The 126,578-nt window shown below is 38.4% G+C and overlaps 4 protein-coding genes across 8 annotated transcripts; all 4 read right to left on the reverse strand.

Annotated features, from left to right (window-relative positions):
• Positions 1-54,580: 54,580 nt before the first annotated feature.
• LOC104108011 (uncharacterized) lies at positions 54,581-67,851 on the reverse strand. Of its 4 annotated transcripts, none has more exons than XM_070196123.1 (4): positions 67,381-67,834; positions 64,827-67,294; positions 55,074-55,221; positions 54,581-54,820 (listed from the first exon to the last, which is right to left on the reverse strand). In XM_070196123.1, exons 2-4 carry the CDS (start codon positions 64,935-64,937, stop codon positions 54,735-54,737), a joined length of 345 nt encoding a protein of 114 aa, XP_070052224.1. In that variant the 5' UTR covers positions 64,938-67,294; positions 67,381-67,834; the 3' UTR covers positions 54,581-54,734. The 4 variants fall into 4 exon arrangements, with proteins under 4 accessions (XP_070052224.1, XP_070052223.1, XP_018630229.1 ...); XM_070196122.1 differs by having other exon boundaries at positions 67,367-67,834; XM_018774713.3 differs by lacking the exons at positions 54,581-54,820; positions 55,074-55,221 and adding an exon at positions 60,884-61,834 and having other exon boundaries at positions 67,180-67,294; positions 67,424-67,851.
• LOC104120629 (calmodulin-like protein 30) lies at positions 63,531-108,823 on the reverse strand. Its single transcript, XM_070196121.1, has 3 exons — positions 107,823-108,823; positions 85,210-85,324; positions 63,531-64,177 (listed from the first exon to the last, which is right to left on the reverse strand). Exon 1 carries the CDS (start codon positions 108,622-108,624, stop codon positions 108,019-108,021), a length of 606 nt encoding a protein of 201 aa, XP_070052222.1. The 5' UTR covers positions 108,625-108,823; the 3' UTR covers positions 63,531-64,177; positions 85,210-85,324; positions 107,823-108,018.
• Positions 86,668-87,480, reverse strand: LOC138891401 (calmodulin-like protein 30). Its single transcript, XM_070194140.1, has 2 exons — positions 86,882-87,480; positions 86,668-86,770 (listed from the first exon to the last, which is right to left on the reverse strand). The coding sequence occupies exons 1-2, from the start codon at positions 87,478-87,480 to the stop codon at positions 86,668-86,670; spliced, it is 702 nt and encodes a 233-aa protein (XP_070050241.1).
• Positions 98,292-104,110, reverse strand: LOC117277004 (patatin-like protein 2). Of its 2 annotated transcripts, none has more exons than XM_070196120.1 (7): positions 103,763-104,110; positions 103,301-103,494; positions 102,839-103,103; positions 99,483-99,641; positions 99,096-99,395; positions 98,785-98,984; positions 98,292-98,531 (listed from the first exon to the last, which is right to left on the reverse strand). In XM_070196120.1, the coding sequence occupies exons 1-7, from the start codon at positions 103,871-103,873 to the stop codon at positions 98,477-98,479; spliced, it is 1,284 nt and encodes a 427-aa protein (XP_070052221.1). In that variant the 5' UTR covers positions 103,874-104,110; the 3' UTR covers positions 98,292-98,476. The 2 variants fall into 2 exon arrangements, with proteins under 2 accessions (XP_070052221.1, XP_070052220.1); XM_070196119.1 differs by lacking the exons at positions 102,839-103,103; positions 103,301-103,494; positions 103,763-104,110 and adding exons at positions 99,735-99,999; positions 100,197-100,390; positions 100,661-101,028.
• Positions 108,824-126,578: the final 17,755 nt, after the last annotated feature.

A 126,578-nucleotide genomic window follows, 5' to 3' on the forward strand; every position in this document is an offset into this window, starting at 1 on the left:
TGTATCTCGGTGTCTAAATTGTAAGCAAGTAAAGTACGAGCATCAGAGGGCTAGTGGTTTGCTTCAGAGGTTAAAGATTCCTAAGTGAAAGTGGGAGCGTATCACTATGAATTTTGTTGGTGGACTCCCATGAGCTTAGAAGAAGTTCGACGCGGTATGGGTCATTGTGGACAGGCTGACCAAATATGCACATTTTATTCCAGTGGCATTTACCTATTCTTCAGAGCGGTTAGTTGAGATCTACATCCGCGAGATCATCCGTCTTCACGGTGTGCTAGTGTCTATCATTTCTTATCGAGGTACGCAGACTTCTGGAGGGCCGTACATCGTGAGTTGGTCATGCAGGTTGAGTTGAGTACAACATTTCATCCTGTTGGCCCAAGTGATGTTTGTTTTGATGATTGACAAATGAACTCAAGGATGAACCAGGTCCATACACAGTGTACACAGAGACGGGCAGATTCGAGCATAAGGGATGCACGTGAAGGAGATAAGCTTAAGTTGTTATATCTGATATCTCCTGATTGAAAAGGTTGTATAAATGATAAGGAGAAGGACTCCTTACTCGAAGAGAACTTTATCCAAGATAAGGGTGGAGTTAGAAGTTGAAGATAACTAGAACTCTTCCACCAAGGAAGAGTAGCATTAGAACTCTAGTTATTTCTTATTTTACTAACTCTATATATTGTAGGATGTTGTCATTCTATAGGTACACAAAAAATGCTGAAGTTAAACGTGAGTTGCGAGCAAAATAGCAATGCATTTTGCAAACAATTCTTATGTGATTCAAGTGTGCGAATCTGAAGCTACATGAACCAGATAGAAGAACCAGTTCCGAGTGTCTGTCTTTTATTCTAGTTCAATTGTAGTAGGGCTTTTCAAATTATACCTTTTAGCTTTATCTAGAGGCAATTATATTAGGTACTCTAAGTATTCAAGTTAGATTTATCTTGAAGTTGTCGCAACAGTTAGAGGCTGGTTGTTACAACGGGATTAGAGGTAATCCAAAGGTTTGCAAAGAGTTTTGTAAATGTTATTTTGGCTCAGTGATTTAGTGGAGTGTTGGGGAATATCCTGCTGAGTAGTAGGTCGTGGTGTTTTTCACCTTTTGAGCATGGTGTTTTTCACATAAAAATACTTGTGTTCTTTACTTTTTGCATTTACTATTTTCGCAATAGTAGTATAAGGAACACATAGAAGAACCGAGTCTTTCTATAATCAGTGCACGCAAAAATTAGACACCACACAAATCCCCCCCCCCCCCATGTGGAATTGAAGTAGAAAATATCAATTGGTATTAGAGCTAGATTATCCTTAAAGAGGCTAACACCTTAGGAGAAGATCAAGATGAGTGCATCGCCTGAAAACTAGGAAGGGCAATCCATTGCTAGGCCACCACTCTTTAATGGCCAGTACTACTCTTGGTGAAAAAATAATATCAGAGATCACATTATAGGAGAGGACTATGAGCTATGGGAGATTGTCACCGATGGTCCACTGGCTACCTTGAAGATAAATGCTGAAGGAGTAAACGTGCCAAACACAAGAGCGGATTGCATTGCTGAGGACTTGAAGAAATAGGAGAAGAATGCTAAAGCCAAGAAATGGCTTGTTTGTTTACTTGGTCCAGATGAGTACAGCAGAATCCAAAGTTGTACAACTGCTAAGAAAATTTGGGACACATTGCAAGTGGCTCATGAAGGAACACCTTAGGTGAAGAGATTGATAAGTGGGAATTTTCACTACTTATTAGCTCATTTTATCTTTTGTTTTAGTCTAAAAGCATCGAATTGTGTTCCCAAAACTAATGAAATGTGTAAAATTACAGGAATATTAGAAGTTGGACTCCCGAGATAAAATCCGACTCAAAGAGGAGTAGTTCGCGCACAAGGCAACGAAAGGGCACAAAAGCATACAAAGTGCGGTCCGCAGAAGAAATCCTGCAGCCGTAGAAGAAATTGCAGTTCACAGAATTCCATCTGCGACCGCAACCAAATAAAGAAAACCCAGCAGAATTTCGTGCAAATTGCGAACCGCACATGAATTGTGCAGCTGCAAAAGAAGGGCCCAAGACCAAGATTAGAGAGATGACAAAACAGCTATGTCTAGAGCTTCATTGAATTACGGTCCGCATAAGATTTCTGCGACCGCAGAAGATTATCTTGCAGCCTCTATCATACTATTGCGGACCGCGGAAGAGGGTCTTGCGACCGCAGTGCTAAATTTACGGACCACAGTTCAGAATTGAGTGGCCGCAGAATACCATCTCCTGCTAGATGAAGAATTCTGCGGACCGCACATGGAATTGTGCGGCCACAGAACCTCCCGAAGGGAATTTTTGTTCAAAATTAACCTTGTATAAATAGACGAGTTTTACAAAATTAGTTCAGGTTTTGACATCAGGAAGTAATATAGCCATTTTTCTTTGCCTCTTTTGGAAGTTTTCTATACTTGGGTGTATTTTACTATAGATTTTATCATTTTAACTTTACATTATGAGTTTAATTAGTATTCCTTCATCTCTTTCTTCAATTTCAAGCATGAGTAGCTAGATTTTTACTAGGGTTGTGACCCAACCCTAGTGTGTTCACCTTATGGGTAATTAAATTAGTGCTGATTTATGATTTAGTATTTAGCCTAGTTCATAATTTAATTTGTGGAATTAATGGTTGCAAACATTAGTTCATGCCTATTTGACTTAGTCTCTACTTGAAAAATAGAGACTTACTTTAGGAAAACTTGGCTAACAAGGAATTGGGTCAATCGAGAGATTGATTAACCCAATTAAAGGGTTCAACCTAGAAATAGTAATAACCTAACTTGATCTTTTATCAACTGTATTGTGTAACACCCATTTAATCTTGAGAAAGCCACATTGGACAAAACCATTCTCTAACCGAGAGGTATTGAGTAGGTAATTGAGAGTTGACAGCTATAATACACCCTGATCAACAAAACAAGCATTAGGGTTTTATCACATTAGGCAAACACCTAGGTAATGGTCACATCCCTAGGCTTTTTACCAATTTGAAAAACATCAAAAACAATCATCCTAGTCTTATTTCTGTATTCTCCAAAATTTAGTGTAAAGATTAGAACTAGAAACAAAACCTTTTTTGTGGAAGTGCAAATTCAGATAATTCAATTTCACGCATTCGAATATATACCCCTAATTCCCATCTAGCTCCATGTGGATTCGACCTCGACTGTTTGTTGGGTTACTATAATTGCAATTGACCATTTCATACCTTGTTTAGAGGTGTACATTTGGACGCGATCAATTTTTGGCGCCATTGATGGGGAGTTAAAAAATGGTATTAGCTATATATTTGGGTGTGTTTTTGGAATATCTTCTTTTCCTTCCGTGTTACTTAAGTGTTTGAGAAATTGTAGGTGCAATCATGGCAAAAAATGAGCTCGAAAATATTGCTTTAGGGATGTGAACATTGAGGATGATCAAGTGGATGAGGTTCCTCTTGAACATTAAGCCAATAGAAGAGGGCGAGTGTCGCATGACAATGTGCATGTTCCACCCCCACCTCCACCACGAGCGGCTCCACACCGGGTGTTGCCTAATGAAGGATATGCAAGTGCAATAGTCCCTCCCCATATTAGGTAGGGAAACTTTCAAATAACCAATGTGATGCCCACTTTGCTAGAGAAATGAGGCTGCTTCACCAGTGCTCCAGGTCAAAATGCATACAAACATTTGAAGGGGTTTGTGGACATGTGTTGGGGAGTAAACAAACAAATGTCTCCGAGGATGATTTGAGGCTAAGTCTTTCACATGTTGGGGGAGTAAACAAACAAATGTCTCCGAGGATGCTTTGAGGCTAAGGATTTTTCCCTTCACTTTACGTGGGAAAGCTTTAGATTGGTTGGAACATTTGCCGAACCATTCCATTCACACTTGGGATGAATTGGCGGAAAAGTTTATTTCTATGTACTTCTCTCCGGGGCACATGGCTACACTTAGAAATGAGATTCTAGCATTCAAGCAAGAGCCCAGTAAACCACTACACGAGATATGGGAGCGATATAGAACAATGGTTAAAGATTGTCCCAACAACAATATGATGGAGAACATGATTCAACAAACTTATTATCATGGGATCAACACAACTAACCAATGTGTAGTGAATCAACTTGCCGGTGGGAACTTCATGACTATGCCTTATGCGGAGGCGTGTGAGATCTTAGATGAAATGGCGGACACATCATCATCATGGAAATCTCGGGCTAATGTTCCTAAAGGTGATCCTAATGTGATTCACCTCTAGAAAGTGTTGCATGACCATGGTCAAGTCATAGACGAATTGACTACCACCATGAATCAAATAGAAAAGGCTCAACTTCAACAAGTGCAAAATCCTAGGCAAGTCAATGCCATGGAGGGAGTAAACATGATGGTGAACAAACGAAAAACCAAGGGTCCATAAGTGCAACAACGAGTGGACAATTTTGTGCAAGAAGATAATGGGTTTGATCGAGATGATTCTTACCATGACGAAGAAGAGGAAGTGCAATATGTGAACAACTTTCGAGGGCAACGAAACAATTTCCAAGGCCCAAATCAACAACAATGGCTACCTCAAAACAATCAAGGCAATTGGAATTCTAATAACCAAGGAAATTGGAGTGGTGGAAACAATCAAGGGAATTGGCATAACAACAACAATCAAGGAAATTGGAATGGAAATCATAAAGGTAATTGTGGAAGTAATAATCAAAGTGGATGGAACAATAATCAAGGCAGCCGGAGGTCGGGTTTTCAAAGGCCCCGGATGTATTAACAACCGAGCAATCCACCTCCTTATCCTTCCGATGGTCCTAGTTCTTCAACCAATTATATGGGGCGTATTGATAACATGTTCAAGAAAATGATGGAAAAGAATGCCGATTCCGCTTCCCAACTTGCCTCACATAACACATCGATCCACAACTTAGAAGTTCAAATGGGGCAAATCTCTCAAGCTCTAAATTCTCATCCTAAGGGGTCACTACCAAGTGATACGATGGTGAACCCAAAAAGTGGGAACAATACGGGGCATGCCATGACCATTACTACAATGTGATGGTCACTACCGAGCAATGTGATGCAATCAAATGATGAAGTTCAGATTGATATTGATGACAATGTGGACGAGACTTAAGAGGAAGTGAACCCGTCTAGGGATCACGTTAATGACATACCAGAACCGGTAGTACAAAAGGCTAATGAACCATTCCCTAAGCCTCTTCCTCCATATCCTTAAAGTCTTGCCAAGAAAAATGGCAAGAATCAATTTAAAATTTTCATTGACATGATGAAGAGTCTCTCGATCAATGTGACATTAGTTGAAGCTTTGGAACAAATGCCCGGTTATGCAAAGTTTATGAAGGATTTGGTGACAAAGAAGTGCTCGGTGAATTTTGAAACTATCAAAGTCACTCATCAAGTGAGTGCAATTGTGCATTCATTGGCTCCTAAATTGGAAGATCCCGGTGCTTTCACAATCCTATGTACCAATGGAAGTGCCGAGTTTGCTAAAGATCTTTGTGATCTTGGGGCAAGTATCAATTTGATTCCCTATTCGGTTTACAAGACCTTGGTAATTGGGCAACCAAGACCCACATCTATGAGATTACAAATGGCCGATCGTACCATGAAGAGACCGTTGGGAGTGATTGAAGATGTATTGGTTCGTGTTGATAAATTCATTCTTCCGACATATTTTGTCATTCTTGATTGTGAAGTGGACTACGAGGTACTGATTATTCTTGGAAGACCTTTCCTTGCTACGGGAAAGGCTCTTGTTGATGTGGAAGTCGGAGAACTCACCTTCCAGGTGGGTGATGAAAAGGTGGTATTCCACGTGTGCAAATCTATGCGGCAACCAAATAGCAATGAAGCGTGTTCTTTTGTGGACTTGGTGACCAATGTGATTGTTGATGATACAAGTGCCACGATCAATGTGGGTGATATGTTAGAGGTCGTCTTGCTCAACTTTGATGATGATGAGATGGATGGCTTCATGGAATGTGTAAACTACTTGCAAGGAATGGGGTCGTACAACTATGCACCCCGAAAACTCTCCTTGGATCTTGGAAATAGGAAAACTCCTCCTACAAAGCCTTCAATTGAAGAGCCTCCAACCTTGGAGTTGAAGCCATTGCCTCCACATATTCAGTATGAATTTCTTGGCCCTTGTTCTTTTTTACTGGTTATTCTTTCTTATTCTTTGACTAACGTGCATGTTGACTCTATATTGGCGGAGATACATAAAAGGAATAAGGCTATTGGATGGACATTGGCGGATATTTGGGGAATAAGCCCCGCATTTTGCATGCACAAGATCAACTTGGAGGAAGACGCCAAACCATCTATTGAACATCAAAGGAGACTCAATGAGGCTATGCAAGAAGTGGTCAAAAAGGAGATTATCAAGTGGTTAAATATCGGGGTTGTCTACCCCATTTCCGATAGTTCGTGGACTTCTCTAGTGCAATATGTCCCAAAGAAGGGGGGAATGACGGTGGCCACCAATGACAAGAATGAGTTGATTCCCACAAGAACGGTGATCGGGTGGAGAGTGTGTATGGACTATCGCAAGCTAAAAAAAGTCACAAGGAAGGATCTTTTCCACTTCCCTTCCTTGACCAAATGCTTGATTGGTTGGCCGGTCGTACTTTCTATTGCTTTATAGATGGATATTCGGCTACAACCAAATCCTTATTGCTCCATAAGATTAATAGAAAACAACTTTTACATGTCGCTATGCTACTTTCGCATTCAACCGGATGCCATTTGGTTTATGTAATGCCTCTGCGACTTTTCAAAGGTGTATGATAGATATATTCATGGATGACTTCTCGGTGGTTGGGGATTCAGTTGATGATCGTCCTTGGCCACAAGATCTCAAAGAATGGCATTGAAGTCGACAAGGAAAATATTGAGGTGATTTCTAAACTTCCACCTCCAACTTCGGTGAAAAGCGTGCAATGTTTCTTAGGCCACGCGGGGTTTTACCGACGCTTCATCAAGGATTTATCTAAAGTGGTGAACTTGTTGTGCAAGCATTTAGAGAAAGATGCTAAGTTTCACTTCAATGATGATTGCATAAGAGCGTTTGAATTGTTAAAGTTCAAGTTAATAACCACTCCCATTATCACCGCTCCTAATTGGAGTATCCCTTTTGAGCTCATGTGCGATGCTAGTGACGTAGGGGTTGGAGCTTTTTTCGGACAACACATCAATAAGATTTTTCATCCGCTCTACTATGCTAGTAAGACCATGAATGGTGCCCAACTCAACTACACCGTTACAGAGAAAGAACTCCTTGCCATTGTGCTTGCAATTGAGAAGTTCCGCCTGTATTTGATGGGTGCGAAAGTTATTGTCCACAAGGATCATGTGACACTTAGTTATCTTATGAGCAAGAAAGATTCCAAAGCTCGGTTGATGAGATGAGTGCTTTTGTTGCAAGAGTTTTATATTGACATCCAAGATAGAAAAGGGAGTAAATATTAAGTGGCGGACCACTTGTCTCGTTTGGAGGAGGAGGGGATGTCGCATGATGGCCTTGAAATAAATGACTCCTTCCCCTATGAGAAACTCTTGGCTATTTCAATGATGGAGGTGCCATGGTTCACGGATCTAGCAAATTTCCTTGTGTGTGGAATTATCCCGGATGAGTTCTCTTCAAACCAAAGGAAGAAGCTCAAACAGGATTGTTAAGATTATTATTGGGATGAGCCATACCTTTTCCGGATTTGTACAGATGGGGTAATTAGAATATGTGTACCGGAAGAAAGGCAAAGTGATATTCTTGGGGCTTGTAATTCTTCTCCATATGGTAGTCACCATGGTAGAGCAAGAACAACGGCCAAAGTGTTAAGTTGTTGTTTCTAGTGGCCCACTCTTTACAAGGATGCAAGTGATTTAGTGACAAGATGTGATGAATGTCAAAGGGCCGGTGGAATCTCAATGAAGAATGAAATGCTTCTCACTACTATTTTGGAGATTGATATCTTTGATGTGTGGGGTATTGACTTCATGGGTCCTTTTGTGAGTTCTTGTGGAAACACCTACATCTTGGTCGCGGTTGACTATGTGTCTAAATGGGTTGAAGCCATTCCCTTACCCAACAACTAAGCGAGGAGTGTGGTGGCGTCTTGAAGAAGAATATTTTCACACGGTTTGATACTCCGCGGGCTATCATAAGCAATTGGGGGTCACATTTTTGCAACAAGGCTTTTCACACTTTACTTAGCAAGTACGGTTTTACTCATAAAGTTACTACTCCCTATCATCCATAAGCTAGCGGTCAAGTGGAAATCTCCAACCGGGAGCTAAAGAATATCTTGTCCAAAGCAGTGAACAATAACCGAACGGATTGGTCCAAGAAGCTTGATGATGCATTATGGGCTTATCATACTGCTTTCAAAACTCCTATCGGAATGTCTCCATACCAGTTGGTGTTTGGCAAAGCTTGTTATCTTCCGGTGGAATTTGAGCACAAAGCCATGTGGGCTCTAAAGAAGTTGAATCTTGATTGGATGTAACCGCTAACTTGAGGGTTGCACATTTAAATAAATTGGATGAGTTCTGGTACCATGCTTATGCATATTCATCCTTGTACAAAGAAAAGATGAATTATCTTCATGACAAATACATTGGGAACAAAGAGTTCAAGGTGAGTTATCTTGTATTATTGTTCAACTCACGATTGAGGATGTTTCCTGGGTGTGGTTGTGACACCATTTGGTGCATTTGACTTGAAGAACAAAAACAATGAGGTATTCAGAGTCAATGGTCACCGGGTGAAGCACTACTTGGGAAAAGTTGGTGATGGCCATGTCATGGAGATGATTCATTTCAAATGATGGTAATATGTGTCGTGCCGCGACGTTAAATCAGACACTTCTTGGGAAGCAACCCATGTTTCTTTTTTTTTCTTTTCTTCTTTTGTAGTTGGGTGTTATTTTTGTGCTAACTGAATTTGAAGTGTATTGCAAGGATGAGTGTGCTTTACAGGAATTGTGCCCAGAAATTTGGTTAACAATGGAAAGGATTGCGGACCGCACAATTATGGTTGTTGCAGCAAAAGGTGTTTTACGGCCGCACAATTACATTACGGACCGCACAAATTGAAGGTGGAAAATAAAAACTCTGTGAGGTTGGCCCGTCAGAAAAATGGCCATTCTGTGGCCGCACCAAACATTTTGCGTTCCGCAACAAAATCTGCGGCCGCATGCATAATTATGTACACAGCAAAATGAAAGGGAAACTGAGCCCCCAGGTAACAGGATGTGGACCGCAATTGAAATTTTGTTGCCTCACTCACTTCCCCTACCCTTGGCAAATATCGAACATTATAAATAGAAAGGTTGGGGCATTGTTCCCCTTTTTCCTCTCTCAGCGCACACCTTGCACAAATTTGAAATTTCATCTTAAATTGCCTGCATACACGCCTAGCAACTGATGATCACTCATCTCTTGCACTCATTCATATCTGGTATACTTTATAATCTTGTGAATTTCTTTTAATTTTTAGATTTTTAGTAAAAACTTAGACCATTTTTCTGTTGAGTCTAATTGAACAACCATGTGGGGTAAATCTGTAGTGGGTAACCTGGAAAATGCTCTAGGGTGAATGGGTTAATAGATTTTCGTGCTTATATGTTGTTTTCAAGTCCAAATTGTGCAAAACTTGCAAGCCCTAGAAAAACGCACTATGTGTTCGTCATTGTTTGGAATCTGCGGCCGCACAAGAAATTGTATGGTCCGCAGAAGTTAAGTCTAGGGTACTTTAGTAAGGAATGGGTCTACGTCCGCAAAATATTTGTGCGGACCGCAGAAATCCCATTGCGACTATAGAACAACCTATTTCATGTGATCAGAGAGTTGTAAGATTGTTGACTCACATGTGCGGCCGCAAAATAATTTGTGCAGACCGCAAAAAATAGGTTGCAGCCACAAAAGAGCCAATTTGTTGTTATCGGAGGGTTGGCATATTTGTGGTATCTGAGTTACGGATGCAATGAGAAATGTACAGACCACAATCCAATTATGTGGCCATAAATGAGAATTGTGCGGTCCGCAAGTCCCATTCTGCAATCGCAATGAAAAATGTGCGGACCGCAAATCCCTACCTTGCAAACATGTTTCAACTGTGTTCCTCACTGTATCTTCTGGTGTATCCTTACATTCATTGCATGTATGAACTTGAATTACATCTAACAATCACCTTTGCTTGGTACAGAAAATGGTTCAGTCTCGAGGCAGAGGCGACACTTCAAAAGTAAAGGGTGACCCTTCTCGGGGACGAGGAAAGAGACCCTTACCTAGTGCCCAACAACATGAAATCAAAAAGAAAATAGTAGCTGGCATAGGGAGAGGTGTAGACCTTTCCGAGACCAGTTCTTATGCCCCATTTAGGGAAGCATCGGAGGGCAACTCATCCTCTGTACATGAGTAGCCGACTGTCCAGTCAAGGCTTCCAGAGAGGTATCCACTCAGGGACGAGTCATCCACATCACACAACACTTTCGAGGGTTCAAAGAGTACCAGTCAGGCTTCCGAGCCTTCTACTACACCTGTCCTCCAGGCTAGAGACATCAGTTCAGGACATCCCCGATGATGGCAAAGGGGGAGATTCTACAATTGTCGGTCAATCGCAGTCAAATAAGAAATAGGTGTAGGAGGACCGGTTTGTCAGTTTTGCTTCTTTCTCCAATTTCCATGATTGGTGGCCAGTGAGTTCACTCACTCTTGAGCGGCAATTTCAGTTAAAAGATTTAGAAAAGTATAACCCTGCAGTTTTGAGGCAATTTTGGGAACGCAAATGGTGGATGTGGTTTACCCAGAGTGTGGTGGATGCAGAGTAAATTGTCCTGGAATTCTACACCAATGTGGCGCATATCAAGAAAGGGACAAAGGTAACTAAAGTGAGGAACCTCAAGGTGCGATTTGATCAGCACACATTAAACACTTACTTGGGGTTTGATGATGTCGAGCCCACAGAGTACTTAGAGAAATGTGCACTTGGGGATGTAGCTCGTCCTTGGCTAGTAGAGATTCTAGCAGCTCCTGGGCCACCGTCACCATGGATCAAAGCATGGGTTTCCATTAACAGGAGTACGCTGAGTTTTGAGGCAAAGGGGTGGCGAACCTTTTTATGCAGCAGACTAGACCCGTGCCAGAACCAGACATATCTTCGGTCCCCTTGAGCTATTCTAGTTGCTTCCACCATGGTCTGGTATCCTATCAATGTGGGTGGCGTGATGTCATCCAATATCTCTGTGGTTGCTCGGCAAGCTGACACATCCTACCAGTATCCCAACACCATTATAGAGTATCTCACGGATGCGAGGGTAGAGCCGATGGATTTTGACACAAAGGTGCGGCCAAAGAAGCCCTTCTCATGCTACTCACTAATGGATGCACACAACCCGAAGAAAAAGGGTCAGCCGTCTACCACCACTTGCGAGTCTGATGAGATGTCGGTGGTAGTTGCAGAGGCAGTTGATATTCCACCCACTTCGGCCAAGCCTTCATCAGTGATGTAGCCATGCCTCCACTACCATCCTCAGTTCCCACATCACTTCTTGCCATAGTTTCCACCTCGGCTTTGAAGCTGGTGCCCATGTCTACCTCTCCACTTTCTGTACTGCGAGTCTCCCAGACATTGGTGAGCCTCAACAACTAGATGCAAACAGCCACTACAAAGTTGTCTGACTTATCCAGTACTTTTGCTGCACAGTCTTCTATTCCGGCACCTCAGATGCCCCAATTAGTGGAAGAAACTCTGAAGAAGCTCCTAGAGAACCAGAACACAATCATGGCTACATTGGTGCAGTATGGGTCAGTGATCGAAGAGCTGGGCAACGAAGTAAGGAAGATGAGAAAGTCCCAGGCCTCCAAGAAGTTAGTGGATGTGAGGGTACAATCGAGGGATTTTGACACAAAGGTGCGGCCGAAGAAGCCCTTCTCATGGTACTCACTGATGGATGTACACAACTCTAAGAAAAAGGGTTAGCCGTCTACCACCACAAGCCAGTCTGATGAGTTATCGGTGGTAGTTACAGAGGCAGTTGATATTCCATCCACTTTGACCGAGCCTTCATCTAGTATTATAGCCATGCCTCCACCACCATCCTCAGTTCCCACAGCAGTTCCTGCCATAGTTTCCACCCCGGCTTTGAAGCCGGTGCCCATGCCTACCGGTCCACTTTCTACGATGCGAGTCTCCCAGACATTGGTAAGACTCAACAACTGGATGCAGACAACCACTGCAAAGTTGTATGACTTATCCAGTACTGTTGTAGCGTAGTCTTCTATTTTGGCAGTTAGATTCCCTAATCAGTGGAAGAAACTCTAAAGAAGCTCCTAGAGAACCAGAACACAATCATGGCTACATTAGTGCAGCATAAGTCAGTGATCGAAGAGCTGGGCAATGAAGTAAAGAAGATGAGAAAGTCCCAAGCTCCAAGAAATCAGTAGACAAGCTCTGGAGATAGGCGACCATGCTTGTTGCAGTCGGAGATATTCCATTCGACATGATGATTGACCCAGACCACCCAGGCCTAGATCCTACAACACCAACGGCACCGGTGGAACCAGCTGGCCAGTCTGAGGAGCCAGACTCTACTGTCGACACTGCCGAGGAAGTGCGTCAAATGTTCACCAACCCAGTCACTCACAGAGTTGAGGAAGGTGAGATCCAGTTGGAAGAGACTGAGGGGGTTGATATTGTTGGGGACACAGAGATGTCCAAGGACAATATTTTTCTTCTCTTTCCTTATTCTGTATATATTCTCTTCTCTTCTCTCATTATGTATATATCATCTCCTTCTCCCCCATTATGTATATTCGTTAGGCTTTTAATAGTTTTTTCTTTGTAGCTTCTTTATATTTGTTTTCTTATTAGTTAGTGTTTAAGTGAGTAGCTTCTTTTTGAATTAATAGTTTCTTCCTGATTTAGTAGCTTCTTTTTATATTTTAGTAGATAATAAGCCTTTGGTTTTCTTAATGCCACGGTTATTTTCAAAGGTATTGTTTTGTGTGAACTGGGTGACTCTTCCCAACGATGGATGGCGTGAAAACCTTCTCAAGGGACCGAGTCTCCTTTTATGTTTAGGTAATAATAGTAGTAGTGACGAATAAAAAAAAAATAATTAAGTCATGCTCGAAGAGTCAATCATGCTTCACTTGGTACCAGCACACTTACCTATGTGCTTATGGTTAGAAATAAGGTTTTTGAAAGAAATAGCTCTAGTTAGCGACTTTGTGACTCTTGTGTTGACTTAGGCAACCATCGAGTGGTTTAATCGAATCATAGTGATTTTTAATCTTGAATGTGGTCGTTATGGGCCCTCGACTCTTTCCTCTTTAACAATCCAGTTGCGTGAGGGGTGAGATACTTTATTGTTAGTCCAAGTATCCGTGTGAAAGGTCTAGAACTTGCCCCGAATGTGTTTCAAGACGAAATCTTAAGTTTTGCTTGACTTGAGAAGTGATTGTAGTCTTTCCTTAGCCCGTTTGAGTTCTTTGTTACCTACCAATGATGTCATCCATAGTCAACCTCTTTAAGCCTTTAGCCTTTCTCATTTGAAAATCATGTTACAAGCCTTTACCCGTTCTATGGTGACCCTCTCTTGGAACCTGAGCTTTCCTTCACTCTCATGTGAAACAAATGGCTAAAAATATAAGTTCGGGGGAGAGAAGAGGAAATTGAAAAAGGGTATCAAGACACACAAAAAAAATGATGAGAAGAAAAGGCAAAGAAAAGAAAAGAACAAAAAGCAAATTGCAAAAAAAATGAATTGGTAGAATAGTTGAAGGGGTTCAAAGAACGGCAATGAGCCCAAACATAAAGAAATATGAGTGTAATGGTCAAGAAAGAGTGATGTTAAGTCTCTCTAGTCTCCCAAGAAAAATAAAATGCCTCAAGGAATTGGCAAGGTGTGAGCTGAGAATAAAAAGATGGAGGGCTTAAGGAAAGGTGTAACCACTGAACCATATTATATCCAACCCTAACACAAAAGCCTTCATTACATCCCAAACGAAGTCCTACCTGATTACAAGCCGAGTATGCTTACATTAGTAGTAATCTATATGAGGGGCAAGCCTATGATACTTGAAGCCATACTTGCGACATTCTCTTGAGAGAGATGAATGAGCCTTTCATAAATCTTTTGATTGAGTGATAAAATCTTAAGTGAGCTAGGAAAACAAAGAATAGAGGAGGAGGAGTTTGGGATCCACAATGACCTACAAGAGAGAGCGAGCCTCCTTGATGAGTAAAGTCAACTCTTGATGCTCAAGTGTCACAGTAGAACTATATGTACATAAATATTTAACTTGTCACCTTATTGATAATACATAAGTGGTGTGGGTGATTGTTGGTCCCAACTGATGTGCGAAAGGCTCACCTTTGACTTGCTGAAATGACCCTTAACTTGTAGGGTGGGAACTATTTTGTTTGCTTGAAGACAAATAAAGACTTAAGTTTGGGAAAGTTGATAAGTGAGGATTTTAACTACTTATTAGCTCCTTTTAGCTTTTGTTTTAGTCTAAAAGCATCAAATTATGTTCCCGAAATTAATGAAATGTGCAACATTGCAAGAATATTGGGAGTTGGACTCCCGAGATGAAATTCGTCTCAAAGAGGAGTAGTCCTACCACAAGGCAACAAAAGGGCACAAAAGCATACAATGTGCGGTCCGCAGAAGAAATCCTGCGGCTGTAGAAGAAATTACAGTTCGCAGAATTCCATCTGTGCCCGCAACCAAAGAAGGAAAACCCAGCAGACTTTTGTGCAAATTGCGAACCGTACATGAATTGTGCGGCCGCAAAAGAAGGGCTCAAGACTAAGATTAGAGAGATGACAAAACAGCCAAGTCCAGAGCTTTATTGAATTGCGTTTCGCATAAGATTTTTGTGACCGTAGAAGATTGTCTTGCGGTCGCTATCATACAATTGCGGTCCGCGAAAGAGGGTCTTGCGGCCGCAATGCTAAATCTACGGACCGCAGAAATATTGTCTCACGGCCACAGTTCAGAATTGAGCGACTGCGGAATACCAACTCCTGCTAGATGAAGAATTCTGCAGACCGCACATGGAATTGTGCGGCCGCAGAACCTCCCGAAGGGCATTTTTGTTTGAAATTTCTAGCCTTGTATAAATAGACGAGTTTTAAAAATTAGATCAAGTTTTGACATCAGCAAGTACTATAGCCATTTTTCTTTGCCTCTTTTGGAAGTTTTCTATACTTGGGTGTATTGTACTATAGATTGTATCATTTTAACTTTACATTATGAGTTTAATTTGTAGTCCTTCTTCTATTTCTTCAATTTCAATTATGAGTAGCTAGATTTGTACTAGGGTTGCGACCCAACCCTAGTGTGTTCATCTTATGGGTAATTAAATTAGTGCTTGTTTATGATTGAATGTTTATTATTTAGCCTAATTTATGATTTAATTTGTGAAATTAATGATTGCAAACATTAGTTCATGCCTATTTGACTTAGTCTCTACTTGAGAAAGAGAGACTTACTTTAGGAAAACTTGACTAACAAGGAATTGGGTCAATCGAGAGATTGATTAACCCAATTATAGAGTTCAACCTAGAGATAGTAATAACCTAACTTGAGATTTTATCAGCTGTATTTTGTGATACCCATTTGGTCTTGAGAAAGCCAAATTGGGCAAAACCATTCTCTAACCGAGAGTTATTGAGTGAGTAATTGACAGTTGACAGCTATAATACACCCAGATCAACAAATCAAGCATTAGGGTTTTATCATATTTTGCAAACACCTAGGTAATGGTCATATCCCTAGGCTTTTTACCAATTTGAAAAACATCAAAAACAATCATCCTAGTCTTATTTCTGTATTCTCCAAAATTTAGTGTAAAGATTAGAATTAGAATCAAAACCTTTTTTGTGGAAGTGAAAATTAAGATAATTCAATTTCACGCATTTGAATATATAGCCCTAATTCCCATCTAGCTCCATGTGGATTCGACCCCGACTCTTTGTTGGGTTACTATAATTGCAATCGACCATTTCATACCTTGTTTAGAGGTGTGCATTTGGACGCAGTCAATATTTGGCGCCATTGCTGGGGAGTTTAAAATAGTGTTAGCTATATATTTTAGTGTATTTTTGGAATATCTTCTTTTCCTTCCGTGTTACTATCGTGTTTGAGAAATTGTAGGTGCAATCATGGCAAACATTGAGCTCGAAAATATTACTTTGGGGGATATGGACATTAAGAATGATCAAGTGGATGAGGTTCCTCTTGAACCTTAAGCCAATAGAAGAGGGCCAGTGCCGCATGACAATGTGCCTGTTCCACCCCCACCTCCACCACAAGCGGCTCCACACCGGGTGTTGCATAATGAAGGATATGGAAGTGTAATAGTCCCTCCCTATATTAAGGAGGGCAACTTTCAAATAACCAATGTGATACCCACTTTGCTAGAGCAATGAGGCTTCTTCACCAATTCTCCAGGTCAAAATGCATACAAACATTTGAAGGGGTTTGTGGACACGTGTTGGGGGAGTAAACAAACAAATGTCTCCGGGGATTCTTTGAGGCTGTGGGTTTTTCCCTTCACTTTACGGGGGAAAACTTTAGATTGGTTGGACATTTGCCGAACCATTCCATTCACACTTGGAATGAATCGGCGGAAAAGTTTATTTCTAAGTACTTCTCTCTGGGGCACATGGCTACACTTAGAGATGAGATTCTAGCATTCAAGCTAGAGCCCAATGAACTACTACACCAGATATGGGAGCGATATAGAACAATGGTTAAAGAATGTCCCAACAATGATATGACGTAGAACATGATTCAACAAACTTTCAATCGTGGGATGAACACAACTAACCAATGTGTAGTGAATCAACTTGCCTGTGGGAACTTCATGACTACGCCTTATACGGAGGCGTGTGAGATCTTAGATTAAATGGCGGACACATCATCAGCATGGCAATCTCGGGCTAATGTTCCACAAGGTGATTCTAATGTGATTCATCTCCACAAAGAGTTGCTTGACCATGGACAAGTCATAGCTGAATTGACAATCACCATGAATCAACTAGTAAAGGCTCAAATTCAACAAGTGTAAAAACCTAGGCAAGTCAATTCCATGGAGGGAGTAAACATGATGGTGAACAAACGAAAAACTAAGGGTCCACAAGTGCAAAAACGAGTGGAAAATTTTGTGCAAGAAGATAGTGGATTTGATCAAGATGATTCTTACAATGAAGAAGAAGAGGAGGTGCAATATGTGAACAACTTTCAAGAGCAACGAAACAATTTCCAAGGCCCAAATCAGCAACAATGGCTACCTGAAAACAATCAAGGCAATTGGACTTCTAAGAACCAAGGTAATTGTAGTGGTGGAAACAATCAAGGGAATTGGCATAACAACAACAATCAAGGAAATTGGAATGGAAATAATCAAGGTAATTGTGGAAGTAACAATCATGGTGGATTGAACAATAATCAAGGCAATCGCGGGTCGGGTTTTTAAAGTCCCCCAATATATCAACAACCGAGCAATATGCCTCCTTATCCTTCCGATGATTCTAGTTCTTCAACCAATCATATGGGGCGTATTGAGAACATGTTCAAGCAAATGATGGAAAAGAATGCTGATTTCTCTACCCAACTTGCCTCACACAACACATCGATCCGCAACTTAGAAGTTCAAATGGGGGAAAAATATCTCAAGCTCTAAATTCTCATCCTAAGGGGTCACTACCAAGTGATACGATGGTGAACCCAAAGGGTGGGAACAATACGGGGCATGCCATGACCATTACTACAAGAAGTGGAAGAGGTGGGAATGCACCCACCTCAAGTCAAAGGCAACTTGTGGATGATGAGCAAGTGGCACAAGAAGAAAATGTCCCGAGCAATGTGATGTAATCAAATGATGAAGTTCGGATTGATATTGATGACAATGTGGAAGAGACTCAAGAGGAAGTGAACCCGTCTAGAGATCATGTTATTGACATACCAGAACCGGTAGTGCAAAAGGCTAAGGCACCATTACCTAAGCCTCCTCTTCCATATCCTCAAAGGCTTGCCAAGCAAAATGGCAAGAATCAATTCAAAACATTCATTTACATGATGAAGAGTCTCTCGATCAATGTGCCATTAGATGAAGCTTTGGAACAAATGCATAGTTATGCAAAGTTTATGAAGGATTTGGTGACAAAGAAGCGCTGGATAAATTTTGAAACTATCAAAGTCACTCGTCAAGTGAGTGCAATTATGCATTTAATGGCTTCTAAATTGGAAGATCCTGGTGCTTTCACAATCCTATGTACCATTGAAAGTGCCGAGTTTGCTAAAACTCTTTGTGATCTTGGGGAAAGTATCAATTTGATGCCCTATTTGGTTTACAAGACCTTGGGAATTTGGCAACCAAGACCCACATCTATGAGATTACAAATGGCTGATCGTACCATGAAGAGACCGTTAGGAGTGATTGAAGATGTATTGGTTCGTGTTGATAAATTCATTCTTCCGATAGATTTTGTCATTCTTGATTGTGAAGTGGACTATGAGGTGCTGATTATTCTTGGAAGACCTTTCCTTACTATGGGTGGTATTCCACGTGTGAAAATCTATACGGCAACCAAATAGCAATGAAGTGTGTTCTTTTGTGGACTTAGTGACCGATGTGGTTGTTGATTATACAAGTGCCACGATCATTGTGGGTGATGTGTTGGAGGTCGTCTTGCTCAACTTTGATGATGACGAGATAGATGGCTTCATGGAATGTGTGAACTCTTTGCAAGGAATGGGGTCGTACAACTATGTACCTCAAAAACTCTCCTTGGATCTTGAAAATAGGAAAACTCCTCCTACAAAGCCTTCAATTGAAGAGCCTCCAACCTTGGAGTTGAAGCCATTGCCTCCACATCTTCGGTATGAATTTCTTGTCCCTTGTTCTAATTTACTGGTTATTCTTTCCTCTTGTTTGACTAACGTGCAGGTTGACTCTACATTGCCAGTGCTACATAAAAGGAAGAAGGCTATAGGATGGACATTGGAGGATATTCGGGGAATAAGCCCCAAATTTTGCATGCACAAGATCAACTTGGAGGAAGATGCCAAACCATATATTGAACATCAAATGAGACTCAATGAGGCTATGTAAGAAGTGGTCAAAAAGGAGATTATCAAGTGGTTGGATGTCGGGGTTGTCTACCCTATTTTCGATAGTTCGTGGACTTTTCTGGTGCAATGTGTCCCAAATAAGGGGGCATGACAGTGGTAACCAATGACAAGAATGAGTTGATTCCCACATGAACGGTGACCGTGTAGAGAGTGTGTATGGATTATCACAAGCTAAACAAAGTCACAATGAAGGATTATTTTCCACTTCCCTTCCTTGACCAAATGCTTGATCGGTTGGCCGATCGTGCTTTCTATTGCTTTCTAGATGGATATTCGGCTACAACCAAATCCTTATTGCTCTAGAATATCAATAGAAAATAACTTTTACATGTCCCTATGGTATTTTTGCATTCTAGCGGATGCCATTTGGTTTATGTAATGCATCGGCGACTTTTCAAAGGTGTATAATGGCTATCTTCACGGACATGGTGAAGGACTACCTTGAAGTTTTCATGGATGACTTCTCGGTGGTTGTGGATTCTGTTGATGATCATCCTTGGCCACGAGATCTCAAAGAATGGCATTGAAGTCGACAAGGAAAATATTGAGGTGATTTCTAAACTTCCACCTCCAACTTCGGTGAAAGGCGTGCAAAGTTTCTTAGGCCACGCGAGGTTTTACTGGCGCTTCATCAAGGATTTATCTAAAGTGGTGAACTCGTTGTGAAAGCATTTAGAGAAAGATGCTAAGTTTCAATTCAATGATGATTGCATTAGAGCATTTGAATTGCTAAAGTTCAAGTTGACAACCACTCCCATTATCACCGCTCCTAATTGGAGTATCCCTTTTGAGCTCATGTGCAATGCTAGTGACGTAAGGGTTGGAGTTATTTTAGGACAACTCACCAACAAGACTTTTCATCCGTTCTACTATGCTAGTAAGATCATGAATGGTGCCCAAGTCAACTACACCATTATGGAGAAAGAACTCCTTGCCATTGTGTTTGCAATTGAGAAGTTCTGCCTGTAGTTGATGAGTGCGAAAGTTATTGTCCACACGGATCATGCGACACTTAGTTATCTTATAAGCAAGAAAGATTCCAAAGCTCGGTTGATGAGATGGGTGCTCTTGTTGTAAGAATTTAATATTGACATCCAAGATAGAAAAGGGAGTGAAAATTAAGTGGCGGACCACTTGTCTCATTTAGAGGAGGAGGGGAGGCCGTATGATCGCCTTGAAATCAATGAATCCTTTCCCGATGAGCAACTCTTAGCTATTTCAATGATGAAGGTTCCATGGTTAACGGATCTAGCAAACTTCCTTGTGTGTGGAATTATCCTGGATGAGTTCTCTTCAAACCAAAGGAAGAAGCTCAAACGGGATTGTTAAGATTATTATTGGGATGAGCCATACCTTTTCCGAATTTATACAGATGGGGTAATTAGAATATGTGTACCGAAAGAAAAGCAAAGTGATATTCTTGGGTCTTGTAATTCTTCTCCATATGGTGGTCACCATGGTAGAGCAAGAACATCGGCCAAAGTGCTAAGTTGTTGTTTCTAGTGGCCCACTCTTTACAAGGATGCAAGTAATTTAGTGACAAGATGTGATGAATGTCAAAGGTCCGGTGGAATCTCAATGAAGAATGAAATGCCTCTCACTAATATTTTGGAGATTGATATCTTTGATGTGTGGGGTATTGACTTCATGGGTCCTTTTGTGAGTTCTTGTGGAAACACCTACATCTTGGTCGCGATTTATTATGTGTCTAAATCGGTTGAAGCCATTTCTTTACCCAACAACGAAGCGAGGAGTATGGTGGCATTCTTGAAGAAGAATATTTTTACAAGGTTTGGTACTCCGCGGGCTATCATAAGCAATGGGGGGTAGAATTGTTGCAACAAGGCTTTTGACACTTTACTTAGTAAGTATGGTTTTACTCATAAAGTTACTACTCCCTAACATCCACAAGCTAGCAGTCAAGTGGAAGTCTTCAACCGGGAGATAAAGAATATCTTATCCAAAGCATCGAATACTAACCGGGTGGATTGGTCCAAGAAGTTTGATGATGCATTATGGGCTTATCAAACTGCTTTCAAAACTCCTATCAGAATGTCTCCATACCAGTTGGTGTTCGGTAAAGCTTGTCATCTTCCGGTGGAACTTGAGCTGAAAGTCATTTTGGCTCTAAAGAAGTTGAATCTTGATTGGGATGTAACTGCTAACTTGAGGGTTGCACATTTGAATGAATTAGATGAGTTCCGGTACCATGCTTATGCATGTTCATCCTTGTACAAAGAAAAGATGAATTATTTTCATGACAAATACATTGGGAATAAAGAGTTCAAGGTGAGTGATCTTGTATTGTTGTTCAACTGACGATTGAGGATGTTTCCTGGAAAGCTAAAGTCTAAATGGAGTGGTCCCTTTGAAATTATCGGTGTGACACCTTTTGGTGCATTTGACTTGAAGAACAAAATAATGAGATATTCAGAGTCAATGGTCACCGTGTGAAGCACTACTTGGGAAAAGTTGGTGATGGCCACGTCGTGGCGGTGATTCATTTCAAATGATGGTAATATGTGTCGTGCTGCGACGTTAAATCGGGCGCTTCTTGGGAAGCAACCCATGTTTCTTTTTCTTTTCTTTTCTTCTTTTGTAGTTAGGTGTTATTGTTGTGCCAACTGGATTTGAAGTGTGTTGCATGGATGAGTGTGCTTTACAGGAATTGTGCCCATAAATTTGGTTAACAGTGGAAAGGATTGCGGACCACACAATTATGGTTGTTGCAGCTAAAAGTGCTCTGCGTCCTCACAATTACATTGCGGACCGCACAAATTAAAGGTGGAAAATAAAAACTCTGTGAAGTTGGTCCGTCAGAAAAATGGCCATTCTGCGGCCGCACCAAACATTCTGTGTTCCGCAATAAAATCTGTGGACGCATGCATAATTATGCAGACAGCAAAATGAAAGGGCAGCTGAGCCCCCAGGTAATAGAGTGCAGACCTAAATTGGAATTTTGTTGCCTCACTCACTTCCCCTTCCCTTGGCAAACATCGAATAGTATAAATAAAGAGGTTGGGACATTGTTCCCATTTTTCCTCTCTAAGCTCACACCTTGCATAAATTTGAAATTTCATCTTAAATTGTCTTCCTACACGCCTAGTAATTGTTGATCACTCATCTCTTGCACTCATTCATATCTGGTATGCTTTATAAGCTTGTGAATTTCTTTTAATTATTAACTTATTAGCAAAAACTTAGACCATTTGTCTATTGAGTCTAATTGAACAACCATGTGGGGTAAATCTGTAGTGGGTATCCTGGAAAATGCTCTAGGGTGAATGGGTCAATAGATTTTTCATGCTTATATGTTGTTTCCATGTCAAAATTGTTCAAAACAATGCAAGCCCTAGACAAATGCACTGCGTGTTCGTCATTGTTTGCAATCTGCGGCCGCACAAAAAATTGTATGGTCCGCAGAAGTTGAGTCTAGGGTACTTTAGTAAGGAATGGGTCTGCGTCCGCAAGATATTTGTGCGGACCGCAGAAATCCCATTGCGACTGTAGAACAGCCTATTTCCTGTGATAAGACAGTTGTCAAATTGTTGACTCACATGTGCGGCCGCAAAACAATTTGTGCGGATCGCAAAAAATTGGTTGCGGACGCAAAAGAGCCAATTTTCTGTTATCAGAGAGTTGGCATATTTTTGGTATCTGAGTTACAGACATAATGAGAAATGTGCAGACCACAAGCCACAAATAAGAATTTTGCGGTCCGCAAGTCCCAGTCTAGAATCGCAATGAAAAATTTGCGGACCGCAAATCCCTACCCTGCAAACATGTTTCAATTGTGTTCCTCACTGTATCTTTTGGTGTATCCTTACATTCATTGCATGCCTGAATTTGAATTGTATCTAACAATCGCCTTTGCTTGGTACAAAAAATTGTTCAATCTAGAGGTAGAGGCAACACTTCAAAAGTAAGGGGTGGCCCTTCTCGGGGACGAGGGAAGAGACCCTTACCTAGTGCCCAACAACGTGAAATCAAAAAGAAAATAGTAGCTGGCATAGGGAGAGGTGTAGACTTTTCTGAGAACAGTTCTTATGCCCTATATAGGGAAGCATCAGAGGGCAACTCACCCTCTGTACATGAGCAGCTGGCTGTCCAGTTAAGGCTTCCATAGAGGTATCAGCTCAGGGACGAGTCATCCACATCACACAGCACTTTTGAGGGTTCAGAGAGTGTCAGTCAGGCTTCTGAGCCTTCTACTACACCTGTCTTCCAGGCCAGAGACATCAGTTCAGGACATCCCCGATGATGGCATAGGGGGAGATACTACAGTTGCCGACCTTGAACTGTCGAAGAATAAAGAGGTGTGGGAGGACCGTTTTGTCAATTTGGTTGCGTTCTCCAGTTTTCGTGATTGGTGTCCAGTGAGGTCGCTCACTCTTGATCAACAATTTCAGTTAAAAGATTTAGAAAAGTATAACCCTGTAGTTTGAGGCAATTTCGGGAACGCAAAGGGTGGATGTGGTTTACCCAGAGCGTGGTGGATGCGAAAGAGTACCTTGTCCGGGAATTCTATGATAATGTGGCGCATATCAAGAAAGGGACAAAGGTAACTAAAGTGAGGAACCTCAAGGTGCGATTTGATCAGCACACATTAAACACTTACCTAGGGTTTGATGATGTCGAGCCCATAAAGTACTTATAGAAATGTGCACTTGGGGATGCAACTCGTCCTTGGCTAGCAGAGATTCTAGCAGCTCCTGGGCCACAACCACCATGGATCAAAACAGGGGTTTCCATTCATAAGAGTACGCTGAGCTTTGAAGCAAAGGGGTGGCAAACCTTTTTATGCAGCAGACTAGACCCGTGCCAGAACCAGACATATCTTTTTATCCCTAGAGTTGTTCTAGTTTATTCCATCATGGTCGGGTACCATATCAATGTGGGTGGCATGATGTCAGCCAATATCTTTGTGGTTGCTCGGCAAGATGACACATCCTACTCGTATCCCAACACCATTACAGAGTATCTCATGGATGCGAGGGTAGAGTGGAGGGATTTTGACACAAAGGTGCGGCCGAAGAAGCCCTTCTCATGGTACTCACTAATGGACGCACACAACCCTAATAAAAAGGGTCGGTCGTCTACCACCACAGGCCAGTCTGATGAGTTGTCGGTGGTAGTTGCAGAGGCAGTTGATATTCCATCCACTTCGGCCAAGCGTTCATCAGTGTTATAGCCATACCTCCACCACCATACTCAGTTCCCACAGCAGTTCTTGCCAAAGTTTCCACCTCGGCTTTGAAGCCAGTGCTCATGCCTACCACTCCACTTTCTGCGATGCAATTCTCCCAGACATTGGCGAGCCTCAACAACTAGATGCAGACAACCACTGCAAAGCTGTATGACTTATCCACTACTGTTGCAGCGTAGTCTTCTATTCGGGAACCTCAGATACCCTCATCAGTGGAAGAAACTCTAAAGAAGCTCCTCAAGAACCAAAACACAATCATGGCTACATTGGTGCAGCATGGTTTAGTGATCGAAGAGCTGGGCAACGATGTAAAGAAGATGAGAAAGTCCCAAGCCTCCAAGAAGTCAGTGGACAAGCTCCGGAGATAGGTTACCAAGCTTGTTTCCGCCGGAGATATTCCATTCGACATGATGATTGACCCAGACCACCCAAGCCCAGATCCTACAGCACCAACAGCACCGGTGGAACCAACTGGCCAGTCTGAGGAGCCAGACTCTGCTGCCGACACTGCCGAGGAAATGCATCAGATGTTCACCAACCCAGTCACTCCCAACATTGAGGATGATGAGATCCAGTTGGAAGAGACTGAGGGTGTTGATATTGCTGGGGACACAGAGATGTCCAAGGAGCCATAGGGAGTCTTCTTCACTCTTCCCCTTCCTTTACTCTTATTTTGTTAAGCATTGAAGACAATGCTTATTTTTATTCGGGGGTGGGGGAGGAGGGGTTGGGGTGGAGTTTATTTGATCTTATTTGATGATTCTGAGATAACTGGTTTGTAATAAATTGACATTATTTTTATTCTCTTTCCTTATTCTGTATATATTCTCTCTTTTTTCTCTCATTGTGTATATATAATCTCCTTCTCCCCCATTATGTATATTCGTTAGGATTTTAATAGTTTTTGCTTTGTAGCTTCTTTGTGTTTGTTTTCTTATTAGTTAGTGTTTAAGTGAGTAGCTTATTTTTTAATTAATAGCTTCTTATTGATTTAGTAGCTTCTTTTTATGTTTTAGTAGATAATAAGCCTTTGGTTTTCTTAATGCCACGGTTCTTTCCAAAGGAATTTTTTGTATGAACTGGGTGACTCTTCCCAACGATGGATGGCATGACAACCTTCTTAAGGGACTGAGTTTATTTTTGTGTTTAGGTAATAATAGTAGTAGTAATGAATAACAAAACCTAATTAAGTCATGCTCTAAGAGTCAAACATCCTTCACTTGGTACCAACGCACTTAACTATGTGCTTATAGTTAGAACTAAGGGTTTTGAAAGAAATAGCTCTAGTTAGTGACTTTGTGGCTCTTGTGTTGACTTAGGCAACCATCGAGTGGTTTAATCGAACCATAGTGATTTTCAATCTTGAATGTGGTCGTTATGGGCCCTCGACTCTTTTCTCTTTAACAATCCAGTTGCGTGAGGGGTGAGATACTTTATTGTTCGTCCAATTATCCGTGTGAAAGGTCTAAAACTTGCCTCGAATGTGTTTCAAGGAGAAATCATAAGTTTTGCTTGGTTTGAGTTCTTTATTGCCTACCAATGATGTCATACATAGTCAACCTCTTTGAGCCTTTAGCCTTTAGCCTACCCTAGTGTGTTCACCTTATGGGTAATTAAATTAGTGCTTGTTTATAATTTGGTGTTTATTATTTAGCCTAGTTCATGCTTTAATTTATGGAATTAATGGTTGTAAATATTAGTTCATGCCTATTTGACTTAGTCTCTACATGAGAAAGTGAGACTTATTCAAGGAAAACTTGGCTAACAAGGAATTGGGTCAATTAAAAGATTGATTAACCCAATTAAAGGGTTCATCCTAGAGATAGTAATAACCCGACTTGAGCTTTTATCAACTATATTATGTGATACCCATTTGGTCTTTGAGAAAGCCAAATTGGGCAAAACCATTCTCTGATTGAGAAGTATTAAGTGGGTAATTGAAAGTTGACAACTATAATACACCCCGATCAATAAAATAAGAATTAAGGTTTTTATCCCATTAGACAAACACCTAGGTAATGGTCACATCAGACAGCTTTTTACCAATTTGAAAAACATCAAAAACAATCATCCTGGTCTTATTTCTTTATTCTCCAAACTTTAGTGTAAAGATTAGAATTAGAAACAAAACCTTTTTTTGTGGAAGTAAAAATTAAGATAATTCAATTTCACGCATTAGAATATATACCCTTAACTCCCATCTAGCTCCCTGTGGATTCGACTCCGACTCTTTGTTGAGTTACTATAATTGCAATTGATCGTTTCATACCTTGTTTAGAGGTATGCATTTGGACGCGATCAGAGATCCAGAGGAACTCTACTATATACTCAATATGAGAACTTTGCTATGAAGGAAGGACAAACCATTCAAGAGATGTATACAAGATTCACTACGCTGACAACTGAACTAAAGTCTCTTGGAAGGATTATTCCTGAAGAAGATAGAGTCGAGAAGATACTGACTAGGGTTTTGCCTATCACTTGGGAGAAAAAAATCATTGCCATTCAAGAATCAAAGAAAATTCCCACTCTCCCACTGGATGAATTAACTGGAAATCTCACTACCTATGAACTTAGGAGACAAACCATGAAAATGGATGTACCTGAGAAGGAAAGGAGCTTGGCACTCAAAATCACTAAAGGTTCTGATCTAAAAGATGATGAAATTTCTATGATCACCAAGGACTTCAAGAAGTACCTGAGGAGAGGAAAATGCTCTTCAAGAAGTGGAAACTACAGCAAGTCAAAACTCTTGAGAAGCAAACCAATGATGGCTGCTACAAGTATGGAAAGACTGATCACCACATCAAGAATTATCCTTTATGGGAAATTGAATAGGAAGAAGGAACATGTTCAACCCAAGAAAATCAACAACAAAGGATCAACCAAGGCTATGGTTGCTACTTGGGGAGAAAGCTCAGATAATGATGATGAGGACGAACAAGCACGTATGGCCATCGGAGAATCTGTGAAAAAACTGATGTAAGTGTAATTCATCTCAAAGGCAAGATTAAATTATTGTCTAAAGAAAGGTTATCTGAGTTACTTCTAGAACTAATTGATGAATCTGAGGATGTAAACAATGGAAAGGAATAGTTGTCTAAAGAATGTGTGGATTTGAAGGCTAAGTACAAAAACTTGGAACTTAGGGTTAGTGAAACCGTAAGTGAAAATATTATATTGAAGAACCAGGTTCATGCACTTGAGTCAACTGTCCTAGTGCTTAGATCTGAAAATCTAAAACTGAAATTAGGAACAAGTAAAAAGACAGTTGATCACACACAACTCACTCTAGTCAACTCATCTAAGAAAGGTCAAGCATGAGCTAGACAGAACTTGTAAATGGAACAGGTCCTCCAATGCACTTTTATGGCTACACGAGCAATATAGTAGCGGCAGAAGAGGACTTGGCTTTGGGAACCTGGCACCTAAGTGGGATCCCAAAAGCAAGTGCCTCACACTTCCTGAGAACAAGATTTGCACATACTGTGGTAAAAGAGGTCACTATGAAAGTGAATGCATTGCAAAAGAAAAGACAAGTCAAAAGAAAAAAGAATTTGTTCAAGGGAAGAATAGGCTATCGAGTTGGTCTAAAAAGAATTTGATTCATCCTTTTGCCTATAGAAAGGGACCCAAACTAGTTTGGGTTCCTAATACTAACCTCTGATTTTCTTTTGCAGGTCCAAGTGAAGGGGAGCATCCAAATATGCTACATGGATAGTGGTTGCTCAAAGCACATGACAGGAAACAAGAACCAGTTCCTTTCACTTGAGGACCTTAAAGGAGGTAATGTCTCCTTTGGAAATAGGAAGAAAGGTGAGATCATTGGGGTTAGAAAGGTATGTAAGACTGATTCTCACTCTATTGAGAGTGTCTACTTGATAGATGGACCGAAGTACAGTCTAATAAGTGTATCATAATTATGTGATAGAGGTAACATGGTAGCATTCACTTCTACAAAATGCTTTGTGATTAATCTTACCACTGACAAGATGGTTTTGCAGGGAAACGAGTGAACAACATATATATTGTAAATCTGTCCACACTTTTAGATAATGAACTCATTTGCTTGAGTGTGATGGATAATGATCCCCTCCTTTAGCACAAGAGATTTGGACATGCCAGTCTAAGTCAACTCAACAAACTAGTCTCCAAGGACTTGGTGATAGGACTGCCTAATATTAAGTTCAAGAAAGATAAAGTTTGTGAGGCTTGTGCAAAGGGGAAGCAGGTAAAATCCTCTTTCGAAAGCAAGAAAGTGGTAAGCACCACCAGAACGATAGAACTGGTCCATATGGATCTTTGTGGACTAATGAGAACATTGAGCAGATGCGGTAAGAGATTTGTGATGGTGCTTGTTGATGATTACTATAGGTTTACTTGGACATTATTTTTAACATCTAAAGATGAAGCATTTGACATGTTCACTTCTTTTGTTAGAAAAACTCAGAAACAACTAGGTAATCAACTTGCATCATTTAGGTCTGATCATGGTACTGAATTTGAGAATGCTAAATTTGCTGAATTTTGTGATGAGCATGGCATAAATCATAATTTTTCAGCTACTAGGACTCCATAACAAATGGAGTAGTTGAAAAAAAGAATAGGACATTGAAAGAAATGGCTAGGTGAACACTGCATGTTACATCATAAATAGGTGCATGACTAGACCTCTTATTGAGAAGACTCCCTAGAGTTACTTAAAGGGAGAAAGCCAAACATATCCCATATTAGGACATTTAGATGCAAGTGCTTTTTGCATAATAATGGTAAAGACTCCCTAGGTTAGTTTGATCCCAGAAGTGATGAGGTAGTAAACCTTATAAGATTTATAACAAAAGAACTATGTGTGTAGAAGAAAGTGTACATGTGGTTTTTGATGAAACTAACACTCTTTATGAGAGACGGGAACATGATGATGAAGCAATTGGGTTGGTAAGAAACTCAAATGAAACAATAGCCTAGATTGAAGTTGCACAAGATGAAGGAAAATGAGATGGAACAGGTCCTTCCATTCAGGGCAACTTGACATGGGGAACTGAACAAAGAGGAACTAATCCTCAAACCTCGAGGGAACATGTCCATGAACCTGTTCCTCAGTAACAAAACATTGAAGGAACATCTAAGGGAAATCAGCTGATTGTGAAACCTTACAAGTATCAAAGTTCTCATCCCATTAAGAACATAATTACTGATCCAACCTCTAGAATCAAAACTATATCTTCTTTGAAGAATCATTGTGCTTTTGATACTTTTTTATCTCTTATTGAACCTAAAAATATTGCTGAGGCTTTGCAGGATGCAGACTGGGTAAATGTAATACAAGATGAACTCAACCAATTTGAGAGAAGTCAAGTTTGGCATATGGTACCAAGACCTAAGGACATATCAGTAATTAGCACAAAATAGGTTTTCAGAAACAAACTTGACGAAGATGGAGCAGTTACGAGGAACAAGGCAAGATTCGTGGTTCAATGATATAGTCAAGAGGAGGGCATAGACTATGATGAGACTTTTGCTCCAGTTGCAGGATTGGAGGCAATTAGACTACTTATAGCCTTTGCTGCTTATATGGAATTCACTCTCCATCAGAAGGATGTCAAGAGTGCCTTCCTCAATAGCTATCTAAAGGAAGAAGTGTTTGTCAAACAACCTCCAGGCTTTGAAAGCAAGGAATGCCCTAATCATGTGTACAAGCTTGACAAGGCACTTTATGGGCTCAAGCAGACTCCAAGAGCATGGTATGAAAGATTATCAAAATGCTTTCTTCAGCATGACTACAAGAGAGGTAAAATTGACAATACTTTATTTTTGAAAGAAAAATGTAAATATCTCTTGGTTGTTCAGATATATGTTGATGATAAACTTTTTAGAGCAACTATTGATAAGTTAAGTAAAGAATTTGCTAAACTAATGGGGCGTGAATTTGAAATGAGTATGATGGGTGAGCTTAATTTCTTTTTTAGGCTTACAAATTAAACAAAATTCAAATGGAACTATGATCCATGAGCAGAAGTATGTGAAAGAGTTGCTTAAAAGGTTTAAAATGGAAGATTCAAAAGAAATTGACACTCATATAGCAACAGCCACAAAATTAGATGTATATGAACCTGGTTTATCTGTTGATCAGAAGTTGTATAAGGGAATGATTAGCTCTTTGTTATAACTCAGTGCTAGCAAACCTGACATTATTTTCAGTGTAGGCCTTTGTGCTAGATTTCAGGCAAATCCAAAGGAGTCTCACTTGACTGCTATTAAGAGGATCTTGAGATACCTAAAAGGCACCACTGGCCTCTGTCTATGGTATCCAAAAGGTAGTAATTTCAACTTAGTGGGATATGTTGATGCTGATTATGCAGGGTTTCTTGTGGATAGAAAGTGCACCTCGGGTATGTCACACTTTCTTGGCTCATGTCTTATGTCTTGGGCTACCAAAAAAACAAAATTTTGTGGCCTTATCTACTGCTGAACCTGAGAATATTGTTGTTGCCTCATGTTGTGCTCAATTATTATGGATCAAATAGCAATTAATGGAATTTGGAATTGATGTAGGTCGCATCCCCATCTTTTGTGATAACACTAGTGCAATTAGTATGACCAAGAACCCGGTTCATCACAAGAGAACCAAGCACATAGATGTTAGGCATCATTTTTTGAGGGACAACTATGATAAGGGTTTGATCACTGTGGAATTTTGTGCTACTGACAAGCAAATAGCTGACATCTTCACAAAATCTCTAAGTAAAGATCACTTTGAAAGGAACGGGTTAGAATTAAGGATGATTAAGATCACCTAAAAGGAACCAGTTCTAACTCAAACATTGGTTAGAAAAACTATGAATTTTTGTACATAATTAGATTAGATTTTTCTCAATCTCATACTTTCATCAGTATACTCTTGTACCATGTGCTAAAATATCTCATTAATCTCCAATGATATGGTCTTTATTTTCTTGGAAAATTCAGACTTACACAAGAGATTTCTCAGTGAAGAACCTGGTTCATCAAGATTACATGGTACATACTCTCCACTCTGCATATTTTGAAATAATTATATTTAGATTATGATCAAATGGAGAGTCCCATTTAATCATAACCTCCTTGAGCTTATCTGTTACGAAATGAACTAGTTTTATTCAAAAGAATCCCAAAAATGCAATAAGTGCCTAGATTCTAGAGAGAGTCATAAATGTCTCTTCAAACTGACTCCCAGTTTGATTAGACCTCCGAACTTCTGAAAACGTAGTTGTTACCCAATTAAAATCTACCTCTTTAAATTAATTAGGCCTTAGTTGTTTCTTCACTTCAAAGTCTAAGCCATCAAATAATTCTCTCTGTCTTCTCTCATCTTCCAAACACAAACATACTCATCTTTTCTTATACCCAAACACAACAATGGAATACACTTCTGAGAATCCCTCATCACCACCCAAAGAATCCATACCCACTCCTTCCAACACACCCTCAACCATACCTATCTCCAAGAAAGGAATATTCAAGATGCTTGCTCGCAAAGTAGTCGCTGGAGGAGAACAAATTAAGAAAATCAATGAGAAATTGAAGGCAGGGGAAGAAGATGAACCCCAAAAATCTGATGAATCATTCAAGTCTACTACTAAGGGGGAAGAAACTGTTTCTTATGAAACAGAGCAGGTAGTATCTGGTCCTAAAGTTACATATGAAGTAATCTTTGAGGTTGTTACAAATCTGGAAACTAGATTTGTTCTGGTAAGAACTGTGGCTGGGTAGAGATTGCTGAGTCTAAGAAGATTGGTGGTAAAAATAAAAAGAGAAAAGAAAAGGAGAGTGAGGGTGCTCAAGGTGATGTGAGGGGAATGGGACAAGGAGTGGCTGAATATTCACCCACTCATGTTGGTTTGACTGAAGAAATATGAGCTATGGAAGTATGGTGTGAGGAATTGGCTGGAAAAGAACAAAGTGTGAGAAAAAAGGGGAAAGTGGGTCTGGAGAAGCTGCTGGGGGTGGTTAGATTGGGGAAGAAGGTTCAAGAACCTGTTCCATCTGTGTAGGAACCCCCCGAGGACCTACTGAGAAAAGTGTCTGATAGTTACAATACTAAAAAGAAAAGGGGATCAGGAGTTAAAGTTCTTGGTACTGCTAGGGCAAAGAAGAAGTGAAAGGCTGCCTCTTCTATCCCTGTAGAGAGTCCTCCTACAAGAGGAAGAGCTACAAGGATCAGAAGAAGTAGAGAGGCTGAACTGGAAAAGGCCCTATAAGAAAGTAAGAGAAAAGTTATTACTAAGGAAAAAAGAAGGTGGTTGAGCTTGTTGAGGCAGTTGAAATTGAGGAGATGGACCTGGTTCTTCTTGATGAAGAGGAGTTAGAATAAATGGAGTTTGTGACTCCAAAGGAAAAGAAGATCAAGATTTCAACAAAGAATTCTGTTTCAAAGACAAAGTCTGCAGGGCCATCTACCTTGGCCAAAAAAACCAGGTGTGCCTTGAAGTCCAGAAAAGTAAAAATAGTGGGAGAAGAAGAATGGAGTGAAGAAGAAGAAGAAGAAGAAGAAGAAGAAGAAGAAGAAGAAGAAGAAGAAGAAGAAGAAGAAGAATAAGAAGAAGAAGAAGAAGAAGAATCTGATGCAGAGAAGGACATGATGGTTAAGTTTGGGAAAAGAACCATCTTGAAAGGTCGACTCCTCAAGAACTTGGAGGAAGAAGGCATGGTGATGTTGCTGGAAAAATTACAATTGCAAGGTTGGAAGGACATGATCCTTCAGATGGAAGGAAAGCTTGCTAGAACTGAGATTGTGAAGTTCATGGCAAATTGTGAGATCAAGAATGGTAGAGTCACCAGTGTAGTGAAGGGGTGACAGTGAGTTTTGATGACAAGGAACTAGGAGAGATCTTAGGCGTACCTGCTGCAGGGTACAATGATTTCAAGAAACTCAAATGGTCAAGCCTAGAGAATCTCCCTACTACCCTTGCCATTACAAGGAAGTTTGGTGACAATGAAGAAGAACTTGAGCCCAAGGTTGTATACAAAATTGAGGTGAAGCCACCTCATAAAGTGTTGTTCGAATTTGTTAATAAAAGTGTGCTGCCTAGGCAGGAAAGGAGGAACATTGCCACATTCATGGACCTGGTCCTTATGGAATGTCTGGACAGTGGGAGGCAAATCAATTGGCCTGGATTTATCATCTAGATTCTCGATAGGGTTCTAACTGGCACCAAAACTCATGCCATACCCTATGGGTTCATTCTCATGGTTGTACTCGCACACTTCAAGGTACCCATCAAGAAATGGGAAGTTGATACAAGCAAGGATCACTTTTGGGTAAACACTTTGACTGCTTGTGAATATGAAGTCCACACCACTCCCAAAGAACCTGGTTCATCCTAAAAGGTACCTGTGAATAACAAAGTGTGAGCCTTGGTGCAAGAAAGTGGGGCTAAGGATGATGAAATAGAAAGGTTGAAGAAGAGGTTGGCAGAGGTAGAAACTGAGAGAGATGCTCTCAAAGCTGAGCTTGAAAAAGAAAAGGAGAAGAATGATGGCATTCTTCATAATATGCTGAAACTGCTAGCCAAGAACCAAGAACATAGTCCTTCCCAGCCTTAAAACCTTCCTAGCCTAGTTAGACAAACTAATGAGTCGGATGGGATTTCTTTTTGATCTTTTTGCTCATGATCCAGTATTTTAATTTCGCTTTATGCTTTGTGGATGACTAGTATTAATGATAATCAACTATTTTTGTGGTCTAACTGTTTGTTGATGCTTTTTAGTTTACTAATATCATTAGATTGATAAATGATGCTTGACTCCATGATTGCATTTGAAGTAGCCCCAATGGCCATGAGTAATTTCTATTAAAATCTGGTTATCTAACATAATTATGCAACTTTTCGATCATGCCAAAAGGAGGAAGATAGGTTTTTCTTTTTACTTTGGACTGTGACATATATATAACCTAATGAACCTGATCCTTGATGATTTGTGACTTTAAAATGGAAAGTGTTCTAACATTGTGTTGATGTTGAGGTGAGTTGACACAGGGCCTATGCTTCTGAAAAGCACCGAGTTTGTCATCATCAAAAATGGGGAATTTGTTGGCCCAAGTGAAGTTTGTTTTGATGATTGACAAAGGAACTCAAGCATGAACCAAGTCTGTACATAGTGTACACAAAGACGGGAAAATTCAAGCACAATGGATGCACGTGCAGGAGATAAGTTTAAGTTGTTATATCTGATATCTCTTGATCGAAAGGTTGCATAAATTATAAGGAGAAAGACTCAATACTCGAAAAAAACTTTATCCAAGATAAGGGTGGAGTTAGAAGTTGAAGATAACTAGAACTCTTCCACCAAGGAAGAGTAGTATTAGAACTCTAGTTATTTCTTATTCTACTAATTCTATATATTGCAAGATATTCTCATTCTACAAGTAAGCACAAACGCTGAAGTTAAACGTGAGTTAAGAGAAAAATAGCAAGGCATTTTGCAAACAATTCTTGTGTGATTCAAGTGTGCGAATCCGAAGCTACATGAACCAGATAGAAGAACTAGTTCTGAGTGTCTATCTTTTATTCTAGTTCAATTGTAGTAGGGCTTTTCAAATTGAACCTTTCATCTTTATCTAGAGGAAATTGTATTAGGTACTCCGAGTATTCAAGTTAGAGTTAAGTTGAAGTTTTCACAACAGTTAGACTTTGGTTGCCACAACGGGATTAGAGGTAATCCTTAGGTTTAAAAAGAGTTTTGCAAATGTTGTTTTGGCTCAGTGATTTAGTTGAGTGTTGGGGAAAATCTTGTTGAGTAGTAGGTCATGGTTTTATTTCACCTTTTGAGCTGAATGTTATCCACATAAAAATACTTGTGTTCTTTACTTTCCGCATTTATTATTTCCGCAACAGTAGTATAAGGAACATATAGAAAAACGAGGTCCTTATATATAAAAATTGGACACCACACAAATCACCCCCCTCTTGTGTGGCATTGAAGTATAAAACATCACATCCTCAGACGGACGGACGGATATTCTGAGCGCACTATTCAGATATTAGAGGATATGCTTCACTCTTGCGTTATGGATTTCGGGGGTTCTTAGGTTCAGTTCTTACCGCTTGCGGAGCTTGCTTACAATAACAGCTACCAGTCTAGCATTCAGATGGCTCCATATGAGGCATTATACGGGAGGCGGTATCATTCGCCAGTTGGATGGTTCGAGTCGGGGGAGGCTGGGTTATTGGGTACAGATTTGGTACAGGATGCCTTGGATAAGGTCAAGATTATTCAGGATTGACTTCGCACCGCTCAGTCCAGGCAGAAGAGTTATGCCGATCGTAGAGTTTGTGATGCTGCATTCATGGTTGGAGAGAGGGTATTGCTCCGGGTTTCACCCATGAAGGGTGTGATAAGGTTTGGAAATAAGGGCAAGTTGAGCCCTAGGTATATCGGACCCTTTGACATTCTTGAGAGAGTGGGTGAGGTGGCCTACAAGCTCGCATTGCCATCTAGCTTTTTAGCAGTCCTTCCGCTGTTCCATGTATCTATGCTCTGGAAGTATCACGGTAATCCATCCCATGTGTTAGATTTCAACTCAATCCAATTGGACAAGGATTTGACTTATGAGGAGGAGCCGGTGGCTATTCGAGCCCGGCAGGTCCGGTAGTTGAGGTCTAAGAGTTATCCCTCAGTTCATGTGCAGTGAAAGGTCAGTTGATCGAGGCAACCACGTGGGAGTCCGTGTGATGACCCAAAAGGTCATCTTATATTTTAGAACTCGAATATGCGCTCTTAAGCCTTAAAAATCACATTTTACCCTCCTCAATTTGCGTGCGCAATCCAGACATGTTTCCGAAAAACTTTTATGTTGAAAATTGATGAAAATAAAAATTTATACCTTAAAAGTTGATTTTAGTTGACTTCGGTCAATATTTTTGGAGATCCATATTTTGACGGTTCCGGTGGGTACGTATCGAATTATGGGACCTAGGCATATGCCCAGAATCGAATTCGGAGGTCCCCAACTCGAGTTGTGAATTTTTGATGAAAATTAAAAGTCTGAAAAATAATTATTTTTAAGAATTGATTGATGTTAGGCATTGTTAGTACTGGATCCGTATTTTGGTTTCGGAGCCCGGTACAGGTTCATTATGATATTTAAGACTTGTCTGTGAAATTTGGTGAGAAACAGAGTTGATTTGACGTGATTCAGACGTCCAGTTGAGAAGATAGGAATTTTAAAGTGTTCTTGAGAATTTCATTTGATTTGGTGCTAAATTCATAGTTCTAGGTGTTATTTTGGCGATTTGATCGCGCGAGCAAGTTCGTATGATATTATTAGACTTGTGTGCATGTTTGGTTTGGAGCCCCAAGGGCTCGGGTGAGTTTCGGATAGGCCACAGGATGTTTTGGACTTTGGAAAATTTGGTTTTCTGCAGATTTTGGTGTTCTGGCATGTCCTTCTTCCCGTTCGCGAAGGTCCTCTCGCGAACACGAAGAGTAAACTGGTCAGCTGGAATTTTCTTCTTTGCGAATGCGAAGGCTTGGTCGCGAACGAGAAGCGATGGGGGTGTTACCCTTCGCGAATGCGACCAGCTGCTCGCGAACGTGTAATGTTAGGCATACCTGTGGGAGAGTCAGTGATCCTTCATCGCGAACGCGAGCACGGTCTCGCGAACACGAAGGCCAGGGGGAAACCATCACGAACGCGAGCTTGGTCTCGCAAACGCAAAGTCTTGGCAGCCAACACTCTTCGCGAACGTGACAGTGGCCTCGCGAACGCGAGGGGCACACTGTCGCCCAGCACTTAACAGAATCCAAAAACGGGAATTGGCCATTTATTTCATTTTCTAAAAAACGAAACGGACTAGAGGCGATTTTCAAAAGTTGTTTTCTTCCCCCCAAAGTGTTGGTAAGTGATTTTAAACCATTTTCTTTCAATTACCCATTACATTTTATGAATTATTAACCTAAAATCTAGAGTTTTCATGGTAGAATTAGGGGTTTGGGTAGTAACTAGGGATTTCGGAAATTTGGGGATTTAGACCTCAATTTGAGGTCGAATTCCAAAAGCAATTATATATCCGGGCTCGGGGTGAATGGATAAATGAATTTTGGTCTGAACCTCGGGTTTTGACTAAGAGGGCCCGGGGTCGAGTTTTCGACTTTTTATAGAAAATTTGGGAAATTTAATTTATGCAATATGATTGATTCATTTAGCAATATTTGATATTATTGAGTCATTTTTTAATAGATACGAGTGGTTTGGAGGTGAATTCTAGAGAAAAAACTGTGATTGAGAATTAAGTAGCCTTCAGAGCGAGGTAAGTGTTGTGTCTAACCCTGACTTGAGAGAATTAGGATTTTCTATGTGACGTTTATGTGAGCGGCGTATATGTGAGGTGACGAGTACTTATGAGCCGCCAATTTACCCGTTTTCCCTGTTTTCTCCCATTTTTCTTATATTGTCTCTTTCCTATGCCTAATTGTTATGTGTTTAGACTAGTGTTGTTAAATTGATTGTTCTTATCATGTTTACGGATTTCTGGTGATAATTGAGTATTTATTTCAAAGTTGAGATTTATATTGTGGGACCAAATGTTAAAGTAAGGCTTGTATATGTCGTTCTATTTCCCTGTTGTTAATTATTCATTGCATTATGGTAAGGGGGAGTGTTAATGCACGAAGGGTGATGTCGTTCCATATTGTGAGTGTTAATGCACGAAGGGTGATGTCGTGTCATATTGTGAGTGTTAATGCACGAAGGGTGATGCCGTGCCATATTGTGAGTGTAAAAGCACGAAGGGTGATGTCGTGCCATGATATGAGAGTTAATGCACGAAGGGTGATGCCGTGCCATTTCTATTGATTTTATGGTGAAATTGAGAGTAAAAGCACGAAGGGTGGTGCCGTGCATTTATCCTTTACTGTAATTGTGCTCCTGTTGATTCATATTATATTGGTTGTTCTGTTCTCATTCTGTTGTAGCCCTTTATTTCGTATTTTCCCCTAACATGTTTTGCCCTCCCGATAATTCTTGTCTAGCTCTTCATTACTGTTATTTGTATATACACTGTTAAATTGTATAGGTTGATTTGTAGGTGACTTGCCTTAGCCTCGTTACTACTTCGTCGAGGTTAGGCTCGACACTTACCAGTACATGGGGTCGGTTGTACTGATACTACACCCTGCACCTTCTGTGCAGATTTTGGTACCGGCTCGGGTTGATCAAGATTTTAGCTGTTGGGACCGGCTAGCCGCTATCCGGAGACTCAAGGTAGATCTGTCAGCGTTCACAAACCTTGAACTCCCTGTCTATCTTTTCAGTTTTACTGTTTCTTTCATCCAAACGGTTGTATTTCTTTCAGACTATTACTTGTAATAAATTCTAGAATGCTCGTGAATTGACACTCCAGATCAGGGTGGAAGTAATTAATACAGTTTTTATATTATTTCGCACTTATTATGTTTCATCTTAGCTAATTATTGTCATTTACTGAATGGAAATAAGGATTGCGTTTAATAATTCTCTAAGGTTGGCTTGCCTAGCAAGTGAAATGTTAGGCGCCATCACGATCCCGACGGTGGAACTTTCAAGTCGTGACAGTCCGAGTCGGATATGCGGAGTAGATATCCACATATCTTTACCTGTCCATGTAGGGGTGTACAAAGAAAATCGATAAACCCCACTAAACCGATAATCCGAGTCAAACCGAAAAAAAACCCGATGTGGTTTGATTTGATTTGGTTTGGTATTAAAAAATAAAACCCGACCATAATTGGATTTGTTTGGTTTTAACTAAAACAAAGTCAAACCGAAACCAAACCAACTCGATAGTACATTTATATAATTTTTAAAAATAATTTATACATATAAATATTTATTGTAATGTAATTTATAAATATTTCTTAAACGTTTTCACAGTTTTATCTATTAACGTATTATTTCAAGTTTAGACTTAACATTCTTGAATGGTAAATAAATTTTATAGCCCATAAATATAGTAACTCAAACATATTATAGCCCATAAATGTAGTAATTCAATTCAATACTAGGAATGACGATAGTGCTGGATAATTATTTAGTTTTATATTGGTTTATAATGAAAATACATAACTTAGTTTATTTTTTTCTTTAGTGCTTAGTTATGTATTTAATATTAGTACTTATTAGCTATACTTATTTTAGCATGACCTATATTACTTAGTAATATTTGTTTTATATAATTTTATTATTTTATCTTTGTTATTGAATATTTTAGTATAATCCTGTGACTTATCTCATATTATTATTTTAGTTTCTTGAAAAACACATTATATAGTTGTATTTTACTAGAACTTAAGAAATATTTGGAGAACAAGTTACATATTTTATGCTATGAAGAATTTACCGGAAAAAAAACCCGAAAACCCAAACAAAATCGAGAAAAACCGAGATTGAAAAATCTGACTTTGTTGGTTTGGTTTGGTTTATAAATATAAAAACACGACACCATTGGTTTGGTTTGATAATCAAAAAATGTGAATCAATCCGACCTATGTACACCCCTACGTCCAAGTACCTTTCTATGTCCGTTTGAGGACAAATGTTTGTTTTAGAGATGGAGAATGTGATGACCCGATAGGTCATTTTCAGTTTTAGCCCTCAATTTTGAATTTTGAAACCTCGATTAGCTCTGTTTAGCATTCTTCGATTTGCGTGCGCAATCCATGTCTTCTTCCGAAAGGTTTTTATGTGAAGAATTGAGAAAAATATGAAATCGTGTCTTAAAATTTATTTGAGTTGACTTCGGTCAATGTTTTGAGAAAACGGTCACTATTTTGACGATCTCAGTGGGTGCGTATCGCGATTTGAGACTCAGGCGTATGCCCAGAATCGAATTCAGAAGTCTCTAACTTGAATTAACTCAATTTGTTGAAAACTAGAAATCTAAAGTTTTAAAGAATTTCTAAATTTGTCCATAAGTTGACTTTGTTACTATCGGGTTTGAATTTCGGTTTCGACACTTGTTATAAGTCCATTACAGTATTTATGACTTATCTGCAAAATTTGGTACAAACTGGAGTTGATTTGACGTGATTCAGACGTTCGGTTGAAACATTACATGTTCTTAAGTTTCATTGAAAACTTTTATTTGTTTTGGGTTCTGATTTGTAGTTCTGGGTATTATTTTGGTATTTTGATCACGTGAGCGAGTTCGTATGGTATTTTTGGACTTGTGTGCATCTTTGGTTTGGAGCTTCGAGGGCTCGGGTGAATTTCAGATAGGCTACGGAGTGGTTTCAGACTTAGGAAAATAGTTGGTGCAATCTGTTTCTGGTGCTGGACTGCAGATCTCGCAATTGCGAGGCCTGGCTCGCAAATACGAGCCTCACTTTTGCAAACATTGTATCGCATTTGCAAGCATGGTATGGGTTGGGAATAGTTCGCATTTGCGGACTCTGTATCTTTGCAATTGCGAAGATTTTGGTCGCAATTGCGACCATTGTCTACTTGGTGCTTCTTCGCATTTACGAATTATTCTTCGCATTTGCGGACTGCTTTTATTCGCATTTGCGACGACAACAGGCTCAGTGGCTTCTTCGCATTTACGAAGGGTTGATCGCTTTTGCAATTATCGCAATTACGAACTATGTGTCGTAAATGCGATAACTACAGCTGGGTAAAAGAGGGGGAAAACAAGAATTAGCTCATTTCTTTCAAACTCTCAATCCTAAACACCCTAGAGGCGATTTTCCCAAGAGATCTTCTTCCTAAATTCATTGGTAAGTGACTTTAATCCATTTCTATTCAATTACCCATTATATTTCATAGGTTTTCAACATCAAATCTTAGATTTTCAAGGTAAAAATTAGGGATTTGGGTAGAATTAGGAATTTTTGTAAATTTGGAATTTAGACCTCGAATTGAGGTCGGATTTCGAAACTAATTACATAACCAGGCTCGGGGGTGAACGAGTGTTCGGGTTTTGGTCCGAATTTTAATTTTGACCAAGCGAGCCCGGGGTTGACTTTTGTTTATTTTTTTAATAATGATCAAAATTGAACCTCTTTTATTCATGGGTAGTTTCTAAGGCTTATTTTGAATCGTTTGGTTAATAATTTGCTATATTTGGTTAGTTTGGAGGCTTGTTCAAAAGGCAAGGTCGTGGTTGAACTTTGCGTTGATTGTGGAGTGAGGTAACTATTAGGTATAACCTTGATTTGAGGGAATTAGGAACCCTTAAGTTATGTGCTATGTGAATTACATGTGTAGTGGCGTATATGCGAGGTGACGAGTGTATATACGCCGTCAAATTACTCGTCTCAATGCTTTTTCGTATTTCGTTAATTACCTTGTTCCATGACTTAACCGTTACATTACTTGTCTTCCCTAACTTCATTGCTTAATATTATGTCTTGTATCCATGCCTTAATTTCTACATGCTTATTTGTCTTCCATGCCATAATTGCTACTTGCCATTTAGTATTTCTTGTATTAAAATGTCCATCCCTTCCTTGATTCCATACTTATTTACTACTTGTCTCGATTTGTTTTCCTCATATATCTAAATTGTCTTATGCCTTGTTGCCTTATAGTTTCATATTAATTGTTGACTTTATTGAAGTAGTTTTACTTGTACGTATTGTTAAAAGTACCGTTGAGTTGGTAAAGTTAAGACATCCGAGTAGTTCGAGCCTATTGATTATCATGTTATTCTCCATTGCTCGTACAGTTTTTCTCTTGATGTATGATTTCTTGTAAATCTTAGTTATTGGGTTACTATTGTTAATTGATATTGTTTGGGGAGCAGGTTGCACGCCGCAACGGAGATTGAAAAGTGATGAATTGAAAATACGGAATAAGGATGGACTATGATATTGACAAATGATTATAAGGAGGGGTCGGGTTGCGCGTCGCAACAGATTTTTTTAAAGTTTATGTTGTTGGATCGGGTTGCACGCCGCAACATGTTGATGGAAGTTATATTTGTTGTAATTGTTGAATTGGCCTCGGCTGTTGAGATGAGTTGTATGACTGGTTATTCGAAATTCTCTGCTGGTTGATTTGAGTTTCGTTGATATGAGTTATCTTTTTTACTTCTATTCATGTCGTCTTCTTCTTCTTATTATTATTATTATTATTATTATTATTATTATTATTATTATTATTATTATTATTATTATTATTATTATTATTGTTATTGTTATTATAATTATTATTATTATTATTATTATTATTATTATTATTATTATTATTATTATTATTATTATTGTTGTTGTTATTGCGTACAGGTTAATGTAAGTGACGCCTTAGCCTCGTCACTACTTCGTCGAGGTTAGGCTCGACACTTACAGAGTACATGGGGTCGGTTGTACTCATACTATACTCTTCACTTCTTGTGCAAATACCGGAGTTGGTCCCAGCGGCATACCGTAGGCATGCTCGGATCCAGCTACCCAGAGGAGACTTGAGGTAAAGTTGCGCGGCGTCCGCAGCTCTGAAGTCCCCTTCTACTTCTTTTAGTTGTTCTTTTGATTCAGACAGTTATATTTATTTTAGATCATTATTTGTAGTATCATAAACACTCATGTATTCGTGACACCAGATTCGGGGTTGTATTTAAATTTCGTCACTTATTAGCTTATTTATCTTGTTTCATACTATTCAATTTCTTTATTGTCATCGTATTTGAAGTTTGTTAAAAATAGTTAATAAATATATCTATTCAATTTCTTTATGGTCCCGAAGGTGGGAATTCTGGGTCGTGATAATTTTCCATCCCTACCAACCCACCCCCACCCCGCCTTCACCCCCACCCTAAATAGAAATATTACTAATAATACTTTCTTTTCATGTTATAGATATAGTACCTTTTTTCATTTCAAAGAATGAGTATTTTCTTTTCATGATATATATAAAAACAAATATTTTAAGAAAAAAGGTACTTTCTTTTCATGATGTAGACAACGTATTTTGTTTCATTTCAACAAAATGATGTAGTAAAAAGTATTTTCTTTCATTTCAACAAAAAAGTATTTTCTTTTCATGATGGTAAAAAAAATATTTTCTTTATTTCAACAAAAAAGTACTTTCTTTTCATGATGTAGAAAAAGTATTTTCTTTCATTTCAACAAAATGAGTAGTTATTTTTATATAGAAAAGAGTACTTTTTTGTCAACCAAAAAAAAGTATTTTCTTTTAGTGATGGAGCACAAATTTCAACGTTATTTTTACGTAAAAAAAGCAGCACATTAGTTCCTTTGGGTTTGTGTGAATTTTTAGAAGAATAATTAAATTCTTGAAGAAAATAGAGTCCTGAAAACGTTGAGTATTATTATTTTTTTTTGGCGGGGGAGGGGGGGGGGAGCAAAAGAATGGACTTGGGGAAAGGGACTGAGGAGAGTAACAAAATAAATTATTTTTCTAAAAATATTTTATACTCTATAACCAAACACTATAAAATATTTTCCGGAAAAAGTTTTTCATTCACCAACCAAACAAGGAAAAATGAGTGATAAAATCACCCATTTTTCGGGAAACATTTTCCATGGAAATATATTCCTTCATACCAAACATACCCTATAAGTTAAATCTTTTTCCAGGTAATTTACTCCACTTATAATAAATAATTATTTGTAAGTGACTTAATAGTGTAAAAATTAATTTACACATGTCAATGTACAAAAGTTAAACTTGAAGTTCAAGTGTCAATGGTTCGGTTCGGCCGGTTATTTTATAAAATTTATACCATACTAAATTTTCGGTTGTTTCATTTTATATAACCAAAATTAGACTTTTCGAAACCGTCCCAATCATCTCGGTTTCTCTTCGGTATCGGTACGGTTTAGTTAATGTTTCGGTATTTTTTAAAAATATCATGCAATAGTCGCTAGATAAAGTTAGAATGTGATAATGTGTACTTGCATAGGAATTTGGTAAAACTCTCTAGCTAGATATTTTTATTATTTTAAAAGTGATGATCAAATGAACATGAAAGATAACCAGAATAGAGATTCATCTCACTATTCTATGGTAGTATAATTAAAACAAATTAAGCAAAGACATGAGAATTATAAATCATACGAGTGGATATATAAATTGAGTTGAGACTCAAGAATAGAACTTAATAAAAGATTAGTATCCAACAAAAGAAACCTAAATTATACAAGCGGAAAGATATCCAATGCACTATGGCTTACTACTAAAGATCGTTGGAATACCTAGTGGCTTGCTACTGAAGATGTTAGAACTAATTTAGTTTCAATATGAGTAGTAGAATAAGTTTGGAAGTTGGGACCTTGGATATTGATTATTGGTCACTTGTAACTATTCCCATAATCCCAAGACCCAAGAAAAAAAAACCTTTTTGTTAGTTTAAAACTTAATATATAAAATATTTTTTTTATATATAAATTTATTAGGTACGGTTCGGTATTTTTTTGGTTTTTTTTTATAAAATTAAAAATCTACCCTATTATTTGGTACGGTTAAAAGTTTATATAAAAACCTACAATTTTATTAAAATAAACTTCATAATCGGTTCGATACGGTTCGATTCGGTCAGTTTTAAAATATTCATTGACACCCCTAACTTGAACCGAAAGTAGTACTGAGCTAGCAACTAGACAACTAAAAGTAGACAACAAGTTAACGGTATTGGTTGCAACTTAGCGCAACGCTTGGGCATAAATTCTATATCGAACCTAAAGGCATCCAAGAATCAAGAATAACACCACTGCTATTCTTTTCTTTCCTTGATGCCATTATCCACTAAACTTCTAAAATATCCTTCTTATCAGCCAGCCATAAAGTGCCTCGTCTGTCTAATTGGAAATAGGTAAAAGATGCTTAGGAAATAAGAGAGTAAGTTGATAAATGTTATTGTAGAATTAAGTGGCCTTCGGAGCGAGGTAAGTGTTGTGTCTAACTCTGACTTGAGAGAATTAGAATTTTCTATGTGACGTTTATGTGAGCGGCGTATATGTGAGGTGACGAGTACTTATGCGCTGCCAATTTACCCGTTTTCCCTGTTTTCTCCCGTTTTTCTTATATTGTCTCTTTTCTATGCCTAATTGTTATGTGTTTAGACTAGTGTTGTTAAATTGATCGTTCTTATCATGTTTACGGATTTCTAGTGATAATTGAGTATTTATTTCAAAGTTGAGATTTATATTGTGGGACCAAATGTTAAAGTAAGGCTTGTATATGTTGTTCTATTTTCCTGTTGTTAATTATTCATTGCATTATGGTAAGGGGGAGTGTTAATGCACGAAGGGTGATGTCGTTCCATATTGTGAGTGTTAATGCATGAAGGGTGATGTTGTGTCATATTGTGAGTGTTAATGCACGAAGGGTGATGCCGTACCATATTGTGAGTGTAAAAGCACGAAGGGTGATGTCGTGCCATGATATGAGAGTTAATGCACGAAGGGTGATGACGTGCCATTTCTACTGATTTTATGGTGAGATTGAGAGTAAAAGCACGAAGAGTGATGCCGTGCATTTATCCTTTACTGTATTTGTGCTCCTGTTGATTCATATTATATTGGTTGTTCTGTTCTCATTCTATTGTAGCCCTTTATTTCGTATTTTCCCCTAACATGTTTTGCCCTCCCGATAATTCTTGTCTAGCTCTTCATTACTATTATTTGTATATGCACTGTTAAATTATATAGGTTGATTTGTAGGTGCCTTGCCTTAGCCTCGTTACTACTTTGTCGAGGTTAGGCTCGACACTTACCAGTACATAGGGTCGGTTGTACTGATACTACACCCTGCACCTTCTGTGCAGATTTTGGTACCGGCTCGGGTTGATCGAGATTTTAGCTGTTGGGACCCGCTAGCCGCTATCCGGAGACTCAAGGTACATCTGTCAGCGTTCACAGACTTTGAAGTCCCCGTCTATCTTTTCAGTTTTACTGTTTCTTTCATCCAAACAGTTGTATTTCTTTCAGACTATTACTTATAATGAATTCTAAAATTCTCGTGAATTGTGACTCCAGATCCGGGTGGTAGTAATTAATACAATTTTTATATTATTTCGCACTTATTATGTTTTATCTTAGCTAATTATTGTCATTTACTGAATGAAAATAAGGATTGGGTTTAATAATTCTCTAATGTTGGCTTGCCTAGCAAGTGAAATGTTAGGCGCCATCACGATTCCGACGGTGGAAATTTCAGGTCGTGACAGTCCGAGTCGGACATGCGGAGTAGATATCAACATATCTTTACCTGTCCATGTAGGGGTGTACAAAGAAAATCGATAAACCCCACTAAACCGATAATCCGAGTCAAACCGAAAAAAAACGCGATGTGGTTTGATTTGATTTGGTTTGGTATTGAAAAATAAAACCCGACCATAATTGGTTTTGTTTGGTTTTAACTAAAACAAAGTCAAACCGAAACCAAACCAACTCGATAGTACATTTATATAATTTTTAAAAATAATTTATACATATAAATATTTATTGTAATGTAATTTATAAATATTTCTTAAACGTTTTCACAGTTTTATCTATTAACGTATTATTTCAAGTTTAGACTTAACATTCCTGAATGGTAAATAAATTTTATAGCCCATAAATGTAGTAACTCAAACATATTATAGCCCATAAATGTAGTAATTCAATTCAATACTAGGAATGACGATAGTGCTGGATAATTATTTAGTTTTACATTGGTTTATAATGAAAATACATAACTTAGTTTACCTTTTTCTTTAGTGCTTAGTTATGTATTTAATATTAGTACTTATTAGCTATACTTATTTTAGCATGACCTATATTACTTAGTAATATTTGTTTTATATAATTTTATTATTTTATCTTTGTTATTGAATATTTTAGTATAATCCTGTGACTTATCTCATATTATTATTTTAGTTTCTTGAAAAACACATTATATAGTTGTATTTTACTAGAACTTAAGAAATATTTGGAGAACAAGTTATATATTTTATGCTATGAAGAATTTACCGGAAAAAAAAACCCGAAAACCCAAACAAAATCGAGAAAAATCGAGATTGAAAAATCTGACTTTGTTGGTTTGGTTTGGTTTATAAATATAAAAACACGACACCATTGGTTTGGTTTGATAATCAAAAAATATGAATCAATCCGACCTATGTACACCCCTACGTCCAGGTACCTTTCTATGTCCGTTTGAGGACAAATGTTTGTTTTAGAGATGGAGAATGTGATGACCCGATAGGTCATTTTCAGTTTTAGACCTCAATTTTGAATTTTGAAACCTCGATTAGCTCTGTTTAGCCTTCTTCGATTTGCGTGCGCAATCCATGTCTTCTTCCGAAAGGTTTTTATGTGAAGAATTGAGAAAAATATGAAGTCGTATCTTAAAATTTATTTGAGTTGACTTCGGTCAACATTTTGAGAAAACGGTCACTATTTTGATGATCTTAGTGGGTCCGTATCGCGATTTGGGACTCGGGCGTATGCCCGGAATCGAATTCAGAAGTCCCTAACTTGAATTAACTCAATTTGTTGAAAACTAGAAATCTAAAGTTTTAAAGAATTCCTAAATTTGTCCATAAGTTGACTTTATTACTATCGGGTTTGAATTTCGGTTTCGGAACTTGTTATAAGTCCATTACAGTAATTATGACTTATCTGCAAAATTTGGTGCAAACTGGAGTTGATTTGACGTGATTCAAACGTCCGGTTGAAACATTACATGTTCTTAAGTTTCATTGAAAACTTTTATTTGTTTTGGGTTCTAATTTGTAGTTCTGAATATTATTTTGGTATTTTGATCACGTGAGCGAGTTCGTATGGTATTTTTGGACTTGTGTGCATCTTTGGTTTGGAGCTCCGAGGGCTCAGGTGAATTTCGGATAGGCTACGGAGTGGTTTCAGACTTAGGAAAATAGTTTGTGCAATCTGTTTCTGGTGTGGACAGCAGATCTCGCAATTGCGAGGCCTGGCTCGCAAATACGATCCTCGCTTTTGCGAACATTGTATCTCATTTGCAAGCATGGTATGGGTTGGGAAGAGTTCGCATTTGCGGATTCTGTATCTTCGCAATTGCGAAGATTTTGGTTGCAATTGCGACCATTGTCTACTTGGTGCTTCTTCGCATTTACGAATTATTCTTCGAATTTGCGGACTGCCTTTATTCGCATTTGCGACAACCACTACTAGAAATTCGGCAAAAATCGACCAAGGTCGACCGACCAACTTTGGTCGGTAAAAAAACCGACCAAAGTTGGTCGATTTTTCAAATTTTTTTTTTTAATTTTACGAAACCGACCAACTTTGGTCGGTTTTCTTTGACGCAAAAATGCGGAAAACTATTTTTGAGTCCCGCAAATTTTATGTTTTAAGAAACCGACCAACTTTGGTCGGTTTTTCAATTAATATAAATAAATATTAATATTTAAAAACCCGACCAAAATTGGTCGGTTAATTCGGCGGGTCATTTAAAAAAACCGACCAACTTTGGTCGGTAATTTTTCTTTTTAATAAAACCGACCAACTTTGGTCGGTTATTTTCGTGCGAAAATACAATTAAAGAGTATAAATCAAATAAAAGACAGTCTTAAAACAAAATGTACCAATGATCTAGTGGTAGAATAGTATCCTGCCACAGTACAGACCCCGGTTCGATTCCCAGATGGTGAATCTTTTTTTTACATAATTAAAATACCGACCAACTTTGGTCGGAAAAAACCAACCAACTTTGGTCGGTTTTTTTTGCAATATTTTTTTTTTGAATTTAATTGACCGACCAAAGTTGGTCGGTAATTTCCGACCAACTTTGGTCGGTATTCCTTTCCGATCACAAAAATACCGTCCATACGTAAATGGTCGCGTTTTGGTCGGTTTTTGGCCATTACCGACCAACGTTGGTCGGTTTTTTTTGGTCAGTTTTTACCAGATTTCTAGTAGTGAACAATAGGCTCAGTGGCTTCTTCGCATTTACGAAGGGTTGATCGCTTTTGCGATTATCGCAATTACGAACTATGTGTCGTAATTGCGATACTGCAGCTGGGTAAAAGAGGAGGAAAACGAGAATTAGCTCATTTCTTTCAAACTCTCAATCCTAAACACCCTAGAGGTGATTTTCCCAAGAGATCTTCTTCCTAAATTCATTGGTAAGTGACTTTAATCCATTTCTATTCAATTACCCATTACATTTCATAGGTTTTCAACATCAAATCTTAGATTTTCAAGGTAAAAATTAGGGATTTGGGTAGAATTAGGGATTTTTGTAAATTTGGGATTTAGACCTCGAATTGAGGTCGGATTTCGAAACTAATTACATAACCAGGCTCGGGGGTGAACGAGTGTTCGGGTTTTGGTCCGAATTTTAATTTTGACCAAGCGAGCCCGGGGTTGACTTTTATTTACTTTTTCAATAATGATAAAAATTAAACCTCTTTTATTCATGGGTAGTTTCTAAGGCTTATTTTGAATCGTTTGGTTAATAATTTGCTATATTTGGTTGGTTTGGAGGCTTGTTCGAAAGGCAAGGTCGTGGTTGAACTTTGCGTTGATTGTGGAGTGAGGTAAGTGTTGGGTATAACCTTGATTTGAGGAAATTAGAAACCCTTAAGTTATGTGCTATGTGAATTACATGTGTAGTGGCGTATATGCGAGGTGACGAGTGTATATACGCCGTCAAATTACTTGTCTCAATGCTTTTTCGTATTTCGTTAGTTACCTTGTTCCATGACTTAACCGTTACATTACTTGTCTTCCCTAACTTCATTGCTTAATATTATGTCTTGTATCCATGCCTTAATTTCTACATGCTTATTTGTCTTCCATGCCATAATTGCTACTTGCCATTTAGTATTTCTTGTATTAAAATATCCATCCCTTCCTTGATTCCATACTTATTTACTACTTGTCTCGATTTGTTTCCCTCATATATCTAAATTGTCTTATGCCTTATTGCCTTATAGTTTCATATTAATTGTTGCCTTCATTGAAGTAATTTTACTTGTACGTATTGTTAAAAGTACCGTTGAGTTGGTAAAGTTGAGACATCCGAGTAGTTCGAGCCTATTGATTATCATGTTATTCTCCATTGCTCGTACAGTTTTTCTCTTGATGTATGATTTCTTGTAAATCTAAGTTATTGGGTTACTATTGTTAATTGATATTATTTGGGGAGCAGGTTGCACGCCGCAACGGAGATTGAAAAGTGATGAATTGAAAATACGGAATAAGGATGGACTACGATATTGACAAATGATTATAAGGAGGGGTCGGGTTGCGCGTCGCAACAGATTTGTTTAAAGTTTATGTTGTTGGATCGGGTTGCACGCCGCAACATATTGATGGAAGTTATATTTGTTGTAATTGTTGAATTGGGCTCGGTTGTTGAGATGAGTTGTATGACTGGTTATTCGGAACTCTCTGCTGGTTGATTTGAGTTTCGTTGATATGAGTTATCTTCTTTACTTCTATTCATGTCGTCTTCTTCTTCTTCTTCTTCTTCTTCTTCTTCTTATTATTATTATTATTATTATTATTATTATTATTATTATTATTATTATTATTATTGTTGTTGTTGTTGTTGTTGTTATTATTATTATTATTATTATTATTATTATTATTATTATTATTATTATTATTATTATTATTATTATTATTATTATTATTATTATTATTATTGTTGTTGTTGTTATTATTATTATTATTATTATTGTTGTTGTTGTTGTTATTGCGTACAGGTTAATGTAAGTGACGCGCCTTAGCCTCGTCACTACTTCGTCGAGGTTAGGCTTGACACTTACAGAGTACATGGGGTCGGTTGTACTCATACTACACTCTACACTTTTTGTGCAAATACCGGAGTTGGTCTCAGCGACATACCGTAGACATGCTCGGATACAGCTACCCAGAGGAGACTTGAGGTAAAGTTGCGTGACGTCCGCAGCTCTGAAGTCCCCTTCTACTTCTTTAGTTGTTCTTTTGATTCAGACAGTTAAATTTTTTTCAGACCATTATTTGTAGTATCATAGACGCTCATGTATTCGTGACACCAGATTCGGGGTTGTATTTAAATTTCGTCACTTATTAGCTTATTTATCTTGTTTCATACTATTCAATTTCTTAATTGTCATCGTATTTGAAGTTTTTAAAAATAGTTAATAAATATATCTAACGTTGGCTTGCCTAACAAATGAAATGTTAGGCGCCATCATGGTCCCGAAGGTGGGAATTCTGGGTCGTGATAATTTTCCATCCCTACCAACCCACCCCCACCCCGCCTTCACCCCCACCCTAAATAGAAATATTATTAAAAATACTTTCTTTTCATGTTGTAGATATAGTACTTTTTTCATTTCAAAGAATGAGTATTTTCTTTTCATGATATATATAAAAACAAATATTTTAAGAAAAAAAAGTACTTTCTTTTCATGATGTAGACAACGTATTTTGTTTCATTTCAACAAAATGATGTAGTAAAAAGTATTTTCTTTCATTTCAACAAAAAAGTATTTTCTTTTCATGATGGTAAAAAAAATATTTTCTTTATTTCAACAAAAAAGTACTTTCTTTTCATGATGTAGAAAAAGTATTTTCTTTCATTTCAACAAAATGAGTACTTATTTTCATATTGAAAAGAGTACTTTTTTGTCAACCAAAAAAAAGTATTTTCTTTTAGTGATGGAGTACAAATTTCAACGTTATTTTTGCGTAAAAAAAATAGCACATTAGTTCCTTTGGGTTTGTGTGAATTTTTAGAAGAATAAATAAATTCTTGAATAAAATAGAGTCCTGAAAACGTTGAGTATTATTTTTTTTGGGGGGGGGGGGGGGGGAGCAAAAGAATGGACTTGGGGAAAGGGACTGAGGAGAGTAACATAAAAAATTATTTTCCTAAAAATATTTTATAAACTATAACCAAACACTATAAAATATTTTTTCCGAAAATTTTTTTTCACTCACCAACCAAACAAGGGAAAATGAGAGATAAAACTACCCATTTTTCGGGAAACATTTTCCATGGAAATATTTTCCTTCATACCAAATACACCATATAAGTTAAATCTTTTTCCAGGTAATTTACTCCACTTATTATAAATAATTATTTGTAAGTGACTTAATAGTGTAAAAATTAATTTACACATGTCAATGTACAAAAGTTAAACTTGAAGTTCAAGTGTCAATGGTTCGGTTCGGCTGGTTATTTTATAAAATTTGTACCATACCAAATTTTCGGTTATTTTATTTTATATAACCAAAATTAGACTTTTCGAAACCGTCCCAATTATCTCGGTTTCTCTTCGGTATCGGTACGGTTTAGTTAATGTTTCGGTATTTTTTAAAAATATCATGCAATAGTCGCTAGATAAAGTTAGAATGTGATAATGTGTACTTGCATAGGAATTTGGTAAAACTCTCTAGCTAGATATTTTTATTATTTTAAAAGTGATGATCAAATGAACATGAAAGATAACCAGAATAGAGATTCATCTCACTATTCTATGGTAGTATAATTAAAACAAATTAAGCAAAGACATGAGAATTATAAATCATACGAGTGGATATATAAATTGAGTTGAGACTCAAGAATAGAACTTAATAAAAGATTAGTATCCAACAAAAGAAACCTAAATTATACAAGCGGAAAGATATCCAATGCACTATGGCTTACTACTAAAGATCGTTGGAATACCTAGTGGCTTGCTACTGAAGATGTTAGAACTAATTTAGTTTCAATATGAGTAGTAGAATAAGTTTGGAAGTTGGGACCTTGGATATTGATTATTGGTCACTTGTAACTGTTCCCATAATCCCAAGACCCAAGAAAAAAAAATATTTTTGTTAGTTTAAAACTTAGTATATAAAATATCTTTTTCATATATAAATTTATTAGGTAGGGTTCGGTATTTTTTTGATTTATTTTTATAAAATTAAAAACCTATCCTATTATTCGGTATGGTTAAAAGTGTATATAAAAACCTACGATTTTATTAAAATAAACTTCATAATCAGTTCGGTATGGTTCGAGTCGGTCGGTTTTAAAATATTCATTGACACCCCTAACTTGAACCGAAAGTAGTACTGAGCTAGTTAACGGTATTGGTTGCAACTTAGCGCAACGCTTGGGCATAAATTCTATATCGAACCTAAAGGCATCCAAGAATCAAGAATAACACCACTGCTATTCTTTTCTTTCCTTGATGCCATTATCCACTAAACTTCTAAAATATCCTTCTTATCAGCCAGCCATAAAGTGCCTCGTCTGTCTAATTGGAAATCGGCAAAAGATGCTTAGGAAATAAGAGAGTAAGTTGATAAATGTTATTGTAGAGATGTCAATATGGGCTGGCCCAGCTGAGCCCAACCTGGCTAGGTCATGCGGGCTTTGGCATTTGACGGGATGGGCAGGGCCGACCCATTATTTTGGTGGACCTTAAAATAGTCAGTCCAGTTCTACATGGGTCCCGGGCCCCACGAGCCGGCCCACCATTTTTAAAATTACTTTTTATATTTTATAAAATTTAAATTTTAACCTAATAAACATATTTTTAATCAAATATGTTTATTAAGCTCACGGGTCGGCCCAACCCAACCTCGGTCAAGTCTCATGGGCCACGAGCTTACTTTGGGCCGGGCTTAAAAGCCTTATTTTTAAATAGGTTCCAAAAATCTTAACCCAAACCTATTAATTCACGGGTTGGGCTGCGCCAACCCGACGGGCCAAACTCATATTGACGGCTCTATATTTTGCACCATCAAGTAAACTTGATACAATAATAGGTAGCTAGCTTTTCATATAAAAAACACATTGATAACTTACTATAGCCAATTATATTTTCTGATAGTATAAACGTTCTTTATACGGTTTGCGTGCAAAACTTAAGTCCAAAAATAATTCAGTCAATAGCTTCAACTTTAGCCAATGCCTAGGGTTTTATGACATTTTTCTCATATATTCTTTGGCATTTAGAGACATGGGATTTATCATGTTTATTCCTCCCATTTAGGTGCAGAAGAAATCTGTGATGTTTCAAATATTACCATGATATTCAATTATCTTTGTTTAATTCTTCAATCATGTGGAAAAGGGAGAGAAGATATGGCATTGCTTTCTATTCGCCAAATTCCAAAAATTTGTTATGACTCGGCAAAATGTTATTTCCCATTTCACAGTAAGATTTGTAGTTCAATCATCCAGTTGAGTAATTAACCTTTAACTGGAGAGTATAAACAAAAGGTGTAAAGAAAAACAAAAAGCCTCTAAAGATGCAGAGATGTTCATTTGCCTTTAAACAAAGAGATAATCTTATTTCAGCGTTCAAGTAAGTTTAACAACACCCGACGATTATAGTCTAAACCATGTTACACACCTAAAGGATTAAAGCCAGCAGACGGCTTATTATTTCTTTGAAAGTCTCCAACAACCTAAGAGCTTCTACACTAGAGAAGATAGGCATTTCTTCTGCTCAAGCCTTTTGTTTTTGGCGGAGCTTTCTTTGATCTGACAATCTTTTTGCCAACCTGTACAAACCCAAGAAAAACAGGAACAATCAAATTATCCATGATTGTGATATATATATATATATACACTAGTGCAAAGAAGTTTTACGTGATTGTGTAATTAAACATGTTGTAGAAGATGACTGTTTTATTTTCCAAGTAATAACTAGTTCCATTTATTATGAGTAATTAAAGGTTAATGTATATAGAAGTTGAACTCATAATATAAAAAACAGGTTAATGTGTATATAATTGCTGTAAAACGTGAACTTACTCAACAAGAGCCATTTCGTTGGTCCAATCGGCTTTTCCAACAGGTTTGACTTAACTTCAAAATGATAAGGAGGAAGGTAATATGGTGCTGCAGATGTAGAGATGCAAACATCTGCTAGTAGACAATCCTTTGAGTCGTCCACTTTCGCCTGTGCTAAAAATGTATAACTCATACCATAGTCAATTTATTCCTATAATTTGTGTTGACTATATCGAATTAATTGTGACCATATTTGAGGCATCCGGAGGCCGATTCGCTAGGCAAGGGCATATTGAAATAAAGAACTTGCACGGTTTGAGGTAAGTAACACTTCTAAACTAGGTTATGAGGGTATGAATCCATGAATTACGTATTATATGAATTGTTGGAGGTGACATACATGCTAGGTGACGGGCGTGTGGGCGTGCCCCATAGAAATTATGACTTAATTGTTTCCGGGGGGTTGGATAATCAAATAATGATGTCACTATCCACATATCCTCTAGGTGTTAGAGAAATTGAACTGAGACTTGTATTAAAGATCATGTTTAGGCTACGTGCCGATATTTTAGGACTCACAGAGGTCGTATTGTTGTTGAATTATTTGTTTAAATTATAATTTCAAACTCAGTCATGTGTTCCCAGTTTTGAGGATATTATATGGGATCGAGCTGCACGCCGCAGCAGAAATATTGGCTTTATATATATATATATGGGGATCGGGATGCACGTCGCAGCAAGCCTAAATGGCTTATTATAGCGCTTGGGCTGAAGGAGCCCCTCCGGAGTCTGCACCCCCCACAGTGAACGCAATTGATATTATATTGAGGGATGGATTTGCCTCGTACAGTACTGAGTGATTGAGTACTCTGAGAGTGTGAGTACGTGAGATTTTCATTATGTTGTATCACATATGGCATGTACATTGGCATGTAGACATAAAGATGTCATATTCCTCATATAATTCAGATTTAATCTATTTTTCTTGTATTGAGTTTAACTGCTGAACTTGAAAGCATGCCTACATTTTTGTACTATTATTTTCTATGATTAGACTGTAATTGTTGAGCTCGTCACTACTTTCATTCCAAAGTTAGTCTTGTTACTTATTGAGTACATTGGGTTGGTTGTACTCAGACTACACTCTACACTTCGTATGCAGATCCAGGTACTTCCGGATACGACAATCACTAGATTTGTGGATTTATCTGTTGGAGACTATCGAGGTAGATGCTCGGCGTCCGCAGACCTTGACTCTCTTCCTTTTCAGTTATTTGTGATGTTCTATATTTTTAGACAGTATTTTTATCAGTCAAATTATGTTATCATTTAGATGCTTATGTACTCAGTGATACCAAGTTTTGGGAGTGTATTGTATAAAAACAGTATTTTGTATCAAAAGTTTATGGGATTTTACTCTTATATTTATTTATTGCGTTTTCAAACTTAAAAGAAATTGTGATTTATTGAGGTTGTCCACCTGCCTAGTATTAAGATAGGCGCCATCACAATATGTGAGATTTTGGGTCGTGACAAGTTGATATTAGAGCCAAGGTTACATAGGTCTCACGGGTCATGAGCAGGTTTAGTGGAGTCTTGCGGATCGGTACGGAGACGTTTGTACTTATCTTCGAGAGGCTGCCGAACCCTTAGGAAAAATTTTACTTTCTTGTATTCTGTCGTGCGAATTTGTTAATTCCGAAAACTGAATTTCTGTTATTCTAATCTCTCATAGATGGTGATGACACGTACTACCAGATTAGATGGTCAGCCACCAGTTAGGGCCACGAGAGGTCGGGGCCATGGTAAAGGTCGAGGTGTTGCTTGTACATCAGTTGGAGCAGCACCTGTAGAACCACCAATTGCTCCAGCTCAGGAGTAGGCTCCAGATATAGTTGAGCTGGGGGGACCAGCTCAAGCACCAACTGTGCCTATTGTGATTCCAGGCCTTCAGGAGGCTTTTGCCTAGATATTAACTGTTTGCACTGGCCTTGCTCAGGTATTTTCGGCTCAGGCCGCACCAGCCACTTCTCAGGCCGAGGGAGGTACTCATACCCCTGTCGCCCGTACTCCACAGCAGGTAGTGCAGGGACTTCAGATACCGAGGGCACTATCAGTCCGGCCGGTTGCAGCTGCTCATGCCCAGGTACGTCCTATTATGAATGATGAGGAGCATAAGAGACTAGAGAGGTTTGAGAGACTTCGTCCTCCATAACTCAATGGGACTGAGTTAGAGGATGCTCAGAATTTATTGGACAGATGCCAGCAGATTCTTCGTATAACATGTATTATGGAGACCAGTGGGGTCTCATTTACTACTTTTCAGCTGATCGGAGCAGCCTTCAGATGGTAGGAGACTTATGAGAGGAGTAGACCAGTTGGTGTAGCACCACTTTCATAGCGTGAGTTCTCCGTATTATTCATGGAAACGTTTGTGCCACAGACCCGTAGAGAGGAACTGCGCATGCAATTCGAGCATTTACGTCAGGAGGACCTACCTGTATGTGACCCAGTATGAGATGCGGTTTTCAGAATTGGCTCGTCATACAGTTTGGTTAGTTCCCACTGAGAGGGAGAAGATCGGGAGGTTCATTAGTGGCCTCAAACAACAATTTCGTTTGGTTATGACTCTGGGGAATGTAGCATGTGCTAAATTCGACGAGGTGGTTGATAGTGCTCGGCGGCTAGAGATGGTCCGTATTCAGGAGCGTGAGGAGAGGGAGGCTAGGAGGTCTCGTGGTCCGGGTAATTCCAGCGGTGTTCCTTCTGGGGGACAGCCCTACCACAGCAGGGGTCGTCCTTAGAGGCCCGCTCAGATGGCTCGTCCTTATTGAAATTTAAATTTATTTGGCAATGAATCTGCAAAGTTACGGGGATTGTTTGAAGTTCCCATAATAAACTGCAGATCATGTATAACCGAAGTTACTGGAGCATGGAACATAGAAAGGCATTATACAAAATCAAATGGGAGTGAGGAATTAAATCCTCCAGTCATTGTTTTCAAGACACTAACGGTGGTCATTCCAGGGAAGAAAAATCACATTCCTTTCTTATAATCTCTTATTTGGTCATTTCTTATTAATTTGCAGGTCCACGCAAATGCCGTTTCGTTTCGCAAAAGGAAAATCCAAAGTTTTCAAGCGAAGAGGTTGCTATGAGATTCTGTCAACGAGACAACTTTGGACCAAAGGATTCACTTTTGTATGTCAGATTTGGATCAATGAGGATCGTGTTGGATCTCTGCATATGGTTAAAGAATAATTTTATTATTCCGTTTACCAAAATCGGTTTGCTGGTTTATAAATTTGCTAACATGCATGAAACCATACAAATGAGCTATTTATGGTTGTAAGTATGAGTTAGGCTTACACTAGATACTTGAAAATAATTTTGAAATCATGAATAAGATATATGTAAAGATAAACATATATTTGTTGGATTAGAGTAAGAGATCAAACTGTTCAAACTGTTATAATGGTTTAGTTGGAAAAATCATTTGGAAAGGGAATTAAAATTCTCATGAATTTATACTCCCGTTATGGAGACTAAAATCTTCTAATTTTCTACTCCTTCTTCGAGATTAAAATCCGCGTGATTTTCTACTTAATCTTTGAGATTAAAATCGTCGTAAAATTCTATTCGTTTTCGGAGATTAAAGTTAAAGTGCCTTTCTACTAAGTTAGAAGATTAAAATCTAAGTGATTTTTTACTCCAACTTTTTACTCGGTTTGAAGAGTAAAATTTTATCGTTTTATTAATTCTGGCTGCGGCAGATGTTACTCGGTTTGAAGATTAAAACGTTCACCATTTATTAAATCTGGTTGTATCAGATATTACTCGATTTAGAGATTAAAAACTTTACCATTTATTAAATCCGGTTGTGTCAGATATTACTCGGTTTGAATATTAAATACTTCATCGGTTATTAATTTTGACTGTGTCATGATACAAACAACTATTAATGTGGTTGGCTCTACAAAGTAATAGGGGCGGCGAATATAAATCTCCTTCTGATGTTTGGAAAATGGCATTACACACCAAACAACTGCCCCTTGCTCGCTGCAATCAAATGAGATTGTGGAAAGAAAGAGTAGAATGTTAAAGGAGATGATAAATGCATTATTCATAAGTTTTGGTTTACTCCATAACTTGTGGGGGGAAGCTATTCTTACAGCTAACCGAATACTCAATCGAGTTCCCCATAGCAAAACGCAATCCATTCCACATAAAAATGAAAAGGAAGGAAACCTAACTTAAAATATTTTAAATTATGGGGTTGTTTGGCTAAAGTGCAGGTCCCTAAACCAAAAGGATAACGATTAGACCGAAAACCGTTGATAGCGTTTTCATAGGATATGCAACAAATAGTAACACATATCATTTTCTGGTTCATAAATCAGAAAATACTAACATTCATATTAATATGGTAATCGAATCAGATAAAGCTGAATTCTTTGAGAATATTTATCCATATAAAATCGAATGTGAGTCGTCTAGTGAAAAATCTAAGCGACTTCGGGAAGAAGCAAAGGAAAGTACCTTTAATGACGAAAATCCAAGGTGATGTCACAGGACAACAACTTCCTTTGGACCAGATTTTCTGGCATTCTTGTTGGAAAATGAACCTCAAACGTTCAAAGGAGCAATGTCTTCCTCGGAAGTACAATATTGGAAAGAGGCAATCAATAGTGAGATAGAATCCATATTAAGTAATCATACTTGAGAATTGGTCGATATTCCTCCAGGCAATAAACTGTTGTGCTCTAAATGGAGTTTTAAGAGGAAAATGAAATATGACGGCACTATTGACAAATAAAAGGAAAGACTTGTGGTCAAAGGGTATAGACAGCGAGAAGGTCTTGACTATTTTGATACATATTCTTCAGTTACAAGAATTACATCCATACGGACGTTAGTAGCATTAGTTGCAGTATATGGTCTTGAAATCCATCAAATGGTTGTTAAGACGGCCTTCTTAAATGAAGATTTGGAGAAAAAAATTTATATGGAACAACCTGAAGGGTTCGTGGTTCCCAAAAAAGAAAAGAAGATATGCCTACTTTTTAAAGTCACTTTACGGACTAAAACAAGCACCAAAATAATGGCATGCGAAATTTGATCAAACAATGTTGTCAAATGGTTTCAAGATCAATGAGTGTGGCAAATGTGTTTATATTAAGAATACTCTAAATCAAATAGTCATTGTTTACTTATATGTGGATGATATGTTGATAATGAGTAACGACATTGCTAACATAAATGCTACTAAGCACATGCTTACTAGTATGTTTGATATGATAGACTTAGAAACTACCGATTTAATTTTGTGAATTAATATCCTTAAGACTTCTTAAGGTCTAGTCTTGTCTCAGTCTCATTATATTAAAATTATACTTAAAAAGTTAAAATATATGAAATTTAAAGTTGCAAGAATGCCAATTGATTTAAACAATACTTTTGTAAAGAATAAAAGTCAAAGCAAGCCTCAAATGGAATATGCTCGAGTGTTGGGATGTTTGATGTACATCATTGGTCCACGTCCAATATGCACTCAATAGTGAGTAAAAACGGTCGTCGGAAGAATAATACCCAACAAGAGTCGGGGTCGATTTCCACATGGAGTTTAATATGGATGTTAGGGTGTACACTTGATGACAGTAAATGAAATAACTCAATTGCTCTTCCAAACAAGGAATTTTATTTTCTACTTCTAAATTAACACTAACAATTGTAAACTAATGAGAAGAAACTAGAAAGCAAATAATTGTTTTTTTGTTTCTACCAAATGGTTAAAAGGCCCAAGGATGCGACCTTTACCTAGGTGTTTGCCTAATGGGTTAAGTACGTTAACACTTGCTTTATTGATTGGGGTGTATTATAGCTCTCAACTCTAAGTTATCCACTCAATACCTCTCATTCATAGAGTGACTTTGCTTAATTTGCTTTCTCATGCCCAAACGGGTATCGAGCTAAGTAGTTAATATGAGCTCAAGTCGGGTTTTCTCTATCTCCAGTTCAAACCCTTTAATTAGGCTAGTCAAATCCTCAATGAGCCCAATTTCTTGTTAGCCAAGTGTTCCTAGACTAGGTCCCTCTTACTCAAGTAAAGACCAAGTCAAAAAGGCATGTACACACTAGGGTTGGGTCACAACCCTAGTAAACGTCTAGCTACTCATTGTAGAAAATGAAGAAAACAAGAAAAAATACTAATAAAACCCATAATATATAATTAAATTAATAAACTATGATGTTTTAATCCTAAAATGATCACAAATTTCCTAAAATAGAAAACTACAATGGCTACAGCAGCTAGAACTTCAAAACTTAACCTAAAACTGTGATTCCCGTCTATTCATAATGGCTCAAAATTCGCTGACAAAAATGCCCCTCGAGAGGTATTGCGGCCGCACAATTTCATGTGCGGTCCGCACATTACTTAAATCTGCAGGGAACTGGATTCTACAGGCGCACAATTTGGTCTGTGACTGCAATTCAGCTTCTGCGGCCGCACAATTCTTGTGCGGTCCATACTTCAGGCAAGGCATTAGTCTTGGTCATTTGTACAAATTGTGTGCGGTCCGCACTTCTGCCTCAAGTAAATCAGGGCTTCTTCTTCAGTTCTGTGGCCACAAGGAGAATTCTCCGGTGCACACTTGCTTCTGCGACCGCAGAAATACTTCTGCGGACCGCACTTCTTGTGTGTTGTGCCCCTTCTTGCCTTGTGAGTCGGAACACTCCTTTTTGAGTCAGATTTTTCATAAGAGCCCAAATTTCCAATATTCCTGCAATTTGCATATTTTTATTAGTTTTGGGAATATAAATCAATACTTTTAGACTAAAACAAAAGTAAAAAGGTACTAATAAGTGGTCAAAATCCACACTTATCAACTCCCTCAAACATAAGTCTTTGCTTGTCCTCAAACATAAGTTTTTGCTTGTCCTCAAGCAAATAGATTAGTTCCTACCTCCTAAAAGTGAAAGGTCATTTCAACGAGTCAATGGTGAGCCATTCATACTCAGTTGGGACCAACAATTACCCACTCTACTCATGCATTATCAATAAGGTGATAAGTCAAATATTTATGCACATATAGTTCTAATGTGACATTTGGGCTTCAAGAATTGACTTTACTCATCAAGAACTCTTGTTCTATCATATAAGTCATGGTGGGCTAAAAACTCTTCCTCCTCTACCTTCCATTTGCCAAGCTCACTTCAAAAGTTAGAACTCATTCTTAAGATTCATGAAGGATCACTCTTCTCTCACAAGAAAATGTCACAAGTACTGCTTCAAGTACCATAGGCTTGCCCCTAATGTAGATCACCACTAATGTAAGCTTACTCTGTTCGAAATCAAGTGGGACTTCTTTCGGGTTATAATGAAGGCTTTTTATTAGGGTAGGATACTATATGGGAATGTGGTTACACATTTCCTTAAACACTCCACATTTTCATTTCCCGGCTTACAATTACCAATTTTTAGAGGTATTCTCTTTTTATTGGGGGCTAGAGAGACTTGACATCACTCTTTCTTGGTCATTTCATTCAATTTCTCCCTTGATACTCATGTTAGGGATCATTACCTCTTTTTGAATCCATCAACCCTTACACTTATTCTCTCTTTTTTGTATTTTTCTTTTTGTTCTTTCTCTTTTCTTGCCTTCTCTTTTCATAGAGATCATTTCGTTTCTCTTTTATTGTGCCTTGATACCTCTTTCAAATTCCTCAACTCTCCCCCCAAACTTATGTCTTAAGGCACTTATTTCACAAGAGTGTTAAGGAAGGTTCGGGGTGCCAAGAGAGGATCATGACAAAATGGGTAAAGGCTTATAACCTGGTTATCAAATGCGAAAGGCTAGAGGCTCGAAGGGGGTTGACAAGGGATAACGACTTTGGATGGAAATAGAAAAATCAAACGGGCCAAGGAGAGCCTACAATCATTTCTTAAGCCAAGCAAAACTTAGGATTTCGCTTTGAAGCACATTCGGGGCAAGTTCTAGACCATTCGCATGGATACTTGGACTAGCAACAAATTATCTCAACCCTCACGCAACTAGACCGTAAAAGAGGATAGACTTGAGAGCCTACAACAACTAGGCTCAAGTTTAAAGATCACTATGGTCCAATAAACCACTCGATGATTGCCAAAATCAACTCAAGAGTCTTAGAGTCACTAAGTAGAGCTATTTTCTTTTAAAAACCTTGTTTCAAACCAAATGAAGCATGAATAACTCTTTTTCGAGAATAACTTGATTAGGTCTTTTATTCATTACTACTACTATAGTTATTACCTAAACACAAAAACAGACTCATTCCCTTAGGTAGGTTATCACGCCATCCATCGTTGGGACGATTCACCTGATTCACACAAAAACTACCTTTGGAAAGAACCATGGCGTAAAGAAAACCAAAGGCTTATTATCTACGAAAGCATAAAAAGAATCTACTAACTAATCAAGTACTAAAGTGAAAAAATAAAGAAGCTAACGATCAATACTACTAAAGATAGATAACTACAAATAAGAAAAGGAAGAGAATCATCAAATTATTACGGTCCAAATATATCCAAAATGTGTCAATGTATGAAATAAACTCCTCCCCTGAATAAAAGTAAGTTTTTTCCCCAATGCTTAACAAAATAAGAGTGAAAGAAGAGAGGGTGAAGAAAACTCTCTAAGGATCCTTGGACATCTCAGTGTCCCCAACAATATCATCTCCCGTAGGGTCAGCCAACTGTATCTTATCATCATTAAATCTAGGTATGGTGGGAGCGGTGAACATCACACGTACTGCCTTAGCAGTGTCGGAAGCAAGGTCTGGCTCCTCAGACTAGCCAGCTGGTGCAACCAGTGCTGATGGATCTGGGGCGTACTGGTGTGGGTCAGGTAACATGTCAAAAGGTAGATCCCCCGATGTCGCAAGTCTGGTCACTTCCCTCCGGAGCTTGTCCACTGATTTCTTGCTTGCCTGGTACTTCCTCATCTTCTTTACTTCTTTGCCCAACTCCTCAATAACCGACCCGTATTGTACCAGAGTGTCCATGATTATCTTCTAGTAGTCCATAATCTTCTTCAATTTCTCATCAAGATCATATAAGACCTATGGTGCTTGTGTAGATGACTACGCTGCAATAATACTAGATAAGTCAGACATCATTGAAGTAGTTATTTGCATCCAGTTGTTGAGACTCGCCAATGTCTGGGAGACTTGCCGAGCAGATAATGGAGCTATAATGGCCTATGGTGGTTAAAGGTTGGGCTATCTTCTTTGGGTTGGTCTCATCCATCAGTGAATACTAGTCAAATGGCTTCTTCAACTTCACCTTAGTGTAAAATGGTCTCGGCTCTACCTTTGCATCAGTGAGGTATTCTGTTATAGTGTTGGGATAAGGGTAGGCCGAGCTATCCTGCTATGCTATCAATAAAATATTGGCCGACATCACGGCACCCACATTAATTGGGCATCCGGCTATGATGGAAGCCATAAGAACAGGCCGAGGAATAGGTAGATGAGTCTCATTCTGGCATGGGTTTAGTCTAATGTAAACAATTTTGGATTATGTATGAGAGATAAGTTCATAATGTAAAGAAATTTTATACTATCGGACTAAATTAACCTACAAAATAGTCAGCTTCCCATTATCAAGCATGATATGGTAACCCATTATCAAGCATGATATGTGACGTATATTCATTACAAGAAACTACGGTATATATATATATATATATATATATATATATATATATATATATATATATATATATATTAACTAACCTGGAATTGGGATTCAAGAAAAGCAAGAATTGTACCGGGAATTATCCCTCTTACACCTCCACCATCAATGCTAAGAATAGTTATCACCTTTCCTTGTGATGATCTAGTCATGCTTGATCTCAGTTATTTAGCTAAATCTATGTCTACGAATTAAGCTTAGCAGTCTGAGTGAAAAGAGAAGAAAAAAATGTGTGAAAAAAACAAAGAAAGAATGGAAGTCTGAATGAAAAGACTACAAAATGTAAAAGAATTAAATTGGTTTACAATCGCGGTGGCATGTTCACATTTTGACGAAGATTTCAGCTGATTCCTCTGCCTATGAATAGGCATCCCCTTCTCAGTTCACATTCTTCTCTCTCTGAATTAATAAAGAGTTATTCTTTGTGTGGTCGTGGAGTAGGCAAAAATTGCCGAACCACATAAATCTTGTCTTGTCTTATTTTGTATAATTTATTACTTTTCTCCTTTAAATATTTTACCCTTCTATTAGCCTGACATGCTTCCCAACAGTTGGTATCAGAGCACAGACAGTGTAATTCTGGTAGAAAAGTACGATATTAGTGTAGATACTATTCACAATAGTGAAATACTATTCATTAATAGTGATAGTATTATTCATCAATAGTGAGTGTTGTCTACCTTATACGATTGAGATATTTTTTTTACACAGAGTACTATTTGCGGTTACTGATGAGTGCAAAACACAACACGAAATTAATACTCGCTAGTCAAAAATAGTATAGTTTAATTATCGTCTCCACAAGGATTGGATTTAAATAATGTTCGAGTAATTTCTGGATTAGTTGCTATTTAGGATGATCAACACTTGAGTTGGAGTGATTACTACTACAATTAACTACTAAATTAAGACTACTAATAATTAGACCTGATCATATATAGAGAACGAGAGCTGAACTAAAATGGTTTGTAAACAATATGAGAAATAAGGGTCATGCCATGATAGGTATAAGATAGTTATTCACGATTTAACTCTGTTTAAATTCACTTCTAATATTTTAATGATTCTCCCAAATTCACTTGATAATTAGCTTGAACATAAGGTGAAGATTCCTCTCTCGATTAAATCTGAACTCTACAAAATAAACTAATATGAATCACTGTAAAGATATGCAAGAGCACGTTAATGGACTAGTCTTTAGAAAAACGTCTCTCGAATATTCTCCGAACTTGGTTTAATCAATAATTCAAAAAGCTCTCTCGATTACTTAGAAGAATCACTAAATTAAACCAAACCAAATAATACAAAGATAATCACCAAAATATTCTTTTGTTTTCCGATTAAATAAAACGGTGAATGATTTCGCAATTAATTCAAAGCTTCATAAATATATTCAAATAATTAAACTAGAGTTAAATCTACAAATAACACTCAAAACACCATATCAAAATCCTAGGGAAGAACTACTCCATGGATATGGAGAAAGTTATCACAAATAAGTTTAAGAACATAGAAAACATCAAAAATAACTTTACGATACAAACTCCCGTATTACACCGATTGTTAGTAAAAGAATTAATGAAATTTTGTTGTGTCTTCCGGTCGTGGTAGCTCTCTAAATTATCCTAGGTTGAATCCACCCTCAAAAATATGTTTACCGTGTATTTATACATTATAGGAATAGTCTTAAACCGAAGCTTTAATGGGTCGAAATAGGATTGCACAGACCTAAATATTGCATTGACACGCCGTCGGGCACGTCGCGCCGCACGAAGTGCCAATGGACAAAAAAAGTATATAGCTCCCTTCTTGGACATGACGTCATAGTCATGACTTTGGAGAATACTCAATTGTGGCTAGTTATATTTGTTTGAATTGCCATAATATTTGGCACGTTGGCAGACACAAAGTGTCTTGCTAAGTTTTCATGTCATTAGTTCCTCCACTATTGCTTTCTCTTTTTATTTCTTTCACTATGCAAATACGTACTCGGTCCTGGTCTTCGATCTCCGAATTTGATTCCGACTTAATTTTTAAATTTTTATTCATACTTTAAAATTCTCTTTTGATTCAATTTATCTCCAAAAACTCGTCTTAGCCCGGAATCTCAACTTACACAATAAAAAATACGTACTGAGTAGAAGTTGTCCATATTTTAGCTCCAATACAATTAAAGTGTAGCAAATAATCGGTGCAGAGTAGCCAAAAACTCGTATTTCTAGCCTACCATCAATTACTATTCAAAGACACTATTCACATAAAAAGAAATATTTTTTGTGAAGAAATAACATCGGAATAAGGGAATGTTAAAATTGACAAGTTCATTGGCAAAGATTTTGGATTATGAAAAATGCAGATAGAAGATTATTTGTACCATAAAAAAATTACACTTACCTCTGACGGGGGTAAAACTAAAGAATATGTCCAAAGCGCATTGAGATCTATTAGATCGCCAAGCTCTTGGTGTGATGACACAAAATGTAGCGTTCAACATCATTAACGAGAAGACCTGCAGGTATGATGAAGGCGTTATCAAATATGTACGAGAAGCCATATGCTTCAAATAAAATCTATTTGATACGTCGGTTGTTCAACTTAAAGATGGTGCAACTTGGTCAGTATCAGCAGTTTTCATAACTTGACGAGCCTTCCATGAGCTGAACCATATGTGTAGATTCTGAAGTGCCTCTGTTAGTTCTTCGCGGCTAATACGTTTGTCACGATCCATGTCGAATTGCTTAATCCACACCTTGAATTCTTGCACTGACATATCTCTATTTGGCTGCTGCACTGGAAGCTCGAAACAACTCATTATTGCCATCTGTTCTCCTTTAGTTTGTTAGCTCTACAATATATATATGATGCCTTATTTGTTCTATCCTTTACTCGCTGTTAAATTTGCACTAACTTTAGAAGTGCTAGGGAATCAATCAACTATAAAATTTGATAGGTATCTTTTCCTTTTGGACTTTTATTTAAGATGAGGGTATCCATGATGGAAACATCATCCTAATAATATGAATTTCTTCTCATATTGTGGGTTTGAAATGATGTTGATTCTTGCAACTTTATTCCATAGATTGCCTTTTTAAGTATGAACAATGATTCATGAACAGAATCTCACTCCACCAAATAGGTGCAACTTGATCTTAGAATCAAGTTCTCCTTCCTCTGTCTTTCCGCCCAATTTCTTCATTTGTTTTAGTTTCCTAGTTGACCAGCTTTATTTGCATGAAAAGGAAATTAAGATTGTTATGGCTCCTGATTTCACACTGTGTTTTCGGTTGCTAAGGCCAATAAACATTAACAAACTAATGTGTATACGGTCAAAATGGATTTGGCATGTCCGGTATGGTTCGAAGGGTGATATATCGAAATAAGATTCCGAAGGAGGGGGGAGGGGCACGAACTAATCTAGAGCCTGGGAAGGCCGGTCCGTGTTGAGATCGATATCATAATCAAACTCGAACAAGAATCGAACCATGGCACGGGTAGATCTATCGTGCAGATAATCAAAAAACCAACCTACATCGACCAAGAATCCGTTCGAGGGCTCGAACCGGGATCAAGCTCGAGTCAAGATCACAAGTTCGAGCCGAAATCAAGCTCGAACCAAAATCGAGGGTTCTAAGCAAGATCGGGCTCGCAGACAAAAGCCGTTGTAATCCCACTAGAGGGAATCTTGGCAGAAATTATGGAAAAGCTGATTTATCATGGGTTTCCCACTGAATGTTTATTTTATTATGCTTGGAGCTAAACCCTTTCACTATAAAAGGACTTGTTTATCATTTTTGTAAGGGACCTATGGCAGGACTTACACTATCATAAATTGTATTATCCCCTCTACAAGCAAGAGTAATCTTTCTAGTTTCTTAGATTGATTCTATTTTTGTTAAATCCTAAATTTCACTGTTCATAATTGATTGGCCTAGATTACGTTTTTCTCCAATCTATATTCATACTTTTATTTATCCTAGAATTCTGTATTAAGTTGTATCACGTATCTTCGGAACCGCGCATAAATTCAACTCTATCCCTTTTTTCGGGTAAACAGTTTGGCGCCCACCGTGGGGTCGAGGCTAATAGTGGTCACTTATTTCCGAAAACAACCTTCAATTCAGGTTCGGCTACGAATAGCCACCGACCAAATGGCTTCGCCGACTGATTACGAAGTCGGCCTTCAAGATGAAACCAACAACTGGCACTACCCGAGATTCGAGCCGGAATACCACTAGATGTCAATTCACAAATTTCTTTGGAAGCAAACCAGCGTTCCGAACCAAAAAGAAGCATTCAGGGCGGTGCTCGATCCGTAGCCCAAGACACCCAAAATTCGGAAGAGATCGGGGCCATCTTACGCATGATCTTCGAGATGGTACAAGCCCAACAATTAGCAATAGCTCAGCTACAGAGCCAAACTCGCGCACGAAGCAGGCCGGTTTCCAACCCACTTCGAGAGGTCACCCCTAGAACAGAGCCTGCCATAGTAATATCTAACGAGCAGGAATCGGGGACTAATCCCGGAATTACTAAACTGCTCGAAGAACTCACGAAACGAGTAGAAGCCAACGACAAGAGGGTGGAGATGTGTAATTCCAGGGTCGAACAAATCCCGGGAGCTCCGCCAATGATAAAGGGCTTGATTCAAAAAAATTCATACAAAAGCCTTTTCCATCGAGTGCGGCACCGAAGCCAATCCCCAAAAAGTTCCGTATGCCCGAAATTCCCAAATACAACGGTACGACCGATCCTAACGAACATGTCACATCTTACACGTGTGCCATAAAAGGCAAAGATTTGGAAGATGACGAGATTGAATCCGTGCTATTGAAAAAGTTCGGGGAGACCCTCTCGAAAGGAGCTATGATTTGGTACCACAATCTACCACCAAATTCCATCGATTCTTTTGCCATGTTGGCAGATTCGTTCGTAAAAGCACATGCTGGTGCCATAAAGGTCGCAACGAGAAAATCAGACCTCTTCAAAGTAAAGCAAAGGCAGAGAGAAATGCTGAGGGAATTCGTATCCCGATTTCAAATGGAACGCATGGACTTACCCCCGGTGACCGACAACTGGGCCGTACAAGCTTTCACCCAAGGATTGAACGAGCTAAGTTCGACAGCATCACATCGGCTGAAGCAAAATTTGATCGAGTACCCGGCGGTAACTTGGGCAGATGTACATAACCGATATCAATCGAAAATTAGGGTCGAAGACGATCAGTCGGGGACCCCGTACGGACCTGTTCGTCAGAACAGGACAGTTATTAATCAAAAGCAGATCGACAGAGAACAAAGGTCAAACAGAGACCGATATCGACCATACATCACCGATCGGGTAAATAATGGTTCAACACGTAACGCAGTTTGAAACAGTCAAAGAATTGATCGGGGACAAAATTCTCGGGGGCTTATGAGTAAGAGCGGCTTCGACAAACATGCCGAGCCTATAGAAGCACCTCGATTATCAGAGTATAACTTCAGCGTTGGTGCATCCGCTCTCGTATCGGCCATCGGACGCATCGAAAACACTAAATGGCCCCGACCAAAGCAAACCAATCATGCCCGGAGAAATCCAAATCAAACGTGTGAATACCATGGAACCCATGGCCACAGAACGGAAGATTGCAAGCAACTAAGAGAGGAAATAGCTCGCCTATTTAACAAAGGGCACCTTCGGGAGTTTCTGAGTGATAGAGCAAAGAGCCATTTTAGAAGTAGGGATGTCAGCAAGCAGAACGAGCAAGAAGAACCACAACAAGTTATCCACATGATCATCGGCGGCACCGATACCCCCGGGGACCGATGCTTAAGCGCACTAAAACATCGATGGTGAGGGAAAAGCGATCTCGGACTCAAAAGTACGCACCCATGGGGACTTTGTCCTTTGGTGATAAAGATGCAGAAGGGGTCATCCAACCTCACAACGACGCCCTGGTAATATCCGTACTCGTAAATAAAACTAAGATTAAGCGTGTGTTGATCGATCCAGGTAGCTCGGCCAATATCATCCGATTAAAGGTAGTAGAGCAGCTCGTCCTGCAGGATCAATGCATGCAACTCTGGTCCTAAACGGGTTCAATATGGCATGCGAAACCACCAAAGGGGAGATAGCCTTGCCAATAAACGTGGCCGGAACTGTCCAGGAAACAAAGTTTCACGTGATCGAAGGCGATATGAGGTATAACGCCCTTTTCGGAAGGCCATGGATCCACAACATGAGAGCCGTGCCTTCGACCCTGCACCAGGTCCTCAAGTTTCCGGTGTCGGGAGAAGTCAAAATGGTATACGGAGAGCAGCCAGCCGCAAAAGAAATGTTCATCGTCGATGAAGCCAAACCAATGTCCTTACTTTCGCTGATAAAGGGACCGGGCCCGGAAGGAGAACGGGACACCAAATAGCAATCACAGACAGTGACTCCAACCCAGCCTGACAACCAGAAAGTCGAAGAGAACGAAGATCAAAGGGTCCCTTGATCTTTCTTAACTCCCGATGACTCCGATGCCACAAAATCAATGATCGAGGAGCTAGAACAAGTCGTATTAATCGAGTGCCGGCCCAAGCAAAAGGTATACTTGGGAACGGGGCTGAGCCCTGAACTTAGGAAGAAACTCGTTCAATTTCTTATCAATAATATCGATTGTTTCGCCTGGTCCCATTTAGATATAACAGGGATCCCGCCGGACATAACGACACATCAGCTAAGTTTGGACCATCGGTTCAGACCGGTGAAGCAAAAAAGAAGACCCGGTCCGATAGAAAGAACGCCTTCATAAAGGACGAGGTAACCAAACTTCTCAAAATAGGGTCCATTCGGGAGGCAAAATACCCCGAATGGTTAGCCAACGTAGTCGTAGTCCCTATAAAAGGGGACAAACTTAGGATGTGCGTGGACTATAAGGATTTGAACAAAGCATGCCCCAAGGATTCTTTTCCATTGCCCAACATCGATCGCATGATCGATGCCACGGCCGGCCACGAGATCCTCACTTTTCTCGATGCCTATTCCGGGTATAATCAAATACAGATGAACCCGGAGGACCAGGAGAAAACCTCGTTTGTCACCAAATATGGGACATATTGTTATAATGTGATGTCCTTCGGGCTAAAAAACATAGGGGCCACTTACCAACGCCTAGTGAATAAAATGTTCGAAGAACAAATAGAAAAATCAATGGAGGTTTATATTGATGACATGTTAGTCAAATCCCTGCACGTAGAGGACCATTTAATTCATTTATAGGAAACGTTCGAGATTCTAAGGAAATACAAAATGAAGCTCAACCCCGAAAAATGTGCCTTAGGTGTCGGTTCGGGCAAGTTCCTCGGCTTCATGGTATCACATCGGGGAATAGAGATTAACCCCGATAAAATCAAGGCTTTTGAAGACATCACCGTCGTAGACAGCATAAAGGTCGTGCAAAGACTAACGGGTCGGATCGCCGCCCTAAGCCGATTCATATCGAGCTCATCCGATCGAAGTCATAAATTTTTTTCTCTACTCAAAAAGAAGAACGATTTTTTGTGGACCCCGGAGTGCCAACAAGCATTAGAAGGACTAAAACGATATCTATCAAGAGCACCACTGCTTCACACTCCAAAAATCGATGAGAAACTTTGCTTGTACCTAGCAGTGTCGGAAGTCGCCATAAGCGGTGTCCTGGTTCGAGAAGAGCAAGGTACGCAATTCCCAGTTTATTATACAAGTCGAACCTTAGGAGAGGCGGAAACTAGATATCCGCTCCTAGAAAAGTTGGCGCTTGCACTAATAAGCGCCTCGAGGAAGTTAAGGCCGTATTTCCAATGTCATCCCATATGCGTATTGTCTACTTACCCGCTTCGTAATATTTTGCACAAACCCGAGTTATTAGGCCGGCTGGCCAAATGGGCCGTCGAACTCAGTGGGTACGATATCGATATCAACCCCGTATGGCCATCAAGTCTCAAGTCCTAGCAGACTTCGTGGCCGATTTCACACCAGCCCTCATACCCAAAGCCGAAAAAGAACTGTTGAAATCAGGTACATCATCGGGGGTATGGGTCCTTTTTACAGATGGGGCTTCAAACGTAAAAGGGTCCGGGCTGGGCATAGTTTTGAAACCACCCATGGGTGGCATTATTAGACAATCTATTAAAATTATCAGATTGACTAACAACGAGGCCGAGTACGAAACTGTGATTGCAGGTCTTGAGCTAGCTAGAAATTTGGGAGCAGAAATCATTGAAGCCAACTGCGATTCCTTGCTGGTGGTGAGTCAAGTAAACAAAACTTTCGAAGTTCGAGAAGGTAGAATGCAGAGGTATTTAGATAAACTGCTTATCACTTTGCGCCATTTCAAACAATGGACTTTACGGCATGTACCACGGGAACCGAATAATGAGGCCGACGCACTGGCGAATTTGGGGTCATCAGTCGAGGTAGATGATATGGGCTCGGGGAATGTGGTTCAACTTTCGAGATCGGTAGTCGAAGAAGGACACGCCGAAATAAATTCTACAAGCTTAACTTGGGATTGGAGAAACAAGTACATCGAATATTTGAAAAACGGAAAACTCCCATTGGACCCTAAAGAGTCCAGAACCCTACGGACCAAGGTTGCTCGATTCACTCTGGCTTCAGATGGAACACTATACCGAAGAACGTTCGACGGACCATTGGCTGTATGCCTGGGTCCGGGGAATGTCGATTATGTCCTACAGGAAGTGCACGAGGGTACTTGCGGGAATCACTCTGGAGCCGACACATTAGTCCAAAAAATAATCAGAGCAGGGTATTATTGGATCGATATGGGCAAAGATACGAAGGAATTTTTTCGTAAATATGATAAATGTCAAAGGTTCGCGCCAATGATCCACCAGCCCGGAGAACAACTCCACTCGGTCCTATCCCCGTGGCCTTTCATGAAATGGGGAATGGATATCGTCGTCCCTCTGCCATCGACCCCAGGTAAAGCTAAATTTATTTTGTTTATGACTGACTATTTTTCTAAATGGGTTGAAGCGCAGGCGTTCGAGAAAATAAGAGAGAAAGAAGTTATAGACTTTATTTGGGATCATATCATATGCCGGTTCAGGATACCCGCCGAAATAGTATGTGACAATGGAAAGCAATTCATTGGCGGCAAAGTAACAAGATTCCTCGAAGACCACAAGATAAAAAGGATACTGTCGACCCCGTACCACCCCAGTGGGAACGGGCAGGCCGAATCAACGAATAAAACTGTCATTCAAAACTTAAAGAAGAGGTTGAATGATGCTAAAGGGAGATAGAGAGAAATCCTGCCCGAAGTCCTTTGGGCATATCTGACAACATCAAAATCCAGTACGGGGGAGACCCCGTTCTCCTTAGTATATGGATCCGAAGCATTAATACCAGTCGAGGTCGGTGAACCCAGTGCCAGATTTCGATTCTCGATGGAAGAATCAAATAACGAGGCTATGAACACAAGCCTCGAACTATCGGACGAAAGGCGAGAAACTGCCCTCGTCCGAATGGCCGCCCAAAAGCAACGAATCGAAAGGTATTATAACTGAAGAACCAAGCTCCGCCATTTCAAGCCTGGGGACTTAGTGTTAAGAAAAATTACCATCAATACCCGGAATCCGAATGAAGGGAAGCTAGGAACGAAGTGGGAAGGACCATATCAGGTACTCGAGGACATCGGAAAGGGATCGTACGGGATCGGCGTCATAAACGACAAACAGTTATCAAGCAACTAGAATGTATCACATCTGAAACGGTACTACTGTTAAGGTACAACCTTTCCATATTCGTTTACATCTCGAAACTGACCCTGCAGAAGTCCGAACAGGGGACGGATCTCTCATCAGAAAGCACGCGTTGCACTCTTTTTTCCTTAAGACCGGTTTTTATCCCAAATGGGTTTTCGGCAAGGTTTTTAATGAGGCAACCACTGGTCGTGCAGCACTTATGATAATATCCGAGGCCCCGTAAGAGAGTTATTTCGCAGCAACAGGGTCCCGATAGGAAAACTGTAAAGAGCTAAATGATCGAAGCGAGCCATGCTCGTATAAGTTGGCCCGAACCCTGGCGTGTAATAACATGTGAAGAATTAAGATATAATGCGACCATTAAGCCTACGGGCTATATATTTTTTATCTCAAGTTCGGGCTATCACTCACTCGACCAAGCCTACGGGCTATTCTTTAATTCGAGTTCGAGCAAACACTCACTCGACCAAATAGCTTACGGGCTGCATTAATTCGAGTTCGAATCATTCAGTCGATCGAGCCTATGGGCTATTTTTTATCTCGAGTTCGAGCAAAAAACCACTCGACCAAATAGCCCGAACACTCACTCGATCAAATAGCCTACGGGCTGCATTAATTCGAGTTCGAATCATTCACTCGATCGAGCCTACGAGCTATTCTTTAATTTGAGTTTGAGCAAACACTCACTCGACCAAATAGCCTACAGGCTGTATTAATTCGAGTTCGAATCATTCACTCGATTAAGCCTACGGGCTATTTTTTTATCTCGAGTTCGAGCAAAAACTCACTCGACCAAATAGCTTACGGGCTGCATTAATTCGAGTTCGAATCATTCACTCGACCAAGCCCACGGGCTACATTAATTTGAGCACAAGCAAGCACTCGCTCGACCGCCACGCCTACGGGCTATATTCTCTTCAAAATTGAATCGTTGACAATTAAATCGAGCACAAGCAGACACTCGCTCGGTTGAAGAGACTACAAGGTTCGAGTTTGATTAATTGGTTTAAAACATTATGGAAATATTCATGAGGCAAATCACAGCAACCCAGGAAACAAAATCAAAAGCAAGTTGGCAAAAGGAGAGGCCTATACACAAAATTTATTTATATGGGTGGCTACAGCAAAAAAAGAAAAAAAAAATTAAACGGGAGCGGTCTTCTCTTTATCAGATTCCCCCCGTTCTCGGATCCGCTTTTGCTCCCATCATTATCATCATCATCATCGAAAACCAGAGCTTCGGCATCAGCCTCGAGTTCTTTTGCCCTTTTTATCTCTTCCGTGAGATCGAAGCCGCGAGCATGAATCTCCTCGAGGGTTTCTCTCCTGGATCGGTACTTACCAAGTTCAGCAACCCAATGCGCCCGACCATCGGCGGATTCGGCTGCCTCTCTTGCCTGAACTTGGGCAGCTTCAGCATCAGCCTGATAGACGGCCACGAGCGCGTCCGCATAAGTCTTTGCCTTTTCGGCATCGGATTCGGCCTTGGCGAGTACTAAGGCCAACCGAGCCTCAAGCTCCTCGATTTTCTTTGCTTGAACCAGGTTTTTTTCCTTCACTTTCTGAAGTTGGGTTTCAGACAACGATAACTGGGCTCGAGCGGTCTCTTTTTCTGCAGCAAAGCGGTCCATACTTTCTTTCCAGCGCAAGGATTCCATCCTTATCACATCGACCTCCTCACGCAGCTTCCCTATCATCTCGATTTTCTGCTGCAGCTGTGAGACCGAAATGTTAGATACCGTTCCGGTATCGAACCCATAGATTTTCAAAAGCATCATTACCTGCTCAGACAAATCATTCTAGTCTCGATAAGCCTTGGACAGCTCGGCCAGGAGATCTTTTATTTCCTCCTCTCTCTGTCCTAAGAAAAGTTTGATAGAGTTCCGCTCATCGATAGCGATTTTCAGGTCGGCCGCGTATCGATGCAGCTCATTCTGGGAACGAGAACATTGTTCTCGATGGACTGCCGCAGCCTACGAAGAAACAAGGAGCGAAGTTAACGAAAGACGAACATAAAGGCAATACCAACAAAAAGGCTTTCAAAAGACTCACTTGGTCCAAAGCCTGCCGCAAACCGTGAAAAAGATCTGATTCATCACCGGCACCGGCAACGTCCTCGATACCAGTAAACAGGTCATGAAATGGATCCTCTTCATCGTGAGTCCTATCTAGATTAAGGGCCCCCAGAGCTTGAGCTTCCCAAATCACCCATGCGGAAAAATCGGGAAAGAGAGGTGAGTCCTCGATCGCTGCCGCCTCAAGTGAATCGCTCGGAGCATTCACCTCGGCTTAGAGGGGTTCGAAGGGCTCCCTGATTGTAACCCCTGCGGGTTGATTCCGATGAGAGGTGTTTTCGACATCCGATAGTTCGGGGACTCTGCCAGAACCACTCTCCGGTATATTTTCAGTTCGAGACGGAGCCCCATAGGGCATCATCGATCCAGCCGGCATTGAAGCATCGGTGGCTCTCTTCGTCCGGACCGCCAGCATGGACTCATTATATTCTTCTTCTTCTACTTCTTCTTCTTCATCCCTTAGGCAAAAAACGGATTCTACGATCAAAGGAATGACATTCTTGTTTGGTTTACGAGCCGTCCTCTTCTTCGATTTTGGATATTCGGACAACGAAGCTCTCTTCTTTTTATTTTCCTTCACAGGCTTTGGAACGAAGGTCGAAACATCCTCCTCATTAGACAGAGGTCTCAAGACCGCATCCTTACCCAAACCTGCATATGGGAAACCTTATCAAAAATATATCGAGAAGTGCCTCGTCAGATTCCGAGAAATGAGTTTACCGTGGTTTTTGGCCTCCTACCGACCCTTAGACAAATCACGCCATGAGCGCTCGGTGTATGTGGAAGTCGACACAAGAGCCCGTACCCAATTCTTGAGGTCGGGAACCGCTCCGGGAATCCAGGGAACTGCTACGTCACGAAAAGGAGAGTGTCGATAAGAGAACAAATGAAAGAACAAAATAGAAATAACAACAAAATCACACTTACGTTTCAAATTCCACTCCTCGGGAAAGGGCATCTTTTTGGTCGGGATCAGGTCCGAAGTCCTTACTCGAACGAACCTACTCATCCAACCCCGGTCCCTCTCCTCATCAATACTCGAGAACAAAGCCTTGGTAGCCCGATGCTGGAGTTTAATTAACCCTCCCCGAAATAGTCGGGGACGGTATAGCTGGATAAGATGATCAAGGGTGAACGACATCCCCTCGATTTTGCTCACGAAATATCGGATCAGAATAACGATCCGCCACAAAGAAGGATGGACCTGGCCTAAAGTTACCTGATACTGTCGACAAAAGTCGATAACGACAGAATCGAGGGGACCCAAAGTGAAAGGATAGGTATATACGTTCAAAAACCCTTTCACGTGAGAAGTAATGTCTTCGTCAGGGGTAGGTATTATCACTTCTTTTCCCCCAATTGCAGTCCTTCTTTAACAGATCGAGGTGCTTCTCAGTAATCGAACACATGTACCTCGATACCGGCTCACACCGGCCAGGGACCGATGAACCTTTATCAACTTTAAAATCTGAAGTAAGGATGCACGCCCCGGGGACACACTCCTCTGGCCGTGGTTCTACCGGTGTCCCATCGGCGACACACTGTGAAGATGAAGCTTTCTCTTTCTGAGGAACTTTTTGCGATGTTTTCGCCATTTTTGAATTCAAAAATAAGGAGCAGAAGAAGGTGATAGAGATTTGATAGAATTGAGGGATCCTTTCGGAAATAAATCACAGTTTTTTTGTAAGAAGAGATTGAGAAATTTTAGAAGATTGAAGATGTAAAATTGGTAAAATATAAAGGTGAGAGTGATTTATAGGTTCAAAGCGATGGCGGTTCATTATCAGTAGTGGCCGACCACCGCCTGATATGCATTAAATTCCTTGGGAGACTAAAATGACATGACAGCTATCATGTGCGTCATGATCGAACCTGATGGAATCAACAGAATATAATCCGATCGAGCTGTTGAAAATCATATCGTTTCTCGCCGTATTTATTTCTAAGAAACGAGGGGACTATCTGTATACGGTCGAAATGGATTTGGCATGTCCGGTACGATTCGAAGGGTGATATATCGAAGTAAGATCCCGAAGGGGGGGGGGGCACGAACTAATCTAGAGCCTGGGAAGGCCGGTTCGTATTGAGATCGATATCATAATCAAACTCGAACAAGAATCGAACCATGGCGTGGGTAGATCTATCGTGCAGATAATCCAAAAACCAACCTACATCGACCAGGAATCCGTTTGAGGGCTCGAACCGGGATCGAGCTCGAGTCAAGATCACAAGTTCGAGCCGAAATCAAGCTCGAACCAAAATTGAGGGTTCTAAGCAAGATCGGGCTCGCAGACAAAAGCCGTTGTAATCCCACTAGAGGGAATCTTGGCAGAAATTATGAAAAAGCTGATTTATCATGGGTTTCCCACTGAATATTTATTTTATTATGCTTGGAGCCAAACCCTTTCACTATAAAAGGACTTGTTTATCATTTTTGTAAGGGACCTATGGCAGGACTTACACTATCACAAATTGTATTATCCCCTCTACAAGCAAGAGTAATCTTTCTAGTTTCTTAGATTTATTCTATTTTTATTAAATCCTAAATTTTACTGTTCATAATTGATTGGCCTAGATTACATTTTTCTCCAATATATATTCATACTTTTATTTATCCTAGCATTCTGTATTAAGTTGTATCACGTATCTTCGGAACCGCGCATAAATTCAACTCTGTCCCTTTTTTCGGGTAAACATAATGTACTGGCAAAGAAGTTTTACACGATTGTATAATTAAACATGTTGTAGGAGATGACTTGCTTTATTTTCCAAGTAACTAGTTCCATTTATTATGATCAATTGAAGGTTAATGTGTATAGAAGTTAAACTAATAACATAAAAAATAGGTGAATGTGTGTGTGTGTGTGTGTGTGTATATATATATATTGTAGAAGGTGAACTTACTCAACAAGAGCCATTTCGTTGGTCCAATCGGCTTTTCCTATATTCAGGAGATAGTTCGGTTGCACGGTGTGCCAATTTTTATTATATCAGATAGAGGCCCTCAGTTTACTTCACATTTCTGGAGAGCAGTACAGAGTGAGTTGGGGACCCGTGTAGAGCTTAGCATAACCTTCCATCCACAGACCGATGGGCAGTCAGAGCGGACAGTTCAGATTTTGGAGGATACGCTCAGGGCATGTGTGATTGACTTTGGAGGTCAGTGGGATCGTTTCTTGCCTTTGGCCAAGTTTGCTCATAATAACAGTTACCAATCCAGTATCGAGATGGCTCCATTTGAGGCTTTATATGATCATCGATGCCGTTCACCTATCGGATGGTTTGAGCCCGATAAGGCTAAGTTATATGGTACTAATTTGGTAAGGGATGCCTTGAAAAAGGTAAAGTTGATTCAGGAGCGACTTCATACAGCACAGTCCAGACATTAGAGTTACGCGGATCAGAAAGCAGATGATTTATTCTTTATGGTAGGTGAAAAAGTTCTCTTGAAGGTTTCGCCTATGAAGGGAATTATGAGATTAGGGAAGAAGGGCAAGTTGAGTCCAAGGTTTATAGGCCCATTTGAGGTGTTGAGACGAGTTGGGGAGGTTGCTTATGAGCTTGCATTACCTCCCAGTCTAGCGGGAGTTCATTCGATTTTTCAGGTATCTATGCTCCGAAAGTATCATGTTGACCTATCATATATGTTGGACTTCAGTACAGTTCAGCTAGATAAGAGTTTGGGTTATGAAGAAGAGCCATTTGCCATTGTTGATAAACAAGTTCTCCAGTTGAGGTCCAAGAGGATTTCTGCAGTAAAGGTCCAGTGGAGGGGCCAACTAGTCGAGGAAGCGACTTGGGAGGCCGAGGAGGACATGGGAGCAAATATCCACACTTATTTAGCACTCCAGGTATTATTCTAAACCCGTGACGAATGTTTGTTTAAGAGGTGGAGAATGTAATCACCCAACCGGTTATTTTGACTTTTAGTACTCCGTTCCCTAAAATAAAACTTTCCGTATGTGCTTTTAATAATTTATGACTTGCGGAGATGGTTGGTTCGGGATTTGAAAGTGTTTGGGTTGAAATAGGGACATTTGGTTATTTAAGATGGCTTTAAAAGGCCAAGTTTGACTTCGGTCAACATTTTGAGAAAATGACCCCGGAATAGAATTTTTACAATTCCAATAGCTCCGTATGGTAATTTTGGGCTTAGGAGTGTGTTCGAAATTTTATTTGGAAACCCGTAACTAAATTAGGCTTGAAATGGCTAAAATAAGAATTTAAGGTTGGAAGTTTAACCGGGGAGTTGACTTTTTGATATCGGGGTCGGAATCCAGTTCCGAAAAATTTTGTAGCTCCATTATGTCATTTATGACTTGTGCGCAAGATTTGGTGTCATTCCAAGTTGATTTGATAGGAATCGGACGAGCAAAAGTCTTTTTTTTTTTGAAGTTTTTGAATTCATAAGTCAATTCATGCGTTTTGGCGTCTGATTCTTGGTTTTTGATGTTATTTCCGGAATTTTGATCGCTCGAGCGAGTTTGTATGAGGTTATTAGACTTGTGTGGATAGTTGGAGTGGAGCCCCGAGGGCTCGGGTGAGTTTCAGACGTTCGAAAGTAATGAAAATACATCACTTTTCTGATGTTTCTTGGCAGCAGTTGCAGGTCTCGCAAATGCGAGATATTGTTCGCAAATGCGAACCTCGCATTTGCGAGAAGGGCTTCGCAATTTCGAAGAAGCCAGATCTAGGTAGTGTTCGCATTTGCGACACATTTGATGCATTTGCGATCCCAGCAGAGTTCGCATTTGCGACTCTTTGGTCGCATTTGCGACCCCAGCAGCTGAAGGCCAAGCTTCGCATTTGCGAGAGTTGTGTCGCATTTGCGACCCTCGCATTTGCGAACCTGGTGTCGCAAATGCAATATCAGAGGCCTGTGCCCAGCTCATTTAATGCGCGACTTAGGCCATTTATATCACTTTTCTTTCATCTCTTGGGCGATTCTTGGAGCTTTTGGAAGAGAGTTTTCACCTAGCACTTTGAGGTAAGTTAATTCTACACCCTTTGAGTTAAATACATAGATTATAGGTAGATTATAACTAGTAAATCTTAGAAATCAAGGGTTTAGGTGTAAAACCTAGATTTTTATGAAAATGAGATTTTAACCACGAAAATGGTTATAGAATTGGATAGAAATTATATATTTGAGTTCTTGAGATTATGGGTAACGTTTTCATCCGAAAATTTCCAGAATCCGGGCACGTTGGCCTGGGGTGAATTTTAAAAATTTTACCATTTTGGATAGAGTAATTTATTTAATCGATGAATTTTGAATTATTGAACATATATTAATTATTTTATATAACTTTTGGATAGTTTCAGATTTTTCGGCATTGAATCGAGAATTTTACGCGACGCGATAATCAGAAAGTGGACTTTGAGACGAGGTAAGTCTCTTATCTAATCTTGTGAGGAGGAAATTACCCTATAAGGATTAAATTGAATAATTATTGATAATTGCGGGGGCTACGTACGCACGAGGTGACGAGAGTCCATGCGTAGCTACAATTAATGCTAAAGTCCGGGTAGTTTAGGATTCAAAGCATGAATTACTCGTGTAAATTGTATTCCTTGTTTAATTAATATTATTTGTAAAATAAGTATGTTCATGTGACACGTTTCTAAACTCTCAAGTTGAAAGGATATAGGAGTAATTAAGATAATTTTGATGCCTACAGGGGCTTTGCTTTTATCTTGCGGGAATATATTTGGGCTCTCCTTCAGATAGAATTCAGTAATCTCATTTGCAAGAAATAAAGGTCGATTCTTTTCATTTGGGGTAGTTAGCATTGCAGTAACTAAACCTCCAGTGCTTGTCCCTGCTATGTAGTCAAAGTAGTCTGCGATCCTAGCATCACTTCCGTCCTGTTTCTGTGGAAAAAATAGAAAAATGTATAACTCATACCATAGTTATTTAGGGATTTTTGGATTATGTATGAGAGATAAGTTCATAATGTAAAGATTTTTTATACTATCAGATTAAGTTAACCTACAAAATAGTCAGCTTCCCATTATCAAGCCTAATATGGTAAACGGGAAAAAAAAGAATAAATGATACTGTTTAAAAATCTTTTTGCTCAATGTATGTGATCGTATATTCATTACAAGAAATTACGGTATATATATATATATATATATATATATATATATATATATATATATATATGTTAACTAACCTGGAATTGGGATTCAAGAAAAGCAAGAATTGTACCGGAAATTATCCCTCTTACACCTCCACCATCAATGCTAAGAATAGTTATCACCTTTCCTTGTGATGATCTAGCCATGCTTGATCTTAGTTGTTTAGCTAAATCTATGTCTACGAATTAAGCTTAGCAGTCTCAGTGTCCAGTGCCTTTACATTAGGAGTATTTATGATGGGAACAAGAAAGAAAAGATGACAAAAAAATGGAAAAGTCAAAGAAAGAAATAAATGAAAAGAGAAGAAAAAAATGTGTGAAAAAAACAAAGAAAGAATGGAAGTCTTGAAAAGACTACAAAATGTGAAAGAATTAAATTGGTTTAGGTGGCATGTTCACATTTTGACGAAGATTTCAGTTGATTTCTCTGCCTATGAATAGGCATTCCCTTCTCAGTTCACATTCTTCTCTCTCTCAAATGATAAAGAGTTATTCTTTGTGTGGTCGTGGAGTAGGCAAAAATTGCCGAACCACATAAATCTTGTCTTGTCTTGTTTTGTACAATTTATTACTTTTCTCCTTTAAATATTTTACCCTTCTATTAGTCTGACATGCTTCCCAACAGTTGGTATCAGAGCACAAACAGTGTAATTCTGGTAATTCTGGTACTATTCACAAGAATAGTGCGACACTATGCTCATCAATACTAATAATATTCACAATAGTGAAATACTATTCATTAATAGTGATAGTATTATTCATCAATAGTGAGTGTTGTCTACCTTATACGATTGAGACATTTTTTCTACAAAGAGTACTATTTGCGGTTACTGACGAGCACAAAACACAACACGAAATTAATACTCACTAGTAAAAAATAATATAGTTTAATTATCGTCTCCACAAAGATTGGATTTAAATAATGTTCGAGTAATTTCTGGATTAGTTGCTATTTAGGGTGATCAACACTTGAGTTGGAGTGATTACTACTACAATTAACTACTAAATTAAGACGGCTAATAATTAGACCTGATCATATATAGAGAACGAGAGCTGAACTAAAATGGTTTGTAAACAATATGAGAAATAAGGGTCATGCCATGATAGGTGTAAGATAGTTATTCAAGATTTAACTCTATTTAAATTCACTTTTAATGTTTTAATGATTCTCCCAAATTCACTTGATAATTAGCTTAAACATAAGATGGAGATTCCTCTGTCGATTAAATCTGAACTCTACAAAATAAACTAATATGAATCACTGTGAAAATATGCAAGAGCACGTTAATGGACTAGTCTTTAGAAAAACGCCTCTCGAATATTCTCCGAACTTGGTTTAATCAATAATTCAAAAAGCTTTCTCGATTACTTAGAAGAATCACTAAATTAAACCAAACTAAATAATACAAAGATAATCACCAAAATATTCTCTTTTTTTCGATTAAATAAAACGGTGAATAATTTCGCAATTAATTCAAAGCTTCATAAACATATTCAAACAATTAAACTAGAGTTAAATTTACAAATAACACTCAAAACACCATATCTGTCAAAATCCTAGGGAAGAACTACTCTATAGATATGGAGAAAATTATCACAAATAAGTTTAAGAACATAGAAAATATCAAAAACAACTTTACGATACAAACTCCTGTATTGCACCGATTGTTGGCAAGAGAATTGATAAAATCTTGTTGTGTCTTCAAGTCGTGGTAGCTCTCTAAAATTATCCTAAGTTGAATCCACCTTCAAAAATATGTTTACCGTGTATTTATACATTATAGGAATAGTCTTAAACCGAAATAACCTTAATGTGTCGAAATAGGATTGCACAGACCTAAATATTGCATTGACACGCCGTCGGGCACGTCGCGCCGCACGACGTGCCAATGGACAAAAACAGAGAGCTATTCGTTTCTGCCTAACAAAGTATATTGGCAGCTCTTCTTGGACATGACGTCATAGTCATGACTTTGGAGAATACTCCATTGTGGCTTGTTATATTTGTTTGAATTGCCATTAGTTCCTCCACTATTGCTTTCTCTTTTTATTTCTTTCACTATTCAAATACCTACTTGGTCCTTCGGCCTCCGAATTTGATTCCGACTTAATTTTTAAATTTTTACTCATACTTTAAAATTCTCTTTTGATTCAATTTATCTCCAAAAATTTATCTTAGCCCGGAATCTCAACTTACACAATAAAAAATACATATTGAGTAGAAGTTTTCCATATTTTAGCTCCAATACAATTAAAGTGTAGCAAATAATCGGTGCAGAGTAGCCAAAAATTCGTATTTCTAGCCTACCATCAGTTACTATTCAAAGGCACTATTCACATAAAAAGAAATATTTTTTGTGAAGAAATAACATCGGAATAAGGGAATGTTAAAATTGACAAGTTCATTGGCAAAGATTTTGGATTATGAAAAATGCAGATAGAGGATTATTTGTACCATAAAAAAATTACACCTACCTCTGACCGGGGTAAAACTAAAGAATATGTCCAAAGCGCATTGAGATCTATTAGATCGCCAAACTCTTGGTGTGATGACACAAAATGTAGCGTTCAACATCATTAACGAGAAGACCTGCAGGTATGATGAAGGCGTTATCAAATATGTACGAGAAGCCATCTGCTTCAAATAAAGTCTATTTGATGCGTCGATTGTTCAACTTAAAGATGACAGAAGGTGGATCTGTTACGGAACATATCAATGAGTTTAATGTAATATTAACTCAATTGAGTTATGTTAATATAACATTTGATGACGAAGTCACGAAGTCAGGGCGTTGATTCTACTATCATCTCTAGCGAAGAATTGGTCCGCAACAGTAACTGCAGTTAGGAGTTCATCGGAAAGTACCAAACTCAAATTGGATGATATTAGAGACTTGGTTCTAAGCAAAGATATTTGCCGAAGAGTATCAAGTAGGGGGAGAAGCAGCCAAAGAGGACAAAGTCATGGTCGTGGCAGATCAAAGTCAAGGAGAAGAGGGCAATCCAAGAATCGCAAAGACATTACTTGTTGGAATTGCGATAAAAAGGGTCACTACAGTAGTCCGTGTAGAGAGCCATAGAAGAAGAAGAACGATCATACAAGGATGATAATTCAGCAAATGCAATTGCTGAACAAGTCAGTGTTGGCATGGCTTTGTGATTGTTTACCAAACTCTATTATATGACTTTGTGTTATTTATATTCGACCGATCTATTAAATTGTCGAAATCTATCCAATTGACATATGATAAGTGCAACAAATTGTTCTTCGAAATTACAATGCAATTCGATCAAACCATCTCAAATCTTCTCCAAATAATCTTAAATTTATTCCGACTACAATTATAGGGAGTAAAATTAACAATAGAATCTTTCTAGAATACCTTTTTAAGCATGAACTATGACGCAAACAGAATCTCACTTCACCAAAATGGTGCAACTTGGTCAGTATCAGCAGTTTTCATAACTTGACGAGCCTTCCATGAGCTGAACCATATGTGTAGACTCTGAAGTGCCTCTGTTAGTTCTTCGCGGCTAATACGCTTGTCATGATCCATGTCGAATTGCTTAATCCACACCTTGAATTCTTGCACTGACATATCTCTATTTGGCTGCTGCACTGGAAACTCGAAACAACTCATTATTGCCATCTGTTCTCCTTTAGTTTGTTAGCTCTACAATATATATGATGCCTTGTTTGTTCTATCCTCTACTCGCTGTTAAATTTGCACTAACTTTAGAAGTGCTAGGGAATCAATCAACTATAAAATTTGATAGGTATCTTTTCCTTTTGGACTTTTATTCAAGATGAGGGTATTCATGATGGAAACATCATCCTAATAATATGAATTTCTTCTCATATTGTGGGTTTGAAATGATGTTGATTCTTGCAACTTTATTCCATAGATTACCTTTTTAAGTATGAACAATGATTCATGAACAGAATCTCACTCCACCAAATAGGTGCAACTTGATCTTAGAATCAAGTTCTCCTTCCTCTGCCTTTCCGCCCAATTTCTTCATTTGTTTTAGTTTCCTAGTTGACCAGTTTTATTTGCATGAAAAGGAAATTAAGATTGTTATGGCTCCTGATTTCACACTGTGTTTTCGGTTGCTAAGGCCAATAAACATTAACAAACTAATGTACTGGCAGAGTGAATCGATCCCTCGACTCGAGACTAGTTTCATGGTGCGCGTCATCATGGTCACAAATTCGTTCATATCTATAAGTCCATCCCCATTAGCATCAACACCTCTCACCATTTTCTTGCAATTCTCCAAGCTACATTTTTCTCCTAGCATTCGTTGAACCTGCAACAATTCCTCTGCGCTAATTTTGCCATCACCATCCAAATCAAATGCCTTGAAAGCGCTTCTAATATCAGTTGGATTCACACCACCTTCAAGATTCTGCACTCTCATGAACTCCTTAAAATTAATGAATCCATCCCCATCAGTATCTGCAGCCTGAAATGCATCGCCAACGTCATAAGTTTTCGTATTTCCTCCACTGCCCATCATCTTCATAGCTGTTTTGTATTCTTCTTGTGAGATCTTTCCATCTTTGTTAGTGTCAAATTTGTCAAAAACCCTTTTCATTTCCTCCGCTTTTGGGCGAAAATTAGCCAACGACATGCTTGGCGTTTTCTTTACCTTTGATAGATTAAATGATGGACGAGATTTGGACAATGACTTTCTAAACCTGTTGAAACGAAAATAGAGGGAACTCGTGGTACTATTCGACATTGTTAATAAGGTGAATTTTGTTTGTTTACTTTGATGTTACAACTTGTAGGCTTGTAGTGAAATGTGAATATATAACCTTCAAACTAGCTAAATTGCCTTTGGTTTCTGGAATTAAAGTTGTCGCAATACAAGAGCGCACTCAGATATCCTATGGGCCAGAATGGTTTTGATGTTCTTTATTCCCAATTCACCTTACAATATGACCAAAATCCTCTTCCCCTATAACACTGCGACTATTTTACCAAAGAATTACCTACTGCCTTTAATCTTTCTTTTGATGATAAAGGACCCTAATTTGTCAGCATTTTGGGTCTTATAAGTTAAATCTTTTTTCCAGGTAACTTAACTTATTATAAATAATTATTTGTAAGTGACTTAATAGTGTAAAAATTCATTCACAAAAGTAAACTCGAATCGAAAGCACTACTGAGCTAACAACTTGACAACTAAAAGTAGACAACAATTTAACGGTATTGGTTGCAACTTAGCCCAACGCTTGGGCATAAATTCTATATCGAACCTAAAGGCATTGAAGAATCAAGAATAACACCACTGCTATTCCTTTCTTTCCTTGATGCCATTATCCACTAAACTTACAAAATATCCTTCTTATATATATACCTAGGGTTTTATGATATTTTTCTCATATATTTTTTTGTCATTTAGAGACATGGGATTTATCAAGTTTATTCCTCCCATTTACATATTACTCATACCATAATTTCAAATATTACCGTGATAATTCTCGAATGATGTGGAAATGTTAACCCATGAAATCAATGAGAAATTTGAGGATTGGATCGAAGAGAAAACCCTAATTATCTAAGTCGGTGAGAGAGAAGATATGAGAGACAATCGGGTAAACTAAATGTAATCCATTAATTTAGAATAGAGTCAAGTGGCTCTACTTATATGTACAAGTAATTGTGGCTAAAAATGAAAATAACCGCACAAGGGTCGGATCCCTGAAGTTCAAAATGAAAGATGGCCCAATAAGGAATAGACCCAACTCTTCAGAAGCTCATCTGGGATCTGGGCTTAGCATTAAGGATCTACCACCCCACCCCCACCCCCCTAAAGCTTGAGGGTGAGTGAAAACCAAGCTTGCATAAAAGTTTGTGATGAGGAACACCTGATAAGGCCTTCGTAAGCATATCAGCTAGTTGGGCATAAGTGTGCACATGGTGAAGAGAAATCACACCAGAAGAAAGAACATCCCCAACATAATGACAATCCACTTCAATGTATTTGGTGCGCTCATGAAAAACTGAATTTCTAGTAATATGCACAGCAACCTGACTATCACAAAAAACAGAAACAAGAGAAGTAATAGACAAACCCACATTAGCAAGAAGCCTAAGCAGCCAAGAAACCTCAGCAACCACATGTTTCAATTCTCTATATTCAGCTTCAGCAGAGCTTAACGAAACAGTAGGATGCTTCTTGGATTTCCAAGAAACATGAGAATCACCAAGAAGAATAAAATATCCGGTAACAGATCTCCTTGAAATAGGGCAGGCAGCCCAATCTGAATCAGAATAAGCCTTTAGAGTGAAATCAGAAGAGCTGCTAAGTAAGATACCCTGAGCAGGGTCATTGGCAAGTTATCTGAGAACATGTAGTGCAACCAACATATGAGGAACTTTATGAGACACCAGGAACTCACTCAAATGTTGAACAAAGAAGGAGATGTCAGGCTTGGTGTGCTGCAAGAAGTTCAACTTGCCAATCAACCTTCTATAGGTAGAAGGATCAGAAATAGGATCACTAGAGTCAATATGAAGCTTGTTCTGGGGAACAAGAGGAGTGGTGACAGGCTTAGCATCCAGACAATGAAATTCAGATAGAAGGTCAGTTGTATACTTATGTTGATGGACTACATAACCACCTTCTACCAGAGAAACCTCAAGACCAAGAAAATAGTGGACAGAACTACGATCTTTGATTCTGAACTGCTGATCTAAAAAGGCTTCCAGGTCTGCTATCACTTGACCATTATCTCCAGCTAAAGATATATCATCCACATATACCACCAAAATGACAATAGAGGAGACAATGATTTTGGTGAATAAAGAAGAGTCATTTTTGTTAGTGGAGTAAGCTCTAGAAAGGAGAGGTTGTGAGAGCTTTGAAAACTATTGTCTGGAAGCCTGTTTAAGACCATAGAGGGATTTCTTCAACTTGCAGGCCAAAGGAGGATTATAAGAAGAAGGACCAACAGACAAGCCCAAAGGGATTTTCATGTACACCTCTTCATGAAAATTCCCATATAGAAAAGCATTGTTGACATCCAACTGGTGGATAACCCAACCATGCTTGACTGCCAAGGTGAGAAGGCACTTGACAGTTGTGATCTTGACAACTGGATTGAAGGTTTTAAAATAGTCTATGCCCTTTTTTCTGAGAATCACCCCTAATCACTAACCTTGCCTTGTATCTCTCAATTTAACCATCAGACCTTTGTTTGATTTTATATACCCATTTTCATGGTATGGCCTTCTTTCCTGGAGGCAAAGGGACAATGTCCCAAGTCTGATTTGCCTCCAAGGCATGAAATTCTTTAAGCGTAGCATCCTGTCAGGCAGGATAAGGTGCTTCTTGATGATAAAACTGAGGTTCATGTATGTGAATCTCAGTAGAGGTAACCTTGGAATTCACAGGAAAAGTAGGAATGGCTGAGTAACAGACATCGTCTTGAAGGTAGACAGGTGTGTTAGATTCTCTAGTGAACTTCCTAAGGGGTACAGGGGAAGGAACAATAGAAAGGGTAGTAGAAGGAGGAGAAGATGAGGCATGAGGAACATGAGGAGAAGGAGCCACAGGTGAGATAGAGTGAGGAACCTGAACAGGGGAAGGTGCATAAGTTGTAGGGGCAGGTAAGATATCTGTAAAAGAATCAGGAGAAGCAGGAAAAGTATGAGGGGGAGAGGAAGAATGGTAAGCGAAGATATATTCATGAAAAATGACATCCCTAGAGAATAGGATGAAATGAGATGTAAGATTTAGCACATGGAGATGTTCTTGGTTGGAATTTATCCCTACCCACCTTTGGCAAAGTAGCAAAGCAAAGGTAACCAAAGGTTCTTAGATGAGAATATGTAGGAGGATGACTATGAAGTTTCTCAAAAGGTAACAAATTGTGTAAAACACTAGAGGGAAACCTGTTGATTAAGTAGGTGGCAGTAAGCACACAATCACTCCAATATTTGACAGGTAGTTTAGGTTGAAATAAAAATGCTCTTGATGTTTCTAAAAGGTATTTGTGTTTCCTCTAAACAACCCCATTTTGTTAAGGAATGTGGGAAATTGTGGTTTGGTGAAGAATACCAGAATCAACAAAATAAGAAGAAATTTGAGAACTGGAACCTAGCTCAAATGCATTGCAGATTTAATTGTTTGGACTTTAGAGTTAAAATGATTCTAGACCATGAAAACAAAAGCTTTGATAATAGAAATAGCATTACTTTTACAGGAAATTAAGTGTGTCCAGGTCACCCTTGAAAAGTCATCAACAATAGTCAAGAAATACCTAAAACCATTATATGTTCTTATATGATGAGGACCTCATAAATCAATATGTACAAGTTGAAAAGAATGAGTAGACTTGATAGTGCTATCTGGGAATGGGAGTCTCTGTTGTCTAGCTAAGGGACAAACATGACAAATAAAGGATTGTTTTAAACAAAATTTGTCAAAAAGTGTGAGCACCTAATTTTTGACTATATTTTAATTTTTATCACTTCTTTGTATTTGATAATTTTTAGGTTTAATCTTGATATTTTAACTTTTATTATGTTATTTTTATTAGTAGACTTTATTAGAGAATATGTAATATTTTTAACAAAGTCTATTACATAGAGGACGAAAAAATTTATTTTAATCACGGGCCAAATCTAATAAAATTACTCCCGACCTTTCCAACACTATTTCCTTGTCCCATCACCCACCTACTACACTATTCACGTATCACATCTCACTTCCTTTTCATTATTTCATTGTCCCGTCATTCATTTTCAACACTCCTCCTCTCATCCTTTCTTATTATATGTACACACACAAAAAAGAAAAAAGAGGACAGATCTGGAAAAAAAAAGAAGCAAAAACAGAGGGACGGGGAAGACACAAATTGAAAAACAAGGAGGCAGCTACATGCCTTTCTTCTTCTTTTCTTCCTCATCCTCAATCACCATTTTTCCTCAATAGTTTTAACCATGTTAGAGCTCCAAAATCCAGCTCCTTTTACCCCCCAAAATACCACCCAAAACCACCCCAGAGCACCCATGAAACTTAGCTCCAAGACACTCATGAAACCAGCCCCTTTTCTCTATTAAAATTCAGCTGAAAGCAGCCCCGAAGCACCACTGTTTTACCTCAAAAACGAACTCAAATCCAGCCCCTATCCTCTATTAAAATCAACGCAAAACAACCCCAAAAATAGCCCCCAAAAGCTAGCGAAAATCAGCATAAACCCGCTGCCGAAACCGCTCTAGAATAGTTAAAAATACTCCAAAAATGCTGCCAAAAACCAACTGAAAAACCCAGCTGAAACAGTCCCCAAAACACCATTCAAACTGAGCTTCTCACCTCCAAAACACCGTCAGAAAAATAGCTAAAGTTTATGAGTCGAGTCGAGGTCCGAGACGAGTCCGCCAAGTTCGCCGAGTTCGAGTGGTGGGTCGTTCATGATCTTGTTCGCTTTTGGATTTCAGAGCTGTTAAATGTTGAAAGTTCAGATTCAAAACTTTGAGGTTCATTCCTTGCCTTAATCTTGATAATGTTGAAATTGGTATTCTATATTATGGATCTTACGCTTGAATGAAGTATTATTTTCGTTCTCGTGTTAATATCTTTAGTTCAATGCCTATATCACTTTTTATCTCTATGTTGTTCTATTGGGGAATCATGTTGATATTGGTATTTATTTGTGAAAATATTTTCATCACTACACTGTATTAACCTAGCACACTCTAGGAGGAAGAATTTCAGGAACAATGTTAAAGAATTTAGGCTAAGGATTTACTGCTTTAGCTTGGATTTGTTGGGACCAAGTTGATGAGTTGTGGGGTCTAGATTCAAACAAAAGATTGGGCCAAATAAGATAAGTTCTGTAGAGGCCCAATACAATACAAAGACATCCACTTTGATTCATATGCTGGTCATTGTTTTCTCAAAGGACAAATGTAGTAATTGTTTTTTCTTAAGTAATAACGTGCTAATAATCCTTTGCCATGACTGCGGATTCGCTTGCGTAGCGCTGTTATGACAAAATTAATAAATTTTATCTCGATCACGCATTCGCTTGCATAGTGTGGTTATGACTTATTATTCAAAACATTCTTCAATAATCAAGAAATAAAAGAGGATATGTAAAACATGAAAATCAATAAAACACAATTTATCCAAAAAATAATATAAGCCAAATGTAGTCAATAAAGCGACCGTGCTAGAACCACGGGACTCGGGGAATGCCTTACACCTTCTCCCCGGTCAACAGAATTCCTTACCCGGACTTTATTTTCGCAGACCAATAATCATAGAGTCAAACATTTCTTTGACTAGGGATTCAAATAAAATTTGACTTGGAACACCCAAAAATCAATTCCAAGTGGCGACTCTGAACAATGAAATAATCCATATTTCAAAATTGTCACTTCAATCGAAAAAACGCTTTAACCCACAATCCATAACACGTATACTTTTTGGGGTAAAAAGGGGTATAACAGCTCTGGCAACTCTGCTGGGGACTTCAAGAATTCGAGCTTGTACATTGACTTCATTTGGCTTTATTAATTTTTGTATATATATTGATTTATTTGGGCCTAATGTGCTACTTGTTCACTTTTTACCGCTTGATATTGTTGAACTGTATATATAAATTGTCTTGTGATGACCCAAAATATCATCTTTAAATTTAATAAGTAATTCTGTGTTCTAAGACCTCGAAAAGCATCATTTATCATTCCTCGACTTGCGTGCGCAGTCCGTAAAATTTTTCGGAAAGTTTTCATGTGAAAATTGGATTAAAAATGGGAAATAGAGCTTTAAAACTCAACTATGTTGGCTTTGGTCAACATTTTGAGTAAATGGATCCGGATCAGTATTTTAAAAATTTTAGTAGCTCCGTATCGTAATTTGGGACTTGGGCGTATGCCCGGAATTTAATTTGGAAGTCCCTAACTCAAGTTATGACCATTTAACGGAACTAGCAATTTAAAGGCTAAATATTCCAAGTTTGACCACGGGGTTGACTTTTTGATATCGGAACCAGAATCCGATTCTGAAAATTTGAACAGCTCCGTTATGTCATTTATGACTTGTGTGCCAAATTTGAAGTCATTCTGGATTCATTTAATATGTTTTGGCACGAGATTTATAAATTAAAAGTTTAAAACTCAAAGTTCAAATCGGGGTGTGAATTGTAATTTCAGTGTGTTTGATGTGATTTTAGACCCCGAGTCAGTCCGTATTATGTTACGGGACTTGTTGGTATATTCGAGCGGGGTCCCGAGTACCCCGAGAGTGAAACGGATTGAAATCGGAACAAAAATTGGACTTAAGCAAAAATCTGAAATTTGGGTTCTGGTATAATCGCACCTGCGGAATTTTGACCGCAGGTGCAAGCTCGCAGAAGCGAGACTTCCATCGCAGATGCGGCCTTTGCAGGTGCGGCCCTTTTTGCGCAGAAGCGGACGTCGCAGGTGCGACATTTTGTCCGCAGAAGCGGAACCTCGCCTGGCAGCCCCTTTTCGCAGATGCGAGATTTTTCTCGCAGATGCGAGCTCGCATGTGCGAGCCCAGGCACCGCAGATGTGAAAATGCTGGGCAGAATACATAAAATCGGGTCTTAGCCATTTTTACTCATTTTTGAGTTTTGAGTCTCGGATTTGGGCGATTTCACGGGGGATTTTCACGACTTTGAACTGGGTAAGTGTTCTTTATCATAAAGTTATTATATTTCACAAATCCATGTCTATATTCATCATTTATTTCGGATTTAGATGGAAGAAATTGGAATTTTTGTAAAACTTTCCAAAAATAAAAAATTTAGATAAGAAGGTCCATTTGATATCGGAATTGGACAAATTTGGTATGGTTGAACTCGTATCGGAACGGGTGTTCGGATTTCGTGAGTTTTTTTGGGATTTGATACGTGGATCCCACTACCGAATATTTTAATGAATTTCGGATTTTTATCCGAAAAATTTGTAAATTCATATGGAATTAATTCCTATGATTAGTATTGAATATATTGAATTGTTTGTGAATAGATTTGAAGCTTTCAGAGGCAAATTTAAAAGGAAAAGCTGTGGTTAAATAATTGATTGAAATTTGTAAAGCGAGGTAAGTGTCGGGGTTAACCTTGACTTGAGGGAATAGAACCCTTAAATTGTTTGTTATGTGAATTGCATGTAAACGACGTATAGGCGAGGTGACGAGTGTCTATACGTCGTCAAATTAATTGTTTGCCTGCTTACTTGAAAAATCATAAATTATTTTTAATCATAAATTAATTATTATAATAATTGTTTCTCTCTTATTTTTTGCAAATATAAATTCTTAAATTCCCGCATTAATTGTTACATGCTATTTGAATTATATGCCTTAATTGTTATTTGACATTTAGCATAATAAATATTAAACTGCTAATTGCTCCCTGATTTCCATAATAATTTATTATTTGTCATTGTTTGCTTCATAATTAAATCATAATTATTGTATGCTTGTTGTCTTGTAATTTTATATTAATTGTTATCTTTATTGGGAAAATATCTTCTATAAGAATTGGTAAATAAAAATGTTGGAGGAGCGGGTTGCACGCCACAACATGATTGATTATAATGAATATATTGGAGGATCGGGTTGCACGCCGCAACAGACTTATTAAAAGTCAATATTGGAGGATCGGGGTTGCACGCCGCAACAGAACTGAATGTGAATATATTGTGAGAGCAGGTTGTACGCTGCAACAGAATTGAATGTGAATATATTGTGAGAGCGGGTTGCACGCTGCAACAGAATTGGTTGAAATAATAATGGATTATGACTGCTGGGTTGGTTTCAATTATTATAAATGAGTTACCTGTTTTATTTATATTATTTGTTCTTATTATCAATATTGCGTACAGGTTAATGTAAGTGAACCGCCTTAGCCTCGTCACTACTTCGTCGAGGTTAGGCTCAACACTTACCAGTACATGGGGTCGGTTGTATTGATACTACACTTTGCACTTCTTGTGCAGATTTTAGAATTTCGGGTCGTGACAGTTGGTATCAGAGCACTAGGTTACATAGGTCTCACGAGTCACGAGCAAACTTAGTAGAGTCTGAAGGATCAGTACAGAGACGTCTGTACTTATCTCTCAGAGGCTATAAAGTTTAGGAACAATATCACTTCTTTCTTATTCTGTCGTGCGCTTTTATTCTATCATCGATTATTGAACCATTCTATTCTTATTCTCTCGCAGATGGTGAGAACGCGTAATACCTCTACCGATGGACAGGGACCAGAACCCCCGGTGGCAACTATGTCCAGGGGTAGAGGTCGAGGCCTAGGTCATGCTAGAGGCTGAGGTAGAGCTCAGTCCAGAGCTCGAGCAGCTGCACCTGTTGAAGAACCTCAGATAGAACTTCAGGAGGAGGTCCCAGTTCAGAATGTACCAGTTGGACCAGTTCAGGTCCCGGAAGGATTCATAGCCACTCCAGTGCTTCAGGACGCTCTAGTCCGATTGGTGAGTCTTATAGAGGGTGTGGCCCAGAATGGTACATTTTCAGTGGCACCAGCCGTCTCACTGGCTAGGGGAGGAGCACAAACTCCCACTACTCCTGCCCCGGAGCAGATGGCTCGCCAGAATTAGGCTCCAGTAGCCCCGCCAGTTAGGGTAGTTCAGCTAGTTATTGCGGCACAGGCCGGTGATAGGCCCGCTATGTCTTTTGAGGCCTTATTGAGACTGGATAAGTTTACTAAGCTCTTTCCAGTTCACTTCAGTGGTACACCTTCTGAGGACCCACAAGATTATCTTGAACGCTGCCACGAGGTGCTGCAAAACATGGGTATAGTTGAGACCAATGGAGTTGATTTTGCTGTATTCTAGATGACGGATTCCGCCAAGAGGTGGTGGAGAGATTATACATTGATCCGACCAGTCGGATAACCTACACTTATGTGGGAGCAGTTCTCTCAGCTATTTCTGGAGAAGTTCCTCCCTATCACACTGAGAGAGGAATTCCACAAGCAATTTGAACGTCTACAACAGGGCAGTATGACTGTTACTCAGTATGAGTCCCGTTTTGGGGATTTGGCCCGCCATGCTCTCCTTTTACCACCTACGGAGGGAGAGACAGTGAGGAGGTTCATTGAGGGACTCACTCACCCTATCAGACTTCAGATGGCCAAGGAGACCGGAAGTGAGATTTCTTTTCAGGTGGCTGCTAATGTCGCAAGGAGGATCGGGATGGTTCTTGCACAGGAAAGAGGGCAGAGGTCCGATAAGAGGCCTCGTCAGTTCGATGGTTAGAGTGGTGCCTCATCTGGAGGCCGGGGTAATTTTGGTAGGGGTCATCCTCCCAGACCATTTCATTCAGCACTTCATGTATCTCCCGGTGCTTCAGGGAGTCACGGTCCTATTATGCCTTACTCTGGGCAGCCAGTATTCAGTGCACATTCAGCTCCTATCAATGCACCACCACTCCAGAGTTACTACAATGGTTATCCAACCCATCTGGGTCAGCTTCAGCTTCAACAGCCACGTCATCAGGATGGGTGTTATGAGTGTGGGAACATTGGTCACATCAGGAGGTATTGCCCTAGATTGGCGAGTAACAAATCTCGGCAAGATTCTCGTGCCATCATACCGGCACCGGTTGCTTCACTGCCTGCTCAGCCAGCTAGAGGTAGGGGTCAGGCAGTTAGAGGTAGAGGTCAGGCCATTAGAGGTGGAGGTCAGACCGTTAGAGGTGGAGGCCAGCTAGTTAGACGCCGTCCCAGAGATGCAGTTCAGAGTGGTGGGGTCCAGCCCCGATTTTATGCTTTTCCAGCTAGGCTTGAGGCCGAGTCATCTGATGATGTAATCACAGGTATTATTCCAGTTTTCCATAGAGATGCTTCAGTTCTATTTGATCCAGGATCTACTTATTCCTATGTATCCTCTTATTTTGCTTCATATTTGGTTGTGCCTTGTGATTCTCTGAGTGCTTCTGTGTGTGTATCTACACCGGTGGGAGACTCTGTTGTAGTAGATCATGTCTATCGTTTGTGTGTGGTTACTATTGATAATTCTGAGACCAGTGTGGATCTTCTACTTCTTGATATGGTAGATTTTGATATCATCTTGGGTATGGATTGGATGTCTCCTTACCATGCTATATTGGACTGTCATGCCAAGACAGTGACCCTAGCTATGCCGGGGTTACCTCGCTTTAGCTATGCAGCTACTAGTGTCTCTCCTTGTATTATTTTTCATTCTGTCTATTTTTATTTCAGACAGTATTTGAGGTTTTGTATAATATACTAGATGCTCATACACTTGTGACACCATGACTTGGCACACCCATTGGTAGAGTTTGGGTTTTATTATATTTTTTTGGTTTTAAATTTTATCAATGTATGCTTAATTTATTAGTTGGCTTGCCTAGCTGTATTGTTCGCCATCACGACTTATAGGTGAAATTGGGTCGTGACAAAAATACTATTTCCCATTTCACAGTAAGATTTGTAGTTCAATCATCCAGTTGAGTAATTAAACTTTAACTGAAGAGTATAAACAAAAAGTGAAAAGAAAAACAAAAAGCCTCTAAAGATGCAGAGATGTTCATTTGCCTTTAAATAAAGAGATAATCTTATTTCAGCGTTCAAGTAAGTTTAACAACACCCGACGATTATAGTCTAAACCATGTTACACACCTAAAGGATTAAAGCCAGCAGACGGCTTATTATTTCTTTGAAAGTCTCCAACAAACTAAGAGCTTCTACACTAGAGAAGATAGGCATTTCTTCTGCTCAAACCTTTTGTTTTTGGCGGAGCTTTCTTTGATCTGACAATCTTTTTGCCAACCTGTACAAACCCAAGAAAAACAGGAACAATCAAATTATCCATGATTGTGTGATATATACATATATACACTAGAGCAAAGAAGTTTTACGTGATTGTGTAATTAAACATGTTGTAGGAGATGACTGTTTTATTTTCCAAGTAATAACTAGTTCCATTTATTATGAGCAATTAAAGGTTAATGTATATAGAAGTTAAACTCATAATATAAAAAACAGGTTAATGTGTATATAATTGCTGTAAAAGGTGAACTTACTCAACAAGAGCCATTTCGTTGGTCCAATCGGCTTTTCCTACAGGTTTGCGCTTGTCTGAGATGGGTTCATAAAAACCAGTTTCGAAGTTGACAGAAGAAACAGGGCGCTTCAACAGGTCATTTGCTATATGCACCAAGTTGCTGAGATTTTCTTCTGTTGCATTGTCAGTCCTTGTATCTTCATATTTCAAGCCATCAATCTGATGATCAAGAATGTTCCATTTCAGAAAGAAAGACAAACAGGAAATATTTGACAAAAGAATCTTGAAATGAATGACTCGTAGGCATTTGATGATCAATAATCTGGGTACCTGAATCCTGAGGTAAGTATCATTTGATGGAGTGCCATGTAGGAACATAGATGTATAAATATCAGCCATATCACTCAAGGCAGACTCAAAAACATCAATGAGGGGAGTGCTATCTCCTGGCCCCAAAAACCAATTGACCAGTCCCCACGTCTTACCATCTTCAACATCAAACTTTAGAACCCCTTTTGCTGATCCAGTGCCCAGTGAAAGTATAACAAATGTAACATCATCTATAGCTTTGTTACTTGATGATGAAGTTCTCCACATCTCTTGTGTAGCTTCTCGTATTGCAAGCAAAGTCTTTGGTACAATTTTATTTGTCAAACTTAGTTAATCACTGATATTGTAAAATATTATAGAATGACTCTGCACAAAATTCTAACTTACAGGATTATTAGCCGCAACACCACCGTCGACAGCGTTATATATTTTGGTACCTTTGGATGAGTTAACTTCAAAATGATAAGGAGGAAGGTAATATGGTGCTGCAGATGTAGAGATGCAAACATCTGCTAGTAGACAATCCTTTGAGTCGTCCACTTTCGCCTGTGCTAAATCATCCATCATTAGTGAAGAAAATTAAGTAGGAAAAAAAAAGAAGAGATAAACAGAAAACAAAAAGAAAAAAATTAAAATGACCTGTAAAGATGAAAAGATAACTGGCTGGAACTCATGAATATCAAAGGCAGGAATAACAACATTAGTTAGTGTTTGGCTAAGCTTTCGACCTCCAATCAAATTCTTGATTTTCTCATGCAAATACTCTCCATCATATTTAGGACGAAACAACATGGCCTCGATCCATTCAACAATTTTTTCTGCACTATGGTATACAGGGGCAACATATTTGTTGTAAAGGTCCTTAACCCAATTAACTACAGTGTCCCACCCAGGAAAGCTAAACCTGCGCGCATGTAGAGTGAAGACGATAAATAAACATAGGCGGATATAGAGCTGGGTTCAATAAATTCAACTGAATATATTTCTTTTGGCTCGATAAATCAAATATTCACCTTGTAATATAAGTATGTTCATGTTACACGTTTCTAAACTCTCAAGTTGAAAGGATATAGGAGTAACTAAGATAATTTTGATGCCTACCGGGGCTTTGCTTTATCTTGCGGGAATATATTTGGGCTCTCCTTCAGATAGAATTCAGTAATCTCATCTGCACGAAATAAAGGTCGATTCTTTTCATTTGGGGTAGTTAGCATTGCAGTAACTAAACCTCCAGTGCTTGTCCCTGCTATGTAGTCAAAGTAGTCTGCGATCCTAGCATCACTTCCGTCCTGTTTCTGTGGAAAAAATAGAAAAATGTATAACTCATACCATAGTTATTTAGGGATTTTTGGATTATGTATGAGAGATAAGTTCATAATGTAAAGAAATTTTATACTATCAAACTAAATTAACCTACAAAATAGTCAGCTTTCCACTATCAAGTCTGATATGGTAACCCGGGAAAAAAAGAATAAATGATACTGTTTAAAAATCTTTTTGCTCAGTGTATGTGATGTATATTCGTTACAAGAAACTACGGTATATATATATATATGTTAACTAACCTGGAATTGGGATTCAAGAAAAGCAAGAATTGTACTAGGAATTATCCCTCTTACACCTCCACCATCAATGCTAAGAATAGTTATCACCTTTCCTTGTGATGATCTAGCCATGCTTGATCTCAGTTGTTTAGCTAAATCTATGTCTACGAATTAAGCTTAGCAGTTTGAGTGTCCAGTGCCTTTACATTAGGAGTATTTATGATGGGAACAAGAAAGAAAAGATAACAAAAAAATGGAAAAGTCAAAGAAAGAAATAAATGAAAAGAGAAGAAAAAAATGTGTGAAAAAAACAAAGAAAGAATGGAAGTCTGAATGAAAAGACTACAAAATGCGAAAGAATTAAATTGGTTTACAATCGCGGTGTCCTCATGTCGCATGTTCACATTTTGATGAAGATTTCAGCTGATTCCTCTGCCTCTGAATAAGCATCCCCTTCTTAGTTCACATTCTTCTCTCTCTCAATTAATTAAGAGTTATTCTTTGTGTGGCCGTGGAGTAGGCAAAAATTATCGAACCACATAAATCTTGTCTTGTCTTGTTTTGTACAATTTATTACTTTTCTCCTTTAAATATTTTACCCTTCTATTAGCCTGACATGCTTCCCAACAGTTGGTATCAAAGTACAGACAGTGTAATTCTGATAGAAAAGTACGATATTAGTGTAGATACTATTCACAAGAATAGTGTGATACTATGCTCATCAATACTAATAATATTCATAATAGTGAAATACTATTCATTAATAGTGATAGTATTATTCATCAATAGTGAGTATTGTCTACCTTATACGATTGAGATATTTTTTCTACACAGAGTACTATTTGCGGTTACTGACGAGCGCAAAACACAACACGAAATTAATACTCGCAAGTCAAAAATAATATAGTTTAATTATCGACTCTATAAGGATTGGATTTAAATAATGTTCGAGTAATTTCTGGATTAGTTGCTATTTAGGATGATCTACACTTGAGTTGGAGTGATTACGACTACAATTAACTACTAAATTAAGACTACTAATAATTAGACATGATCATATATAGAGAACGAGAGCTGAACTAAAATGGTTTGTAAACAATATGAGAAATAAGGGTCATGCCATGATAGGTGAAGATAGTTATTCACGATTTAACTCTGTTTAAATTCACTTCTAATATTTTAATGATTCTCCTAAATTCACTTGATAATTAGCTTAAACATAAGGTGAAGATTCCTCTCTCGATTAAATTTGAACTCTACAAAATAAACTAATATGAATCAATGCGAAGATATACAAGAGCACGTTAATAGACTAGTCTTTAGAAAAACGTCTCTCGAATATTCTCCGAACTTGGTTTAATCAATAATTCAAAAAACTCTCTCGATTACTTAGAAGAATCACTAAATTAAACTAAACCAAATAATACAAAGATAATTACCAAAATATATTTTTTTTCGATTAAATAAAACGGTGAATAATTTCGCAATTAATTCAAATCTTCAAAAACATATTCAAACAATTAAACTAGAGTTAAATCTACAAATAACACTCAAAATACCATATCTGTCAAAATCCTAGGGAAGAACCACTCTATAGATATGGAGAAAGTTATCACAAATAAGTTTAAGAACATAAAAAACATCAAAGACAACTTTACGATACAAACTTTCGTATTGCACCGATTGTTGGCAAGAGAATTGATGAAATCTTATTGTGTCTTCAAGTCGTGGTAACTCTCTAAAATTATCCTAGGTTGAATCAACCCTCAAAAATATATTTACCGTATATTTATACATTATAGAAATAGTCTTAAACCGAAATAACCTTAATGGGTCACACGCCGTCGGGCACGTCGCGTCGCACGACGTGCCAATGGACAAAAACAGAGAGCTATTCGTTTCTGCCTAACAAAGTATATAGGCAACCCTTCTTGGACATGACGTCATAGTCATGACTTTGGAGAATAGTCGTGGGCCAAAGTTCTCCTATTCCTAATCCGACTTGGCTACAGGGATTGATGCTGGGGTGGATGCGTCGCATCCACCTCGTCCTCCACTTCTCAGCTTCGCATGCTACGGTGGATGCTTCGCATCCACCCTTTGTTCCTCCATTTCTTAACTTTGCATGTGAGGGTGGACGCGACGCATCCAAAAAAAGAAGAGATAAACAGAAAACAAAAAGAAAAAAATTAAAATGACCTGTAAAGATGAAAAGATAACTGGCTGGAACTCATGAATATCAAAGGCAGGAATGACAACATTAGTTAGTGTTTGGCTAAGCTTTCGACCTCCAATCAAATTCTTGATTTTCTCATGCAAATACTCTCCATCATATTTAGGACGAAACAACATGGCCTCGATCCATTCAACAATTTTTTCTGCACTATGGTATACAGGGGCAACATATTTGTTGTAAAGGTCCTTAACCCAATTAACTACAGTGTCCCACCTAGGAAAGCTAAACCTGCGCGCATGTAGAGTGAAGACGATAAATAAACATAGGCGGATATAGAGCTGGGTTCAATAAATTCAACTGAATATATTTCTTTTGGCTCGATAAATCAAATATTCACCTTGTAATATAAGTATGTTCATGTTACACGTTTCTAAACTCTCAAGTTGAAAGGATATAGGAGTAATTAAGATAATTTTGATGCCTACCGGGGCTTTGCTTTATCTTGCGGGAATATATTTGGGCTCTCCTTCAGATAGAATTCAGTAATCTCATTTGCAAGAAATAAAGGTCGATTCTTTTCATTTGGGGTAGTTAGCATTGCAGTAACTAAACCTCCAGTGCTTGTCCCTGCTATGTAGTCAAAGTAGTCTGCGATCCTAGCATCACTTCCGTCCTGTTTCTGTGGAAAAAATAGAAAAATGTATAACTCATACCATAGTTATTTAGGGATTTTTGGATTATGTATGAGAGATAAGTTCATAATGTAAAGAAATTTTATACTATCAAACTAAATTAACCTACAAAATAGTCAGCTTTCCACTATCAAGTCTGATATGGTAACCCGGGAAAAAAAGAATAAATGATACTGTTTAAAAATCTTTTTGCTCAGTATATGTGATGTATATTCGTTACAAGAAACTACGGTATATATATATATGTTAACTAACCTGGAATTGGGATTCAAGAAAAGCAAGAATTGTACTAGGAATTATCCCTCTTACACCTCCACCATCAATGCTAAGAATAGTTATCACCTTTCCTTGTGATGATCTAGCCATGCTTGATCTCAGTTGTTTAGCTAAATCTATGTCTACGAATTAAGCTTAGCAGTTTGAGTGTCCAGTGCCTTTACATTAGGAGTATTTATGATGGGAACAAGAAAGAAAAGATAACAAAAAATGGAAAAGTCAAAGAAAGAAATAAATGAAAAGAGAAGAAAAAAATGTGTGAAAAAAACAAAGAAAGAATGGAAGTCTGAATGAAAAGACTACAAAATGCGAAAGAATTAAATTGGTTTACAATCGCGGTGTCCTCATGTCGCATGTTCACATTTTGATGAAGATTTCAGCTGATTCCTTTGCCTATGAATAGGCATCCCCTTCTTAGTTCACATTCTTCTCTCTCTCAATTAATTAAGAGTTATTCTTTGTGTGGTCGTGGAGTAGGCAAAAATTGTCGAACCACATAAATCTTGTCTTGTCTTGTTTTGTACAATTTATTACTTTTCTCCTTTAAATATTTTACCCTTCTATTAGCCTGACATGCTTCCCAACAGTTGGTATCAGAGCACAGACAGTGTAATTCTGATAGAAAAGTACGATATTAGTGTAGATACTATTCACAAGAATAGTGTGATACTATGCTCATCAATACTAATAATATTCATAATAGTGAAATACTATTCATTAATAGTGATAGTATTATTCATCAATAGTGAGTATTGTCTACCTTATACGATTGAGATATTTTTTCTACACAGAGTACTATTTGCGGTTACTGACGAGCGCAAAACACAATACGAAATTAATACTCGCAAGTCAAAAATAATATAGTTTAATTATCGACTCTATAAGGATTGGATTTAAATAATGTTCGAGTAATTTCTGGATTAGTTGCTATTTAGGATGATCTACACTTGAGTTGGAGTGATTACGACTACAATTAACTACTAAATTAAGACTACTAATAATTAGACATGATCATATATAGAGAACGAGAGCTGAACTAAAATGGTTTGTAAACAATATGAGAAATAAGGGTCATGCCATGATAGGTGAAGATAGTTATTCACGATTTAACTCTGTTTAAATTCACTTCTAATGTTTTAATGATTCTCCCAAATTCACTTGATAATTAGCTTAAACATAAGGTGAAGATTCCTCTCTCGATTAAATTTGAACTCTACAAAATAAACTAATATGAATCAATGCGAAGATATACAAGAGCACGTTAATAGACTAGTCTTTAGAAAAACGTCTCTCGAATATTCTCCGAACTTGGTTTAATCAATAATTCAAAAAACTCTCTCGATTACTTAGAAGAATCACTAAATTAAACTAAACCAAATAATACAAAGATAATTACCAAAATATATTTTTTTTCGATTAAATAAAACGGTGAATAATTTCGCAATTAATTCAAATCTTCAAAAACATATTCAAACAATTAAACTAGAGTTAAATCTACAAATAACACTCAAAATACCATATCTGTCAAAATCCTAGGGAAGAACCACTCCATAGATATGGAGAAAGTTATCGCAAATAAGTTTAAGAACATAAAAAACATCAAAGACAACTTTACGATACAAACTTTCGTATTGCACCGATTGTTGGCAAGAGAATTGATGAAATCTTATGGTGTCTTCAAGTCATGATAACTCTCTAAAATTATCCTAGGTTGAATCCACCCTCAAAAATATATTTACCGTATATTTATACATTATAGAAATAGTCTTAAACCGAAATAACCTTAATGGGTCACACGCCGTCGGGCACGTCGCGTCGCACGACGTGCCAATGGACAAAAACAGAGAGCTATTCGTTTCTGCCTAACAAAGTATATAGGCAACCCTTCTTGGACATGACGTCATAGTCATGACTTTGGAGAATACTCAATTGTGGCTTGTTATATTTGTTTGAATTGCCATAATATTTGGCACGTTGGCAGACACAAAGTGTCTTGCTAAGTTTTCATGTCATTAGTTTCTCCACTATTGCTTTCTCTTTTTATTTCTTTCACTATTCAAATACGTACTCGGTCCAGATCTTCGGCCTCCGAATTCGATTCCGACTTAATTTTAAAATTTTTACTTATACTTTAAAATTCTCTTTTGATTCAATTTATCTCCAAAAACTCGTCTTAGCCCGAAATCTCAACTTATACAATAAAAAATACGTACTGAGTAGAAAATGTTCATATTTTAGCTCCAATACAATTAAAGTGTAGCAAATAATCGGTTAGCCAAAAACTCGTATTTCTAGCCTACCATCAGTTACTATTAAAAGGCACTATTCACATAAAAACAAATATTTTTTGTGAAGAAATAACATCGGAAGAAGGAAAGGTTAAAATTGACAAGTTCATTGGCAAAGATTTTAGATTCTGAAAAATGCAAATAGAGGATTATTTGTAATATAAAAAAATACACTTATATCTGACCGGGGTAAAACCAAAGAATATAGCCAAAGCAGATTGAGATCTATTAGATCGCCAAGCTCTTGGTGTGATGACACAAAATGTAGCGTTCAACATTATTAACGAGAAGACCTGCAGGTCTGATGAAGGCGTTATCAGATATATACGAGAAGCTATCTGCTTCAAATAAAGTCTATTTGATGCGTCGATTGTTCAACTTAAAGATGACAGAAGGTGGATCTGTTACGGAACTTATTAATGAGTTTAATGTAATATTAACTCAGTTGAGTTCTCTTAATATAACATTTGATGACGAAGTCACGAAGTCAGGGCATTGATTCTACTATCATCTCTAGCGAAGAATTGGTCCGCAACAGTAACTGCAGTTAGCAGTTCATTGGAAAGTACCAAACTCAAATTGGATGATATTAGACACTTGGTTCTAAGCAAAGATATTCGTCGGAGAGAATCAAGTGTCTCCCCATGATCTATTTTTAATACCGAAAGTATGGGGAGAAGCAGTCAAAAAGGACAAAGTCATGGTCGTGGCAGATCAAAGTCAAGGAGAAGAGGGCAATCTAAGAATCGCAAAGATATTACTTGTTATACTGCTATATTGCACATGGTATTAGACTAGTGAGTGTCTTGACTGTACCTCGTCTCTACTCCATTGAGGTTAGTCTTGATACTTACTGGGCACCGCTGTGGTGTGCTCACTCTACACTTCTGCATATTTTTGTGCAGAGCCAGGTATTGAAGATAACGGACTTGAGCAGAGTTAAAGCGGGATCGTAAGGATTCAAGATAGAGCTGCTTGGTCGTCGCAGTTCCTTGGAGTCCTTTCATGTCATTGTGCTGTTAACTTGTAATCAAACAGTATTGTATATTCGGTCCTCGTGATCATTCCATATATTCAGTTAGAGTTCGTGACTCAGTACTACCAGTCTTGGGAGGTTGTGTATTCATATTTATTCCGCTGTTAGTTTTGATTATTTATTTAATTTTTTTTAAAAAGCTTCAAAATGTAATAGAAATCGGCTTACCTAGTCTTAGAGACTAAGTGCCATCACGACGCCTGTGGTGGGATTTTGGGTCGTGACAAGCGGTGGCTTTAGGCCTCAAGATTTTAAAGGCCCCAAAATTTACAAATATAATTATACATAGTAGTAATATAATAGTGAAATTCCATATTGATTTTCTTGAATTTGAATTTGTTAGTTCTTTTTGGCCATACGTTGATCTACATAAATTTGGAACTGAATAATTAATATATATATATATATATATATCTACAATTTCTCTAATGTTGACTCAATTGAAACAATTTTTTTAAAATTAAAATTAATAAATCATAGCTAATATCAATAATATTCTTGCAAAGATATATTAAATGGATTGTAGATCGTCAATTGAGAAGAAATTGACTTAAAAAAATTAATTAATTACGTTTTAAGGCCTCTTATCAAAGACCGACTTTAAGCCACATAATTCATTGAGCCGCCCCTGTCTCAAATATACTCAAAATGATCTTAAATTTATTCGGACTACAACTATAGGGAGTAAATTAACAATAGAATCTTTCTAGAGTACATTTTTAAGCATGAACAATGACGCAAACAGAATCTCACTTCACCAAAATCATAGTGACTTAAAATGATATTGCTACAATAGAACCTGTATATCTTTCTTGGGAGTCCTTTTCGAAATTCAATTAGCATAAGAACTCAAATATCAGTAAACATGATATTTTATTTGCAAACAAATTAGCAACTGGGAAGAAAGTAAATCAATCTATACAGAGTGAATCGATCCCTCGACTCGAGACTAGTTTCATGGTGCGCGTCATCATGGTCACAAATTCGTTCATATCTATAAGTCCATCCCCATTAGCATCAACACCTCTCACCATTTTCTTGCAATTCTCCAAGCTACATTTTTCTCCTAGCATTCGTTGAACCTGCAACAATTCCTCTGCGCTAATTTTGCCATCACCATCCAAATCAAATGCCTTGAAAGCGCTTCTAATATCAGTTGGATTCACACCACCTTCAAGATTCTGCACTCTCATGAACTCCTTAAAATTAATGAATCCATCCCCATCAGTATCTGCAGCCTGAAATGCATCGCCAACGTCATAAGTTTTCGTATTTCCTCCACTGCCCATCATCTTCATAGCTGTTTTGTATTCTTCTTGTGAGATCTTTCCATCTTTGTTAGTGTCAAATTTGTCAAAAACCCTTTTCATTTCCTCCGCTTTTGGGCGAAAATTAGCCAACGACATGCTTGGCGTTTTCTTTACCTTTGATAGATTAAATGATGGACGAGATTTGGACAATGACTTTCTAAACCTGTTGAAACGAAAATAGAGGGAACTCGTGGTACTATTCGACATTGTTAATAAGGTGAATTTTGTTTGTTTACTTTGATGTTACAACTTGTAGGCTTGTAGTGAAATGTGAATATATAACCTTCAAACTAGCTAAATTGCCTTTGGTTTCTGGAATTAAAGCTGTCGCAATACAAGAGCGCACTCAGATATCCTATGGGCCAGAATGGTTTTGATGTTCTTTATTCCCAATTCACCTTACAATATGATCAAAATCCTCCTCCCCTATAAAACTGCGACTATTTTACCAATGAATTACCTACTGCCTTTAATCTTTCTTTTGATGATAAAGGACCATAATTTGTCAGCATTTTGGGTGTTATAACTGAGCTAACAACTAGACAACTAAAAGTAGACAACAATTTAATGGTATTGGTTGCAACTTAGCCCAATGCTTGGGCATAAATTCTATATCGAACCTAAAGGCATTGAAGAATCAAGAATAACACCACTGCTATTCCTTTCTTTCCTTGATGCCATTATCCACTAAACTTACAAAATATCCTTCTTATATATATACCTAGGGTTTTATGACATTTTTCTCATATATATTTTTGGCATTTAGAGACATGGGATTTATCAAGTTAATTCCTTCCATTTACGTATTACTCATACCATAATTTAAAATATTACCGTGATAATTCTCGAATCATGTGGAAATGTTAACCCATGTGTCACGACCCAATTTCACCTATAGGTCGTGATGGCGTCCAACACTACAGCTAGGCAAGCCAACTTAATAAATTAAGTATATATTGACAAAATTTAAAACCAAGAAAAATAATAAAATACCAAATTCTACCAATATGTATGCCAAGACCCGGTGTCACAAGTGTATGAGCATCTAGTAGATTATACAAAATCTCAAATACTGTCTGAAATAAAAATAGACAGAATAAAAAATACAAGGAGAGACACTAGTAGCTGCAGAACGGCTCAGAAAGGCAGCTCACCACTATGCCCCTAGATAACATGGGTGTAAGACGATAGGTCTCCCACTAGTACTTGGCTCAGGTCCTGCACAAAAAGTGCAGCAAGTGTAGTATGAGTACGTAAACAACGTATACCCAGTAAGTATCAAGCCTAATCTCAAAGTGGTAGAGACGAGATGGCCGACTTTGACACTCACTATGTGTCAATAATAATAACTGAAATACAACTAGAATATCTAAATCAGCATGATTCACATAATTTACAATAATTTATTTAACAAGCGAAAATAATCAAATTCCTTCAAATGCAAAACAATTCTCAATATATTAATTAAATTCCTCCAATTCAAATAATTTCTAATTTATCAATTAATCTCATTTACAGGAATAACAATTAATTCCTTAACAAGCAGGCATAATAATTCATTAAATTCCAAGAATTCTCAAATTTATCAATTAGCTTCGCAAGATGAAATAAGCTATTAAGGTATCGTATGATTATTATTATTAAGAACGATTTCCGCCGAGGACGTACGACCCGATCCAGAGTGTCGTGTACACTGCCGAGGGACGTGCGGCACGATCCATAGATGCATCTATCCTGCCGAGGCATTCGGCCCGGTCCACAAGAAAGGAGGACATTTTCTTATGTTTAAACATTTCTTTTAACAATTAATTAATTTAAACAAAAAATCAAGCATATGAGATTTCCATCCTTTAATATCTTTATCTAATAATTCACAATATTGTAACGACCCAACAGGTCGTTTTGAGTATCACAACCCCGTTCCCCCATTTACTACTTAATTTATGCCTTACAATTGATTTATGACTTATCGAGTTAGTTGGTTTGGATCTGGAAGGATTTCGGAGTGAAATGAGACACTTAGTCTCATAATTAAAAATTTAATTTGAAAAAGTTGACCGTATATTCACTTATGTGTAAACGACCTCATAATTGAATTCTGATGATTCCAATAGCTCCGTAAGGGTATTTTGGACGTAGGAGCATGTTCGAAAAATTATTTGGAGGTCCGTAGTAGAATTAGGCTTGAAATGACGAAAGTTGAATTTTTGAAACGTTTGACCGAGGGGTTGACTTTTTGATATCGGGGCCGGAATCTAATTTCAGAAACTGGAATAGGGCTGTTATGTCATTTATGACTTGTGTGCAAAATTTGAAGTCAATCGGACTTGATTCGATAGGTTTCGGCATCGAATGTAGAAGTTGGAGATTTCATAATAGACTAAAGTTTCAAGTGAGTTCGTACAAGACCCACTTGGAACGAGCATATATATATATATATATATATATGTGTGTGTGTGTGTGTGTGTGTGTGTGTGTGTGTGTGTGGAGTTATGTGATAATCTGCCTATCAAATGAAAGATCATCGAGTCTAGCTTCTAACTTTTCAAACCGTTCGTCATTTGGACATTCCTACAAGAAGTTATGACCAAATTACCAAATTCTGGAAAAATGCGATTCTGTGACCAATTCTGCGATCGCAGAACTATTATGCGATCACAGAAGTAGTTATGCGGCTGCAAAATGGTTGCAAACCTGTCCAGTGAAGCCCATTTCTGGGCATCGATTTTGCGGTGCATTTTGCGACCCGCATACCCATTCTGCGGTCTATTATGCGACCGCAGACCTGCTTTCGGAGGGTTAATTTTTTTATTTTCATAACCCGACCCCATTTTGATAAATAGGCTTTGGGACTCATTTTGTAGCAAAAATCTGACATTTTTATAGAGAATGAAAAGTGTTCTAGAGAGAGGAAGAAGCTCAAGTGCTTTGTTCATCAAGATCTTGTTCAAGCTTTGAAATCCAACAAGGAAATATTACAAGATCTTCACCCAAGAGGTAAGGTTCTAACCCCTAGTCTACAATTTCGAGTTTGGGTAAATATGGGTGATTAAGAGTATGATTCTTGGGTGTAATAGTATTATTTATACATACCAATAAGGTTTGTGAAAAGATCGTTGAGTTCAAATGGGTAAAGATTGAGTTGAAAATGGTAGAAATCTTCAAAGATTTTAACTTAAGATTTGAGGGTCGAGTTAATGTCAGAATTTGGTGAAATTTGTATGGTTGGACTCGTCGTTGGATGGGCGTTCATATTTTGTAACTTTTATCGGATTCGAGACGTGAACCCCACGGGCGATTTTTGAGTTAATTTCGGATTTTTATTAGAAAATTAGTATTTCCGTGTGAAGTTATTACAATAATTGGTATTGATTGAATCGAATTAATTGTGGCTAGATACGAGGTTTTTAGAGACCAATTCTCGTGGCAAGGGCATAGCGGAATAAAGAATTACACGGTTTGAGGTAAGTAACACTTCTAAACTTGGTTCTGAGGGTATAAATCCCCGAATTTGGTATGATATGAGTTGTTGAAGGTGACACACATTCTAGGTGACGAACATGTAGACGTGCACCATAGAAATTGTGTCTTGAATAAATCCTGTTAAGTTGTAAAATTAAAGAATCATATGATTATCTGAACATGTGGCACGTGTTAGAGGAGTTAAGCTGAGGCTAGTAATAAAGATCATGTTTAGGCTATGTGCCGATATTTTAGGACCCATGGGGTCGTGATGCTGTTGAATTAATTGTTCAAAAATATACATTTCATACTCAGTAATAATTGTCCATTGTGAGGATATTTATGGGATTTAGCTGCGCAACACAACATGCCATAATGGCTTTATACATTATTATTAAATGGATCGGGTTTGCCCGCCTGCTGCAGGCTAGAATGGCTTTATACATTATTATTAAATGGATCAGGGTTGCCCGCCTGCAGCAGGCCAGAATGGCTTTATACATTATTATTGTTCTGGATCGGGGTTGCCCGCCTGTAGCAGGCCTTATTGGCTTTACTATTTTATGGATCGGGGCTGCCCGCCTGCAGCAGGCCTTAAAGGCTTTTTATTATACGGATCGGGACTGCCCGCCTACAGTACGTCATATTGGCTTTGTATTACGCTTGGGCTGAAGGAGCCCCTCCGGAGTCTGTACACACCCCTAGTTAGCGTAGATGATCATCGATATTCGGGATGGACTTCCCAGGGCATGGACTTACCTTACTTACTGCTTTTATATATATATATATATATATATATATATATATATATATATATATATATATATATATATATATATATATATGGGATGAATTTTCCCAGGGCATGGACTTGCCTTACGTATTTGTATTGTAATGAGTTATATGGACATGGATTTTGTCAGTATTATTTATATTTAGGGATAAATTATCCCAAGGCTAGATTGGCCTTATACGGTACTGGGTGACTGATTGTCAGTCGATGTGCACATATATACGGGTTGGAATACCCCTGGGCTGGTTTGGCCATAAACAGTACCAAGTGACCGGATAATTTGTGACCAGTATTTACTTGAGGTCTTTCTACTAAGATATCATATGCCTCATATCATCCAGTATTGATCTATTTCACTTGTACTTAGTTTACTGTTGAACTTGAAAGTATGTCTATATTTCTGTACCATTAATTTTACTGGACTGTACCTACGGAGCTCATCATTTCTTTCAGCCCAGAGGTTAGTCTTGTTACTTGTGAGTTAGTTGTACTCATACTACACTCTGCACCTCGTGTGCAGATCTAGGTGCTTTCGGACACGAAGATTGTTAGATTTCAGAGTACTATCAGTTGGAGACTATCAAAGTAGCTGTTTGGCGTCCATTGACCTTGTCTCTCTTTCCTTCAGTTATTGTACTATTCTATACTTTCAGACAGTGGCTTTTTATCAGTCAGATATTGTATTCATATTAGATGCTCATGTACTCAGTGACACCGGGTTTTGGGAGTGATATATTTGAAATTTTGAGATTTCTTCCGCCGAATTAATTATTTCGTTTTCAAATTTAAAAGAAATGGTAGTTTATTGGGATTTTGGCTTGCCTAGTATTAAGATAGGCGCCATCACGACAGATGAGATTTTGGGTCGTGACAAGTTGGTATCAGAGCTCTAGGTAACATAGGTCTCACTAGTCATGAACAGGTTTAGTAGAGTCTTGTGGATCGGTACAGAGATGTCTGTACTTATCTTCGAAAGGCTGCCGAACCATTAGGAAAATTTCACTTTCTTGTATTCTATCGTGCGGAATTGATTTAGCTTGAAACATAACTCTTTGAAGTCCTTCCACGCATTCGTATGCGCACATGAGCGCTCGGTATCAGTTTTGCATCGCCGGCTTGTGATTCTATGAACGAGGTTCGAGATGTGTGTTCTATGATTTGGTGATGGGACAGTCTAGAGGACTTAAGGCCAGGTTTAGACCGCATCTTAGGCTTGGTAGCTTCATTTGTAACCTATACATTTGGACTCATATGTCCGGTAATGTCCCTACGAGTGAAATTTATGGCTCGATGATCAGTGGAATGGCTTGGTGATGAGTATGATGTAACTGCAGGATGTGTTAAGACAATTTAATGTGACGAGAAGTGTTTCCTTAAAATGTAAAGGAAGGTCATTGGATGCTTTATTTTCATTTTGATGTGATGTACAATCTCGAGTGTGAATGTTTTGAAAGATCTTTCATGTTGTTAAATTTTGGGACAAATTAAATTTTCGTGTGTGATTAAGGAGTTTGGACTTAGAAAGATTAAGTGATGTCATAGTAATGGTGGCTGCGAAAGGGTATAACAAGATGCCAATTTGAGACTTGAATGTGAATCTGGTTGAGAAAGTTGTCTTGAGTGTTAAGAGAATGAATGCGAGGTTAGCGGATGATTAAGGTATTTTATGGTTGGTGTGTCTTGAGCTTGAGAAGAATTTTCGTTGAACTGACAGTGGTATTAAGGCAGTAATAAAGTATGGGTATTGTAAGTTATCAAGTATTTTAATCTATGGCTTTGAGCCAAGTGGGGGATCATTCTATTGCGAATTTGATTTCATGCTTATGAGTTAAATTTTAGTTTGGGTCGGAGACATACTCGTGGATCAGTTATGACTTGCAGAGATGGAGATCGAGGATAACTCGAGTAAGAAAATTCCTAAATGCGGGTTACATGGCACTTTATATAAATACGGAAATCATGGAATGATTAAATTGTTATTTTGAAGAATGTAGTGCGCACGAAGTATGAATTTGATTGGTGGTGTTAAGGCATGGTTACTTCTATTGGGGTAATTATGATGTGGTGAGACTCTACAAATATTTTGGTGGTAATATTCTTGGGTTTTGATGACCTACGTGGTTTGGTCGAGTTAGAGGAATTTAGTTATAATAGCTTGGTTATGTGCAGATGGATTTCAAAGTGTTCTTGATGGTTTTTACCATGGGTTGAACCGGATATTCTTTTTTACTGGTGTGAGAAACGTGTTGTGTATCGTGATTTCCTCCTGGGAGGAAGCAATAGGAAGGTTTCTAACTAACCGGGTTTGTAATTTGCTGGCGACTCAGAGTTAATAATGAGATTCTTGTTCTTGTCACATGATGGCATAATAGACGTGGTGTGTTATGCGGGTCCAGATATTTATATTTTTGACACGTGAGTTGTCCGTGCAGGTCCAGATATTTATATTTTTGGCACGTGAGTTGTCCGTGTGGGTCCAGATATTTATATTTTTGGCACGTGAGTTGTCCGTGCGGGTCCAGATATTTATATTTTTGGCACGTAAGTTGTCCGTGCGGTCAAGATATTTATATTATTAGCACGTGAATTGTCCGTGCGGGTCCAGATACTGATACTATAGCACGTGAGTTGTCCGTGTGAGTGATGTTAATGTGAGCTCTAGAAGAGCTGGTTACTGTTATTAAATTTGTGTGTCTTGGCTCTACTATGTATAATGAACTTATAGCATTACAGTTGTGGTGATTCTTTTGAACTTACAATACGGTCCTTTACTTTGAGACATCTTCCATTTTGGGTACAAGGTTGTGCAATTGTGAATTGAGTTGTATTGGTGTGGCATGTCAATAGGATAGTTATGTTTAATAATATAAGGTCACTGGATCTAGAACGAGTACTATCAGGTTTGATTCTGGTATAGTGGGAGGATAATATTGAAAGCCGGCTTAGGAGAGGATTATGGTCCTGGTTGGGGAGAGAAGGCTCCATGGCTAGTTGATCTAATGAGTGGTTATGAGTTTTTAATTGTTTCTTTCATTATTAACAGTGTATGAAGGTGTTGGGATGGGGTTTAATGCTAGTACTTGGTTGGTTTGAAGTAGTTATTGTGATCAGGAATGGTGCTACGAGCTGGCAAGTTGTCTAATATTCTGGGTAAATTATATCTATGATTATAGTTATAGCTCGAGGTAGCTTGTTAAGACTCATACAACGTGTAAATATAAGATTCGTTTCTTGAAAAAATATTCTGAAGGTTGGAAATTGAATTCCAAGGTTTTTGGGCTAAGGTTAAAATAAGGATTTTCAGTTGTATTGTGTTGTCAGGCCTATAGAGAATAGGGTGACGTGAGATCACCCCCGGGTATATGCGTGGTAAGGTGGAATAGAGATGTGAAGGTTAAGAACAACTCTTGGCACATTCGAGGACGAACGTATGTTTAAGTGGGGAAGAATGTAACGACCCGATAGCTCATTTTGAGTATCACGACCACGTTCCCCCATACTGCTCAATTTATGCCTTACAGTTGATTTATGACTTATCGGGTTAGTTGGTTCGGGTCTGGAAGGATTTCAGAGTAAAATGAGACACTTAGTCTCATAATTGAAAACTTAATTTAGAAAAGTTGACCGTATATTTACTTATGTGTAAACGACCTCGGAATTGAATTCTGATGATTCCAATAGCTACATAAGGGTATTTTGTATATACGAGCGTGTCCGGAGAATTATTTGGAGGTCCATAGTAGAATTAGGCTTGAACTGGCGAAAGTTGAATTTTTGGAAAGTTTGACCGGGGGGTTGACTTTTTGATATCGGGGCCGAAATCTAATTTCGAAAACTAAAATAGGTCCGTTATATCATTTATGACTTGTGTGCAAAATTTAAGATCAATCGGACTTGATTCGATAGGTTTCGGCATCGAATGTACAAGTTGGAAATTTCATAATAGACTAAAGTTTCAAGTGAATTCGCACAAGACCCAATATGAGACGAGAATATCTACATATATATAAATGGAGTTATGTGATTATCTACTTATCAAATGAAATATCTTCGAGTCTAGTTTCTAACGCTTCAAACCGTTCGTCATTTGGACATTCCTACAAGAAGTTATGACCAAATTACCAAAGTCTAGAAAAATGCGATTATGTGACCAATTCTGCGATCGCAGAACTATTATGCGATCGCAAAAGTAGTTATGCGACCGCAAAATGGTCACAAACCTGTCAAGTGAAGCCCATTTCTGGGCATCGATTTTGCAGTGCATTTTGCGACCCGCATACCCATTCTACGGTCCATTATACGACCGCAGACCTGCTTTCGGAGGGTTAATTTTTCTATTTTCATAACCCGACCCCATTTTGATAAATAGGCTTTGGGACTCATTTTGGAGCAAAAATCTGACATTTTTAGAGAGAAGGGAGAGTGTTCTAGAGAGAGGAAGAATCTCAAGTGCTTTGTTCATCAAGATCTTGTTCAAGCTTTGAAATCCAACAAGGAAATATCACAAGATCTTCACCCAAGAGGTAAGGTTCTAACCCCTAGTCTACAATTTCGAGTTTGGTAAAGATGGGTGATTAATAGTATGATTCTTGGGTGTAATAGTATTATTTATACATACCAATAAGGTTTGTGGAAAGATTGTTGAGTTCAAATGGGTAAAGATTGAGTTGAAAACGGTAGAAATCTTCAAAGAATTTAACTTAAGATTTGAGAGTCGAGTTGATGTCGGAATTTGGTGAAATGTATATGGTTGGACTCGTGGTTGGATGGGCGTTCATATTTTGTAACTTTTGTCGGTTCGAGACGTGGGCCCCACGGGCGATTTTTGAGTTAATTTCGGATTTTTATTAGAAAATTAGTATTTCCGTGTGAAGTTATTACAATAATTGGTATTGATTGAATCGAATTAATTGTGGCTAGATACGAGGTTTTTGGAGACCAATTCTCATGGCAAGGGCATAGCGGAATAAAGAATTACACGATTTGAGGTAAGTAACACTTCTAAACTTGGTTCTGAGGGTATGAATCCCCGAATTTGGTATGATATGAGTTGTTGAAGGTGACACACATTCTAGGTGACGAACATGTAGACGTGCACCATAGAAATTGTGTCTTGAATAAATCCTGTTAAGTTGTAAAATTAAAGAATCATATGATTATTTGAACTTGTGGCACGTGTTAGAGGAGTTAAGCTGAGGCTAGTAATAAAGATCATGTTTAGGCTATGTGCCGATATTTTAGAACCCATGGGGTCGTGATGCTGTTGAATTAATTGTTCAAAAATATACATTTCATACTCAGTAATAATTGTCCATTGTGAGGATATTTATGGGATTGAGCTGCGCAACACAACATGCCATAATGGCTTTATACATTATTATTAAATGGATCGGGTTTGCCCGCCTGCAGCAGGCTAGAATGGCTTTATACATTATTATTAAATGGATCAGGGTTGCCCGCCTGCAGCAGGCCAGAATGGCTTTATACATTATTATTGTTCTGGATCGGGGCTGCCCGCCTGTAGCAGGCCTTATTGGCTTTACTATTTTATGGATCGGGGTTGCCCGCCTGCAGCAGGCCTTAAAGGCTTTTTATTATACGGATCGGGACTGCCCGCCTACAGTACGTCATATTGGCTTTGTATTACGCTTGGGCTGAAGGAGCCCCTCCGGAGTCTGTACACACCCCTAGTTAGCGTAGATGATCATCGATATTCGGGATGGACTTCCCAGGGCATGGACTTACCTTACTTACTGCTTATATATATATATATATATATATATATATATATGGGATGAATTTTCCCAGGGCATGGACTTGCCTTACGTATTTGTATTGTAATGAGTTATATGGACATGGATTTTGTCAGTATTATTTATATTTAGGGATAAATTATCCCAAGGCTAGATTGGCCTTATACGGTACTGGGTGACTGATTGTCAGTCGATGTGCACATATATACGGGTTGGAACACCCCTGGGCTGGTTTGGCCATAAACAGTACCAAGTGACCGGATAATTTGTGACCAGTATTTACTTGAGGTCTTTCTACTGTACTCAGTGAAATATTGTATTCATATTAGATGCTCATATACTCAGTGACACCGGGTTTTGGGAGTGATATATTTGAAAATTTGAGATTTCTTCCGCTGAATTAATTATTTCGTTTTCAAATTTAAAAGAAATGGTGGTTTATTGGGATTTTTGGCTTGCCTAGTATTGAGATAGGCGTCATCACGACAGGTGAGACTTTGGGTCATGACAAATATATTCATATATATCAATTAATACTAATTAAACAAAGAATACAATTTACAGAAGTAATTCATGCTTTGAGTCCTAAACTACCTAGACTTTAGCATTTATAGTAGCGACGCACGGACTCTCGTCACCTCGTGCATACGTAGCTCCTGCAATTACCAACAATTCCTATGGGGTAATTTCCCCCTCACAAGATTAGACAAGAGACTTACCTCGTCTCAAAGTCCACTTTCCGATTACCACGTCGCGTTGAATTCTCGATTCGACGCCGAAAATCCAAAACTATCCAAATATTATACAAAATAATTAATATATGCTAAATGATTCGAAAATTATCTATTAAATAAATTACCTTATCCAAAATGGTAAAATTCTTAAAATTCACCCCGGGCCCACGTGCTCAGATTCTGAAAATATTTGGATGAAAATGTTACCCATAATCTCAAGAACTTAAATATATAATTTTTACCCAATTTCATAACTATTTTCATGGTTAAAATCTCATTTTTATAAAAATCTAGGTCTTTCACCTAAACCCTTGATTTTTAAGATTTACTAGTTATAATCTTCCTATAATCTATATATTTAACTCAAGGTGTGTAGAATTAACTTACCTTCAAATTGCTAGTTGAAACCCACCTCTCAAAAGCTCTGAAATCGCCCAAATGTGGAGAAAAAACGGGCAAAAATGGTGGATTCCCGTTCTTTTAAGCTTTCTGCCAAATAGGCCTTTTGCACCTGCGGAGGTTGGAACGCACATGCGGATCCACACCTGCAAAAAATCCTTGCAGGTGCGAGTTCCACTCGCCTGGCCAATTCTCGCATCTGCACGTCTAGCCTCGCACCTGCGCGTTCGCAGGTGCGCCCAATATTCCGCACCTGCGATGGCAGGTCTCCCATTCCTTTTTCGTTTCTGCATAGAAATCTCGCATCTGCGAGTGCCGCGCCTGTGAGCTTCTGTCGCATCTACGAATGTCACACATGCGACTGGCCAAGCGCAGGTGCGATTCTGATAGTAGCTGGGAGCTTCGGTTTTGGCTCCCAACTTCCAACTTGGTCCGAGCCTCGTCCGATTGACACTCGGGGCCCCCGGGACCCTGCCCGAACACATACCAACAAGTTTGAAATCATAAAACGAACTCGCTCGAACTCTCAGAACGCGTAAAAAAATATCAAATCTAAGAATCATACCCTAAACCAAATTGATTCAAACTTAAGAATTTCAAGTTCTTTAATTTACTTCCAATACGCCGAAATATACTTAAACTACTCGGAATGACACGAAATTTTGCATGCAAGTCTTAAATCAATATACGGAACTATTCCCAAACTCGGAATTCCAAACGGACTTCAATTGCTCAAAAACTACCCCAAACCAAATTTAAAGAATTTTAAACCTTCAAATAGTTAATTTTTACTTTTAAGCGTCAAAACGCTCCCGGTTATCCAAAACCCGATTCGGACATACGTCCAAGTCAAAAATCATTACAAAAACCTATTAGAACCGTCAAATCCCGATTCCGGGGGCCATTTTTTCAAAATGTTGATCGAAGTCAAACTTATCCATTTAAAGCTAACTTAAGGAACCAGTTTTCCGATTTCAACCCACACACTTCCAAATCCCGAACCAACCATCCCCCGTGAGTTATAAATTAATAAAAGCATGTTCGGGGAGTTTTATTTTACGGAACGGTTTTCTAAAAGTTAAAATGACCGGTTGGATCATTACACCATAAAATCAACGAGAAATTTGAGTAGTGGATCGAAGATAAAACCCTGATTATCTAAGTCGGTGAGAGAGAAGACATGAGAGACAACCGAGTAAATAAAATGTGATCTATTAATTTAGAATAGAGTCAAGTGACTCTATTTATATGTACAAGTGATTGTGTCTAAAAATGAAAATAACCGGACAAGGGTCAGATCCCTGAAGTACAAAATGAAAGATGGCCCAATAAGGAATAGGCCCAACTCTTCAGAAGCTCATCCGGGATCTGGGCTTAGCATTAAGGGTATATCACCCCCCCCCAAGCTCGAGGGTGAGTGAACACCGAGCTTGCATAAAAGTCTGTAATGAGGAACACCTGTTAAGGCCTTCGTAAGCATATCAGCTAGTTGGGCAAAAGTGTGCACATGCTGAAGAGAAATCACACCAGAAGAAAGAACATCCCTAACATAATGACAATCCACTTCAATGTGTTTGGTTCGCTCATGAAAAACTGGATTGATGGCAATATGCACAGCAACCTAACTATCACAAAAAACAGAAACAAGAGAAGTAATAGACAAACCCATATAAGCAAGAAGCTAAGAAACCTCAGCAACCACCTATCTCAATGCTCTATATTCAGCTTCAGCGGAGCTTAAGGAAACAATAGGCTTCTTCTTTGATTTCCAAGAAACAGGAGAATCACCAAGAAAAACAAAATATCCAGTAACAGATCTCCTTGAGATAGGGCCGACAGGTCAATCTGAATCGGAATAAGCCTTTAGAGTGAAATCAGAAGAGCTGTTGAGTAAGAGATACTTTGATTAGGATCATTGACAAGATATCTGAGAACATGTAGTACAACCAACATATGAGGAACTTTAGGAGACACCAGGAACTGACTCAAATGTTGAACAGAGAAGGAGATGTCAGGCCTGGTGTGCTGCAAGAAGTTCAGCTTGCCAATCAACCTTCTGCAGGTAGAAGGATCAGAAATAAGATCACCAGAGTCAATATGAAGCTTGTTCTGGGGATCAAGAGAAGTGGTGATAGGCTTAGCATCCAGACAATGAAATTCAGATAGAAGGTCAGTTGTATACGTGTGTTGATGGACTACATAACCACCTTCTACTAGAGAAACCTCAAAACTAAGGAAATAGTGGACATAACCAAGATCTTTGATTCTGAACTGCTGATCTAAAAAGGCTTTGAGGTCTGCTACCTCTTGACCATTATCTCCAGCTAAAGGGATATCATCCACATATACCACCAAAATGACAATGGAGGAGACATTCATTTTGGTGAACAAAGAAGAGTCATTTTTTGCTAGGGGAGTAACCTCCGGAAAGGAGAGACTGTGAGAGCTTTGCAAACCATTGTCTGGAAGCCTGTTTTAGACCATAGAGGGATTTATTCAACTTGCTGGCCAAATGAGCATCAGAAGAAGAAGGACCAATAGTCAAGCCCAAAGGGATTTTCATATACACCTCTTCATAGAGATCTCCATGTAGAAAAATATTGTTGACATCCAACTGGTGGACAACTCAACCATGCTTGACTGCCAAGGTGAGAAGGCACTTGACAATTGTGATCTTGACAACTGGACTGGACGTTTCAAAATAGTCTATGCTCTCTTTCTGAGAATCACCCCTAATCACTAACCCTGTCTTATATCTCTCAATTGAACCATCAGACCTTTGTTTGATTTTATATACACATTTGCATGGTATGGCCTTCTTTCCTGGAGGCAAAGGGACAATGTCCCAAGTCTGATTTGCCTCCAAGGCTTGAAATTCTTTAAGCATAGCATCCTGCTAGGCAGGATAAGGTGCTACTTGATGATAAAACTGAGGTTCATGCATGTGAATCTCAGTAGAGGTAACCTTGGAATTCACAGGATATGTAGAAATAGCTGAGTAACAGACATAGTCTTGAAGGTAGGCAGGTGTGTTAGATTCTTTAATAGACTTTCTATGGGGTACAAGGGAAGGAACAATAGAAAGGGTAATAAAAGGAGGAGAAGATGAGACACGAGGAACATGAGGAGAAGGAGCCACAAGTAAGGTAGAGTGAGGAACCTGAATAGGGGAAGGTGCAGAAGTTGTACGGGTAGGTAAGATGTTTGTAAAAGAATCAGGAAAAGTAGGAAAAGTAGAAGAGGGGAGAGGAAGAATGGTAAGCGAAGATATATTCATGAAAAATTACATCCCTAGAGAAAAGGATGAAATGAGATGTAAGATTCAGCAACTTATACCCTTTCTTTCCTAAAGGATAACCCAAAAATATACATGGAGATACTCTAGGTTGGAATTTATCGCTACCCACCTTTGGCAAAGTAGCAAAGCAAAAGCAGCCAAAAGTTCTTAGATGAGAATATGTAGGAGGATGGCCATGAAGTTTCTCCAGATGTGACAAATTGTGTAAAACACTAGAGGGAAACCTGTTGATTAAGTAGGTGGCAGTAAGCACACAATCACCCCTATATTTGACAGGTAGTTTAGATTGAAATAAAAGTGCTCTTGATGTTTCTAAAAGGTGATTGTGCTTCCTCTACAACCCCATTTTGTTAAGGAGTGTGGGGAATTGTGGTTTGATGAAGAATACCAGAATCAGCAAAATAAGAAGAAATTTGAGAACTGGAACCTAGCTCAAGTTTGACTGAGCACGAAGTTTAAGAAAAAATGAAGACTTTTAAAATTTGTGATACTAAATAAGTCAAAAAGGGTTCTGAGTATTTGTGTGGTTATAAAAGCTTCTCGTTAAGGATAGAATGAGAAGTTTAAGCTAAATTGTTTCCAAATTTAGAAAGGGGTCATTCTTTTTGAAATAGACCAAAAAGGAAATAGGTTTACATAAACTGGAATAGAGGGAGTATATAATATTAAAAGCACAGAGGTACTTAGAGAAATGTCGTTCACCTTTTTACCGTTTAAAAATATATTATTTAAGTTATTTGCCTAAAATTTAGGGCTTCAAAATTAATTATTTTGTATATTAAACAATTCTTTATTTAAAATAGGTATGCATCCTAATTTATAGGACTTCAAAATCAATTATTGAAATTTTACCTTAAAGAATCATTAAAAGAAAGAAAAAACCACAAACATACTTTTACCACATTTGTTTTCCCATCCTTTTAATTACTAAGAGATAATGTGCCTATTATATTTATATTCTATAATATTTAATAAAATACCTAGATGTATAAATATCAGCCATATCACTCAGGGCAGACTCAAAAACATCAATGAGGGGAGTGCTATCTCCTGGCCCCAAAAACCAATTGACCAGTCCCCACGTCTTACCATCTTCAACATCAAACTTTAGAACCCCTTTTGCTGATCCAGTGCCCAGTGAAAGTATAACAAATGTAACATCATCTATAGCTTTGTTACTTGATGATGAAGTTCTCCACATCTCTTGTGTAGCTTCTCGTATTGCAAGCAAAGTCTTTGGTACAATTTTATTTGTCAAACTTTGTCAATCACTGATATTGTAAAATATTATAGAATGACTCTGCACAAAATTCTAACTTACAGGATTATTAGCCGCAACACCATCGTCGACAGTGTTATATATTTTGCTACCTTTGGATGACTTAACTTCAAAAGGATAAGGAGGAAGGTAATATGGTGCTGCAGATGTAGAGATACAAACATCTGCTAGTAGACAATCCTTTGAGTCGTCCACTTTCGCCTGTATAATGTCAAGTGGTAAAATAAATCATCCATCATTAATGAAGAAAATTAAGCAGTGATACCAAAAAGAAAATTAAAATGACCTGTAAAGATGAAAATATAATTGGCTGGAACTCATGAACATCAAAGGTAGGAATGACAACATTAGTTAGTGTTTGAACAGCTCCGTTATGTCATTTATGATTTGTGTGCCAAATTTGAAGTCATTCTGGATTCATTTAATATGTTTTGGCACGAGATTTGCAAATTAAAAGTTTAAAACTCAAAGTTCAAATCGGGGTGTGAATTATAATTTCAGTGTGTTTGATATGATTTTAGACCCCGAGTCAGTCCGTATTATGTTACGGGACTTGTTGGTATATTCGAGCGGGGTCCCGAGTACTCCGAGAATGAAACGGATTGAAATCGCACCTGCGGAATTTTGACCGTAGGTGCGAGCTCGCAGAAGCGAGACTTTCATCGCAGATGCGGCCTTCGCAGGTGCGGCCCTTTTGCGCAGAAGCGGACGTCGCAGGTGCGACATTTTGTCCGCAGATGCGGAACCTCGCCTGGCAGCCCCTTTTCGCAGATGCGAGATTTTTCTCGCAGATGCGAGCTCGCATGTGCGAGCCCAGGCACCACAGATGCAAAAATGCTGGGCAGAATACATAAAATCGGGTCTTAGCCATTTTTACTCATTTTTGAGTTTTGAGTCTCGGATTTGGGCGATTTCAAGGGGGATTTTTACGACTTTGAACTGGGTAAGTGTTCTTTATCATAAAGTTATTATATTTCACAAATCCATGTCTATATTCATCATTTATTTCGGATTTAGATGGAAGAAATTGGAATTTTTGTAAAACTTTCCAAAAACAAAAAATTTAGATATGAAGGTCCATTTGATATCGGAATTGGACAAATTTGGTATGGTTGAACTCGTATCGGAACGAGTGTTCGGATTTCGTGAGTTTTTTCGGGATTTGAGACGTGGGTCCCACTGCTGAATATTTTAATAAATTTCGGATTTTTATCCGAAAAATTTGTAAATTCATATGGAATTAATTCCTATGATTAGTATTGAATATATTGAATTGTTTGTGAATAGATTTGAAGCTTTCAGAGGCAAATTTAAAAGGAAAAGCTGTGGTTAAATAATTGATTAGAATTTGCAAAGCGAGGTAAGTGTCGGGGTTAACCTTGACTTGAGGGAATAGAACCCTTAAATTGTTTGTTATGTGAATTGCATGTAAACGACGTATAGGCGAGGTGACGAGTGTCTATACATCGTCAAATTAATTATTTGCCTGCTTACTTGAAAAATCATAAATTATTTTTAATCATAAATTAATTATTATAATAATTATTTCTCTCTTATTCTTTGCAAATATAAATTCTTAAATTCCTGCATTAATTGTTACATGCTATTTGAATTATGTGTCTTAATTGTTATTTGACATTTAGCATAATAAATATTAAAATGCTAATTGCTCCCTGATTTCTATAATAATTTGTTATTTGTCATTGTTTGCTTCATAATTAAACCATAATTATTGTATGTTTGTTGTCTCGTAATTTTATATTAATTGTTACCTTTATTGGGAAAATTTCTTCTATAAGAATTGGTAAATGAAAATATTGGAGGATCGGGTTGCATGCCGCAACAGACTTATTAAGAGTCAATATTGGAGGATCGGGTTGCACGCCGCAACAGACTTATTAAAAGTCAATATTGGAGGATCGGGTTGTACGCCGCAACAGACTTATTTAAAGTCAATATTGGAGGATCGGGTTGCACGCCGCAACAGAACTGAATATGAATATATTGTGAGAACAAGTTGTACGCTGCAACAGAATTAAATGTGAATATATTGTGAGAGCGGGTTGCACGCTGTAACAAAATTGGTTGAAATAATAATGGATTATGACTGCTGGGTTGGTTTCAATTATTATAAATGAGTTACCTATTTTATTTATATTATTTGTTGTTATTATCAATATTGCGTACAGGTTAATGTAAGTGAACCGCCTTAGCCTCGTCACTACTTCGTCGAGGTTAGGCTCAACACTTACCAGTACATGGGGTCGGTTGTATTGATACTATACTTTGCACTTCTTGTGCAGATTTTGGAGTTGGTCCCAGCGGCGTACCATAGACTTGCTCGGATTTCAGCTATCAGAGGAGACTTGAGGTATAACTACATGGCGTCCGCAGTTTTGAAGTCCCCGTCTATTGTACTTTAGCTGTGTGTTTATTTCCAGAA

The sequence above is a fragment of the Nicotiana tomentosiformis genome, chromosome 2, assembly GCF_000390325.3.
Source record: "Nicotiana tomentosiformis chromosome 2, ASM39032v3, whole genome shotgun sequence".
In the NCBI taxonomy this organism is placed as follows: Eukaryota; Viridiplantae; Streptophyta; class Magnoliopsida; order Solanales; family Solanaceae; genus Nicotiana; species Nicotiana tomentosiformis.

Bases quoted from the DNA above. Each gene is read 5' to 3' on its own strand.
- LOC104108011 (XM_018774710.3), bottom strand. From the start codon at position 67,606: ATGGCAATAATGAGTTGTTTCGAGCTTCCAGTGCAGCAGCCAAATAGA. The intron at 67,295-67,396 runs GTTGCACCATCT...TCATACCTGCAG, and splicing joins AAACTGCTGATACTGACCAA to GTCTTCTCGTTAATGATGTT. The intron at 61,835-67,179 runs GTAAGTGTAATT...TGCAAATTGCAG, and splicing joins TAGTTTTACCCCCGTCAGAG to GAATATTGGAAATTTGGGCT.
- LOC138891401 (XM_070194140.1), bottom strand. From the start codon at position 87,480: ATGTCGAATAGTACCACGAGTTCCCTCTATTTTCGTTTCAACAGGTTT. The intron at 86,771-86,881 runs GTACATTAGTTT...CTGGTCAACTAG, and splicing joins GGGATCGATTCACTCTGCCA to GAAACTAAAACAAATGAAGA.
- LOC117277004 (XM_070196120.1), bottom strand. From the start codon at position 103,873: ATGGCTAGATCATCACAAGGAAAGGTGATAACTATTCTTAGCATTGAT. The intron at 103,104-103,300 runs GTAGGCATCAAA...ACATGCGCGCAG, and splicing joins CAAGATAAAGCAAAGCCCCG to GTTTAGCTTTCCTAGGTGGG. The intron at 98,532-98,784 runs GTAAGTTCACCT...GGGTTTGTACAG, and splicing joins AACGAAATGGCTCTTGTTGA to GTTGGCAAAAAGATTGTCAG.
- LOC104120629 (XM_070196121.1), bottom strand. From the start codon at position 108,624: ATGTCGAATAGTACCACGAGTTCCCTCTATTTTCGTTTCAACAGGTTT.